The following is a 141,761-nucleotide window of genomic DNA, read 5'->3' on the forward strand; positions in this document are numbered from 1 at the left end:
CATCACAGCCTTCCCTTCCAAAATGGTGCCTCTCAGGCAAGCAGGGGCCCTGGGAACAAAGAGACAGGAGGGTGATAACGCCCAGCCGGAGGGCAGGAGCCCTCAGAGCAGTTCCAGAGGCAGATGGAAACTTGCTGGTTTGTGTGGGGTCCACAGCACCGCTGCTGCCGCTTCCTCGTGCTGTTCGTGGGCTCTGCTGCTGCCCTCCTCTGCCCAGGACCTCGCTTGGTTTTTCGCTGCCAGCAGAGTTTGCAAAGTTCACTTTAAAACAGCCTCTAATTGCGAAATGGATACCAGTGCAAAAGTTTCTACAAATGGCTACCAGTGCAATCCAAAGGTGCTATGAACCTGGAGGAGAGTCCCTGCTGCCCTGGTTTCCGGTCCTGGAGCAGGCAGATGATTTTTACCAGCTTGCTGGGATCATCCAGAAAGTGCCTCTGAGCTGGCTTTTAAAAATGCCTGCAATCACACCCCCCCACACAAAAGGTCCCCAAGTGCAGGATCTCAAAGATTCAGTAACGGTTTTGGATGTAGAATACAATTATACAATATACAGTCACAGTATGAAGCACCCCAGAACAAGCATTTTGGAGGAAAAACCAGGGCCTGAAGGGCACCTTATCAGACACTGTTTCTGATCCACATTAAGAGTTGGAAATGCAGACAGTCTCCAAGCTATTAACACCTCAGACTGCTCACTGGGAGCACTCTGTTGACCAAGGAAATAGCTACTCCCATACTGTTTTCCATCCTGGCCTCTATTCTAGGCTCGTTCCCTGTATTTGTCAGTTCAAAGTAACAAACAGGGGCCACCATTTCCATCGGCTCTTCTGGAGTGTGGAATGTCACAGCCCCCCTAAGAAGAAGGGCCAGAGCATCCCAGCCCTCAGCAGCCCCCTGGCCGAAGATGATTGCCAGAGCCCCAAAGGCACCAGCCCCGTGTTTGGGCTGGAGCCACTGTCGATGGAGCTGCAGCCGGGCGAGTCTGTGGACATGGTGCTGCGAGGCTTCTCCCCCATCGAGCAGGTGAGGTCCCCACCAAGGGCTGAGCCTGGGGAGCCATCAGATGCCCTCCCCTGGGCTTGTTCCACATTCCTTGACACTTGCCTGGGGAGATGAGCAGGGGCCTTCAAGAAACTGGTTTAAGGCCACACGTTCCTGTGGCAGCACCAGTTGCTTTCCTTGCTGGCCACCATCAGACCAGCTAAGGCTTTCTTGTGATTCCACAGCTGCAAAACCCAGGGCTGATCCCAAAGCAGGGGCGGAAGGAAATGTTGCCCTTTTGAGGCAAACAGTGTTTCATGCTTAGTCAGCAAAGAAGGGCAGAGAAATAACTTACAGTTAGACTAGGAGCCCAAAAAGAAAGTGAATTTAAAAAGTGCCAAGCACTTTATCTGGGGTAAGAACAGAATAAAACATAAGCTGTGTGAAGGGAGGGAGTTTCTCACAGGTGCCTTTTGTGGTTTTTGGGTGCACTGTTAGGGACAATTGAGTGGAGAATAAAGAAGCTGCCTCACAGGAAGAATAAAGGCACAGTGGCCATAACTCTAAGGCAACAATAGGGCCTGTGGTGGGTGGTGGGTGCTGAGCCAGGGCAGGGCATTTTCTGGAAGCTCTACCACCACCCAGCAGTGACAAGAGACCCTTGCATGCAGGAGGTGCAGGTTTATGTGATGTGTGAAGCTGTCACTGGGACAGCCAGCAGGACAGAGAAGATAATGGAAACAACCATTACCTGCAAGTTTATTGATCCCTCCATAGAAATATCAGCCAGACAATTCTCTTTCTGGGTGGAGAAGGTAAGTTTCTGGATTGCATCCTGACATTTAACAGCATGGCTGAGGCGGGGTGTGTGCTTGTGTTAAAGCCCCTCTTTACCCTTCCTGAGGCACTTTGTGAAGTGAGTGAAGATGCTTTTAGGGATGAGAGTGGTATTTAACTTCCCCAATGTAAAATTGCAGTTACAGCTTCACTGCCAAGGGGGATTGTGGCCACTTCCAGAGAAATGCCAGTCTCTCTGCTCAGTGTAAAGGGAGGTTTTTCAGGAACCTCCAAGGCACAGGGATGTCTGTACCCCGATGCTGTAGGGAGGCTGGGAAAAATGGAGATTCCTGTGAATTCCTCAGGCTGACAAGGAAAAACCCATCATCTCCTGTGTCTCTTTGCCCTCTCTGCTGTTGGCATGGATGCTTTATGATATAGCTATATGGTATAGCTCTGTGCATTTCCCTGAGCCTCACCTGCTTCAAAGGACCCCCAGACATCCTGCAGCTGCAGTGATGATAACACTGAGGCAGAGCAGGTGTCCTTTAGTCTCTGGATCCCAACTCCAGCATCATCTTTTCCTCTCCTGCCAGTTGTCTGAAAAAGAGAGGCTGTTTCCTTATTTGGTGTCTGTAGTTTCAGGCCTCTCTTCCAATTCCTAGGCTTCCACTGAAGTACAGAATCCCTGGAACAGGCAGTTCAGGTGTAATTAGAAGCTTTTCAGCTCTCCCTGATTCTGCCTGGCTTCTGCTTGATGCCACACACACAAACTGATTCATTGCATGCCATGGCACAGCACCTGCCTGATATCAGTACATGCAGAACTAGTTTCCCAAACCCTCTGGTTTCTGCAAACCGTGCAGGAAGCCCATCACAATGGATAGAGAGGAAGGAGGAGCCTAGGCTGCTCATAGCTTTGAGACCAGACACTGTGTCCCTGTAGCAGAGGACACATGTTTCAGATGAACTGCTTTGATGAGGCTGCTAGAGCCATTAAGGTTGTAAGAAATGTCTGTATGTGAGTGATGACCATCTACTGCTGTTCTGCCCAACAGAGAGACAAAACTGGAGACAAATGGTCTGGATTGACTTTTGTGATTTAGATCTTGTTTAAGCAGTTGCCTCCTCTCAGGGGGCTATTCCCTCATCCATGTGTGGGAGTGTTTCCCTGTCCCCCAGGGAATGCTGTGGTTCTAAACATGAAAAACATCTGCTTTAAAGACAAATCTCCTGGAAGGGTAGAAACAAATAGAAGGGGGAAATAGAGATGTATGCACTTCTGGGGCTGAAAACTGTGAGATGCAGCAGAAGCAGAAGGAGGTCTGTGGCTAGCTGAGGCTTCTTTTTCCTTGTCTCCCGTTTCCATAGAAACCCAGTGATGATGTCCTGACTCTGCAGTACAAGCCTTTGGCTTTAAAGAACACCTGCTTGCTGCCACTCGACCTTATGCTGGACTTGGAGCAGCCGTTTCTGCTCTGCGATGCGGACCAGCAGCCCCTCCCGGATGGCCAGGTGAGCAGCCCTGGACTCCTCCAGTGGGGTCTGAAGAGGAGGGATGTGGTGGTGCCTTTCTGTTGGGAGAGCCTTGAGTCAAGAAGTTTATTCTGTAGTGTCAGCAGTGGATTGGCCTGAGCTGCATCAGCAGAGCTGCTGAAGGAATCAAAATCTTATCTGAATTGAGAAGGTCCATCCTGGCTTTAAGGCACAAGGAGAAGGAGCAGGCAACTAGGTCTGGGCCAGCCATGCAGTAAAGGTGTCTCCTGGAAAGCATCCCAGCTCTCCAGCAGCCACCCCCTTGTCTTGCTGCTGAGCACAGAAACAAGGGCTTGAGGGAATTCTGGACTAGACTGCTGTGGCTGCAGTCACACCCTTGCTGTAAAGAAATGCATGATGAACCAAGAAGCCCATGCTGGGAATCATATTTCAAGCATTTACTGTTTCAACTGTGAGACCTTGGGACGTCATCACTCGGGTGATTAATTACTGTTCATCTCCTTGCAGCCTGTGACAGTGGATGTAGGACAAACCTGTCATCTCTACATTGCATTTGACCCATCTTATAAACTGGATTTTCATAGCTGGAAGGAAGAGAAGGTTCTGAAGATAAACATGGTCAACGACCATCCTTATGTGGAGTGTATCACCCTTCAAGGAGAAGTCCACTTCCCCAATCTCCAAATCCAGCCCAGCACCCTGGAGTTTGGCTGCATCCCAGCTGGCACTGAAGAAGTGCATTCTCCGGAGATAATCAACTGCAGCCCATGGCCTGTCCAGTACCACTGGTCATTCCATTCAGACGGCCAGGTGAGCAGGCTGAGGTATGTGCACCTTTGCCCTCTCCTTGAAGCTCTTCTTCCTGGGGTCCCGTTTGTACTTTGCAAAGAACAAAGCTGTTTGTGCACTGTACTGTAACAGTGGATAACAACTGGACATAGCCAGTAGGACAGCTGGATATACTTTTCAAACTTATTCTTAGTATTCATTGAAGTCTCATCCTTCTGTACACTTCAGCTCTGCTGTAAATTTCAGAGACTTTTTTTTTCACAAACTTCTAACAACTTACTCTGGATCTATAATCACTGAGACCAAAGTGAGCCAAAATGCCAAGTGGGATTACTCTTTCTCAAAGCCTGCAGTCACACAGAATGAAGCAGTAGATAAATCCTCGTGTGCATCCCCATACACATAATAGTCCGGTTACTGACAATACTACTTACAAAGGGAGATTCAACATGTGCAATAACATTTTTACTTTTGCTACAAATTGCCTGAAAGAATAAGCTGCAAATAATAACTTGAACCTGTTTAAATTCAGGGATGGCATTGCAATACCCTAAAAAATTCTAAGGGTACCTGGTGCTGGTGCAGTATTACAAGAGAACTGTAAGTGTGTATTACTAGTTGTTATTCGTCTTAGGTAAAAATGGCTCAACTCAGCTTTACAAAGCAGGAAACAAGTCATGGAGAGTTGAAATGAAGGAGTTGGGACAGTGTCACCTGTCTGTTTTCTGTGAGAGATGCTCTTAAGCAGTAGCGGTAGTAATGTACTCATCTCCTATAAGTTTGATCCTTGTCAACTACTATCCACCTCTGCAATTTTTTCTGACCTTTTTGTTTTCTCATTTCTGCAGTTGAGTGCCGAAAGGAAACAGAGAACTTAAATGTTACTTCCAAAATATTATGAATTGTTTTCAAAGTAAAAAATACTCAGAGCTTTTAGAAAACGCAACGGAAGGGTTGGAATGCATAAACAGTAGAAGATCTTGAACAGTATTTTTACATTATACTACGTCAGCCAAACAAATGGACAGTAGGGCTTGAGCAACAAGGATATAAATGAAGTTTTGTTAAAAGGGCTTGTTTTGGTCTCTATGTGATAACTGTCATCCCCATGATGGAAATACTTCACAATCCATTTAAATTTTCCTAGGCTGTATTATTTAGCGATCAGCCGTGATTTTTTTAATTTCTGTTGTACCCATCACTGAATCATCTGAGCACAATGTCCGAACAAGACAAACGGCAAAGTAGAAAAGGGCTGCAATAACTGAGCAGCCAACAGGATAAGTCATATTGGCATATATTGGCTTTGCAAAATCCTGTGTGAGTGCTTTCGTTTCTTCTCCTCTTTGGTTTTAAATGCAACACATTCTCATTACTTCTGATGACTCACCTCTGAAAGAAAAGGGCAGTAGATGCTTTTGGCAGGGTAAGTTGCATTTACAAATTGGTTCACCTTGTTGGCAGCAGGACTGCATTTTTTCTTATAAAAGCTGCTCATCAGCTTGAGTGGGGAGAAGGTGCAAAAGGGTGAGAGGGGCTGATGGATCTCTGATGGTCTGAGGATCCAATGGAGCCAAGAGCTGGAAGGTGAAATACCATTTATTGAGTTCAGGGGTCTTTAGGGGAAAGGAGTGTGTGCCTGAAAGCTCTGTTCTGTCAGCCACATTCACCTAGTCAAAGGGTTTTTTCCTGCACCCGTGTGTGTGGCCAGTGCCACGGGATGGCAGCTCTTTCTGCTGTGGGGGCACTGCAGCCTCCAGCTGCAGAGTATGCAAACTGAGCTGCATTGAAATGTGTTCCCCAGGGCTCAGTGTTGGGGCTGGTCCTGGTTAACACTTTAATCGACGATCTGGATGTGGGGATTGAGAGCAGCCTCAGTAGATCTGCAGGCTCCCGGTTGGGTGGCAGTGTGGATCTGCTGGAGGCCAGGAAGGCTCTGCAGTGAGACTGGGACAGACTCGATCCATGGGCCAAGCACAGAGGCGTGAGGTTCCACGAGGCCAAGTGCCACATCCTGCAGGTCAGCAGTCGCCTCAGCGTGAGCCAAAGCGTGCGCAAGGGGGCAAGAGGCCAATGGCCCCTGGCCTGTATCAGCACCGGTGTGGGCAGCAGGAGCAGGGCAGCGCCTGCCCCTCTGTGCTGGGCACTGGTGAGGCCACACGTCAAGTGCTGTGTCCAGCTCTGGGCCCCTCACTTGGAAAAGGACATGGAGGGGCTGGAGTGTGTCCAGAGAAGGGCAGCAAGGCTCATGAAGGGTTGAGAAAATGTGCTGCGAGGAACAGCTGAGGGAGTTGGGTTTGTTCAGTCTGGAGCAGAGGCTCAGGAGGGGCTCCAGGGCTCTCTCCAACTCCCTGACAGGAGCGTGCAGTGAGGCGGGGCCGGTCTCTTCTGCTGGGCCTGCAGTGAGATCCAGAGGAACTGGCCTCACGCTGAGAGAGGAAATTCAGGTTAGATTTTAGGGAAAAAATAAATTCAGTGTTCAGGTGTTCAGGCCTAGGAACAGGTTGGCCAGGCAGGTGGTGGAGTTGCTATCCCTGGAGGTGTTCAAGAGGCCTCTGGATGTGACACTGGGAAATGGTTCATTGGTTTCGGGTTTGCAGTGGCAGTGCTGGGCTGACCTTGAACTGACGCTCTTCAAGATCTCTTCCACCCCTGACGCTTCTCCCATTCCAAGTGCTTCCCGCCGGGCTGAGGGGAAGGCTCAGTGCGGTCCCGAGTCCGAGGGTGGCCGCGCCCTGAGGCGCTCGGGCGGCGCAGCGGCTGCGGCGGATCCTGAGGGGCCGGGCCGGGCGCCGCCCTCAGATCCCCTCCGCGGGGCTGCCGCTGCCCCTCAGTCCGGGGATCCTTTCCCTCAGCCAGGGGATCCTGTCCCTCATCCTGGTGATCCTGTCCCTTATCCCGGCGGGCAGCACTCGGCAGCGCAGACCCGCCTCTCCTCGGGGTCTGCCTGGAGCCCACCGCGCCGCCAGATCAAAGGTACCTGAGCCGTGCCCCATTTTCTCCCTCGGGAGTCCCCAGCCCTCCCACAGAAGAATGCAGCTGCCGTTTCATCTTTATAGACTGGTGCCTTCCTGTCGTCCCCCCCCCCCCCCCACCCCGTTTTAATCTTAAAATTTTGATATGTTCTTTTCCTTTTTTATATTCGGGTTGGAGTGCTTGCTAAGGCTTCAAAGTGGAGCTCTGATAATGAGCTGTAAATCACACACGGCTCCTCTGAGGGAGGACGATGGGAGGGAGCTGAAATAGGCCAGGACACCCCCAAGTCCTGCTCACAGCGCAGCGTCCTCACGGCCTCAGCTGCTGCTGTGGGCTTTGGTTTCCATAGGGAGCCAACAATCCACACTTCTCCCCTCCGGGCTTTGGTCCCTGGATTCCAAAGGATGAGTCCCACCGAGGCTGCCTGGTCTAGTGACCGTGCCAGCCATGTGCTCTAGTGCTGCTGAACACACACATTGACAGATCTGCACTTCTGCGGGAATGGCTTTGGAGGTTTGAAGGGATGTTACTGGGTTATTTTCTGTAACTGATGGAGAAGAGGTAATCTGTTGTATATGCAACATTTGCCAGGTGTTTGTTGAAGCAAATCTAGTTGCTTGTCTTCCCACCTTGCCTTGTGATGGGACAACAGAGGTGTGCTATTTGCATCTAATGAATGGAGGCTGCCTTATAAATACTCTTTTGTGTACCTTCTGTAGGTTGGAAAAGTAAAAGATCCAGGAAAGGTCAAGATGTACCCTTGTATACCTACAGTTTTAAACCCCTTGTGCTTCCTATATTGTATAATTGCATAAACGTGTATTAAATTAAACTCTTCTGAAATGCAATTAGCTCCAGAGTGAAGTCTTTTTTACAGCCTTCCTTTTGTTTGGGTGATTTTTGTTGTATTTTAGGCTGGAGGGGTTGTAGCAGTAGGACAAAGAGGTGAGGAAGGCTCGCAAGCTCTTACCTGTTGTGGCAGGGTTGGATTTGCAGGAAAATGAAATGCAAGTCTGTTATCACTTCTGAAAGGCTAAAGGGAGATGAACTCTCTGAATTCTCCCTCTCTAATGGAAGCAGGAAAGGAACAGGGGCTATCAGTAACTCTAAACAGAAAGCAGGGCTGGCTATTTTCATTAAGATGACCATGATACTGCTTTGAGCCTTTGCTCCACTTTGAGAAGGTAAACAAATCCATTATTAAGCTGGATTTGCCACTGATAGGAAGTTTCTACCTGGAGCTAAGTCATTTTTTGAGTAAATGGCATAGGCTACTGTGATGCAGGACTCAGCACTTGGACTTGTTAAACTTCATGTTCTTGGATTCAGCCCCTCTATCCAGCCTGTCCAGGTCCTCCACAGAGCCCTCCTACCCTCCAACAGATGCTCCCAGATTGGTGTCATCTGCCAAATTACAGTCCACTCCCCTCTCATCCCACTTCTTTTTTAGTCCCTTCTTCAACCCCACCCCTCTCCCAGTTCACAGCAACACTGATCAAACCAAACAGAACAAGTCCAAACAATCCAAACAACAACACATAGAATCAACTACTTTCATTCTTTAACCTAATAACCTTTTGGCTTCAGCAAAATAGCGCCTCATCCCTCACAATCCACCCTTTCCTTTTATTCTCCTTTTCTGCTGAAGCCCTTGATTTAATTATCCCGTCTGGCCAGCTGTTGGGGATTGGTTCTTTCCCTTTTCCCTCTGTGGAATTTTCCCCATTGTCATGCTAAGATACCTGTTGGCTGGGCCCTGATGGCAAGGGGGAGGGGAGAGAAGAGGGAAACCCTGCGAGATTCAAACAGCCAGAAGAGGAAGCGGAAGGCTCTGGCTCGCCCCATTTCCCCAGCAGAGTTTGGACGAGAAGGACGATCGCCGCCTCTGACCCATTCCTGCCTTCCCAGCGGCGGGAGCCATCCTCACTGCTGTCGGACCCTGCACTGCTGCCTTCTCGCTGTAACCTGCCACCATCCAGCACTCTGCTGAGCATCGGGACCGACGCCGTGAGCGGAGGGCTCTCTCTCCATCTCTCTCTCCCACCTGGGACAGCGCTGCCATCACCCCCAGCCCTCCTGCAGCTCTGCGGGACCTGCCCGTCCCCAGAGCTGGGAACTGCAGCTCAGGGAAAAGGTGCCTGCAGCCAGAAAGGGACTGGGACTGAGTTACTGTTCTGTTTGTGGGCAATTTCATAGCTGTTGTTGTTCTTGTTTGTCTTGTTAGATATACTAGTAAAGAACTGTTATTCCTACCCCCATATCTTTGTCTGAGAGCTCCCTTAATTTCAAAATCATCATAATCTGCAGGAAGGAAGGAAGGATCATATTTTTCAGTTCAAAGGGAGGCTTCTGCTTTCCTTGGCAAACACCTGTCTTTCAAACCAGGACACCAGCATAAACGGACTGCTTTTGCGATGCAATTACAAATAAGATCGATCGGTCTTTTATTAGGTAGGTGTTACATTCAGTCTATTTAAAAGTTCCTGATTTGTCAGTTCACGTTGCTGTCCGTAGTTCTCCTCCAACTCAAGTAAAGTGAGCTGTAGATATACTTGTATGCAGTGCCTCCCATCAGCAGTTCCATCCGCGCTTGCTCGGATGAAGCAAAGCTCAGATTGTAACTGTGGCCACAAAGATAACCTTCCTCATCCATACCTGCTTCCTAAGTTCTGTGCACTAGAACAGCACGCTGTAGGGATATAGAGGTGAAGCACAGAAGCCGTGACACTCCACCCAGCAATTTCCAGAGTCTTGGAACATCATTTTCTATTCCTCTTTTGTCAAGGTCTGGTATGATTTCTATTCCCACTGCTCAACACCCGAGCGATTCAGCCCACAGTGGAGCAAAAGTCTCGCTGGTGGCAAATGCAGAGGTCAGTCCAGTCTTACCCTTGACTGTTTACTATTAAATTATCTTTTGAAGATTAACTTTCAAGGGTCACTTCCTTGTACCACTGTCCAGGTTTGGGGAGGAGGTTCCACTGGTCCTTTGACTTGAGAGGTGTGAGACCACTCCTTTTCTGCAGTCCTGATAATTGCTTTGAGTTGTTAAAAGTGCCTTAAAAGGATCTTCCCATGCAGGTGTTGAGGTATCATCTTTCCAAGATTTTATTAGAACCAAATCTCCAGGTTCTACCTGGTGTATGTGAAAATCTGGAGGTGATGCCTGGGGTAACAACCCTTTTCTTTTGAAGTCCGTGAGAGAAAGTGTGATTGCCTGCAAATAATTTCTGAGATACAAGTCATTAGTTTCAGCCCTTCCTCCCTTCCCAGATAAGGTAACCCAAGTAACATTTCTTAGGGAGAATCTCCTTTGTCCTTTCTTGGAGCAGTTCTGAGCTGTAATAATGCTAATCTGGTTTCAGTCATTAATTTGATAATATGGTTCTTAAGGAGAGCATTCATTCTCTCCACACATCCAGAGCATTGAGGGTGCCATGGGGTATGAAATTTCCAATTTACATCTAATGCAGCACAAGTAAAATGTGTTCCCTTATCTTAGTCCATTCTTTCAATGATCCCATGTCTGGGAATTATTTCTTCTAATAGCATCTTAGCCACTTTGGAGGTAGTTGCAGCTGAAGTAGGAAACCCTTCTACCCAGTGGGCGAGGTGATCAGCTATTACAAGAAGATACTTCCATCTCTGGAGTTTGGGAAACTCAGTGTAATCTATTTGCCTATTTTGAAAGGGTCTAAGGGCTCTTCCCTCACTAGGGTGTATTCTCATCACTTTCTTCTTTCTCTTTGAACAAATCAAGCACTGTTCAGTCACTATTTAGCTACTCTATAGACTCCCTCACAGCAATAAGTGTTTAAGAATTGATGACACAGCGCTCGACTTCTTCAGCGTATTCCTTGGTGTAGCTTAATTAAAACTTCTCTAGAAATTGCTTCATTCATTATTTGCCTCCCTTCCCTGCCCGGCTGGGACTGGAACTACACCACAGGGAAAGTGCCTGCAGCCAAGCGAAGGCTGTGGTTGGGTATCTGGTTCTGTTTGTTGTTGCTGCCAGTGCTGCTGCTTGTTTGTCTGGTTAGACATCCTAGAAAAGAATTGTTACTCCTTTTCCCGTATCTTTGCTGGAAAGCCTTTTAATTTCAAAGTTAGAATAATGTGGAGGGAAGGGGGTCACATTCTCCATTCCAGAGAGGTCCCGCAGAAACCTGTCTTTCCAAGCAAGACAAGCTGACAATTAACAATTTATTGCCAATTGTTTAATTAAAAATTAGTTAATTAACTTAGGTAATTAAAGATAGGATAAAGGTGTTCACTGGAGCTTGCAAGGGTAGCTGCAGAGGTCTCTGGTGAAGGGTGGAAGAAGCCAGCAGAAGACACGATGTTGCTGGCTCCTGCTGGATGCTGCAGCTAACACAAACGCTGTCACTCAGGTGTTAGTTTCCAGTGCACCTGCTTCTTGGGTCCTTGGCCTTTGTCTGTCTGCCGTAACGCAGAGCATTTTGGTTTATCAAGACACTCCTGCTCCTGGGCTCTGCCTTTCACAATCACCTCTACCTTCTTCAGAGCTGGCTTCAGCTTATGAGTCCTAGGAAGAAAGGGACTGGTATTAGTCAGATGAACATTTCCAGCCAGCCACTTTTCTGTCTCCTTGCACTGCACACAGTGTTGCATCCTCTGTCTGTGCAAGCAGTGAGCAGCAAATTAAACAACTGCACTTGCTGCAGGGAGGCTGCAGAGGTGCAAGGGCAGCAACATGACCAGCTAAGTGCCTGGGGACCAACCACAGCACATGGGGTTCCATGTGGAGAAGCAGGCCTTGCTTGTTCCAAAAGGAAGCAGAGCTAGGGACTGGCTGGTCCCCGTATCTCTCGTTACAGATTTTGCAACCCTCCAGGAGCTTAATGTTTCATAGAGTGTCTTTTCACAGTGTCTCCCTAGCAAGGCCAGATGATGATCTTTCTGTGCTCCTCTGGGTGTTTTGCTGCCTCTCTGGGGCTGCTGTCTCCAAGCCCACCTCCCCATCCCAGTCAGAGGGACTGAAGGGAGGGTCTTAAGGGATGAACCAGGCTGTGCTTGGTGATGGCCAGCAATAGGACAGGAGGCAATGGGCAGAATCTGAACAGGAAATTCCACTTGAACCTGAGGAAGAACTCCTCGCCTGTGCAGGTGACAGGTTGCCCAGAGAGGCAACAGTGAGGGAGTGTCCCTCACTGGAATTATTCCAGAGCCCTCTGGACACAACCCCGTGTCATGTGCTCTGGGATGGCCCTGCTTGAGCAGGGAAGCGGGACCAGATGACCTACTGTGGTCCTTTCCATCCCATGCCACCCTGTGACTCAGTGATACCCATCCGAAGCGGGAGTTCTGGGCAAGTGTGTAGACGTTGCCCACCTGAAGAGTATGCTGGTCCTAAACTTCCCCGCGTGCTTTGGGGAGAACAGCATGTGAAAGATCTGCTTTTGGCCAGGAGGGATGATGCCGTGGCAGGGGTTGATGTAGAACAGTGGCAGGTCTTTGATGTCATCTGGGCAGATTTCCAGGGAGGAACTAACACACTGCAAATAGAGGTGTTTTTGTTTGAAGCGCTGTAGCTTCTTGGAGTGGTCCTTCTGCTTGGGCTGCTGCTGAGAATAATGCTGCTGATGCTGCTGCTGCTCAGAATCCTGCTGCTGCTGATGCTGCTGCTGCTCAGAATCCTGCTGTTGCTTGGCAAGCTGCCGCAGTCCAGAAGGATGCATCTCAAAAGGATGGTCCTGCTGCCACCAGAAAGGATGCAGCAGCTTTCTGTGATGGCTCAGAGGATTGGAGGAGAGGAACTGACCTGCAGAGAAGAAGAGAACACCTTTCAAAGACCAATCCTATGTTCCCAGCAAATCTGCCTTCTGCTGCAGGTAACTGGAAGAGATCTGGAATGCACTTGGAACATCTCTAGCGGAGTACTTTCAGCAGGAAATAGAGCATCTGGGAGCAAGGTCTCTGCCTGCAGCACACATTCCTGTGCCAAATGAGAAGAGTTGGTTTTAGACAGTGACTTTACATTTGCCCTGGAGTGGGGAACTGCACACAGACAGTGGCTGCAGGGCAGCTCACTCATTACACCATTGTTTTTCCCAGCCTCAGACTTCTCAAAGAGATGACCTGATGTCCCCTTTCCCAGTCCTGACCCAGCGTGTGGCTCTTCCCAGAGCCTGGCTCAGCTCCTTTGCAGAGCAGAAGGGGCAGAGCAAGAACAGAAGGGGCTGAAAGGCAGAGGGGGACAAGGAGAAAAATCTCCAGCTGCACTTGGGAAGATGCTGATGAAAGTGAACGTGTGGACAAGGATGCAAAAGCAATTCAGGGTCAAGTGGCAGGGTCTGCTCCCCAGGCCCTCAGCCACCAAGTGAAATGCCCTTACCCGTCCGAGTGGTTGAGTATGGTTTCTTCACTGCTTTACTATCTGCAGCTTCCATCCAGCTGTATTCCAGGGCTATATTTCCTGTGTTGTGTATCCTGAAACTGAAAAGCAAGAAGGAGGAATAAAAAAACCAAGTCCAATAAATGTAAAGCAAATAGTGCAATAACATTGTCTGATGGACACCTGGTACCACTTTCTGCTGAGGACCATCTTCTTCTCCAGGCACCTCTACTATGCTCAGACTGCTGTCCTGGGTGGCCCAAAAAGTATTTCGAAGTCTGGAAGTTTAAGAGGAAAGGGCCAACGCGGTGCCCAGGACATTGAAGCTAAGAGGCTTACTCTGCACTTTAGGTCTTGGCTTGACTGCAAACTTATTCTTGAGCAGATGAGGACAAGTGACATGCAGTAAAAACAAACCCATGGCTGGTCTCAGCAGAAAGATATGGCAGCACTGAACCTCTGCTGACCACCGTCTCCTGCTTGGCTTTGTATGCACATAAATGGGCTTGTGCTGGTTTTGGCTGGGGTAGAGTTCGGGGAAGCGGGCACTGGCTCAGCCCTGGCAAAGGCAGCTCCCGCTCACAGGGCCCTGCTGGCCTCCAGCACTCACATGTCTTTCCTTGTCTGGTTGGGCAAGGTATCCTTGAGCTGAACCACTATCAGGTTCCGTTTGAACTCGGTGTAGCCAACAACAGCACTGAGGTACACCTTGGCCTCCTGGATGCTCTCATCCACAGTGTAAGCCGGTGCCGGTTCTGGTTCTGGGGCTGTCTGGACCATCTGCAAACAGAGGAGGGAAGAATCACTGAGCAGAGCCCAGAAAGTCAGGCTGACAAGGGAATCTCTTGGCCCCCAAGATCAGCCTCACAGAGGGACTAGAAAGGACCATTCACTTTTACTTTCCTGGAAAGATGACAAGACTGGGACTGATCCGCTACAGTAGTTGTTCCTACCTGTTGATCAAAGCAGTCACTACCACAGCTGTTAATATATCCATGGAGACTATAGCTGCATTCCAGTCCCTGTACTTCAACCTTGTAAGAGGGACTGGCTTTTTTCCTGGTCCCCTACAAATCCAGCAGGTCTCACAATTAGGATTAAGTTTGCCTGCTGGAGCTCTGTGGATGGAGAACCCCAGGACTGAAGACCTCTAGAAAGCGCCTTTTTCTTCTTGTCTTAAGAGCAAGTGCTCTCCAGATGTCATGTGTGGAGCAACAGCCACACTGCTGGGAGCTGGGAGTGGGCACTTTGGGAAGTGAAAAATCTCAGTAGCAAAGTCTCCAACTGCAGATGTGCTGATAGAAAAGAGGATGGTTTAGAGGCCTTAAAATGGTCCAGATACTCGGACAGGACTTTCACCCAAGATGAGTATGTTTGGTAATAATGACAATAAAAGCAGGAGTCTCTGGAGATGATCCTTCTCCAGACTCCTCCATTCTGTCATACTGAGCCTGGGCTACTCCATGATGAGATATCCCACACAATACAGAGACCACAACCATACTCTGGTATCCATGCAGACAAAACTCGGAGTTCACCAGTATGTGCAGCAGAAGTGTATTTCTCTCCACTTCAAAAGAAGAGACATAGTGCAAGAGACTTAACTGCTCGTTGGTGAAAAGGCACCTAATGAGATGAAGAGATTTCTAACACCATTAAATGGGATAAAATCATATAACGTTGTCTCCCATTCAACATGGGCTGCAACACTTGTGCTTGTGGCACAGACTGATAGTTTGTGTGTGGCTAAAGGTCTCTTGTCAAAAGGCTCTTGTGTGATTGTATCTGGTCACTGTGCATCTCCCCTAGAATGCACTGCTGCTGAACCCCACGGCTGCCCAATGTCCAGAGGAAGCAGGAGCTGCTCAGCCAGCAGTGATAGTGTTAGGGTGGTCTTTTTGTAAAAGCTAGGTTGGCTTTTTGCTGTTTTGCTCCTTACCTTCTCTTTCTCAGGCCAGCTGGCTGACATGTCCTTCCTGGTGGTATCCTCCATTGTGACAATGCACATTCGGTCCTCCCAATCCTGAACCATCCTTTGTGGTAGCTCAGAGTTGGTCTTGATCACCTTACATTTCACAGGGTGCCTCCTGAAGGTGGCTGGGACATCTGATTTCAAGGTGACTGTGATGTCCTTGGCATAGCCAGGATGGAGGTGTCCCATCTAGGGAGAATCAGGCAGTCAAGACCAAACTGGAAGGAAGCACTGCCAAGGGCAGGACTGACAGCAAAAGGGACTGATGTGGTGAGGTGCTGTGCCAGGAATCTGCACCTCGGTGTGGATTTATGTGAACTCTGATAGACAAAAGTGTGAACAGAAGGTGCCACCTCCCATAACGTGAAGCCTTTTCTGCAAGGCTGGCAGCCTTGGCCCAGCCAAGCCAGGGACTGCATCTCCTACATGGATGGCACTGGAAGTGGCTATCACTGCTATGTCAGGACTCCCTGCCAGCGCCCAGGAACAGCAGGGCAGGGCTTGAGCAATGGGGAAAGGGAGAGCAGTCCACGCTCACCTTGGGGGAGAACTGGAATGCGGCGTCTGCCTCCCACTCAAAGCGCATGACCTTCGTACTGGTATGGTTGGTGATGGTGAAGGTCCTGCGGTAGGGCCTCCCGACAGGACAGTCCCCAAACTGGATGTGATTCAATCTGACAGCTGTTAAGGAGGAGAGCAAGAGATCTCAGTATGCAGGGAGCTCCACCCGCCCCTTTCATGTGCACAGACAGCTGTATGTTCAATGCTTCCTTGCTCCAAGCCTTCCTCCCCGTGGGAGGGAGTTCCCCAGGCCTCTCCCCATCCCACCACTTTCAGAGAAACACTCTGACACATCCCTAAGCCAGCGACATGCAGCACAGCACATGCTGCTCTGCATGCATGGCTGCCACAGCCATGGGCCACCAAGTCCCGTGGCTGACAGCCCAGGCCTGGCTAGAGAAAGGACACACTTGATCAGATACTTTCTTCTTCCTTGCTCCACCTTGGCAGCCTCTCCTCTCTTACCATCAATAATGTCTTTCTTCAGACTGCGCTTAGCTCTCCTCTCATCTGTGTCTTCCTCTAGTCCATCAAGGGTGAATTCATCCTTGTGGCCTTCACCCACCAGCTCTATTAGGGTCTTCTTAGAGTAGATGTCTTCCAGTAACACACAAATCTTCCCTTCCAGATGTTGAGTCAAGGTGGGTTTGAAAATGACATCAATATTTGTCGATTGCCCATGATGCAGAAGGAAGAAAGGCTTCTCTGGGGGCTTGCTCTCTGCACAGCAATGGAAATCAGAGTTAAGTGATACAGCTCTACAGAGGAAATACTTCCATAGGATATATGAGGAAGAAGAGGTTGAAACCAGCTGCCCTCTAAGCACAGGTTCTACCCCAGTGGTTCCAAACCCTCTTCCTATGTTCACGAGACTGCCACCTCCAGACACATCAGCACTTAGAGCAGCTGAACCTCACGTTGATGCCCAGCTGTCATTCCATCTGCTTCCAGCCAGTTCCAGCCATATGGAAAGCTGAGCCAGAGAGTGCTTTTGGCTTCTGCTGGCTGTTTGTGTGCTCAGGGGCTGCATCTGTTCCAGCTGGTACCTTCCCAATGCAGCAAATACCTCAGAGGGTCCACTGAGGTAGTGACAGTCCCCCACAGCTCAACCCACCGTGTCTAGAAGAACTGAACAACTTCTCACAACTTTCTAGGAGGAAACCCTGCAAAAGGTCCCCAAGAAAAGCTGGGGGGACAGAGAGCCCAAGGAAAGAAACTGTGTCTAACATCTGGCTGCTGCTCAGAGAAGCCAAGAGCAGGGCACATGTTTTCCCTCTGTGCATGATCACGCTTCATGGTTAATAAATTTACCATTTCCAACGCAGTCCTCTTCCACATCTTCAGTGTAGAATCTCTCGAGTGTGGAGCCCCTGCCTTTCAAGAAGAATGCTCCGTGCTCATCCTCCAGGTGTAACATAAACTGAGAAAAGGGAACAGAGAGCACAGTGATACTGGTGTGAGTACAGGATGGCACAGGGACTGACACCGCAGTGCTGCTGGTCCCGCAGGGGAACCCAGCACCACTCCCACTACAAACAGCCCTTAGCACAATAGGTTAAGGCAAACCAGCCAGGAAAAAAAGGGTCTTCAGAGACATCTGGATACCACTAACACAGAACCAAACGGGACAGAAAGTAATGAGCAGATTGTATTTAAACCACAACTAAGTTTGCTTGAAATGTAGTAAACTAGGATCAAATGCAATCTAATGGAACTGGGAAATCACACATCACCGTGAGAACAAAAGGTGACGAGAGACAGGGGGGAAAACACTCCATCACCACTCCACCTGTGTTTAACTTAAAGAAGAAAGACTGGATGGAAAATTCCCAAGAACTCCCTTCTTGGATGTCAGTCACTTGCTTAAAATTAATTTCTCACACCTCTTCTTAGGTGTGCCATGTTTTCTGGGACCCTTCCCCTGTGCCACAGGCATTTGTTCCCAAATCAGACCATTCCTTGAGCAGGTTCTCACCTTGACAGGTACGATGCCATTGTTATGGATGACCAGGGAGAGCATCTCTGAATCCCCCACCCGGAGTCTCTTGAAGCGCAGCACAGCATTTCCCCTCTTGCTGCGAGCACTTGGGCACACGACTGTCACCTGTGGCTCATGCCCCTTCCCACTGATGGTGAAGGTCAGGGTTTGGGGCTTAATTTGCACAGAGCTGCAGGAGAGGCACAGAAACAATTTCAGCTGGCACTAACCCATTTCTCTCTGGGCAAGTGAAGCAGCAAGCGCCACCCACAATGTTTTCCCTGCCTGGTGCCCCTGTACCCCACAACACAGCCCCCCACCAGCCTCTTCCCAATCCACGCAGGGCCATTCACAAGAGGAATCTGCTCCAAAGAACCAGAGCCTTCCACAATAACAGTTAATAATTTCACTTAATTGAATCATGCAGTACAGCAGGTAAATAATGAGGCACTAGATGAGATATGGCAAATCCCCTGGCTGCAGGGAGATGAGACATCTGCAACAAGCAAAAGCACAGCAGGAAAGCAATATAAAAGCAAGGAGGCAAAAGTAAATCATCACCATCAATAAAGATAATTTCCAAGAACAGTAAAATAGCAATTTTGTATTAGGAATGAGACTTCTCTTGTTCCAATTCAGCCACTAAAGGGTTGAGGAAGAACAGGTCAAAGCCCCACTAGAGAGGTCCCAGGGCAGAGGAACTGGGCTCCTCTTTCAAACCAGCTCCAATCACTCACATAAAACCGCTTAATGAATGCCAGGGAACCACAGAGGATCACTTAATTTTACAGAATCTAAGAGGAAATTTTGACTGCTGACTTGCTGGCACCAAACTGTTCATCTCAGCCTTTGTCCTTGGAAACCTGCAGCTCAGCTGCAGCACATCTCAGTAACTTCCAGTTGGCTACCTAGTATTTCTGTGTCTTCATAGTTCCTCCTCCAGGCTAAACCATCAGCCTCATTTTTCTGCTCTTTCTAACAGCTACTGCCTCCCAGATCAACTCATGCCAAGTACTCTGCCTAAGGCTACTGAAAGCATTAGAGCTAACAAGAGATCTGTGCCTTCCCAGTGGAGAGGCAGTTTTCAGTGAGGCCACCCCCAGTATTCCACTGGCAATTTACCTTTTTGGGATGACAAGGGAAGCCTTGAAAGTACAGCTGTAGTTCTGCTTCTCTGGTGGGGTGAAGGTCACCGTAGCAACGGCATTGGATGAGCCAGGAATGGACATCATGTCAGGATACAACTTGAAAATGTTATTGATAGGGCTTTTTTCCTTGGGGAAACCCAGAGAGAAAAGTTAGGAGAAAGCACCTTTCAACATGACACAGTTTTATTCATAAATGCATTACTGAGAACAGCCCCAGACAGTGTGTCATCCTTCCTGCTTCCCGAGGCAGGTTCCCTCTCTCCCAGGGAATGCTGACCTCGTGCTAAAGCATTGTGTGTTTTGAGTGCTGGCAGCTGCCCCAGCATATACGGAAGGTGGGCGCTGCATGGAAAAACCCTGCAAATAACCTAGAACTGGCCTTCAAAGAGAAGGAAAAGCCAGGGAGCCCGAGGAAATGCTCTGCTTTGAGCCCTGGCATGTCAGTTCATAACAGCCCCTCTCTGAGTGTGCTTCCCACTGAAGACCCAGAGGTGTGAGCCAAAACCTTGCTTGGGACATGCAAAATTCAACACAGCTGTTCCCTGGCTCTGCTGCTCTCCCTTGCAGTTTAACCTGCACTAAGCTAGACTAGTCTGGGCCACAGGAAGCAATACATCTGGAGAACAAAACAAACTCTCACAAGGGCTTTAGAGGGCAGCCATCACCTTGGCCTCTTGATCTTACCTTTCCAGGCAGGGGTTTGTTGGAGAGGACCACGTCACATGGCAGACCACTTGTATTGTAGACACTGAAATGAGCTTCAGCCTCTTGCCCAACCAGAACCTTGGTGAAGACAAATTTGTTCTCTTCTCTGACAAACAGACCCGTGCCTTTGACTGACCGCAGCTTGCAGCTGAGGTTGGTGCTGCTGCAGATCGGGTACTCCTCGAAGGTTAACGTGACATCCTCAACAAGTGCTGTGGACAGACAAGAGGAATGAGCGTGGAAAAGCCTCCCTGATGAATTTATCTGCACCCTGCTGGCCTCTCAGAAGGCTTGATGAGCCCCTTCTGCCGATGTGACTGCTAAACCCAAGCTTGGGTGGGGGAGCTGGCTGTGAGGATGGAGCTCAGTCATCCTCAGTCTTAGAGAGCATTGCTTTCCTTTTATCCTTCCGTGCATCCCTCTCAGCCTGGGAGGGATGAGTCCACTGGTGGACTTGAAGAGGGCTGGAACCTCTTCAAGGATTTTAAGGTGGGACACCAGGGCTAGTGTGCCTCTCTATCCTAGCAGCAAGTTGAGGTGCTGATCAGCAGCAGGTGTGACCAAGGGAACCTATGGACAGGATGTACCTGGGAGGCAGGATTCGGCAATCAGGGTAAAGGGAATGCCCAGGGGATTGTCCTTGGGGTCTCTGCCCATGATGTCAATGTAGAGCTGCTCCTCACATGTCCCCTCCTGCCCTGCGAGGCATTCCACTGTGATCTTCTGCTGGCCCCATGGAGCGACAGAGCCGGAGCAGGGGGACACCGTGAACATGCCAAGACTGAGGTAACCCTGCAGAAAAAGTTCCAAGAGAGGCTGATGGCTAATAGCTGTGCCCTGAGCACCCCAACAAAGAGTATGTCCTGCCTTGGCCTCCAGCTGGGGCCAAGTACCCAGTCCCAGGGCAGGGAAGGATGAATCCATGGCCCAAAGGCAGCTCCAGGCTGAGACCAACCAGCCAAGAGGAGCTGCAAGCATGTCACAAGTGACAGAGAGAAAGGAGTTTGTGTGTAAAGAATGAAGGTGGTAGCTGTGATCCTTCAACCTCCAGAGGTAACACAGGACAGTAGAAATGGCTGTGAGAAATGATGGGAGAGAGGTAAGGGACTGGGAAGAAGAAAAAGCAATGTGTTCTGAGCTCTGTGGACTGGGAGTTTAGTGGGGGATGTTTTTGCTTCTGTGGTGTTCACACACCTATGCTGGCTAGCAGCTGTCAAACACAGGACCTGCTCCCCTCTGTTGACCCCACAGCTCCAGGTCTGAGCCAGAGTACAGGACTGTCAGTGGGACTGAGCAGATCCTGGACTCCATCCTGCAGACTACATCCCACCCTGTGGTGATCAGCCCCCAGCCTGGGCACAGCAGCATGTTCTCACATCCCCTGCAGCAGCACTGCTGGGGAGCAGGAGTCACCCACCTGTGTCAAGGAGCTTGATTTCAGCTTTGTCGCTGGTGGAGCGGATTCCTCTTGCTTTGAGCTGAGGAAGGAGAAAGGAGAGGTGTCTGTCATGCTGAGCTCCCCTGCCTTTCTCTGAGGTCAAAGCTGGCTTTCCTCCCCACAGAGGAAAGCCTTCCTGCTGCTGATGGCTCCCAGAGAGCAGCCTGCAGCACCCAGTGCTGCAGAGAGCAGCTCTACCACCAGCTTCATAGTACACATGGGGATACCAAGGTGATGTTTTGCTCCCTCTCCCCAAGCCAGGGATGCAGATGGATGATAGCCCAGGTCTCCTGGCTGCCTGCCACATACCAGCCATGGGGTGGTGCCTCCTCAGACAGGAAGGGTGGTGCAGGGCTTCTCATACCTTTTGCTTTCCAATGCAGATGCATCCTCGGGTGCTTGGAGGATGTGGAATTTGAAGTTGAGCATGCCTCTGTTCTCCAGCACGACAGTCTGGGTCTTCTTGGTGCCCTTGAGCATGGCCCCAAAGTTGATGGGTGAGGCAGGCTCAATACTGTACTTGCTGTACACAGCTTTTGCCGACACCCTCACGGGGATGGTGGCAACAGTCTGGCTTCCTTCCCCTGAGCTGGCATCTGTCACCTGTGTGCACAGGAAGGGGTGGTAAACAAAGCCAAGAGGCCACCTTGCTCTACCCCAGTCGCCAGCCTCCACCCCAGGCCTCCATCAATTTACCCTCCCTGTTTAAGCACCTCCTCCAAAGTCAGATTCTCAGCTCCACTTAGGAAGCCTCCCAATGGTTTTGAAAGACTTTGTGTATGTAGGAGAGAGGATTCTCCAGTTAAAGCCTTCCTTCCTTTAGATACCTATCCTGTTGATGCTCCCAAAACACCGTGTGATAACAGAGCCTGGCCCAGGGGGCTCACCTGGCAGTACAGGATGGGTTTGTTCTTGAGGAGCATTTCCCTTGTGGGGTGGAAGAGCATCTCAACATTCACACCAGGCTGGGAGGCAATCAGCATGCCCGACTGAGGCTCAATAGTGAAGTGGGATGCCAAATCTTGCATCCTGGGACCTGCATTCTTCAGCACAAAACTGAAGGGGAGAAAGGGAAGGAATGGAGATCTCTGCAGTTAAAAGTATACATCCCACCAGCACAGCCAGGACTTTGTATAGGATTAGGGAAAAAAAAGAAAAGGGAGAGTCCAACTCTGCTCAGGGAATCCTGGATCTTGTCAGAGAGTGCAGGCAATCACGAGGTTACTGCAAGAACCCTTGACACCAAAATTTTTCATTCACTTCTTTACAGAGTTTCAGAAAGAGAAAGGAGGTGACCATCAAAGAAAGGCAATGAGTCTCAGCATTTCAGTGGCTGACATTTCGGGAACTCTCTTTTGGGTTCCTCTTGGGCTGTGGAAAACTGCTGGTTTATGGCTGGGTTCTTTGGTAAAATAGTTGAGATTAGAGAGCCCAGGTTTTGTATTTATCAAGAGGTAGCCAGCATTGAAACACGTTCTAGCCATTGACAGAGGCAGAAGGCAGGCCTGGCAACCCCAGGAAATGTTCACTACCAGGTAGATGGACTCACCGGTACTCAATGTTGTACATCCCTTTGTTCTTTAGACTCAGGACTTTCTTCACATTTTCCAGGACATTAATGGTTCCAAATTCCAAGCTTCCATCTGGACCTGCACAAAACCCGCAGAACAAGGTCAAACACGGTATTTGTGAGCTGCTGCAGAATACACCAGGTCACAAGCTACATGGAGGTCTTGGCACAAAACCCTTTTCAGCAAGTTTCTGTTCTTGAAAGTGTTTTCCAGCTACTTGTCTGCCCGTTCTCTTCTTACTCAAAATATCTGCAAGCTTAGTAGCTAAGCCTTAGGAGCTTGGCTTCCATTTCCTCACTTCCAAGCACAAATCCAATTACTTTATATGCTGTGCTGAGCCTGTGGCAGTTGCCAACTGCCTGTTCACATCTCTGTGGTTTCAAAGCCCCCAAATCCAATCTGCACGTGAAGCTGTACACTTCAAAGGTCAGAGGGGAGAGACTTAAGGCTGTAAGTGCCCTGATGAGGTTTTATTACACACAGCTTGCAGGGTATGTGCTTTATGTATCCATCCCATCCCTGCATCCCATCCCATTCCTGCATCCTATCCCATCCCTGCATCCCATCCCATCCCATCCCATCCCATCCCATCCCATCCCATCCCATCCCATCCCATCCCATCCCAAATGCTTTGGTCTCCCACCTCCCAAGGCAGTGCAGTGCACCTGGACTGCTTTCTTTGGGAGGCATCCACTGACCTTCAGGCATGTCGATACTCAGAGAAACATCACAGACCTCTGCAGAGATCTCAATGTCTTCAGCCTGAACAATCCCCAGGATGTTTCCTGTATCTGAAACCTGAAGCAGCAAGAAACATTGTTCAGATGATTCTTTTAGTAGACAGCCTGTAAGTCCTTGTCTCTGCTGGCGGCTTCCTCTGTGGCCTCCTTGGCTTCACAAATGTTGGTGGACTCCCATGCTTTGTTCACCTGCCCCAGTGGGATTCTGCTGCAGAAAAAAGCCCTATCACTCTGTGCTCCTACAGCAGGGAATGCTGCTGCCAAAGCATCCTTGAGAGGCACAGGGATGTAAGAACAACCACAAGAACTGTGAGGTGTCTCAGAGCAGATGGCATTGACATGCCTCTCCAATCACCTAGCACCCTCTCTGAAACGCAGCCCCTAAACCACGGGGAACAAAATCCCAGCGGGAGTGTTTGTTGCACTATGCAAGAGCTTCCGACAAAGTCCAAGAGGAATGTAGAGATAACACTGCAGTCTGTACAACCAAACAACAGCCTTCAACCACTCACAGGGACAAAGTGGTTGTGGTACAGGCTCAGGATGCAGTGTCTGGTTATTTGGGGGGATGTGGATGCACTGCACGTCCTGGCAAACGCAGTGTAGAGGCAGAGGTTGGGGTCACAGCACCCTTGAATCTGTCAGGTGCAGCTCTTCCTGAGTCCACCCCTAAGAGCACACAGCTGCAGGGCAGGGCCCAGTCCCTCTCACCTCTAGTCGCAGGGTCTTCTTAATGCTGCCAATCTGCTCGGCCTTGAAACTCAGGGTCACTTCAAACTCTGAGTGGGGATCAATGATGCCGTTATCTTGTGACAAGGAGAAAGCCTCAACAAGGTCATCCAGCCCAGTGAGCTGCCAGGCCATGGGCAGTAGGGTGTTGTTTTTCAGGACCAAGGTCCTGCTGTCAGTCCTGCAGAGACAGGAAGGCACTTGGCATCAGCTGCTGGACGGTCACACCAGCCTCACCACTGAATGCAACTTGCAGCAGCTCCATCCATGCCCTGGAAACCAGGTCAAACATTTTCTCTTTGTCACAAGTCCTGGAGTGCTTGTGGGAGGACTGACCTGTGCAGAAGCAGCTTGTCAAAAGACAGCTCCAGGGGGCTGACCTCCAGCATCACGTGCACCCCATGGCAGCACAGGCTGAAAACCACTGGGTCTGGGTTCTTCTCAATGCAGCAGATGAGTTTGTCTTCCAGGAAGCCAGGGGAAGTGGGGTATGCCCAAATGGTCAGCTCCTAGACCCGGCCCCACAGAAAGAAATAGAAAGAGCACTGTGTGTGAGCAGGAGGAGCAGCTCCTGGGCACTTGTACAGTGCCAGCTCTACCTGCCCTCCTCCTACCTGCTTCTCCTTTGGTTTGAGTGTCATGCTGGGAGGGTCCAAAAGGAATGTCACTGCTTTCCCATCATTCTCAAAGGAGAACTGGACCTCTGCATCCACAGGGGAGTTGTTGAGGGTGGTTAAATTCTCTGAGTTGCCGGGACAGTTCCGGGCCTTGTACCTGTCCACAAAAGGGGAAAAGGCTGCAGAGGAGACTGTTGCCTTTGCCACACGTCGAGGAGAGCTCCATGTGCACCCAAAGAAGCGGTGCTGGAAGACCCAGTTCTAACAAACAAGTGAGGGAAATGGATCCCAGTCAGGGGCATGGACGTGTGCTCATCCTTGCCTTACTTTGATGCCTTCCCCTGGACTTGGTGCCTCCACCCCAGAAGCCTGATGATGCTCAGGCCACTTCAAGAGTTTATAATACAATGTAAATTCAAGGGTGCCTAGAAAAGCAACAGTACACCAGGCACATGGGTTCTTTCCCCTTCTTGGGGTGCCTTCCCTGCAGGGTATAAAGAAAGAAAACTCTTTCTTTAAACTCTTCTCTTTTGGAAAAAAGTTCAGCTAATCTCTTTCATAAAAGTCATAAAAATCCCTTGGATTTCATGCGTTAGCTCAACATCTGAGAAGGAAATTTAAAGCATCAATTCCCAAGAGGAATGCAAATAGATAACAAATGACCCTTCTCTCAGGTGTGGAAATGACTTTGGAGTGAAAGGGTTAAAGAGGCAAAGAGAAATCCCAGATTATCCATCAACCTGGCTAAAGATTGTCTGGTTGTTTAAACTATTTTGATTTCATTTCCTTACATTGGCAAAATAGACCTAGCCCTCCAGATCTCCCATGGAGACAAGAACTTAATGTTAAATAGTATTTAAAAAAAAAAAGTGACAGTAAAAGTAGAAATACACAACAGCTTCAGTGACAGCGTGTTTAGGCAGACTTTACCTAGCAGTGAGGATGCAATGTCATCACAGGAAAATGTACATGATGCTGTACATTCCCCCTGACACCCATTGGCAGGTGAACCATAAATCTTATTATTAATTACAGATTAATGAAAGGTTCACAAAACCATCTACAGAAGAATTGCTCAATCAGGCTACCTGCAGAGCTCAAAGCACCTCTAAAACCACCATACAGTTCATTCCCTACAGGGTGAAGCTGAGATGTGGAGGGGGACAGAAGTTGCCCCCCAAGTCTCCTTTGGTCTGGAAGCAGCATGCGGCTCTGGCCACCAAGGTGGCCACCAAGACACCCACCGGGTAGGCAGAGCAGCTCCTCCAAGGCCCATTTGCCTCTTATCTGCTCAAGTTCACACATCTGTGGTCCTTCAATCCCATGTGTCTCCCAGGACTCTGCTGGGGACTGCCCTGGATTGTGCCAGCAGGACAGCATGTCTCTCCAAGCATGTCCAGGAAAGAACAAGGCCCAGCAGGGAGCACATACCACTCTCTTGATTTCCCACACAGCAGAGGTCCAAAGTGGAATTGCTTTGTGCTCTCAACATATTCCTTGAAGATGATTTCATCTGCCTCCATGGTCTCCCTCCACTGTGGAAACACCAGCCTGGGCAGAGAAAGTGGGGAAGAAGGAATTACGAGATGCTCCAAGTAGGAAATGTAGTCAGAAAGCCATAACCCTTCCTGGTGGCTGAGGCACCATCTGCCTTCCCAGCTCCCAGCACAGGAAGAGATGCTGGGTGACCTCAAGCAGCACCACCTGCCCAGGCCAGAAGCACCAAGGGGCAGCCCTGGCTGTGAGTTCAGGGGGCAGCAGTGTGGGAGGCTGCCAAGGGCCAGCCTTACCGCGGGTTCTGGCTGATGCTGGGGTACACGCCCGTGCCACTGCAGGGCAGCTCGTACTGGCGCTTTGTCTCCACGAGCTCAAACCTCAGCGTGTGCTCAAACTTCCCTGGCCTTTTGGTGGAGAAGTGGACCTTCAGTTCCACCTCACCGTGGCCAGGCACTATCCATCGGTACCGTTTCAGCCTGGCAATTAAAGAGGAGGCTTCAGACATTGCTAAGGAGCAAATGAAACAAGGAGGGTGCACTGGCCATCCCGTGGAGGCACTGGCACAGGGTCACTGTGGAGCTGGGGATGACGGACCTTGTTTGGCAAGAGGACCAAGAAGCAGAGGCATCACCTCTTCCCATGTGGCTCACCTGTGGAATTCTGTGGGGGTTGAGGCTCTTTTCAGCACACTTTTGGATCTGGTTGCAGAGGAATCCTGGGAACTTTCTGCTCTGAGTGTGGAGATCTGGTTCGCCTTTGGAGAGTTGTCTTTGCTGGCTGCTTTACGTGTCTTTGGTTGGCCCTCGGCAGAACTGCCCTTGGCATCTGGGGCCTTGGCCTAAGGGGAGAGAGAAAAGGGAGGGACAGGTGAGCCCTAAGACATCCCCATCCTGGAAAGCAAAGCGGGAGTTTCTCAACCAATGGAAGAGAGAATAAATAAACAAATAAGTCCACCTGCCCAGGGACTTGGTCTTCCTTAACTGGTGTTTGTTTTACCTAGGACACCCCTTCTCACTGAGGACCCTGGTCTCAAAGGTAGTTGACGGTTTTAAATGATTTTTTTCCCTCTTGTGTTACCGAACTGCTCTGTCTCCCGCAGAGCTGTCGCTTTTGTCCCATCCCTGACAGAAAGGAGACCTGCAGACATGGGGCCCCATCACATCTTCACTACCTCTCCACAGTGATCCTTCTCCATCCAACCTGTCCCCCATGCCCCCATGTAGCCTGGTCCCTGCCATGGCACCTTCAGTGCCAGCACCACTGGAGCACCCACCCGATTGTCTTCCATAGCAGCACCTTCCGGTGCAACAATGGTGAAGGGCTTCACACACTCTGCAGAACCCAACCACTCCTCTGGGTAGTTGACTACGGAGAAGACAGCAGCAGGGGGCAGGGGAGGCCCTTCGGGATGCAGTCCCAGATGTCTCAGCATCTAAAACAGAAGAGAAAATCCTGCTTATACTTCTGTTGCCTTCATCCTCACAGCTCCTTCTTTCAAGGCACTGATCTTTTGGCAATGGGGTTTTTGATTTATCTGAAGTATACAAGTGCTTTGTTATGCCCAGTGGGGTGAGCAGGCTCCAGAGCAGAGGCAAGAGCTACAAGCAGGACTGGGACAGAAACCTCTCCCAAGTGACTCAGCTGAAGAAAACAATGACCATGAGCTGCCCTGTCCTGGGACCATTTCTAATGATTTCCAGGCTGGGAAACTCTGAACAGATGGGATACTTGTACACAGAGCACTCCCACTTTCTGCCCACTGAGGGATGGATGGTGATAACCTCCCCATCCACACAGATGCTACGGAGTCATTGTGGAACATCATCAGGGGCCTGGACAAGGCTCTGTGCCATTGTCACCTGGGGGGACACAATATTCCAGGATCCAAGACCACAGCATGCTCAAAATCTGAGCCTTGCAAGGTTTTATCTCATCTTTTGTTGGCAGCCTCCCATCCCTCAGGATCTCCCTAATCATGGCCTTCGGATTTGTGACCTGGATGTCCAAGCACCGCACCCTGACATGCTCATCTCTGACTGTCCCTTCTGCAACTTCACTTTGTGTCTCCAGCTGAGATGACTGAAGACTCCTTTGGCCTCCACATTTTTGTTCAGGCTTCTTCTCAACCTTCTCCTGAGACTTATAGGTCTTCTGACCTTTGTTTTCAGCTGAAGGCAGGGATGTATTTCTGTTTTGGATCACGGGTAACTGCACAGAAGAACCCTGAACCTTGTCACCGTAGGAGAAAAGCTGTGTGAGGTCCTGCTGCGATGACTCATAGATTTGAAACCTCTGGATCAAGTTCTTATCCATCTCAGCTGGGTACTCTGGGATTTCGGCTTCCCCCTTGTCATGGGCTTTGGTTTCCCCCATCCCAGGGGCTTTGGTATCCTGCTTGTCAGGGGCTTTGGGCTCCCCCTTCTCTACGTCCTTGAGTTCCCCCTTCTCTGGGGATTTGGGTTGTTCCTTCCCTTGGGCTTTGGGTTCTTCCTTCTCTGGGGCTTTGGGTTCACCCTTCTCAGAGGCTTTGGGTTCATCCTTCTCAGGGGATTTGGATTCTCTCTTCTCTGGGGCTTTGGGTTCATTCTTCTTTGCGGCTTTGGTATCCCCCTTCTTTGAGTATTTGGGTTCCCACTTCTTTGGAGGTTTGGGTTCCCACTTCTTTGGGGCTTTGGTTTCCCCCTTCTCAGGGGCCTTGGGTTCCCCCTTCTCAGGGGCTTTGGTATCCCCCTTCTTTGGGGATTTGGGTTCCCTCTTCTTTGGGGCTTTGGGTTCCCCCTTCCCAGGGGCTTTGGTATCCCCCTTCTTTGGGGCTTTGGGTTCCCCCTTCTTTGGGGCTTTGGGCTCCCCCTTCTCAGGGGCTTTGGTAGCCGCCTTCTTTGGGGATTTGGGTTCCCCCGTCTCTGAGGCTTTGGGTTCACCCTTCCCAGGGGCTTTGGTATCCCACTTCTTTGGGCCTTTGGGTTCCCCCTTCTTTGGGGCTTTGGTATCCCACTTCTTTGGGGCTCTGGGTTCCCCCTTTGGGGCTTTGGGTTCCCCCTTCTCTGGGGCTTTGGGTTCCTTCTTTTCTGGGGATTCTGTTTCCTCCTTTTCTGTGGATTCCGTTTCCTCCTTTTCTGGGGATTCGGTTTCCTCCTTTTCTGTGATTTCCCAGATCCTTTGGCCTTTGTATATACACTCCTCTAGGATTTCAGTTTCCTCCTCTAGGATTTTGGTTATCATATCCTCTAGGATTTTGGTTATCTTTTCCTCTAGGTTTTTGGTCTCCTTCTTCTCTGGGGCTTTGGGTTCCCCCTTCTCTGGGCTTTTGGTCTCCTTCCTCCCTGGAGATTTGATTTCCTTCTTCTCTGGGATTTTGGTTTCCTTCTTCTCCAGGGCTTTGGTTTCCTTCTTCTCTGGTTTCGCAGACTGCTTCCCCAAGGAGACACCCTTCTTTTCCTTCTTCCGCTTCTCTTCCTCCTTCTGCCTCTCTTCCTCCTTCCACTTCTCTTTTTCCTCTAAGGCTTTTGCCTCCTCCTCAAGCTTTTGAGCCAGCTGCTTCATCTCCCTTCAGCAAACAAAATAGAAAACATCTCTGAGAGTCACCACCACAAACCTGGGCTCACTAGTCCTGGCTGGCCCTGCAGTTTATTCCTTGACCCTGAGGCCAGGCATAACCATGAGACCATTTCCCTGAATTTTCCTCAACCCACAGAGGTTGGGAACACCCCAAGTGAACTGTGGAAGGGGACCTCCAGGACCAGCCAAACCTAAGCATTGCCATTGTAAGGTCTCGACTGTGCAACCTCCCTCTTAAGGCACACCCAGACACCTCCAGCCCACTGCCAAAGGCTGATCCACCAGCTCTCTGCACTGATGACTGAAAACGCCCTTCGTCTCTTGATTTCCCAGTTTAAACCACTTCACAAATTGCTAACATCTGCTTGTCCCTCCCTACAATTCTTACTCGATTCATGCAGCCCCCTTCTCCCTGGACATAGCCTGCTCCTTAATGAGAATAATCCTATCAGTCAGAAAGCAAAGGCTGCAGGAACTCTTCTCCTGCAAGACAGGCTCTTGTCAGCCAGATTTCCTGCTGGAACCCAGCTGTAACCAAGGCAAACTTGTGCTATCTGCCATGGAAACAATTTGAAGCAGCCTCGTCTGTCTCCTCCCCATGAAACCAACTTCAGCCTGAGCTGAAAGAAGTCCTGATACACAGGCTTGCTTTAAGCAGCCTCACCTCCCAGCTCCACACTTTTCCTGTTTGTCCTGAGCTGGGCTGCCTTGCTGGAGCAGAGCTTGCCTACTTCTGCAGTTTCAGGGGAGCCTAAAGGACATGGGCTTTTATGGGTGGTGTCCCACCATAAGGAGAACCTTGGCAGGTCAGCATTGCAAGGATTTCATCTGTAGCAGGACCAGGACCCAAACCAAGGGTTTGTCTGTGCCCCACACCTGCCCATACCACAATCCCACTGTTTTGGTGAAAAAGGGAGATGATGAATAAAGTGCAAATCAACACCATAGACTTAAATACACTTCTACAGGCAAGCCCTGAGCCCAGCTCCCTGCAGGCAGCATCTAAACTGGGAGAGCTCACCACTAAAATAGAGAAGATATTCTATCTCAGTAGAAGAAGGTCTTTCCTCTCTTGGGAGCCAGGGAGCTAAGAGTGGCCATCCCTGTGCTGCTTCTTGCCTTTGCTATCAAACTGAGCTCAGAGGCCTTGGAGCAGGGAAACCTTCCAGGGACACTACTCTAAGCAGTAACCCATGGAGGGCTTACTCACCTCTCCCTCCGTAGATGCTTTCTTCCCTGTATTATTTTATCCACTAGAGCTTGCTTCTCCTCAGGGAGGGCATAATACTCATCCTCATCCATTTTCAAGATACGTTGCATGTTCCTCTGAAAAGCTTTTGTCCGCTGCAATTCTTTAGCACAAACCAGAAGAGAAACCATGAGTGACCAGAAGCAGAGCTGGGTGCTCTGGGTCAGCCGCAAGGATTCACAGCTTTTCCCAACCCAGCCTATCATACCAGGAGATGTTGGGGAGCTCATAACCCTGCTCCAAAATTCAAACAATCACCCAAACTATGGCCGGGCAGTGAGTTCCTGTGCTTTGCCTGGCTTAAGCGCACCAAGGCTGAGGACAGTCATTTGTCACTGAGCTACAGCAGTTTGCACTTGTGCCCAAACTTTAATGTTAGAGATTAGGGTGAATCGTAAAACCTCAGATCTGCAACTCTGAGTTCTGGTTATGCTGAGGCAGAAGGTGGAAAGATTAATAAAAATGTTTCTTACAAGCTCTGCTGCAAACCCAGATACGCAGAGATAAGGTTGAGGGCTTGAGAAAGATTTGAGAGGGAGGGAGATATCTTACCTTCCTTCTCTCTTTTAGCGTCCCTCCTTTTTCTTTCATCTTCCTCCTTGGTTATCCAAGAAGCACAATCCTGATGCAGGTTCACTATGTAGATATGATGATGATTGTTAACAGCTTTGAGTACACAGAGCAGAGAAGATTCCAGGCTGCTTGTGAAGAGGCTCTCCAAGCCATCAAAGACCACTCCCTTGGAGCAGTCTTCATGCTGCAAATAAAGGGAAGAACAAGTCAGCCATTGCACGCAGGGGGCTCACAGCTGGACAGTTAAGAGATGTCACAGGGCACCAGCTATCCTTGTTCCAAGGGCATTAGCTAAGAACAGCTTGGATCTGTCCTTAGGCTCTGCCAACTAGGGGCATCTGCAGCTTCCCCCAAGGTTCCCTGCACACAGTCCAGGATCCTCCAGCAGCATGTACAGACCTCCTCCTCTCCAAGTCATACATCTCTGCCTGTCTCTCCAGAGCAGGAATGTCTCCTTTTCCCCCACCCCACACACCTTCAGCCTCTCACATAGGATGTCCACCAGCAGGTCCTCGGGCAGCACACAGCTCAAGCAGTTCAGCTTTTCCCCATGACTGCTGATGATGTTCAGCTGTTGTGGTGCAGGAGCAGTGGAAACTGTGAACTGTAATGTGGAGCATTGTTAGGAAAATAAACCATGGTGGAAAGCCCTGAACAATTCCCACTGCTGGGCTTGCAGCTGGGGTTCCTCACTAGTGGAGAGTAGAACAACCCTGCAGTGCAGTATGTGAGGCTCCAGGGGATGGTCCTGGAGGGTCCATGCCTTGGCCAGCAGAGACCCAAGCTTGCAAGCCCCCAGTGCAGCCTTCCAGCACTTTACTCACTGTCTGCAGCCATACTAGCCAGGACTGCACTTCACCAGCAAACCACTTAGAACCAGTATAGCTGTCTGCCAGAGCACATTCCCAGCTCAAGTCATACCCAGCCTGCCAGCTGGGCTTGGCACTATGGACCCACATAACAGGCCCTGGCTGGCACACAGCCTCCACGGTAAGCAGCCCCTGCCCATCTCAAAAACAATGCAAAGGTCCCAGACATCAACCAGAGCAGACTGTGTTTACCTTTTTGTTGGATTTGCTGGCTGGCTCCTTTTTCTTTTGTGCTGGAATGTTCTTGCCTTTGGCATTTTTCTTGATGATTTTTTCTCCAGAGGCTTGTTTATTCTTGGTCCGAGCAGTAAGCTTTTTACCTGCATAGGGGACAGATGGTTCAGGGGGGCTTTGAAAAACAATTAGGTACCTTTCCCCACAATGGGCGTAACCTTGGGCCCTTGAAGAAATGTGGCACTTTTTCCCCAGTCTGCCGGGCACTGGCAGCACTGTTTCCCAGAAGCAGCTCCTTCCCTCCTTCTCCTACCAGCATGGTAAAACATGCCATCCCGTATTTGATTTTAAAGCCAGCACTATGTCCCTCCTAACAACTGTGCATGCAGGTGACACTCTTGCACAGCAGCTCCCCTGCAGATCAAGCCAAAGATTTGTCCTTCAGGACCATTTTTCCATACACTGCACCCATCCTGCATTCTCATGTGGGGACCTGAAGCCCTACCCCACTTGCATCACCTGTCTCCACTGAAATGAAATCTTCCTTGTGGGAAAATCCCAGCTGGAACCCAGACTCTTCTTCCTTCCACCAGCTCCCAACCCAGCCAGGTTCAAAACTGAGCAATGCAAAACTTCCCCCTTGCACTGAGCCAGGTCTGCCTCACCCTGCAGAGCTCAGGGTACCAACTTCCCAGTAAGTTTCATTAAAGTCTTCAGTCTTACACGTAGAACAGCCCAGCATGCATGAGCTGTGTGCCCTGACAATGGGCATAGGTAAATCTCTGGAGAAAAGAGCTCATCTGTAGCATGTCTCTCATTGGAAATTCCTCTGGGAGGTTGTCCTTCCCTTCTTCTCCTTTGCAAGGTTAAACCCATAGTCAGTCCTCTTGTGCTTAATGAGCCACTTCAGAAGGCTTTTTCCTTGTTAAAGTGGGCAGCAGTTCTGCCTGCTGCCCATGAGGAGCAAGCTTGACTCAGCTTAGAGGAAATATAAAATATTTGGGAAAGGGACAGAAGTGCTTCACCACCCGCAGAAAAATAAACATGTACCAATTATGTGCCAAGAACGGCAGCAAAGGGGCTATAAAAGAACCCCTGACTGAGCTCTTAAAATTTATTTCTTTTTTTTTAGACAAGCCAGAGATGCACTTCACCCATGTTCCCTAGGAGACCCAAGGACTGAAAAGGTGCTGCTCTGAGTAAGCAGAAGTGGACAGTTATGGTAGGTTTCTCAAGCACTGGCTCTGGGTCCAGCATTTCTCCTTACCAGCATCATCTTGGTCTTCGCCTCTCAGCTCCATGGCAGCCTTGGTGCAAAGCTCCCGGGCGCGGCGCCCTGCTTGGCTCTGATCATTGGCAATGGCCTCTTTCACCATGGTGTCAATGGACAAGTGAGCAGTGTCATAATAGTGACACAGGGCCGCCACTATCTCTGTCTTTCCTGAGAGAGAGGAGGACTGCTTGGTGACACTTGCATACGAGGAATTACAGGGACAGGCCTTGGAAGAACCTCAAACAAGATGTCGAAGTAAAAAGGACAGTGGGAAAGCAAGTGTCCCTCTGGGGAGGCCATGAGGGAGGCAGCTGGAGTGTGGGTACAAGCTCTGAATTCTAGAGCCAAGAGGATCATCTCCACCTCCTGTTCAGCTGAGGACTTTGCCTTAAGCACCATGGTCCACCAGGATGTGTTCCTCCTGCCTGCCCCTCTCCCTGCAGCCCAGGGCTGCAGCTCACATACCTGCCCGGGGTGGCCCATGGACAATAACAACAATCCCTCTGTCCTGCTGTGCTTCACAACTCTCTGAAGATGGGTCGATGCCCAGGTGGCGCATGACAGCCTGAGAGATAGGGCTCCCAGTCACTTCCACCATGGGCTCAGGAGAGGGTGTGACAGCCCCATGATATGCTGCAGTGCAAAACCAGGGGGAAAAGTCAGCCTCCCGCCCTCCTTTGATCCTCATCATCCTCCCCATCTCCTCAGATCCCACGAAAGGAGACTTGGTGAAAGCAACATGAGCTTGTTCTTTTGTTGCTCGGAAGGTGCAAATATAAAAGAGCCAGGGATATTAGACCTGGTCCTACTGGCTGAAGAACTCATCCAATCCTAGTCTTTGTGGCTAAGGGACACAAGGGAATATCCTGATTTTATCCCCAGTCTATAGCAGCAGAGAGGAGCTTCCTTTGGTGACATTCAGGGTAGAGAGAGGATGCCCCAGCCCTTCACCCAAGAGTTCCTCCACCAAGCTGGGGAACAGGCAGCTGCTAAAAGCATGGGCTTTCCCTGGAGAACAAGGTGACAGACAGTTCAGGGTGTATGGGCTGGACTCCCTGCTGTGGCCACAATCAAGACAGACATGGCCAAACCCTCACTGTTTTCCTGACCTGGTGCTGCCTTGTCTATGGCCTCAGCCATGTCCTTGGCCTCTGCCATGGCCTTGAGCTCTGCCTGTTGAGCCTTCGGCCTCTTCTGTGCTTCACAGTCCTCCAGCACCTCTGGGGGCAGCATCCCACCCACGGTGCGTGGAGGCATTAGAAAGTTCTTTTGGTACTCAGACCCCGCTGCCATCCACAGAATCTGTGCAGGTAGGGAAGAGAAACCATACACAACGTTCCTTTTCTCGCCTCTCTTCACACACACTCAACAAACCCATTTTCTGTCTCCTCCCATCCTCCCAACAACACAAACTAGTTAAGTCCTCCCACAGCACATCAGCAGACTTGGCTTTACTCTGGGGATTGCCTCCATCTCCCTGGCACAAGCCTGGGAATGCTGGAGTGCTGTGAAGCTTGGGCAGCATGTACATGGGGACCAGACCTGCCTTCTCACCTTCTCCTCCTCAAGGTACTGCTCATCAAAATCCAGTGAGTAAAACTCAACAGGGAAGTTGCATGGGTTCTTCACCACCACTGTGGCATCCACCCCATCACTGTCCACCAGCACCCATCCCATCTTGAGTGCTGGGGGGCTAAACTCCAACCGTGGCTCTAGACCTTGTCCTGAGAGGTGCAGCTTTAAGTGATTGCTGCTTCCACAAATGTTAAGCTTCAGCTCATTCTTGTAAGACCTCTGAAAAGAGAAAAGTGCAGAAAACTCATCCACAGAGTCCCGGGTGACAGGACCCCAAATACAACGCTTGCCCCAAGGTCAGGGTGTTACCAGTCCCTCCAAGGTGAATGGAAACCAGGTATTTACTTATGCTAGATACTACAGCCTCTGTGTCCTGGGTCTGAGTAACTGGGATGAATCCTGGTGTGCATTCTAACTGCGTGTTTGGGTATCAGATGGAAGTACAATGGACTGTCAGGCGTTTCCACCTAGTCATGCAGGAGTGCAGTGCTCATGAGAAGGGCCCTCGGGGTTACAGTGTCCAGACACAGTCCTGGCACTGCCAAGTCAGGCAAACACCAGCTCCAGGAGAGAAGCAAATGAGCTCTCACTGGCTAGAAATAAGGGTCATCTTCTCTGCTTAGTGTCTGGCTCTGGTCATAGCCAGACACAAGATGGTTACATCTCTCGAGCAAATAAAGACCCCTGTGACTGTTAGCGGGCACAGAAGCACTTGTGTCCATACTGGTACACACTGTCAGTTTCCAAGAGCCAGCAGCCACAGGCAAACTGCTCTTGGGAATACTCCATCCTTTAAGTTGAATCCCCAGCTGCATAGGAATGAGCAGGCAGGCCAGAGCCCTGGCTACTGCTGGCAGCACACCAGTACAGGTGATTGTCCTGCCATGCCCAGGAAGGTGTCTGGTGACTGTTTTGTCTGTCAGTTCTGCAGCAGGACGAGCCTAGACTGGCCATTCCAGGACTGTCCTCTGCAAGTGTGCAGCGGCAAATACAGCCAGGCAAGAGGGAGGCACAAGGGGAGTTGGGCACATCCCCCTCCTTGTGCCAGGAGGCAGCCACAGAGCCCTGATGCTCTCTCTCTGTGCAAGCTCCCTGTGGGCATTTCGAAGCACATCTCGCAGGAGTACTCTTGGGGTGAACTGAGCCATGCTGAGAACGGAGCTTGCAGAAAGCTCCCTGTGAAGGCAGAGCTCATACCTCTGCACCAGGCCCTCATTTCCAGATAGCCCTGACAGGCCTCCTGGGCTGACACCTGCCAATCTCACCTCCTGCTTGGGTGTAAACTGGATTTGTAAGTTCTGCCACCTTCCTGGATTGAGGGTTCCTTTGGAGGGCGTCACTTCAAAGGGACAGGGCTCATCCTCCAGCACCTGCTGCTTCTGACACATGGCTGGTGTAATGCGTTTGCGTTGATTGTCCTGGGCACAGAAACCAATTGTGTGAGGTCTCCTCAGTGTGTGAGGACAGAGCCTCAGTTCTTGTAGTGCTCTGAGACACTGATGATACTGTGCTCAGAGTACCCACAGCCAAACCAAGTGTGGCCCCCATAGCCTGGAGCTGCAGCAAAAACCTGTGAACTGGGCAGGCAGATAGGGAACTACTGTCCTGAGAGAAGGAATGGGTGAAGATGGCAGAGAAGCAAAGCATCAGATAATGGAACAGGTCCAGGCAAAACAGTCTTGATTTAGACCCTCAGAAGCTTCCTCAGACACACTGTAGATCCAAGTGCTCAGGCAGCCACAGGAGCAGAAAGGGCAAGAGACACAAAGAAAACCCAACCAAGAAGTTACATGTTCGACGTCGCCTGTGCTTTACCTTCCTGACAGGCTTGATGGCAGTAATGAACCACTTGCAGGGTATTTGGAACCAGTTGTAGAGCTGGACTGTCTCAATCTGGCACTGCCCAACGAGGGTATCAGAGAACTGCAGCATGTTCTTGGAGAGGTTGAGCGACAGTCCCAACACAGTGGCATGGAGGCGGATGTTATACGTGGGGCCTTTTGCCACCTGGAGAAGGACAGAGAAGTCAGCGGAGGGTGCAGGTGACATCTGCTGCTGCACCCAGCCTGCTGCATGCCCCAAGAGCTCTGGTACCTCTATGGGCAGCAGCACATCCACATCACCCCATGGCCGGCGGGTGCTTTCAAAGCACACCTCAAACATTATGGTGTGTCTGTGAGGCAGACCCTGCATCTGGTCCAGATTCACTCTGAAACCTTGAACAGATGAAAACAAAGCAGCTGAGATACTCAAGAACCACAAAATGTGTCATAAGCACGTTAAGGTCTTACAGGTGCCCTGGCTGAGAAGTCTGGGAAAAACCCCATGCCATGGTGTGACCTGGACAAAAAAGAGTGCACCTGAACACCCCTCAGACACAGTGAGCCCTTGTGTGATGGAAACACAGCCCTGCCTCAAGGCCTCTTTTGGAAGACTCTTTTGATCCACCAGAGGATGTCACAGGCTGTTTCCTCAATAAAGGCTGAATACAAGTGCTGTGACAGTGTGGACTCCAACCAAAGCACTTCCAAAACACAGCAGAGTCTGCTGGTTTGCAAAACAAGCCCACTGAGTGCCCAGAGAGACTTGATGCTTGTGAGAGCCAAGGGCAGAAGATGCTGAGAGGTGATCAGGGTGATGAGCCCTTCTGGCCTCTGCACTGAAGCATTAGGGCAGTCACAGACAGCCCAGGTCCCCTGGGCATGGCTGGCCAGGAGAATTCTGCCTCTAAAGCTCCCAGCAGGGGCACTGAGAAGAAAAAGCTCAAAAACCTCACCAAGTTCAGTGGCTTAAGCTAATCTGTCTGAGACACCTCCTTCAAGCCCACAGGAAGTGTCTCCAGCACTGCTTACCTGTGTCCTGCAGGGCAGATACATCGACCTGGAAGGACACTGGGATCTGCCCAGGGTTGGTGATCACCAGGGTGCGTCTCTCAGTGTAACCCTTACGTACAGTGCCCATGTCCAGCACATATTCAGGCAGCTCAACTCTGCAAGGAGGAATAAGGACAGTCCTTAAACCACAGCCTGGCTGCATGTCCAAGTGGATGGGGGATACAAATAAAGTGGCTAGTTCTTTATTCTCTGCTGTAAAAACTCAGCTCAAGCCCATGAAATCCATGGCCTGATCACCTGACAATGACTTTGGGAAGTCAGGAGTACAGGTCCTAGGTTTTATCAGCTACTAATGGTACGTGAAAATGAAATTAGTTTTAAATGGACACCTGCCACAGCTGCTCTGCCATGAAAAGCCAGTATAGGTGAGTACACTGGGCCTTCACTGATCTCAGTGAAACTGCTTAGCCTGTGTATAGCCTGAGCCTGAAATTGCTTTGGGGCCTAGCAATAAGTTTGGCCTGCACAGGAGATCTTCATTGTTCTGCAACCAGATTACATGATCTGCTCTGCAGAGAATCTTCTTCCTGAATTGAAGCATCCTGTACTTGTGCTGCATCATGGTGGTGTAAAGGGACAGACCAAGTTACCTAGATAAGCCCTGCCTGCCCACCAGGATTCAAGCCATCTGATTTTGGGTTTTAAAGGGTTTGCTGACATGTGCAGTTCCCTTCCCTTCTCTTTTTTTTGTTTTGTTTTGTTATTGTTGTTGTTTTTGTTTTTGTTTAGTGTGCTCTGTTACTTGGAACCAAGACATCAGCTGGGAGTTGTCTCTTTCAGAGCTAGTCAGCAGGGACAGAATTTGTGCTGTCTGGAAGGCCTTGAAGGTCTGCACTGGGTCCCCTCAGCTCAAGGGACAGAACCCCACACCTGTGGGGAGCTGAGCAGTCCAAAGCTCAGCGCGGTGCTGGGGAAAAGAGGACACTCCGCTGCTCACATGGAGAGTGTCACAGCCACCAGGACCACATCCTGTCTCAAGTCCAGGCTATTCCCAGCTCTGCAGACACAAGGAGCTCTCAGGACAAGGGGACATTGCTGGGTGTTCCCCACGAGGCACCTGGAGATGGGGATGGGAGTCCCTACTCACTTGACAAGACTCTGGCGCATCTTTTTGTCAGGGAACCTGCTGTATGGGGGATGGGATGGGAGCTTTTCCTGCAGCTCCAGGGCAGCCTCCTCTATCAGCATCATCACCGTCTCTATCTGCAGCTCAGTGTTTGGCTGAGGAAAGGGAAGACAGTGCCTGGTTAGCAAAGGTCTTTCCCAACGTTGGCATCTGAGAAAGGATCCCACCCTGCTCTTATGGACAGGGGGTGTGGGGTCCTCCTGTCTGGCTGCTCAGTGTCAGTGACACCTCCTGCTCTCTTAGCCAGGACCTCATCTCCACAGCAGTTAACTCCAGCATCTTCACCTGCCCAGCCCCTGTTAGCAAAGTTTGCCTCATCTGGCCAGGCAGACAAGCCAGGAACCTTCCAGAGCTCCAGAGACTTGCCTGCCCCCAGCCAGTACCAAGGCAGCTTGGACAAAACCTGTCTTGAAAGGGAACTGGGACCAAGCTCATCTTGGAGGTGAGCACTACCAGCACAGTCCCAGGGCACAGTCAAGCAGCTGCTGTTCAGGTCTGTAAATCTAGCAGGGCTTGGGTTGGGACCAACAGACTCCCCAGCAATGACCTGCATCTCCTTTAAAGCACCATCAATTCCATCCCTTGAGCATGGCCTTCAGGATCTCTCCCTGGGGTAGCCAGGAATCTGGTGCAACCCCAGAAGAGAGCATGAGCAGAGTGGAAGCCCTAGGGGCAATGCTGTGGTGACACATGCTTGTAAGTGGGCAGGGAGGTCCCAGGTGCCATCAGGGCACCGGTGGGCTGTAAGGGGCTCGGGTGCCATGGAGAGGGTGGCATGTGCCAAACGGGGCTGCAGCTGCTCTTACTACAGTGCCAAAGCCAGGTGCGTGGGGCTTCAGGTTCTGAGTCTTCAGGGTCTGAGTCTTTGGAGTCTGAAACTTCAAGGCCTTAGTCTTCGGACTCTGAGTCTTCTGAACAACTGATTGATTCCTCTGACTGAATTGTTGCAGGGGTTTTATGAGCTTCTCATATTTTTCATTTCCTGAAGGAAGAAAACGTCCACAAAGTGAAGTGTGAGCAATGTGCCAATCCCATTTAAGCTGGGAAGTCCCCACCTCTCAACACTGGTTTCTTCCAGAAAGAAATCCCTCCAGCCATCTATGGAAGGTGGATGCTGCTGTTCCTCTCTGAATCCTCATTTTATTTGCTCCCACCCATCAAGTTTGTCCATCCCCACAGAGGAGCATCTCATTGCCTGCAATGTCACGCAAATCCAACCCTGTCAGAAGCCCTGCCATCCTCTCTTACAGTTTTCCCAAGCCTTTCAGTCTAGCCATCATCCTTCAGGACCCTGCCAGATGTGCAGGCAAGCTCTGCAGGATGGCTTCTGAGACAAAGCCCACGTGGGATCCTCTGCTCAAGACTCATGAAGCAGTCAGAGGGCTTGAGTTGGTCCAGGAGTCCTGTAACCCTCAGGCTTGGTGGAGCTGAGCATGAGATACCCTATGTGCATATGGTAGGGAACAAAACCAGAGGGACCCTTCCTAGGGGCAGACAAGCAGTGCCCACCTTCGATGTTCCAGGGCAGGTTCACACTGATCACAGGAAAGAATGCTTCTCCTTTCAGGCAGATATTCTCTGGGTCCAGGTCACCCACTTTAAGCTGGAAAGTCCTGCTGAAGGCTCCTGGTACTCCTGGCATGTAAGAGAATTTCAGCACTTGCTTCTCACCAGGTGCAACGGAGCCCTGCAGGGATGGGAGAGGAGGGAGGGAATGCATCAGAGTGTTTGATGGGGGGATGGCTCAGGGGACAGACAGGCTGAGAGGACAGGTCCTCATCTAGAAGAAACCATCAGACCACATCACCTTCATGATAGACGTATTACAGTCTTGGCTTTGGCGATTGTTAAAGTGAATATTACCTGTTTCATAATGTTTTCTTTTGTAAAAGATGTTTTGCTAAAGTTTAGAGTTCTTTCAATGTGAATGTTATCTTGCATTGCAATACCAATGTTGGTGAAGAGTTGATGCAACATTAACATTTAACCAGTGGAGGAATGGAAACCTGTTGAATGTGCTGAAGAGTGACAAATGACCAGGACTAGGACAACTGCACGTGCTCCAAAAAGGTGGGACGGAGGAGGAACTATGTTAAAATATTTCAATACATATAACCATTTGTAAATATGTATGAGGCTGTTGCAATACCCAGGGTATATAAGGGGTCTTGATGTGTGGTGTGGTGTGCCTCTGGCTGCAGCTAAGCACCCAAGTCAAGCACCCAGTGCTGTGACTTGATTTATTGACTTTGTCCCCTGTTGTCTCTTACTTAATTTTCTTTAAATTTTAACTGAGGCATGGGCTTCGCTTCTCACACCTTCTACATCCCTTGTGCCCATAAGGTCGAGCCTCCAGCCGCAGGGTGCAGTGTGTTTTCCCAAGGGCTCATAAGGCTGCAGCCTCAGCACAGCCTGATATAAACACAGCTCTGCTGCCAATGGGGTTTGCCCTCTGCCAGCAAGAGCCCACCTCAACAAAAAAAAAAAAAAAAAACCAAAAAAAACAAACCAAAAAAAAAAGGCTCTTTTGCTGCTGCTGTGGAAGAGAAATCCCTGCACTCAGCAGGGCCAGCAGCTCCTCTCATCCCTTGTAGGAGACAGGCATGAAGAAATGGGAACGCCATCGGCTTCCTCCTCCCGCTGCAAGGAGGGACAAAGGCAGGAGTGCTGCTTCGGCTGGGAGACATCCAGGCAGGACTGAGAAGCTTGGACAGTGGTGGGATGCTGCTAATTTTTCTCCTTGCTCTTCCAGCCCTGCTGCTCCCTAGCTCCCTCACTGCCCCACAAAGCCGCTGCACAGCAGCAGAGCTGCAGGAGGCAGGGAGCAGCAAGCCTAGGAAGGGATATGGAAGTGCTGCTTAGCGCTGGCAGCAGGGAGGCAGGGCCAAGGGCTATGTCCTGTGTGATCGCACAGCCTGGCTAAGGTGACCCTCAGCAACGCTCCAGTGCCAGCACAGCCTGAGATCTCAGCTATCAGAGTCCCAGAGTGACTGTGAGGAACCAGTTAAATTTTAATTTATGCCTCAATATATGTTAAGAAGACACTTTCTGATACGGGGTGAAAAATTACTATGGGGGCTGTACCCTAACCCTTAACACCCTCCACGAGGAAAAGAAGTTGCGAGGAGAAAATGTATGCAGGCTCCACCTCTGGGGGGCTGCGAGCAGACTCCAAAGCCCAGGAGAATTTTGCCTGTCTGAACAATAGTCTTCCTAAAAGGGCTGAATTACAGGAGGAATCTTTCCATATGAAAGCAGTCAACGCTGCCAGTTTTTCCCTGCCGTTTTTGGCTTTTTGTTGGGCTGGGAACAGCTGGAGGGTCCGGCTCCCGGCAGAGCCACTCCCCGCTCACCGCGGCACCCTGGTGCTCGGCTGTTTGCCCGCGGGCCAGCCGCGCCTGCTGCCGGCTGCGGGTGGTGGCCAGCACTGCGGCAGGCGTGCCCGCTCGGGGCGGCTGGCCGCACACAGCTCCATCTGCCGAGCGGCACACGGACAGAGCGCCCCAGGGTTACAGCAGCACCGCTCTGTGCCTGCCAACTGTTACTTTGCGTTTCTCACTTTCTCTCTCCGCTGTTTTATCCCCTTCTGGTTGGGACCGCACACTTTCTTCATGAAAAAACAGTTTTCAGATATAATACTTGTTTTGTTTACACTTTGTTTTCATCTGAGAAATCTAGCAAGTAGAATTGTTCTCTGTTCCCCTTACAGCAGCACAAGACAATAACTGTGAAGGGCAACCAGCCTGCTACTGGCACTGTACCACTTCAGCTCTGGAGAGGCAGAAGCAGGCAAGGAGAAACGCCCCTCCAGGCTGGGGTGAGAAGTGCCTCCCTCCCAGAGGCCTTTGCAGGCACATGTTAATATCTTGAGTTCTATTGGTTTGTACAGTTGTTCCACCCCTGTTCACCTTGGATGTACCCTTTCTGGAACGTTCTTCCTTTCCTTGATGCCCCTTGGCTATAGTTTGCCCTATTGCTCCAGCCCTGTTACCCTATTGGTTCCCCTGGTTGGCTGCCCCTCCTCTGCACTGCTTTTCCCTGTCCCTGTTGGACCTTGATCCTCAGGACTCGCCTCTTTCGTCCCATATTTAACCCTGTGCCCTCAACCCAGTTTTGTCTTTGTCCCTGGATTCCCTTCCAGACCCAATAAAGCTTCACTCAGATTTCCATACAAAGACCTGCCCTTCACCTGTTTTGTCAGCCACTTCTTGTTTTTAGCAAGTGTGCTCGGGGCTCCAAAAGCACAGCTCGTTCTCAGAGGAACCCAGTGAAGCGCATCACTTGAGGTGACCAACAGACTTGTGCCTCCTCCCACTGGTGTGTGCCCTGTGACAGCAGAGCCACCCACCAGCCAAGGCCATGAGGGAGTCTGTCAGGAGAGCACTTGCTTCTCTGCACCCAGCAGAAACAGCAGAAATTACTTACAGCCCTCTCTCTCTAACAGCTGGGTTTGGGATTTTCCCCTCTGATTTTTTTCCCCCTTCCCCCTCTTCTTTTTTCCCTTTAACACTCTCCTGGGCCACTTGACACAGGACTGGGGTCGGTCACTTGTGGTACTTACAGTGGGGGGGATGACCAGAAACACGCCAGGCAGATGTTGCTCTGCAGTGCTAGGATTTAGCACCCAGTTGAATTCAGTGTTGCCAGTGTTCGCCAGGGTGACTGTGCTGTGATGAATTTCATTAAATATCTGGAGAGAAGGCATAGGAGTGGGAAGTTACAGACCCAGGCCTGCTGCTGGGAATCTCCTTCCTCTCTCCTGGGGCTGAAAGCAGACACATAATGGGAGCAGGGACCACGGAGGAGATACAGGCACGGGGGGACCTAAGGAACTCCCAGGCACAGGGCACCTGCACAGGAGCAGGGAGCTCTGGCAGCACACAGAGGTGTGGTAAACAACCATGTGAGGGCCAGTAATAAAGGAACCAGGGGACCCAGGCCCTCTGCACTGTGAGGGTTCACCAACAGCCAGGAGAAACAGAAACAGCACTGAGGCATCCCAGAAGAAAAGGCACCTGCATGCAAGTATTGGCAAGCAACATACATGCAACAAGGGAGTCACACAGGGCAAAACAGACAGGGCCAGCAGCTGGAAATATCTGTGTGCTTTCAACTGAAAAAGAGTGAAGTGGGAGTTATTCTGGGACAGTCTCACCAACTAGAGCAACTGGAAGCCCAACTTGTTCCCTTGATTATTGTGTGGATTAAGCAAGACCTTTAGACAAGAGCATGTCCTTGGGAGATCAGGCTTTAGGAGTGGATCAGCAAAGGGATGTCTCAAGACATGTCCCTCCGAGCATCCCCCCTGGGGCCCTGCCTGCCCCAGGAAGCAGTGTTAGGTACCCTGAAAAAGAGGCATTCCCAGCCTTTTGGAGAGGGTTAGAGATGGCCATTTAAAACCAGTTTGGATGCCAGATGTGTCCCTCAAAGGTTGCAATTCCAAGCTCCAGAGCCAACAAAGGGGCTGGGAAGGGGGAGGAGCCCTGGACTGAGGTGGGCAGGAACCCATCGGCCGTGGTTCAAAGGCAAGGAGCTGTGCCAGGGCACACGTGTGGTACCTGAAAGCCGCAGTTGATCTCCTGGAGGCTCAGGGAGTAGCTGATGCATGAGGCCTCCCCGGTCAGCTCCACCTCGTAGGTGGGGCCTCCCTCTACATGGCACAGCGCCGTGACACTGGCGATGGTGTTGAGGTGGCCAAAGAAGCTGAAGGAGACCTTCTGTCTCTCTCCTGGCTGCAGCACACCCGACTGCGGCAGGATACTGAAAACCTGGAGGACAGGAACGATTGAGATGTTCAGTGTGGAAATGGATGCAGAAGAGCACCTTGGAGCAAACTGCAGCTGTAGCTGGAGGTGCCTATTCCTCAAGCACAGCCAGAATCATCCTGATCTCATCCTGTGTCCATGCCACTGACCAGTGGAGAGACCACAGGGAAGATCTTTTCCCATACTCACAGATCAATGCATTAATTGTACATTCAAGTGAACTGGGATATCTCCTGGCAGTAGAAATTCCCTCTGATGCACAACTTGCCTTTAAAAAGCGTTTCCTACTGCTTTTAGAAAAGGAGGAGACTCAGAGTGAGAGCTCTTGGAGCTCAGGGATCTCAGTGAAGGACTCCAGCCCAGCTGCTCTGACTCCTGAGGCTTTTCCCCTTGCTCTCTGATTTATATGCTGCATTCTCAAGGTGCTACAGCAAAAGGCCCTGCAAAAATGCCCTATGGACCACCTGATGAGCTCCAGGGGGAACAATGCCCTCCATAGGTGCTGCACAGTGTCCTTGGGCAGCCCTATGACATGCCCTGCACGGCCTCTCCAACAACCAGTTGCTTCAGCAGCGCTTTGTGATGGGTCTAGAGGGATGTGAGGCCCCTCTGTGGGCAATGCTGAGGGCTGCCAACGGGACTGGGAGCTACAGCTCTGCTTGCCATACCGAAAATGTGGAAGTGAGACAGATTCCCTCTTACATTCTCCACTTTGAGGGGAGTGTGCAGTACGTCCGTGGATAACCTGAATCCCCCCCCCAAGCCTAGTGGGATGTAATACTTTTCACAAATATATGGCAGCACCTGAAAAACAAGCCATTTTCTATGCTAGGAGGAAGAGACAGCCACTTTGCAAAGTCTCAGTTTATAAGACAGCTTCAGGGCCACCACTGCAATACCAGCTCTTGGGTAAAAGCAGAGACCTGAAAACACTTGGTTTTGGCTGGGTTGGGAAGAGGGTACATGGAGATCAGCACTCATCACAGCTTGCTCTGGGAAGGAAGCTGGAGGTCTTATCATCATGATGCAGATAAAAGCCTCATCTTATCTTTGTGAAGAAAACATGGCCACAAAGTCCCACACTCCGCACAGGTCTGTAGGATCTCAGCAGGCTTCTCCAAAGAAAACTCTCTCCCTCCCACACACCCCATGTCCAGCCACTGGCCCTGCTGCCCAGCGCACTCTCGGGGCACAGGACAGTAGGGCAGCAAAAAGGGAGGACAGCAGGAGCATGACTTGGTGGTGGTAAGCTGGGGAGGCAACACAAGCAGTAGGTGTACAAGAAAATCTACCTCTGCTCCTAAAGACTGGGCAGGCACCCACGATTCTCTGAGGGCTGTGGCTGGGTCCTCCCCATTTCTAATCTTGAAGCGTCTCCTTTGAGATGCCGAGTAATCCAAGCAGGTTCTCTTCTCCTTTGGTGGTTGGGGTTTGAACTTAGGTGGGCAACGCTCATGCCTGGAAAATAATGTAACTATGAACAGGGACCTGCCATGGGAGGAAGGGACACCTGCACGAATAGCTCCTGGTCAGGATGCAGCTGCTGGGTGGGTGCTGGTGCGTTGAACTGAGAAAGGCTTTGATCCAGCCCTTCTCAATCCAGGCTGGAGCAGCTCTGTTCTAAAGACAGCCCAGGGATGATACTGGTAGCAGTGGTGCAGGCAGCTGCAACTGCTTGCATTGAGGAACTCCAGAGGATGGGGATTAACACCTTGTGGGGATGCAAAAAGCACAGTGGGAGAGGAAAAGACAGAGAAGGCAAGCCAAGAAGGTGAGATCTGAGGCACCAAGGGGCACACCTGGCCAGTGATGAGCCAGCACAGCCCCCTCCCCAGTGCCCAACGTCAGAAACTCTGCAGCTCTACCAGGTATTTATCAGGGATGTTTCCCTGACACTCTTGGGGGGGGGGGTGGATGATATTTTCCAACACTCCCAGGTGACTCAGGTCACATTCCCCATTTTAAATTGAAGCAGGTGCTCAGGGTAACTCTGCTTGTGTTTCTAATGCCACGTCAGAGACACAGTTGAGCCATGCCTGCCTGTCACCCTGCCGAGCTGCAAGTGCTCCCCACACAGTCAAACACAACCTGGATGTTCCATTCCCAGACCGGCATTCAGTGCCTATAATGACCTGCTCCCCAAAGAAGCCCTGTCTTTAGCTTTGTAGCTTGTTATCTAAAGCTGGGTTTTATTTCTGGATGAGGGGCTCTCTCATCATAACCCCCAAGAGCCCCCTAATCATCTGTTCTACTGTCTTTAGTTTTAATGAATGGTTTGAGGCAACTTCTCAGGACCATGGTGCCCAGACAATGACATTTTTCACTCTAAAGTAGAAACTCTCTCGGAGGCAGGGATAGGAGATGATGTGATGAACAAGTCCTGCTGTCAAGCAGTACAGTCCCCATAAGGGACATGTTGCAGTGGGGAAAAGTTAAAAATAGTAATAAGTGTCACCAAAAAAAGGGAGTGGAGAATCCAAGGTGTCCACTGAAAGCAGAGCCCTGTGAAAGAAATCATCCTGACACTAAAGGAGTTGCTTCAGAAAAGAAGGAAAGGGAAGGTAACAAGATGTTCAGCATCAGCCCAGGCTCTAAGTAGCTCTTTCTCTGGTGTTGGGACTTTCTGGGCATCCTCCAGCACAATGCAAGGGAGGAAGATAAGGAGCAGACAGGAGCTCCTGCAAAGAGAACCCATCCCAAAGCAGAGGGGTCAAAAGGGCCCCCCAGAAGCACTGTGGGAGCTGGGACTAGGGGCCCTTCATCAAGGTGGACATTGCCTCAGGCCACAGAGGTCTCAGAAAGCAGCTTTCAGCCCAGCTTTAGCTTTCCTTCCCAAGGGAAACCACTACGGGTTTGCCCCAGGAAGTATAAAATTGGTGGAAAACCAATTCCCTGAGCATCCAGCTTGACCACGGCTGGTCACTGCTACTTACAAAAGGAAAAGTCAGAAGCAGTCCGTCAGATCCTAGGCAAACAGCTTTGTTCTTTGCAAAGCAGAAACAGGACACCAGGAAGAAGAGCTTCAAGGGGAGAGCAAAGGTGCACATACCTCAGCCTGTTCACCTGGCCGTCTGAATGGAATGACCAGTGGTACTGGACAGGCAGTGGGCTGCAGTTGGTTATCTCCAGAGAACGCCCTTCTGCAGTGCCAGCCAGGATGCAGCCAAACTCCAGGGTGCAGGGCTGGATTTGGAGATTGGGGAAGTGGACTTCTCCTTGAAGGGTGATACACTCCACATAAGGATGGCCGTTGACCATGTTTATCTTCAGAACCTTCTCTTCCTTCCAGCTATGAAAATCCAGTTTATAAGATGGGTCAAATGCAATGTAGAGATGACAGGTCTGTCCTACATCCACTGTCACAGGCTGCAAGGAGATGAACAGTAATTAATCACCCGTGTGATGACGTCCCAAGGTCTCACAGCTGAAACAGTAAATGCTTGAAGTGTGATTCGCAGCATGGGCTTCTTGGTTCATCGTGCATTTCTTTACAGCAACACTGTGACTGCAGCCACAGCAGTCTAGTCCAGGATTCCCTCAAGCCCATGTTTCTGTGCTCAGCAGCAAGACAAGGGGGTGGCTGCTGGAGAGCTGGGATGCTTTCCAGGAGACACCTTTACTGCATGGCTGGCCCAGACCTAGTTGCCTGCTCCTTCTCCTTGTGCCTTAAAGCCAGGATGGACCTTCTCAATTCAGATAAGATTTTGATTCCTTCAGCAGCTCTGCTGATGCAGCTCAGGCCAATCCACTGCTGACACTACAGAATAAACTTCTTGACTCAAGGCTCTCCCAACAGAAAGGCACCACCACATCCCTCCTCTTCAGACCCCACTGGAGGAGTCCAGGGCTGCTCACCTGGCCATCCGGGAGGGGCTGCTGGTCCGCATCGCAGAGCAGAAACGGCTGCTCCAAGTCCAGCATAAGGTCGAGTGGCAGCAAGCAGGTGTTCTTTAAAGCCAAAGGCTTGTACTGCAGAGTCAGGACATCATCACTGGGTTTCTATGGAAACGGGAGACAAGGAAAAAGAAGCCTCAGCTAGCCACAGACCTCCTTCTGCTTCTGCTGCATCTCACAGTTTTCAGCCCCAGAAGTGCATACATCCCTATTTACCCTTTCTATTTGTTTCTACCCTTCCAGGACATTTGTCTTTAAAGCAGATGCTTTTCATGTTTAGAACCACAGCATTCCCTGGGGGACAGGGAAACACTCCCACACATGGATGAGGGAATAGCCCCCTGAGAGGAGGCAACTGCTTAAACAAGATCTAAATCAAAAAAGTCAATCCAGACCATTTGTCTCCAGTTTTGTCTCTCTGTTGGGCAGAACAGCAGTAGATGGTCATCACTCACATACAGACATTTCTTGCAACCTTAATGGCTCTAGCAGCCTCATCAAAGCAGTTCATCTGCAACATGTGTCCTGCAGCCCCTGCTACAGGGACACAGTGTCTGGTCTCAAAGCTATGAGCAGCCTAGGCTCCTCCTTCCTCTCTATCCATTGTGATGGGCTTCCTGCACGGTTTACAGAAACCAGAGAGTTTGGGAAACTAGTTCTGCATGTACTGATATCAGGCAGGTGCTGTGCCATGGCATGCAATGAATCAGTTTGTGTGTGTGGCATCAAGCAGAAGCCAGGCAGAATCAGGGAGAGCTGAAAAGCTTCTAGTTACACCTGAACTGCCTGTTCCAGGGATTCTGTACTTCAGTGGAAGCCTAGGAATTGGAAGAGAGGCCTGAAACCACAGACACCAAATAATGAAACATCCTCTCTTTTTCAGACAACTGGCAGGAGAGGAAAAGGTGATGCTGGAGTTGGGATCCAGAGACTAAAGGACACCTGCTCTGCCTCAGTGTTATCATCGCTGCAGCTGCAGGATGTCTGGGGGTCCTTTGAAGCAGGTGAGGCTCAGGGAAATGCACAGAGCTATACCAAATAGCTATGTCATAAAGCATCCATGCCAACAGCAGAGAAGGCAAAGAGACACAGGAGATGATGGGTTTTTCCTTGTCAGCCTGAGGAATTCACAGGAATCTCCATTTTTCCCAGCCTCCCTACAGCATCGGGGTACAGACATCCCTGTGCCTTGGAGGTTCCTGAAAAACCTCCCTTTACACTGAGCAGAGAGACTGGCATTTCTCTGGAAGTGGCCACAATCCCCAATGGCAGTGAAGCTGTAACTGCAATTTTACGTTGGGGAAGTTAAATATCACTCTCATCCCTAAAAGTATCTTCACTCACTTCACAAAGTGCCTCAGGAAGGGTAAAGAGGGGCTTTAACACAAGCACACACACCCCCCCCCCCCTCAGCCATGCTGTTAAATGTCAGGATGCAATCCAGAAACTTACCTTCTCCACCCAGAAAGAGAATTGTCTGGCTGATATTTCTATGGAGGGATCAATAAACTTGCAGGTAATGGTTGTTTCTATTATCTTCTCTGTCCTGCTGGCTGTCCCAGTGACAGCTTCACACATCACATAAACCTGCACCTCCTGCATGCAAGGGTCTCTTGTCATTGCTGGGTGGTGGCAGAGCATCCAGACAATGCCCTGCCCTGGCTCAGCACCCACCACCCACCACAGGCCCTATTGTTGCCTTAGAGTTATGGCCACTGTGCCTTTTTCTTGCTGTGAAGTAGCTTCTTTATTCTCCACTCAGTTGTCCCTAACAGTGCACTCAAAAACCACAAAAGGCACCTGTGAGAAACTCCCTCCCTTTACACGGCTTAATTTTTATTCTGCTTTTACCCCAGATAAACCGCTTGGCACTTTTTTAATTCACTTTCTTTTTGGGCTCCTAGTCTAACTGTAAGTTATTTCTCTGCCCTTCTTTGCTGACTAAGCATGAAACACTGTTTGCCTCAAAAGGGCAACATTTCCTTCCGCCCCTGCTTTGGGATCAGCCCTGGGTTTTGTAGCTGTGGAATCACAAGAAAGCCTTAGCTGGTCTGATGGTGGCCAGCAAGGAAAGCAACTGGTGCTGCCACAGGAACGTGTGGCCTTAAACCAGTTTCTTGAAGGCCCCTGCTCATTTCCCCAGGCAAGTGTCAAGGAATGTGGAACAAGCCCCGGGGAGGGCATCTGATGGCTCCCCAGGCTCAGCCCTTGGTGGGGACCTCACCTGCTCGATGGGGGAGAAGCCTCGCAGCACCATGTCCACAGACTCGCCCGGCTGCAGCTCCATCGACAGTGGCTCCAGCCCAAACACGGGGCTGGTGCCTTTGGGGCTCTGGCAATCATCTTCGGCCAGGGGGCTACTGAGGGCTGGGATGCTCTGGCCCTTCTTCTTAGGGGGGCTGTGACATTCCACACTCCAGAAGAGCCGATGGAAATGGTGGCCCCTGTTTGTTACTTTGAACCGACAAATACAGGGAACGAGCCTAGAATAGAGGCCAGGATGGAAAACAGTATGGGAGTAGCTATTTCCTTGGTCAACAGAGTGCTCCCAGTGAGCAGTCTGAGGTGTTAATAGCTTGGAGACTGTCTGCATTTCCAACTCTTAATATGGATCAGAAACAGTGTCTGATAAGGTGCCCTTCAGGCCCTGGTTTTTCCTCCAAAATGCTTGTTCTGGGGTGCTTCATACTGTGACTGTATATTGTATAATTGTATTGTAGGTCCAAAACCGTTACTGAATCTTTGAGATCCTGCACTTGGGGACCTTTTGTGTGTGGGGGTGTGATTGCAGGCATTTTTAAAAGCCAGCTCAGAGGCACTTTCTGGATGATCCCAGCAAGCTGGTAAAAATGATCTGCCTGCTCCAGGACCGGAAACCAGGGCAGCAGGGACTCTCCTCCAGGTTCATAGCACCTTTGGATTGCACTGGTAGCCATTTGTAGAAACTTTTGCACTGGTATCCATTTCGCAATTAGAAGCTGTTTTAAAGTGAACTTTGCAAACTCTGCTGGCAGCAAAAAACCAAGCGAGGTCCTGGGCAGAGCAGGGCAGCAGCAGAGCCCACGAACAACACAAGGAAGCGGCAGCAGCGGTGCTGTGGACCCCACACAAACCAGCAAGTTTCCATCTGCCTCTGGAACTGCTCTGAGAGCTCCTGCCCTCCTGCTGGGGGTTCTCACCCTCTTTCTTGTCTCTTTGTTCCCAGGGCCCCTGCTTGCCTGAGAGGCACCATTTTGGAAGGGAAGGCTGTGATGCCATCTTCCCTTGGTCCCTCAGCCACATGGAGGGACTGCCTCATCCGGGCACCATTTCAGAACCTTTTGTTCTGTGAGAGCATTACTTGGTCAAGTCAGGACAATGTATGAGAACTAAAGACAATTCACTGGTCATTTAGCAACTGGTTTCCCTTTCTGTGGCTTTTGAGGGTATCTAACAACATTCAACTGGCCATCCCATGTTTCTAAAGGAGTCTCTGCCTTTGGGGAAGGTGTCAGGGCTTGTAAACTGAAGAAGATCTTTTCTGAAGAACTACAGCAAAACTGCTCCTTGTTGAGACAGGAGGAGAGGTGGCAGTGGAGAGATCTCCTACCTGAACTGGTGTCCCAAGCTGAGCTCTGGGACGAATGGTTTGTCCATGACAATTGTGGTGCCGGTGCCCACAGCCAGCACCATGAAGGTGGTCCAAAGGCTGTTCCCAATGAAAAGCTGAATAGTGTCAGCAAAAATCCCAGTGTCATCCAAGGTTGCTGTGATGGTCACAGGAATATCACCCGTAGCGGGGATCACTCCTTCTCTGGGTTCAATGACATAGCAGTGGGGTTTGCAGGCCTGTAAGAAAAGCATATTACGCATTTAGGATGGAAATGACACACCCTGGTGTTCTGGGGGATATAAGAAAAGGAAAGACTAAAGAGGGGAGGATAAAAAATCGTAAGGGCTTAATTTCCCTAAATTTAAGCTATAGTATCGGGAAACAGCAGAGCTTATACAACCTGTATTTCCCCCTCCTTTAACAGACTCTCCTAATTATCCCAGTTTTGCCCGACCGACGGGACACTCCTCCACAGGAGACTGTTCCTTCCCCAGTCTTTCTCTGCACTATGTGCCAAGGAAAGCTGCTTTGTCTCTCGTGGCTTCTTACGAAGGCTCGAGGCCAGAGGAAGCCAGGACTGCTCAAATCCCACTCCAGAAACCACAGAGCTGGAGGATACTGCGGAGAGCCTGAAGAATTAACTCCGCAAAACCAGTTCAGCAAAACCCCAGCACCAAACTGTTCTTTCCCAAAGGGCCATCAGTGCTTCTCAACATCCCCTGAAGGACTGAAGCCCTCACTTCCCACTTATCATCAGCTGTAGAGAGGCGCCCCAGTGCCCTCTGCTTTGGAAAAGTCACCTCTGAATGGTTACAGCAGGGCAGAAAAGCAGGAAGCAAAAAGGAAACTGGATAACATGCGCCGTGTGGACATGGCCCACTCTTCCCACCACTCTTCTCTTCATCTGCTTTCTCATGGACTTCATGGATTGGGCAAGAGAGTGGGAAGCTGCCCCAGGCAGGGAGGAAAGGCCTTGCAGCAGCACAGCTGCACGGACACAGCTCTGCAGGTCCGGCCCTGGTACGAGCTTGTGAAACCCATCCTTGACACGCCAGGCCCACCCAGCCAAGGTGCATTGCTCCCTGCACAGGCTGAAAGCAGAATTTCATTGTGGAGCTAGAGAAAGCTGTCCTGGAAAAATCCCTCACTTTAAGGTTACATTTATCCCCAAACAGCTGGAAAAGCAGCAAGAGGAAAGTTCACGGCCCTCCTCCTTGGCCCAGGAGGCTGAGCCTGGACTCTCCCACACGGCCTGATGCTTTATCCACAGACTCAAACAAGTCCGTAGTATCAGGTTTTAACCAGCTCCACAAGTTCAACACACCCAACGTGAAGAAGAACAAATCTCAAGCTGCTCACAGATCACCCCCTCCATCAGTCATCCCCCCAGTCCCAGCCCCAGCCTACAAGCCCTCCACTGGCTGCACCAGCCCTGCTCCCCCTGCCTGGGGAGTAGCCCCAGCTCCTTCTGCCCAATGCAACCTCCACATATTGAGGAGCTGCCTTTCTCTGCAGCTGGTCCCCAAAGATGCTCTTCAGCGGCACATGTTGCGGTGTGTTTTTTCTTTAATGGTTTGCCCCTGTTCCCCCCTCTATTGCTGGTCTAGTCCAAGTTGTACCCTCCTACCCAGTTGTCAATCTTCCCTAAGACCTCCCCTTTGTTACAGAATGTTCTCTGTCCCTCCTCCTCCTGAATTGTCAATCCCACATTGTACCTGCCCCTTGCTGTGGAATGTTCTTTGCCCTTCCCCCTGCCAAGCTGTCAATCCCTCCTTGTGCCAAGCCCCTGCTTTGGAAATCCCCTTGGGCAATCCTCTAAGCTTTGAAGCCCCATGGGTTTGTTTGAATTGCTCCCTCCCCCTGTGTTTCCTCATTGGTTAAAGCATTGTAAACCCTGCCTTGTGCTCCTCCCCAATCTTCCCCCTATTGCTTGAGGATTTGTACCCTCCCCTAGAACCTCCCCTGTATAAAAGTTCCTGCACACTCAGTGTCTGTGTCTATTGTGCCTGGGCCTTCCTTGGAATAGGCTGCCTTGGGTTCCACAGGGAAGATCCCTGTCTTCTCTTTGCCTCTGTCCTCCACGCTTCCACGTATCTGTGTGCTGTAGAGAGCAAGCCCTGCCCTCCTGCTACCCAGCCCAGCGTTGGTTGGGGAGCAGCCACTCTGGGCATGGGGTCGGGAGCTGGCTGAGCAGCTCTGGCACCGTGTCAGGCACAGAGACCATAGGATGTGGGGGTGCACAACCCCCAGACATGTCTTTGTGTGGACAGCCCAACTGGCTCGACCCACAGGAGCTGTGAAAATTGCCTCCCCGCAAGCAGTCTGAGGACAGACCTTGTAGCCTGCCCTCCTCTAGTAACAGCAGTTTGGCACAAAGCAAATGGATAGATGGAACCCCTAGGGAAATGTAGGGAAACCATTACGGCGATCCATGCGCTCCGGGGAGCAAAGGACCACAGGTTTCTCTTGATCTCAGAGCTCCAAAACTGTGACACACCCAGCTAAAGGCCTTCCGTAAAATTAAGGGAGAACTTGTCAACACAACCCAGACTAATTTGTGCTCCAGCATCTCTGCCCCTGATTTCACTGAGGGGTGCCCCAGCTAAAACCTCCAGAACCAGGTTTCTCTTGCCTCGCTCAGATGGAATATTGGAGTATCTTGCCTCCTCTCACACAGGGCGATCTAGCTTGCATCTAAAAACCAAGTAATGGTTGCTACTGACCAGTCAATTTCCCTGGAAAACAGCCCCACAGATACTTACTATCTCTGCCCTGAAGTCTGTAGGGACAAGACGTTTGTTGAAGAGGGTAAAAGTTTGTGAATTAGGCTGTAGTGCTGGGATCATGCCAAACTCTATCAGCCTTGGACTCGGGTAGATGTCTGCCAGCTGTCCAGTGCTCTGTAATTCTTGTCTCTGTTCCAGGAAGCAAGCAAGAAAGATTTTTTGAAAAACCAAAACAAACCTCAACAGGGAAACCTAGAAAAGCTTAAGCAGCTCAACACTGCCTAAGTTACTTCTTTAGGGACAGCTACCACTCTCCTGCTGAAATGCTGGGCTTTTGGAAAAGAAAACAAAGTTACACATTCACCTCCTAATTCAAAAGGGTCAAGGTAAAGACAAACCTTCGAAGTACAAATTATTGGCCCCAAGGGAAAAGCTTTGGAAGAAATGTCAGGTTAAGACCAGGCAGACAGTTGAACAACTAGTTATTGTGGTGGGGAGAGACTCAGCTTAAAAGGTAAGCAGCCTGAGAGTTGAAACAACTGTTTTGTCCAACTTCAGGTTCACTGGCACAGCCTGCACTGCCAGTCCTTCCTGGTGACTGATTTCTGTGCAGTGCCACAGTGGCCCAGGTTCAGATGATTGGTGCCATCCAGGGAATTTGGCATCCTCATTTGCATAGGTTTTAATGGAAGTTGAAATCCTTGCAACAACTCTTCAAATGTCACATTTCCTTTCTTTCAGAGAAAGCTCAAGGTTCCCAGAAGTCTTCTGACATCTTCTTTTGTGCTCAGAGAGATGACAAGACATTTTATAACAGATGTTTCCAAAGTTACTAGCATTTGAAAGGTTAATTAACTAGAATTATCCTCGATTCCAGCTTAGATGAGCTACTTTCTGTGTCAGACACTGAGATTACCACCTATAAGGCATGAGCTGTTTATGCCACCAATCCCTCCTGTCCTCCAAAGCAGCCTGTGCCTGGTTTCCCCAGAACAATCCCCATACCCTTTGCAGCCTGCCAGGACGAGTTGCACAAAGGCACACATCTCCCCTTGCACTCACCCGTGGGTTTCTCTCATCCCCAAACACGCTGATAAGAACACTGGTGCGATGCTCGCCCAATGTTTGGACTTCGATTGTAACTGGAATCTCTGCGATGCTGTGAGGCTGGACAATCCCACAGGGTTTGGGGCTGGAGTAGAACACAGGAGTGTCCTCCTTGCGTTTCTAGAAGGGACAGAATCAAATGCAATTTAGGAGGGACCTCTCAAGAAATTTCAAACTCCTTAACATCCACCACAACGGCAACTTACACACATTTTTAAAAATCCCCAGGGCAAAGATAAAAGGCAGAAACAAGATGCAAGAATTGTAGGCATAGCATCCTCAGGGGGACCTGCAAGGAGGCTGCCAACACAGGCATGGGTGTCTGTGTGTGCAGCAGCTTTTCACAGCCCTCTAAGGTGTCCCACAAGAAAAGACCCTGAAGACTAAAACATAAACTGTTTCCTCAGGAGATTACACTGCATCCTAAAGTTTACATTCAGGTAGGATCCTGTTCTCAGCAGATCTTTAAGACTGAATAGAAACCAGCAAGGACTTATCCAAACCCTTTTCCCCTGCAATAATCTCCTCAGTAATATTTGCAAGAAGGAGGCGCATGTGATGCCAAACCTGGGGAATAAGCCCGTAGCAGCCAGGAAGGTCGGTGTTATTCACAACGAGGAACTTCCTCTCGTAGGGCACCTTGAGGCGGCACTCATCGTGCAGCAGGACGTGAGGGTACACTCGCAGCTCAGGAACGAGACATCTGGGCAATGAGATGACCCCAGGGGAATCAGAGATACTGAGAGGATGGGGAACGTTTACCCTCGAAGATTGTGAAATGGAGCATAACACGTTTGTCACTGTCAAATAGACGTTTAACAGCCCGACACTGATAAATTGCCTTCAAAGTCTTCCCACTCAAGCAGTCCTGTCAAGGAGGGGCAAATCCTGAGAGGCAGCACCCAGAGACTGCCAAGTGCCCCAAGCAGAGCACAGCTGTCCCACAGCTGCCTCAGCCCCTCCTTTACTCAAGAAGGCTTACAAGGACTCCTGTAACAGTTCCAGTGATCCATGAGCTCTGGGGGAACCTTCCCAACAAGGAGCAGTGCTCACCAAGGCTCAAGGAACACACGACTCTAGTGTCTCAATAAAAATGACTCCCTTCTCTCCCTTGGCACTGTTGCCCTGCCTGAGAACTCAACAATTTGCCCTAACCTTGGAGGGCATGAGACACCACCTGTCCTGCAGAGTGGGTGATCACCCCTTCCCAGTTCCTACATCTCCCTCAGTCCTTCAGTCCACAGGTCTATGCCTGTTTCCAGTTGCACGTGCTTAAAAAAAATGCAGCCCAGGCATTGACTGGATGGCTCTGCCTGGGAGAGGGAACAGCACCAGGGAACTGCATCTCTCTTGTCATTAAACTGACGCCTGCGGCAGCATAGCAGAATGGAATGCAGCTGCAGCAAGAACAACTTTTGGTTTTAGTCTGAGAACATTAACGCTCAAAATGGGAAGCAGAGGCAAGGAGAAAAACAAGAGCTGGGCTGTCACTTCAAGGGCTGTTTCCCCCTTGTAAGATCCTGCCCTCACCACTCTTGCTGTGAGCCACTTCCCCACGGTCACGTGCCCTCATTAACAGAAGCAGGCCCTGACTCTCAGCAAGCTGCTTGGTGTGTCCCAAACCAGTGCAGGTTGGTTACAACCCAGCACAACTCCACCTCTTGCAGGAAGGACGAGAGGAGTCCCCCGGGAAATTTCTTCCACTTCAAGCACCAAAAACCAGGCCAATAAATCACATCATTCCTGGTCCCTTTAGAAAAAGGCCCAGGACCATGCTGGGCTGTGAGCAGGGGTGCTTTTCAGCACAGGCTGCTTTCCAAGCACTGCTGTTCTCTCATCCGGCTGGGCAGAACATGAGGTCATTAAACAACACGTCTCCTTGGCAGCTCCAGCCAGAAAATCCAGGTCAAGGCAGCGTGCTGGGGGAGGCCAGGGAAGTGCTGGTACCTGGCCATGATGGTCACTGATGCCACTCCATTGCCAATACCCTCCAGGTCCACCAGCATTCTCCGGCAGAAATCCATCACGGTGTTGGAACACAGGGTCACCTGGTGGGAGAGGAGAGGAGAGGAGAGGAGAGGAGAGGAGAGGAGAGGAGAGGAGAGGAGAGGAGAGGAGAGGAGAGGAGAGGAGAGGAGAGGAGAGGAGAGGAGTAAATTCCTCCTTACAAAAGCTCGTTACCCACGTGTGGTATCCTCCAGTTCTTTTTTCATGCTAAAGGAGAAGGAGGATTTTGCCTTAATTCTTCTGCTGCTCCATGTGTAGAGCACAGTCTCTGAGAGTAACAAAAGACTCCTGGCGATACCAGATTTGTTAAACACACCTTGCTATCAGGGTATAGGTCAACTAAATTAAAACATTAGACGAAAGCTCTACACACCACTGTATTCAAATTAAGGGGCAAATTTTTCATCTCACTACAATGACATAAATGCAGAGGAAATCTGCTGACTTGCACAGAATCAGATTTACAGCAGGAAGTTGAGGGCAAAGTGTGGCCCAGCAGGTGCTGGGCAGTTCATAGCTACAGAGTTTTTTGTTTGTATGTGATCTCGGCGTACGATTTTGGAAACAAAACAGTGCTTCTTCAGGAGCGTCCCGATTAACCCAGCTAACAGAGGCCTCACGCCAGTGCAGATCTCACTCACACGATGCTCAAAGCTGGCAGCAGATCTAAAGCCCTCCCACACTGCAGTGAAGCTTCAGCTGGATTCTTCCCATACCTTGATATCCTGGTGTCCCTGGGGAGCGATGGTCCCTTGGCTGGGATTCATTGTAAACTCCCTTGGCTCCACATAAAAATGAATTCCCTGCCTCCAGGATGGGTCACTCTGCTTTTGTATTTGATCAAAGCTACTAACAGCAGGCTGAGTGCCATCGTCAGACATGCGGAGCTTGAACCTCAGGGATGCTGGGGAGGGGTTAGTGAGGCGACAGGTCATGGTGTAGGGAAAGCCTAGGAAAAGGACATAAAATTCCATTTAGGCACCAGTTATGTCATGACTCCTGGTGTGCATATCCTGGTAGGATTAAAGTGTCATTGGAGTTCAGCTCTTTATTGTCTGAACTACAGCTCACCGAGAAGCTGCATGAGAAATTAATTGTCATTTAGTTCTCTTTGACGCTGATTCCAGACTGCAGCCTTGAAAATGCCCACTCTTAGCCCTGCTGAGTATTGCAAGCTTCTCTCTGATGGGGAGAAGCTCCCTCACCTGCCCCAAACCAGCACCAGTTATTTCCCACTGATGAGTGTGCACCCACACCAAGCATTTACTCTGAAAATCCAAGCTGTAAAATTCCCTGTTAAGTCTGCCAACACTCTCACAATTTTTAAGATACATAAACAGTGAGTCGTCATTGAGAGAAGCTACATCAAAGAAAGTGAGGATGGAATCAGGAACTAGAATATGATGCAAAGCACCCTAATGCAGTTTCTCTCTGCAGGATCCTTAAGGCATCTCTTGGTTTGGGCCAAACACACTGAGCACGTGACATCTCAGAGCCCACTCAGCTGGAGGCAAACCCGAGCCTTGCTTTGAGATTAGCAATTAGTAACATGTCCCACCTCATCCCAAAAAACCCGGACATCACACCCGTGCTGCTCCCTGTGATTGCTGCCTGCAAGTGTTTACCCCGCTTTAGCTCTGAGATTTGCTTTCCCTGCTGGAAAGCCAGAGATACAGCCACACATGGTGTGGCGTGGAGACCCAGGGGCCTGCCAGGGAGATACCAATCTCCATGCCCTGGAAGGAAAGACAAGGAGACGTCTAAAGGGCATTTAACCCAGGGTGACAAAAAGGGATTCTCCCCACAATTCTTTGCTCCTCTATGTTAATGTACCCCAGTTATGTCATCCCTAATGTCCTCCCCAGTTCTGCAAAGTTCTCCTTTCCCTCTTTACCCATTGGCCCAAATTTTCCACAGTGTTCCACCCCCATTTCTTTGTTGGTTGTTGCCCTTTGCCCCACCTTTGTATCGCCCCTGTGCTCTCAGCCCCTTGGACCCTCGTGTTCTACTCTGCCCCCTCTTGCCTTGTACTTAAGCCTCGACCCTCCTTTTTTCTGGCTCTTCTGCTCCTGGACCCCTTTGGTGTGTGGCTACAATAAACCTCCATCAGAACTCCATACAGAGGATCCCTCTCGTCTTTTCTTCGTGGGCTCCTTTCTGCTCCTTGCGGCCGTGTGGACTTAGTGTGTGTTTGTGTGCCTGCCTGACCGCCTTCTACTAAAGGCACTTTTCAGGAAGGTAGCGGCACTTCACCCTCTAGTGCACGCTGCTACGGTGAGGATGTCCTGCAGAGCCCGGACACCAGCCACAACCTGCTCTGCAGTGGACGTCTGGCTTGGCTGGCCAGCTCGGTGGGGAGGAGACTTCTCTCCAGGCCTGCTCACCAAGAGTCATTTGAACACAGATGGGGGGAAAAAACAACTGCGGGCACAGCCCAGGGCTTCTTTGTGCACATCAACAGTGATCAGTGCCAGCTCCAGCAGTGACTCCAGCAGGGAGGCAAGAGAGGCCACAAGAAGGACAAACACAGATTTCAAAACCTCCAATGAGACTGAGGTCACCACATGCAGACAGCAATCAACAGTTAAAAAGAAGCAAAACTACAACAGCTGCCTTCAGCTGAAGAGACCTCAGGAATGAAATCGGATTAAGCAGCAAGAATCTGCTATTACAGAACCTGTTGCCTTTCTTGCTTCATTGATTCAAAAAGCAACTTAACAAGTGCCTCAGGGGTGATGTAGAGTCGGGAATAAGCAGCTCAAGAAAGGCAATTAGTTTTCTTGAAAAGTTCATGAACTTCATTGTTATGGGTTTAGCCTTTGTAGTGAATTTCCCTCTCGGTCTGGGAAGGGGATAGGGGTTTGGGGGGTTTTGGCTGTGGGGGGGTGGGTTTTTCTGTTCATGGTTTTTTGGGAGTTATGGCATGATGCCATGGGCAGTTTTGAAGTGGGACCTGAGGTTTTGCAGGGAGCGGACCTTTCCTTCCTTCCACTCGGGGATGGGGAAGCTCAGCCGTGTGGTGCTGTGGGAGGTTGAGTGCTTGTCCCCAGCACTTCACTAGGCTGCAGCTCAGCACCATCATCAAACTCGCCTGCCTTCCCTGCTTCTGCCTGCTGCTGTTTGGCACTGCGGAGATCCCCTGCTGCCCGTGAGTTTGCACAGTTCCTTCCTTCTTCCCTTCCTTCTTCCCTTCCCTTCCCTTCCCTTCCCTTCCCTTCCCTTCCCTTCCCTTCCCTTCCCTTCCCTTCCCTTCCCTTCCCTTCCCTTCCCACACCTTCCCTTCCCTTCCCTTCCCTTCCCTTCCCTTCCCTTCCCTTCCCTTCCCTTCCCTTCCCTTCCCTTCCCTTCCCTTCCCTTCCCTTCCCTTCCCTTCCCTTCCCTTCCCTTCCCTTCCCTTCCCTTCCCTTCCCTTCCCTTCCCTTCCCTTCCCTTCCCTTCCCTTCCCACACCTTCCCACACCTTCCCACACCTTCCCACACCTTCCCACACCTTCCCACACCTTCCCACACCTTCCCTTCCTTCTTCCCTTCCCTTCCCTTCCCTTCCCTTCCCTTCCCTTCCCTTCCCTTCCCTTCCCTTCCCTTCCCACACCTTCCCACACCTTCCCACACCTTCCCTTCCCTTCCCACACCTTCCCTTCCCTTCCCACACCTTCCCTTCCCTTCCCTTCCCTTCCCTTCCCTTCCCTTCCCTTCCCTTCCCTTCCCTTCCCTTCCCTTCCCTTCCCTTCCCTTCCCTTCCCTTCCCTTCCCTTCCCTTCCCTTCCCTTCCCTTCCCTTCCCTTCCCTTCCCTTCCCTTCCCTTCCCTTCCCTTCCCACGCCTTCCCACGCCTTCCCACGCCTTCCCACGCCTTCCCACGCCTTCCCACACCTTCCCTTCCCACACCTTCCCTGCCAGCTGGGAGGGGATCACTGCCCTGCCAGATCCCACAGCTCCTCCTGCCTGTGATCATAACTATACCAAAGTGGAAAAACAGTACTTGGCAGGTTAGAAACTTCTGTTACTGCCTTGTTGTTTGTGCTGTTCTGCTATATTCTAGTAAAGAACTGTCATTCCTTTTCCCATAGTTTTGCCTGGAAGCCCTGGAATTCCACAGGTACAATAATTTGGAGGGAGGGAGTCATCTTCCCATTCAGCAAGATTCCCTCCTTTCTTGGCAGACATCTTGTCTTTTACACCAGGATGGAGACACCAGAAAATAATGCCTTTCTATTCCCTGGTACTATTTGATCTCACAATGGCAAAATGCTACCTGAGGCACAAGCAGCCCTGGAGTTCACACCCTGAAGAGGCTGCTGCAGTGGTAGAACATGAGTGACGGATGCCTTCACGTTCAAGTGGTCCACTTTGGAATGCACAGATCCCTCATGCTGTGTCTAAGCCCAGGGAACACTCACCAAAGGAAATGTCACCGAAGTCGAGCTCATCGACGTTGAAGTGTACAGTCGGTTCACAGACATGTCCCCTGCGATGAGGAGGAAATGGCTTGGTTAAAGGCAATTGCAAAGTGTCTGGCTGTAGTGGCTTGGGGGCAGAAAACCTAGTCGGGGGCACTGTGGGTTTCAGATCAACACACCACCATGTGCTCAGCACAGTGTCATGTGGACAGGAGGCAGCTAAAGCCCAAGTGGCTAGCAGCCACAGCCACGGATGGGGTTCGGGCACAGGGCAGGCAGGAAAAGCCCCCAAGTTGCTGGTGGTCCCATGAAGGACCCTGAACACACACCCAGACATGGCTCTGTGCCTCAGTTTCCCCATCTGTAAGATGACAGACATAAAGGTGTCCCCACAAACTTCTGTAACCAGCCTTTCCAGCCACAGGTTCCCTGCTTTGCTGCTTCTTAACTGTAACTGGTGTTCCCATGGAGGAACTTTCTCAGCAGATTTTAACCTACACAATCATTACAGAGTTTTGAGACATGGAGTCAAGGGAGCCTCAAGAATTCTCTGGAAACAGCAGCAACAATTCTACCCAGTCAACAGATGAATCCTAGAGGAAAGCACGGAGGCTCAGGAGCCAGCCACTGGGGCTGTGCCGCTTCAGCTCTGGAGGGGCAGGAGCAGGCAGGGAGAAACACCCCTCCAGGCTGGGGTGAGAAGTACCTCCCTCCCATTGGCCTTTGCAGGCACATGCTGATGTCTGAAGTTCTCTTGGCTTGTAGAGTTGTTCCACCCCTGTCCAGCCCCTGTTCACCTCATTGCTATTCCTCCTAGAATGTTCTCCCTTCTCCTGATCGCTATTGCTCCTGATATGCCCATATTGCTCCAGCCCTGTTACCCTGTTGGTTCCCCTGGTTGGCTGCCCCTCCTCTGCACTGCTTTTCCCTGTCCCTATAGGACCTTGATCCTCAGGACGCGCCTCTTTCGTCCCATAGCTAACCCTTTGCCTTCAACCCAGTTTTGTCTTTGTCCCTGGACTGCCTTCAAGACCCAATAAAACTTTCCTCGGATTTCCATACAAAGACCTGCCCTTCGCCTGTTTTGTCAGCAACTTTTTGTTTTTAGCAAGTGTGCTCGGGGCTCCAAAAAGCACAGCTCGTTCTCAGAGGAGCCCAGTGAAGTGCATCGCTTCAGGAAAGGATCAGCTTGTCACAAGTGCACCAGCTGGCACAGCCAACAGCTACTGCACTTCATCCGTTCAGGACGTGGATGTCCTGAATCTACCACACCACCTCAGCTGTGCTTGAACTCAGCAGACAGGCCCCAACATCCACTGAAATCAGCACTTGAAGCTGCACAACACTCACGAGTTTATTTCATGGCTGATGCCAATCAATGCCCACTCGGCCTTTGGTTAAAAATCCAGGACCAGTGAACTGTGCCTTCTGTTGTGTTCACGGGACTGCCACTGGCTCTGCTCTACACACCTCAACAGGGCACACCTGCCCTTGCTCAAGGAGAAAGCTGCTTATGCAATAACATCCTGTGACCACTTTGGGGGAGGGACAGAGGAGAATCAATCATTCGATGGTGGATGGTTCCCTCTTAATTTCCAAAATAAAAAAGCAGTACTCCAAAGACAAAGCCAGCATAATTGTTTCTCTACTGTGGGAAGACCTACTCACCACTTTTCTCTTGCTAAGTGATCACTTGCTTGTCCTTTTTTATCCATCTCCCTTATCTCATTGGTATAATGGACTGCAGATTGTTTTTGTTTCTTTGCTGCCTTGATCCAGGGCCTCCCAACAGCAACAGCCCAGCTCCAAAGCTCCAGTGCAGCCAGCATCAGCTTTCCTGCTTACACTACATCATCCTTCCAGCACATGGCTCGGGCTAGCAGGGACAAGCCCTCATGCTGCTGTGGTCCTGAGGACTGAGCTCGGCCTCCCCTGTTATCACCCCTTCTCCCTTCTACTGGACCAGGATTATCTCTTGCAATGGCACCAGCCCACGGGATCAGCCCTTTCCTGGCTGTGGAAAGGAGGTACCAGAGCACTCTCTGCACAGGAGTTGGGAGCACAGATTGTCCCCCACAGCATGACCATGAGAGGTGAGGCTGCTGCTGCCCATTTGGGATGGATTATTCACAGAAGTTTTTAAAATCACTGCTGCTGGTGCAGAATCACCCAGGCTGGCCCATCTCCAAAGCCCTGGGAGCCTTGCTGGGTGTTCAGGTGGGACATCCCAGAGCAGCTACTGCCCAAAGCTGATCCCTCCCACTGCCTGCTATGGCCCAAGGCAGAGGGAGATCCCTGCAGGGAGGTGTCATTCCAGCTCTCAGGTAGCACACAGGGCAGCAGGCACCTCCCCCCTAAGGCAATGCCACAATCAGAGGAGAGATGAGGACCTCAGGCAGCACTTTTCTTCTCTTCCTGACCCCAAAATGAGGTCGGTGGGGGATGTCCCAGAGACAGCTACAGATGTGCCCAGCAAGCTCCCAGAGTCCTTACTTGATTGTCAGGATTGCAGGCGTAGGAGATCCAGCCACACTGAACTGGAATTCTTCCTCAAACCTCCCCAGTACGGTGGCATTGAAGGAGATCTGGATGGTCTGGATCCCACCTGGTGCAATGATGCCCTCCTCAGGTGCAAACTTGAAGCAGTAGCCCACGTTTGCAGTTGTACAGATATAGGTGAAGGGAGCATCAATAGGTGCTTGGTTAATCAGTTTCACCTGCAGCAGCAAGAAAGCAAAACGGAAATGCACGTGCAGTCTTCCCTTTGTGTGAATTGTTGTCTAATGACACAATTAACACCCAGAAAAAGCAGCAGAAGATGCTTTGTGCTGCTGAATGGCAGAAATCAAAAAAATACAACAGGACAAGTTCTGCCTTTGGGTTTTCATGCAAAGCAGTGGTAACTCCACATAACCAGAGTCACTCTGGGGCTATCCCATGGACACAGAGCAGTCCACCTCTGGTCAGCATCAGCAAGCTCATTCAGACCTGGCCCTGAGAGCAGCATGGGGTGATTGCAGCTGCACAGTGAATCACCACAGAGCTGCTGCTGCTGCCCCAGTTAACAGAGCTCCAGCAGTACCATCTACTCATTCACCTTGTCCCATATCATGAAAACAATACATTGAAAATGAGGCATCAGCATCAAAATGTATAGACAGCACCATCTTTTGGTAAGAAAACTCAGCATGTCTTTCTCTTCCACAGCCAAGCTCTTGAAAGTGTCTAGCATGATGTAGTGCCTCATTTTTTACCTCTTTTAGTTGTTCTCCGTTTTCTTTTGCAAACTTGACACTACTGTGGCGGGGAGGGGGAAGGCAAATAGGTAGAAAAATCCTTTGCTTTATTCCTAGGAACACTCTTCTCTTTCTAGAGTCAGAGATGCACCAAGGCTGAAGTGTGGTGCGGGACTGGTCAGCAAGGGAAGAACTGCCAAGCCCTTTGAAAGGGCCAGCACTGAGCCAGAGGGCTGGATGGCTTTCCTGTGACTTCCAGGAATAAGCAGGAGACACCTGACTGAAAATCGTTTGCAATGGACCGAAGCTCAAACGTAGCCAGTTTGTTCCAGCTGCTTCTGAACAGCTCAGTACAAAGGTGCCTTGTGTCTGGAGCTGCCACAAAAGCCTCTGAACATGCAGCTTTTTGAACCCAGTGCTGGTTTCATATGCCAGGGGGCTGTTTTGCAGGAAGCCTCCCAGCTGATCCCCAAGGAAGGCCACACAAAAGCAGGGATTGGGGTTTCATGAACAACAGACACACCTTCCTGACCTCCCAGATTTGACCAGTACATCAAATATTCCCTGCTCACAACTAGCCAGGTTGGCAGGAATTCCACAGATCCACCAGGCTTGCTGCTGCCTCAGGAGCCATCAGGATCCATCCCTAGGCCTGCTGCTCACCTCATAGACGTAGGGGGTGTTGACAAAAATGTTCCCAAGGTTCAGTGTATGAGAGCTGAGTTCAACGAAGGGTCCTTGGCCTTCCCCTATGAGGTGCAGGGGCAGCCTGCTCTCTCGGCCTGGGGAGAGATGTCCATTTCAGTACAATAATTCTCTCTGTTATACTGCATTTTCCAGGCTGCCTCAATGCTAGTCCCTGACTCTGAGCTAGATGCAACCAGCTCCTGTTGCTACAGGAGAAGATCTGGACTCTTCTCTTCCCTTGTGAGATATTCCTTGGGGCTGACTTCCAATTTCTAAGCCATTCCTTGGGCTGCTTTCCAATTTTAGCCACCCATCTGCCGAGTTTAAAACATCCCTGATGTCTTGTAGTGACAGGCCAAGAAGTAATGGGGAAAATTGAAAGAAAGGAAGTTTAGGTTAGATATTAGGAAGAAATTTTGTACTGTGAGGGTGGGGAGACACTGGAGCAGGTTCCCCAGGAGAGTTGTGGAGGTTCCAGCCCCAAAGTGTTCAAAGCCAGGCTGGATGGGGCTTGGAGCTACCTGGTCTTGCCACTAAGGTCCATTCCATCCTTAATATCATTAACATACTATGATTCTATGGCTTCTTTCCCATGCACTTAGAGGAGCTTTGAAATCCATTCAATGAAGGCACAAAGCTCATGGTTTGGCAACTGCCAAACTGTCTAGCCCAGTAGCACACAACTTTGTTGCCAAAGCCCTCAACTTCTGACACTCGGCACTCTGTTCTATTTCCACAGACAGAGCTGCAAGGCGACAATTCCCACACAGGGAGAGAAGAAGCTGCTGGCTGAGGGTGGTCCTTCTACAAACACCCTGGGCTCAGCAGGGCTCAGCCACCTCTGGTCTGCTGGTGTCTGGGCAGTGGGATGTGATCCAGGGGCAGGGAGCACATTTCTAACTCAGCTCCTACTGCCTGATGATGGATCCATGTCAAATGGACCCATCCTGGAGGTCAGTGGTCTAGAGGGGCTTAGTGCTGGTTCACTAAAGCTGTTCTGCTCTGTAGCTCTTTGGCCTTTGTGGAAATGCTGGCAAAGTCATGGCATGAAAACGTCTCCCTGCACTGCCTGGCTTGTTCTGGGATCAGTAATCCAGACACAGGTGTTCTGAGCCATGGCCTTGCACGAGAGACTCCCTGGAAGCTGCAGGGACAGTGGGAATGTGCCAGCTCTGCCTTGCTGAGCAGGGACTCTTCCCAGCAGTTACAGGGGAGCCCAGCGGGCTCAGGCTTGCACCATGGCTTCACTGTGGGTGAGACAAGCAGGGGAAAGGAGCTGTACCTGAGATGTTGCAGTAAGCCACACTTCGATACTCCAGTGCTTCTACAGGTTTAAAGGTCACCTTGATTTTGGTGCAACAGTTCGGCCCAATTTCTCCCTCCTAAGGCACAAAGAGACAGCAAAACGTTAATCTTCCAACTTCACATTTCTTGTTTTCAACCTCAGTCCTCTAAGCCTTTATTTAGAGTATCAATGATGAATGAACAACACAAGGAGCCCAAGGAAACACTCCAAACCCAGCTCAACACAGTGCTGGAAGTGTGTGTTAATGCTCAGCTGATCAGCTCCCACTCTCCACAACAATCCTACTGCTCTGACACAAGCTCTTGGTCACATCATGCTGCTGTCAGCTACAGCAGTGTGGAACTGCCATTGTGCACTGGTGGCTCTTCTCAAGAAGAGAACATGATCCCCTTCCTTGGAAATAAAAAGAATAGTTTCACGTGTTCTGAAAGAAAGCGGAGGTTGGCATTATTCTAGGGTTTACTCCAGGATGAGAAGGGATTTTGCACTGTGCAGGCACCAGGCATTCATCATCTCTCACCATACCAATACTCAGAATCAGGGCTCTGGCAGATGGGAGGACATGGGGGTTTGCTTGCACAAACAGGAAAGGCTTTCTGTCCCTGTGTGCAAGAGAACTCAAAAGGCCCATTTAGACCTTCCAGCCTTGAGTCCAGGCTCACAGATGACACAGGAAGGGAGACTCAGAAATAGTGCAAGTCATGGATGCAGGAAGGGATTGGCATTTCTAGGATTAACCTTGGGCTGAATTTGGCCTCCTTTTCCCAGCAAACCATTGCATGCTTCAGGTCAAGATGGGAACTGGCAGAGCTCCAACACCCTCTGCTAAACCCTGCACACCACGTACCTACAAGAACTGGTCCCTGTGGACAGTGCAAGGACACGCAACGAGTGCCCTTGAGCTGGAGCCCTGGCAGCAGAGCTCAGCCTTGTCAGGCTCCCTGCCTTGAGCCTGCAGGGCAGAACTGCTTTTAGCAGCGAGCTCTGCAGCCCCACCAGAGACATGATGTCTTTCCTCCCAGCACATGGATCCACCTGAGGATCTGCTGAGTGAGTGCATCAGCATCCAGGAGGATTGGGAGGGAGGGTGGGAGGAGGAAGAGAGGGAGGAGGAAGAGGAGGAAAATGCTATCACTTACCACTGGTTCAATGGAAAAAATGTCATCGGAGAACAGCATGGGGTCTTCTTGCACCTTTGCCATCTCCTCCTGGACTGTGTGGCTCACAAGGGCAGTTTTATCTTCACAATAGCCCTTCTCCTGCTCTATATTCTTCTCCTCAATGAAGTTTTCCAGCGATACCTCTGTCAGTGGCTGCAGAAAATAGCACTGCCTGCATCCACAGGGAGAGACAAAGCCAGCAGATCATTTAATAAACCACGCATTTGCAGAGAGAAGTCTGAGTGCAGGAGAGCAAAGCACTTGGGGAGGAGCAGCAGCAGCTCCCCAGCAAGTGCTGACCCCAAACCACGGGGGTCCCAAATCAATGAGAGGATAACTTGTTCACTGGCACAGCAGGTAGTTTTACTGTACACTTGCAAGCTCAGGAGAGTTTTGGAAAGCCAGCACCCCTCAGAAGAACCCCCTGGCTCAAAGCCTCTGCCAAAACTGAGGGAGAATCCACCAGGCACCTCAACTGGCTTTTCCTACCCCTGAGCTGCTCGGGGGAGGCAGATAAAGATCACGGAGTGCCCACTGCAGGACTTCCCTGGGAAGGGGAGACAATGCTGGTTTGCAGCTACGTGTTACCAGCATCACTCTTTGTTTCTTCCATTTTGGACCTGGCCTGTTCCCTACTCTGTCTTTCACAAGAGCATCCCAGAGCACTTCCAAAGGAAATCAATTAATTGAGACACCGAACCCCTTCAGTGACATTCAAGGTTTTATATGGATGAAAAGAGAGGCTCTGAGAGAGCGAGGGACTTTGTTGTGCAGGAGGGAGACAGCAAACTCCTGGAGAGACCTTTTCATGATCCAGAGCTTTTTGGGTCCCATGCCAGTACATGGTAGTAGAATGTCCTGAGAGGGAAAGGATCTTGCACTACCTCCTCTCATAAACAAGTCCTCTCTGCTCTGAGATCTCAGAAGCTTCTGTGACAGCAGGACAGTGGTCTTGGAGATAAAACCATCCCTAAGATGGAGGGAAGGAAGAAAGGAAGGAAGGAAGGAAGGAAGGAAAGAAGGGAGGGAGGGAGGGAGGGAGGAAGGAAGGAAGGAAGGAAGGAAGGAAGGAAGGAAGGAAGGAAGGAAGGAAGGAAGGAAGGAAGGAAGGAAGGAAGGAAGGAAGGAAGGAAGGAAGGAAGGAAGGAAGGAAGGAAGGAAGGAAGGAAGGAAGGAAGGAAGGAAGGAAGGAAGGAAGGAAGGAGAAAATGTCCTGGTGATAGTTTAACTAGCATGTGGACAGATGTAACTGGGAAAAAAACCCACAAAACCAAAACCAGTTGGAAATTTACCCTGGGGAAACCTAGTTGCTTCAGAGGGAAAAGTGGATCAACTGGCATTCAGGCTGAGGCAGCCAAATGAGAAAAAATGGAAATCAACAGCCCAGGAAAGTAGCCAGAGAAGGTAAGAGGATTTTCTTTTAGCACGGGGAGCTTGTATGGAAGTGAGATGCTGTCTAAGTAGATAGAGAACAGTGGAAAACCAAGAAGTCCAGGGCACTAAAGGATCCGCTTGCCAGCCATTCAAGTGGGTGAGGGTCCATCTCCTGGTGCTTTGGAGGCAATTTTAAATTACTCTGGGGAGTGTGAGCAACCTGACCCAAAGGAAACTGGAGCTTGGCAATTTGGACATGGCAGTTCTGGCACAACAGTTCTGCCAAGGCAGTTTTGGGCATGGCAGTTTTTTGGCATGGCAGTTTTGGCACAGCAGTTTTTACATGGCAGTTTTGGCACAGCAGTTTGTGTGGTGTTTTTTCAATTTTGCACTTCAGTTCATGCAAGCAGCTGAGCAGAAAGGGTGCAGCCATCCACCCTCGTTGTGTAGTGGGTTGTGTCTTTTGGCTGGTTGAGAGGTGATTGCCTTTTTCTTTCTTTCTTTCTTTCTTTCTTTCTTTCTTTCTTTCTTTCTTTCTTTCTTTCTTTCTTTCTTTCTTTTCCTTCTTTCTTTCTTTCTTTCTTTCTTTCTTCTTTTTCTTCCCCCCCCCCTCCCCCCCCCAGCAATGGTTTACAAATGATCAAAAGCCATTGCTGCTTCTGCCAGCAAGAGTGTACTAACTCAAACAGAACCCCCCAGGAAGGACTCAGCTGTCCAGCCCCTGGCTGCAAGGAGGGTCTGAGCCTGGTGTTAATATCAGAGGATAGTGCAAAAGACACCTGCGTGCAGTGTCAGCAGGTGAATGATCTGCTCTGTCTGGAGGCAAAGCTTTAGGAGGAAGTGCAAAGGCTGAGGAGCATTAGGGAGAGCAAAACAGAAATTAACTGGTGGAGTTACACCCTTCCAACCCTGAGAGAAGCTCAGCAGGAGTCAGAGGAGCCTTGCCCTTGTTGCAATCAGGCAGAAGGAGGAGACCTAGGAGACAGTGGGGAATGGAAATGGCTCTCTATTGGAGAGGCAATAAAATTATATCCTGACCCCTATCACCTACCCAGTGCCCTGACAGAATAGGTATGAGGCCCTGCATCCAGAGGGTCAGGCAAATGACACTAAAGAAAAAATTCTGTCTGGAGAATGTCCCAGTTGCACTTTGTCTGTCAGCCAGATCACAGCCTCAAGTACTAAGAAGAAAAGAAGAAGAAAAGAAGGGTAGTGGTAGTGGGTGACTCCCCTGTAAGGGGAACTGAGGGCCCTGTGTATTGACCAGATCCATTCCACAGGGAAGTCTGCTGCCTCCCTGGGACCCAGGTACTGGATATCAGCAGGAGATTCCCTAAGAACTAATGAACTTCATCTGTTCACCACTGTCTGGTGTACAGTGACTGTGAAAGAGTTCTCAATATTCAGTGAAACAAGGAGAGGCATCAACAAAACTTCCACTCTGGACTTCTGGAGGGCAGACTTCAGCCTGTTCAAGAGACGGGTTTGGAGAGTACCTTGGGAAACAGCCCTTAAAAGCAAAGGGGTCCAGGAAGGATAGACATACTTCAAGAAAGAAGTCTTGGAGGCACAGGAACAGACTGTCCCTGCGTGCTGAAAGATGAGCTGACAGGGAACACAACCAGCCTGGATGGGCAAGGAACTTTTGAAGGAACTAAGGGGGAAAAAAAAAAAAAAATTTGAAATTTTGCCCCCCTTTGGAAAGAGGGGCTGGCAACTCAGGAAATGTTTAAGGATGTTGCCAAATCATGTGGGAAGAAGATTAGAGTCAAAAGCCCAATCAGAACTTCAGGAAATCCAGTCACTGCAATCAACCTTCCCTTCCCAAAATGCTATCCTTAGCTGGAGTATAAATGGAAATGGAATGCTGAGTGCTGAGCTCCTGAAGCCCAAGACACACATCCTAATGCCAGGGATGGTTTACTTGGCCTAAACCATTCAAAAGCACCAACACCCCCCTGAGGCCATACGTTAGATTTAGTCTTGGGCCATGTATCTCTCTGAAATGCATCTTTCAAACCAACCTTCTCTTCAGTTTATTCTCATCTTCCTCAGTAGGAAAAGTCTTCCACTGGAAGTGGGCTGTGATGTCACTCCTGTTTTCGATGAACACGGTTGTGTAGTTTGATGTGGTGATGAAAGTGTTCTCAACCTTCACGGAATTGGCGCTCAACCCAACGTTGACATCTACAGCTTCTCCGTGAAGGTTTGTGCAGATACCTTTTTCACCTGGAACAAAGCAAAGAGGAGTCTTTGCTCAGCTCAGTTGCTGATGGAAGCACAAGGAGCTGAGCAAACCACAGTTTGCACAAGGAAGTGTCACAGTTCTTAGCTGAATGACCATTCTATGGATCAGTACATTTATCACATCCTGACAGCTCTGTGTGTACAGCGTGAGGATGTCCTGGGCACCTCCTCAAACACCTTATTTCTCACTGTGTTGGTAGAGGTTTGGCACCAAGGTGACAGTATGAACAGTGAGATTGGGCAGATGTGCTCAGGTGACCCACTCAGATCACCAGGATTTCTGCATCAAAGCCCTCCAGGTGACGCTGAGGAGCCCTGTTCAGTCTGGCCTTGCCCAGGGTCTCCCCTGGGCATCCCACGAGACTCCTGTCTCTCCTGATCCCTTGGACCCCTTGTTGCTGACAAGCAAATATGCCTGGGGGCATGTGGGCAGAAAAAGGAGGCCCAGAGGAACCAGTGAAGTGACAGCCCACAGCAGGAGGGGACACAGGTGAGGAAACACAACCAGCCCGGCTCTGCAAGATGACAAACCTCTACAAAATGAACACCATGAAAATCATCATCATCATTATCTCCCTGTCCAAACCCACAGCCACATCAGTCTTGAAATATTTTGTATTGTTCTGATCTCAAGACCCATTTAAAATTAAATTTAAAAGGGACAAAAGAAATATTAATTAATAAGTACAGAGCAGCGTCTATATGAAGAATGAATGGGATTTCTCAGTCTACAAATCAAATGGGAGATAGATGTGAGAAATTTGCAACATCCATGAGCGGCCTAGGAAATGGGGACGTGGAAAAATTTGTCTTGATTTGTCACCAAACAGGAACTCGAGGGCCTGAAAATGTTATTGGACAGAAACTAGATATGTGTGTAGAGGCCAAAACAGAAAAAGGGTCCGTGCCAATGGAGAAGCAGCAGATGGGGACAGAGGTGTGCAAGGAATACATTGCATTGGAGAGACTGTGCTGGAGACCTCACGCCTCACATACAGCACTGCCCAACAATAAAATAATTTAACTGCACCCAGGCATAGCCACACAATAGGGGAGAATCAGGATTCCTCCTTCCTCTACTCAGCAACTCCCAGCAAAACAGGATTCCAAAAATCCCAGCCCTGTTAGAGGGGATCCACTTTATCAACCCCCTAAACACCAATGAGTTCTCAGTTTTCTTTGGGGTAAAGCTGTAACAGGGGTGGTGGTACACCTAGAGGGAATCGAGGGGGATGGGACAACAGGGAGTGATGGTGGAGAACTGTCCTGTGCCCCATGCAGTGCCCAGCACTCACCTGTGTTGCAGCACACTACCAGGGACCCGGAATGGTCACCGACCGTCAGCGGGTGAAATCCCACTGTCACCTGCATGGTGTCACCAGCGGCCAGAGTTCCCCTGTCTGGAATCACGCAGAAAGGACTGCAACACAAAGACAGAGATCAGGACTCAGGGCCACATCTGGGGATGATACTCCTTCTGCAGTGCAGGTCACTTCAGCTCACTTGGGCAAGCAGGGAGCAAACAGATCACAGTCAACAGAAGACAGACAGAACAGACAGGATCAGGAACAGCTACTGACCCACTTCTGAGGAGATCCAGCCCTCAAAAGATCCTGTGGGATAAAATGACCTTATGTCCCCCGTACTCTGAATTCAGCCCCCTGCAAGGAGACTCAAGGGTCTGACTGCCAGCAATCCCATCAGAGAATGGTTTGTGAAAAGCACAGAGAAGTTTAAGAGCTATTTGCATGCACAACTTGACACCGACTGCCTCAGGAATTTCCCTTTTCCTGCTGCCTATAAACCTCATTTCAAGAGATGCAAATGTTAGGGCATTACCTGTCCTGTGAGATTACAGCCTAGGAATCAGACAGGGAGAATTAACTTTTCCTTGAAGAGCAAGGAATAATTACTGTGAATTTATAGTGTGGTTCTTTGGTTTATTTTACCTTGATAACATCCCGATTTAGCCTAGAAAGGGCAAATTTTATCAGCATTTCAATGGAAGCTGCTCTAAGAAAAGGAGCAGTCCACACTCTGAAACAGAGGGCAAATGCAGAGAATACAGTGACTTTGGAAACAAGACCCAAAAGGAGGATGCCATGTACAGTGTGAAGGATCCAATCACAGCTAAATGTAGCATCCTTATCAGGAGCACATCAAGGAAGCAGAACAGGAGGTTTCTGTGTATTTACCAGCAATGCAGTCTGGGACTCTAGGTTGTCATCCAGGCTGGTAACTGTTTGTTTGGCCCACCAGACAAACTCTGTGCAATGTGTTGGAAATAATTATGCAGATGTGTTGGTGCACTTTGGATTTAACAGGAGCAATTAGGATTGGTCACCAGGTCAACAGCTCTTGCCTGACAAACACAAGGCTCCGTACTTTGATGCTCAGGGACAGCTCAGGTGAAATGTGCTTCTGCCCAGCAGCTGCTGGGCTTTGTGCTCTTCTGCAGCACCACCGAGGAAACAAAAGTTCCTGGCCTCGGTGATTTGTTGGTGGTCAATCTGTCACTTAAGAGTGTGTTCTGTGGAGTTAGGTGATGCATGCATCGCATGCAAAAATAAGGAGAACATCTGGCAAGCTGAAGTTTATTCATGTGAGCAGTGACAGCTGATGAACTTGCTTGAGGTTGTGCTCATTAAGGACCTCTTGCTGCAGTTATGGGCCTGAGCTGTTCCCATTACCACCAGTGAGAACATCACTACTGGCTGAGGGAGAAGCCTTGGGCCAGCACTGTTCATATGCTGGACGAGAGACTTTGGAAAGAGGGGAGGGAAGACAAGACCCCACCAGCCCCAGAGCTGGATTACTGTACGTGCTCCTGCATCTGCCCCAGGAGTGATGCCAGGACTGCTGCAGGTCTCTGCTGGGGCTTGATGTGGGCAAGGCACAGGACTTTTTCCTTATTCTTTCGCCAAAAATTTCACCAGAACAGAGATTCTACCAGTTAAGGGAATTTCTGGCCACACTTCAGCACTACTTTCTATGCCATGCCATGCCATGCCATGCCATGCCATGCCATGCCATGCCATGCCATGCCATGCCATCCCATCTCAATCTATCCCATTTCCACTCTTGCCCCATGTTACATACTCCTGCCCTCAGATGACAGGATGGGAATAACAGTCCTGGGGGTGACTTCAGAAGTCACCTGAGAAAGAGGGGATCTTCTTATTTTCAAATGATCAAGAGAAGAGGATACAGCCAAGTTCAGGACTCAATTGTCAGGACTAAAAACTGAGCGCAAATCAGCCCCTGCATCTCCTACATCCCACCCCAGGCTGTACCCAGCAGACTCCCCTGTTAGGGCTGTAGCAGTCATCTCTCACATAGACCTGGCTCCCCAAGACCCAAGGACACAAGCTCTGCAGTTAATTCCTCTGAATTTCAGCCAACATCACGAAGCTGTTCCCTGAGCCCACAGATAGAAGAGCTGTGAAGAAGACATCGCTGACACTGCTAGAACCAAAAGAAACCACTACCAAGAGATGGGGCTGGCAGGCTAAATTTTGGCCTTTTGTCTGTTAATTGTGAGCTGTTCCTTAAGATAGTTCTCATCCTGATCTAGATCTAGATCTACCCTTTCAATGAATCACTACTGCACCCAAAAGGCAGAAAAGAGAAGGTAGGGAGGGAGTTTTTAATGGGTTGTTTTCTTCTGCTTTTTAACTAGGTCCATTTGTATGTTTGTTTTCTTGTATGGCATCTGAAGGCGGGTCCAGATCTCCCAATGGAACCTTGCAATCCCCAGACACCGGTGTTGCTTTGAGCAGTGGGTCTGCTCAGATGATTTCCAGAGGTCCCATCCAGCAGAAGTTATTCTGTACTTCTATACTTCTATCTTCTAAATCAGCCCAATTGCTTTTCACATATTCACTAAATATCTTGTATTTCCTACACACCTGTGCATGTTCCTAAGGGCATGTGGTATGTTGACAGGCATTAGAGGAGCTCACCCTTTATGAAGGTTCCCAAGGAAGAATTCATGATCTTTTGGCAAACATTGTACACAAACTAAAATGAAAACCCAGCAGAAATACAGGAACTTCAGAGTATTTAAAAAGAAATCTCAAAGAATGGGGGCAAGATCTTATTCAGAGATTTAAATCATCTGTTTGAAAATTTTAACTGGCTTGCAAAGGCTTGTCATAGAACAGAAGAGGTGACTGATGCCCTCAGCTGACAAGGGAAATCAGATCAGCTTTAAGTGACAGGAACGGCACCAGCTCCCTGTAACACAGCTCATGTTGGGCATTTGATGCAGGGACCACAGGAAAGCCACATGCCTCTGGCCTCCCAGAGAACGGGTCTGTTTGGCTGACAGTGCTGAGTAACCATTTCAGAAGCTGCTTGTGCCCAGGAGGGTTCCAGCAGCCTCCAGAAAATCTGGGACACAGAAAACTCAAAGGCTGCATCCTGCTTAAAACATGAGAAGCACCAGCAAACCCCACACATCCTGCCCATTTCCAGCCAGGGCTGCAGGGCAGCAGCTCCCATGCTCTGGTTCTCTTGTTGCTCTTTTCCAGCTCTGTTATCACCCACAGGTGTTTTGCACAAGGACACGTGAGCTGCCTCACCTCTGGGTGCTCAGCTGGTAATGAGCTTCCACGTTACCAACATTGCGAACCAGCAGAGTCTTCTGGCTGCTGTACTTGACTGGGCACTCTGAGAAGTCCAGCTGGTCAGGGAAGTCCAGGATAGCTTGGGCAGCAATGGCCTGAATAGGCACAACTATCCTGTCCCTTGCAGTGAGACAGATGAGTTCGTGGGAATAATCCTGCAGGAAAAGAAACTGTCTCAGCACAGGGCATTTAGTGCCATCCCCATGGCAGAAGAAAAGCCATTTCCTATAACCCTTCGAGGGCATCAATTTACCTCTTCCACCCCAAAATGAATGCTTAAGTTGTACTAAACTGTCACATTTTAAAGGCAGCAGTGCACTTTGCAAAACCTGTCTCAGTGGCACTAAAATCTTGTGTCACTTGGATCATACAGAGAACTGCTCTAGGCCACCACAATTTTTACTCTAAATTTTCATGATGTTAAGTAATTCCTAAGTTCCTTCTAAGGAACATGGGGTTAGGGAACACAGGACATTCCTCTTTAGGTTTCTATCCCCGCTATTTGAGAATAGGACAAAGTGTTAAAGTGACTCTAAGCAGCAAAAGGAAGATGAGAAAACAGTTGTACCCAAAGAGCTCCTGCACCTCTGGCCTGGTGTAGAAACATCACTTGGCTCAGAACTGCACTCTAACTTTGCCTCTCCAACCAAGTCAGGAGAATAACAGTGTTAAGAGGCAGCAGGATGCTACTGGAAAGAGCCTGTCTTTGTTTCCCTCCTCCCTTCCATGCCATGTCCTAAACCCTTCTGCATGAACAAGCCTCCAGATCACAGCGCTGAGATCAGACTTGCCAGGGCCTCAGCACTGGTATTCAAACCTCCACACAAAAGCATGCTTGGCATGGAATGGGTTCCAGTTAACAGAGCAACCACAGTGACAGGCATGAAGACAGAGCTGCAGCAGTGTCACTGCCACAGGCTCTGGGGTCACAGGTCTGCCTGCAGGTTGTACCTGTGCTACACGAGCTCTTTCAGGCAGGTGTCCAAGTCCCCTGCAGCTCAGCAACCTGCTGCTGACTAAGGGCCCCTAGAGCTCAGTGTGCCTGTGCCAGGCTGGGCTCACAGGCATAGCACATGCTCTGGCCTGGCCTTGCAGCTGTGTCATGGTCACTTGTGCTCTGGGACAGCACAGCTGCAAGGCTGGAGAACAGAGGGTGTGAAAAAGCACCATCTTTGCTCCAGCCCAGGGTGAGGCAGGGAAGCTGTTGCCAGCCAGGAAGGAGGAAAGCTCTTTGTTCCGCTACTGTTTTCCATCTAATTAAACCCTTTCCAATGTACCTAGAGATGGCTGAATATCCATCAACACCCCTCTGTTATTTTCAGACTGCTCCCTGTGCATCTTCCCTCGGGAATGCTCAGCAATGTGCAAGGAGGGCAGGCAGAGCCCGTCAGGCCTGGCTGCAGTGCCTGACAGCACATGCCAAGGTGTGACTGGCTGCAGGCTGCCTGTCCCCAGCCTGGAGCCAAGCTCACAGCATGGAGTGGGCCGTACCCAGAGTGCAGGGAAAACAATGGCATTGGAGATAATTCTGTGTTTTGGCTCCTCCAGTCTCACCTTGGTCTCGTCGGGGGTGAAGCGGATGCGCACATGGGAAGATGTGCCTGGTGGGATGATGTGGTATGCATCATTGGGGCACACGAGCTCAAAATAAGGTGATCTCTCCATGTAGACCTTCACCAGCCGAGTAAACTGCAGGAAAGACATGAAACAATGATTTTGCCGCTTGTGGAAACAGATCAAGAGGAGACCTGTCCATGTCCTGGTGACATACTTCCCTGACCCCTTTTCCAAAGCACTTGCAGCTGTGGAGGTACAGGCGCATAATTCACAAGGGTGAACTTGAACCCCTTCTGTCTGGGTGCAGCATTTTGGCCAGGGGCAGTAGGGCAATGTCTGGTGGGAAGGAAGGGCTGAGCAGGTCAGCACCAGAAGGATGGGGACAGAGCCCCTGAACCAAGTCATCTGCATCTTCAACAAGGCCAAAACACCTGCTGGCTTCTGCCTGCACACAGCCATGCTGTCGTGTTCCAGAGGGGGGATGTGCTACTGGAAAGCAAAACAGCACATTGTCCTGAGGGAAGGAAGAAATTCCCTTCTAGCAGATCAGGTTTGGGTAAGGCAGTTCTGGGGATACGGCCATGCAGGCAGACCAGCAAGAGAGGAGACCAAATATTGTGGCCTTATTGGGAATGGAAGCAAACTGAAAAGCAAAAGAAGGAACACAGCAAGACAATCCCTAAAACAAGGAGCTGGCAAAGAGCATTTAAATTGGCAGTAAAGTAGCAAGGAAGAATCACAAAATGATGAGAGCAATCAGCTTGTTAAAGGTGACAGAAACACAGCCAGGCTGTGCCCATCGACTATGGGCTACAAAGGCATTTTCTTCCTGGAGAAACATGACCCGCACTGACTCACACTCTGGTTCCAGTATTAAAAGCCAGTCTTGGCTCTCCAGGGGTTCCTGCTGCCTGTGCAGGCAAGCTGGGCTCCTGGGCATTCCTGACAGGTCCTGCCCTCTGGGAACCACAGACACAGCAAACGTGCATTTTGCAGCACTTAGATAATCAACCCTGAGCACCTGTAACATGCTCTCAAAAAGTCAAAACCAGCTGATTTTGAGACCCTCCTGTCTCTTCCCACCAGCCCACCCTTGGCACAAGCTTCATTTGAGAAAATGTTTCCCTGACTGAAATTCAAATGGTCTCAGTTTTCCTCTTTACAGTGGAACACAACTGCTGACATTTTCACCTTTTTCCCATTCAGCTCTCTTGGGAAACTGCAAAACAATCTCAACTTCTTCAAGCGAAGATGAAAACCTCTAGGACCATGTGGCTTTGGATGTGCTGTGGTTTCTCCAAAAGGAAAGCAGAGCGCCATGTTGCTTTTGGAAAACCTGAGTGGAGCTGGATGAAGCTTAGCAGGAGCCTGAAGTGGCACCTAAAGGCCTCCTCCTGCTTCTGCTACATCAGTCTGATTGCAGGGATGTCTCAGAACACATTTCCTGCAGTGCCAATGCCATAGAGAAGTGATTCCAGCATAAACTGGAGAAGACTCAGCCTCTGGGCTTTGACTGTGAGCTGCACAAAGGGAGCCAAACAGGCTGAGAGAGGCAGAGAGTCCTCCCAGGAACCCAGATTAGCCAAGGAGACACAGGATGTGGCATACACTCAAGACAAAGCATGAGAGCAGGTAAGAGCTGTACAGCCCCCAGCATTCCTATCAATCCAGAGCTTTCAAGAGAAGGAAACTCCTTTGAAGTGGATACCATCAATGCATGGCCAAAGTCAGTGGAGAATTCCCAGCACACAAAGATTTCCACCTGCGACATTTTCTTCTGCATGTGCTGCAGCAGATAACTCGCTTTGCTGTACACTGTGGGAATTACACCACTCTCCTCATTCAGCACAGTCTTGAAGCTCCACGTGCCAGCACTTACCTTGTCCTTGTTTGTGAGAGACAGTACCATTTCCGAGACCTCATGAGCGACGAATTTCTGAAATACCATCTCTGGTGGGGAAACTTGGAGCAAGCTCTCTATCGGAGGAACTGGCAACAACTGGAGAGGCAAGAGAGAGCAGGGAGAGGTTCAGCTGCTGGGAGGAAGGTTCATGAAGGAGAATTTTACACTGATCCCCACTGAAGTACACACTCTGGGTGAGCACATGTGCCCCGGACACATTGGGGAAACAGTAGCTCACCCACCTCCGCTCTGAGCTGATCAAGAGCTGCTGGGCCACACAGAGCAGGTTCAAGCCAAGCTGCTCTTTTGGCATGTATTTCTCCAGGTTTCCTCTCCAGAATGCCAGGCAGCACTTACCTTACGCACAGCTCTGTGCCCATGTGATCACACAGGTCTGGGGCACTGACTGAGCACTCATGGAGTCAGTAAAACCCGCAAATTTACATCAGACCCTTGGGAAACAATTTTGGGATGTCCTTTACTCTGAGAAACCGAGGCCAACGCAGTTGCAAATATCTTTTTTGATCTAGAACTTAGACATCAGTAAGAAGAGAACAGTACCAGAGGAGGTGTGAGAGATGAGGTGATATTTTGCTGAAGCCAAAAGGTTATTAAGTGAAAGAATGAAAGTTGTTGGTTCTATGTGTTGTTTGTGGTTTGGATTGTTCTGGTTGGTTGGTTGGTTATTGCTGTGAGCTGGGAGAGGGATGGGCTTGAAGACCTGACCAAAAGGAAGTAGGATGAGAGGGGAGGGCACAGGAAAGTTGGCGGTCTGGAGAGTACGTGAGTTCCCCAGTACCCATCCACTGGCAAAGAGGACAGGGAGTGCCCTGGACAGGTATAAAGGGTATAGAAAGATTGCCATTTTACTTGACGGTGTGTTTGTCTCAGCGGTGAGGGAGACACGCCTGCCTCAGCTGAAACATTACTAATAAACAGTTTTCTTTTGCTTCAATGATTTTGTCCCCTTGTATTTAAGCGTCAGTGCGTTCCTAACATAGGTAAAGGCAAAAGTAAAGTAATAGAGAAGTTGGGAAAAAGACAAATGAAGTGAATGCTGAATGATGATAAGGTTCAGTTCTTTTCTCAGCAACTTGGGTAAGAGTAGAGTTGGTATCTCCTTTTTCCATGAGCTTTAAATGGGTGCTTTCTTGTAATCTATTATTGCTGTCTTATTTGATATCATTGCAGAGGCATGTCTGGAATGACACAACAGCAGCAAATGTTTCTGGAGCAGACATTACTTTGAGAAAACTCTCCCCTGCTTTGTCTGCCTTCTCCAGCTGCACTGCTGTCAGTGCAGAGACACAAGCAGGTCTCCTGTGTGCCTTCACAGGAGACACAATCTGCTGAAGGGAATGGCTGCAGCACACTTGTCCCTTAGTTGTGCCCCTCTCTGAGGTGTTCCTAAGGCCCTTCTCCAGGGCAATCCTTAACCCATGTATTACATGTCTCTTGCTGCCAATTTCCTGCTCAACAGCCCACCTCGGTCACCTACCTGTTTGGACAGTGCTTTATACTGAGCCAGTCCTGCAAGAAAGGCAGCTTTAAACACACCTCTCTGTGTAGGCACTGATCCAGATAAAGCACATCCATTGTCTCTGCCCAGGGGGAGTCCCCTGTACATCTGGCAGCCTGCAAAATCAAACACCCCATCCGGGTCCCAACACATTGTTCCAACCCAAAACATTAACACATTAAGTTTTGTTAAATCTGAAGGAATTACTGCAGGTCCTCGGCCTTCAAAGGCCAACACTGCCACTCTGGAGGGAATCCTATGACCCCAAGCATTTGATGGTGACCACACCAAAGCAAGAGGTGGCTATTTCAGCAGGAGAATGGCAAATGGCAATTTTGTGTCTTTGTGTCCCCAGCCTTTCCCCCCTTGTTTTAGCAATGGCAGCTACATTCCAGTAAACACCAGCAGCTTCAGCAGAGGTTATTTGTGTTGGCTTGGTGCAGATCAGGACTCCAAGTCCACCACTACCAGCAGTTGGCAATGACAACAGGACCTGGACACTGAAGTATTTTGCTGGAGACAAGCCTGTCACAAGCACATGCCCTCTTCCAACTTTGCATCAAACAGAATAGAAAAGAGCAGGAAAAGGCTACCTTTTGACAAGTCTCACTCATGTGTCGAAATGGGCCAATTTTGGGCAGAAAACTCGCCCCAGTGCTGGCCACCTCCTTCACATTGAGAAACTTCTCCTTCAGGAACTTAGAAGGAAGCAGCTGAAAGGCAAAAAAAAAAAAAAAAAAAAAAAAAAAAAAAAATAAAAAAGAAAAAAAGAAAAGAAAAAGAAAAAAGTTAGCTAGAACCTCAGAGATGCACTTGTTCAGAAAGGCTTTCCTTGAACAAGTGGCACCGGTGAATAATTTGTGACCCCATCATCTAGGATAGTTCTGGAAGCCCTGGAAGTTTCCTGCTGAAATACTTAGCATCAGTAAATTCATAATGCACATGCTCCAAACACATGGCTCTGTGCCATTAGCTTCTCTGTGATTAGATGTGACATGTTTGGGGATTTCTGCTCTTTGGGCATCTGTTTCCTCTTTTCTGTCATTGGACTGAGGCAGTGACCTTTTCAGAGAGTGGGGAGGAACTCTCAGAACTCCCCTAACTCCATCCCTGCACAACAGTCAAAACTCACAGCGTGGAGAGAACACCGCTGGGTGAGTCCAAGAGACACAAGAAAGCCAAGTTGTACCAAGAGTGAGGTGCACAGGAGTGTGTCCAAGTTTTAGTTCTCTCTGTTAATTAGCATTTGTGTTCTCTGTCTGGGCTCACAGATGCCTCCACAGAAGAAACCAAAGGGATCTCCTTGACAGAACCTCAGCACTGGGGCATCTTCAGTCAAGTGAGCTCCAGCCAGCCATGGGACTTCTGTGGCCCTGACTCCTCCTCTGCTGTCTGCAGGGCTGGATCTGTGCCCCACACAGGAGATGAGACAGAGCAGCTGGTGTGGAAGCTCCCCCAGCTGGGACCAGCCGTGTCTCTCAAGGCTTTGGGCAGAGTTTGAGCTTCCCCCCCCCCCCCCTCCTCACATGCCCAGGAGCAGGTTGGTCAGAGCAGCACAGGTGAGTGTCCAGCCTGACAGAAGGAATCACCGTGGGAAATGGAAAGGGAAAGAAGCACATGCTCAGGGCTTCAGCTTTACATTGGCTGAACCTGGCTTAACTTGGCTGTGGTGGCACAGCCAGGCAAGACACTGGACTGTTCCTGAAGAAACACACGATGTTCCCTACTGCACCAGGACAGCCCCCAGCCACAGGAACACGGCACAGAGAGGTGGGGAGGGGTTCTGCAGCTTCACAGTGCTGCTGCACAACAGGCAGGGCAGGGAGAGGAGGGACACGAGGGGGGTTTCCAGCCTCAACACAGCCCCAGTGGGTACTTACAGTAATAGACTTCAGTCTTTCCCTGGACAAAAGACGAGGTGTCGATGTCTTTTTTGGGGATGCAGAAGCCATTGTGGAGGCAGGATGTCGCAGATGAACGATAATGCCTCAACAAAACTGGAAGGAGCAACAATGGAACTCTGAAAACCCAGAACCCAATTCATGGCAGACTCAAAGGATACTGGTGCTAAAAATTTTATATTATTTGAAAGTAGCTAAGTGCTTGTCTGAAGTAAGTAGCTAGTATTGTTAGGCCTCTAGTTGGACTTTAAATATATGGCTATGTTCTGCAATGCAAAGATGGATCATACTGAAAAGCAGAGCTAAAAATCTGAAAATTAATAATAGTTAAAAGAGACAAAGCTGTAGCTAAAATACTACTTTAAAATAGGTAGAGTGGACCTCCTCTTCTTTAGGCTAAACAACCCCTGCTCTCTCAGCTGCTCCTCACAGGACTTGTGAGAGACTGGAATGCTATGCCGAATGGCTTAAATATTGTTTTAAAGGACTTTTTGCCCATTGTGACAAAACTGTATGAAGAAGCTGTGACCACTGAAGCTCACCCCTCGCTGAAAATGCCTCCTGGCTGGAACTTTGGACTGTGAGCTAAGCTGCCTAAAGGAACTTGAGACAAGGTACAGGCAACACTATTGTCCTATTATCTCATGTCTGGGGAGAAGTAAACAAGGCTGAGGGAGAAAAATGTATCCACAACAAAGCCAAACGCAGCAGCTGTCCAGAAAATCAGCTCTGTCTGGGTTCAGGGTGGGGAAGTCATAGCCACAGGCTCCTCTGCTGAGGCCAGGTTTGCACACAAACCTCCCGTCAAGAGAGGGAGGAGGAGGAGGAAATTTTGGGTGTGGTGTAACCTCTGGCAATAGGCAGTGGACACCCATCCTCCATCACACAAACTGGCTTAGCTCTAAAACTCCCCACTCCCACGAGACCACATCCAGAGGACGTTCCCACGGGGGCAGCTGAGGGGGTGTCATAGCCCACCAAAGTGCCCCCAGACCCACGCCTGAGGCCTTGCACCAGATGACTGCATGAGATGCAAAGTAACACAACAGATCTGAAAATCCAGAGCCCAGTTCATGGCAGACTCGAAGGATGTACTGGTGCTAAAGATTCTATATTATTCAAAAGTACCAAGAGACAAGAGTCAAACTTGCCCCACCCCAGGGAGGTATGGTGATATTTTCTACTTAATCGTCTCTGACACTCTTTGTCCCCCCCCTTCCCAAACGCCTTTCACCCTCCCTCCCTTTTTCTACTTGTTTTTCTCTCTCTCTTCCTCCCATTTCCATGAAATGCAGATTCTTTACTTTGGCATATGGTCTCATTTACTCCTTAATTCAGGAGTGTCTCCCTAATAATTTTAGTAACCAGATGGTAACAACTCACTGAAACTTGAACAGAACTCGTTCACCTTTAGGCAGTGTAAGTAGTCACTATAGGGAAACCAATGTATGGACTAGTATACTTCGGAAAAGTTGCATGTCTTCAGTGAAAAAAAGCCCAATCAGTAGACCATATGTTGTTCATCCACTCAGCCCCTGTTCAGTACATGCCACTGAACTGCTGCACCCGAAGACTGGCATTATCACATCCTGTATTTCCCTTCGGCATTCTCTTTCAGAGCACAGATGTGACAAAACCAAAAAGTGCAACTTTAGTCAACCTTTACCTTCAAACCTAATTCAGCATCGGCTCGCAGGGCCCGAGCAAAGCTCTGCGAGTTCAGTTCTCGCCCTCAGAGACCAAAGCTCTGAGAACAATTCACTTGGCCACTGGCGCAGTGTGGCCGCCCGCACACGCTCAGGCTGCGACCAGCGGGCCAGGAGCGCGTTCAGCGGGTGCTGAGGCCACAAAGCCGCCGCAGACGCAGGGGCCGCGTTCGCGGTTACCGGGCAACCGCGGCACCCGACAGGCGGGGCGGGGCCGGCCCGGGGGCGGCGGAGCCGGCCGGGCCTCGCTCCCTCCTTCGGTCCCGTCTCGTTCCCCCCCTCGATCCCCGCTCGGTCCCCGCCTGTTCCAGCCTTGGTGCCCCTCGGTCCCCGGGCCGAGCGGGAGCGATCCGCTCCGGGGCCCGGAACGTGACGGGCACGGCGGCAGCGCTCGGTACCGCCAGAGCCTCGCACCCAGCTCCGCGCCGCCCGTCAGAACGGGAAAACCCAGGGTCTCAACAGTTTGTGTTCGGCGCATCGTGCAAGTGCCAGTCAGCGAGCTGCAGGTCCTGGGCACTAGCGTGCAGCTTCCCGTTCTTCTTAGGGACACACAAGCAGCAGAAGTAATTTCCTGGTGTCATGGTTCAGCACCTAATCAGCAGCCAGGAATTGGTGCTCCAGAAGACTGGCATTACCACATCCTGTATTTATTTCTCTTTGTCATTGTCTTTCAGAATAAAGATGTGCTAAAAGAAAAACCAAAAAGTACAATATTTATCAACCTCTATCTTCGAATGAAATGCAAGACTGATTTTCAGTTTGTATTACCAGCATTGCAGTTAAAACGCGCTGGAACCATAATGGTTCCAAGTTTCCTACTTGCAGTAAACTTGGGGTTTTAATATTCTTTCCAAGTTTATCTGTAATACATAGGTTTATATATTTTAAAGAACTTAGGTTTGTTAAATAACTGCATACTCCTTCATGCTGTTGAGCAATAGCACAGATCGTTTGTGTCTTCAGAAGTGGTTTGTCTTAGTAAAAAGACCTTGAAGTGAAACACTTTCCAAGTTCCCCAGAATTTTAGAAGTACTTTTGAAAACAAAGGAGGGGGAAGAAAACCCATCAAGCCTATTAATTTAGGATGTTTCCGGGTCTGCTACTCTGTGCAGCCTAAGGAAGCTGTAATGGAACAAGGGAAGAAGGATCTTACAGCCGTGTTATCCCTCAGTGTACAGAAAACCTTCACACGGAGCTCCTGCGTGGCTGCTTTAAAGACTGGTGACAGAAGAGCAACATGGGATTGAACTGAGACAGACAAACATCCAGTTAAAGTCACATTACAAGTTATTTTCTTTTCAGATGGGGCTGCAGACTGTATGCTGCTCAACAGCCTGGGCGCTCCGAATGTCCTGCAGCATAGCTGAGCCATGAGACTTGTGCAGTAGAATTAGAAAAAGGTGAAGCACAAACATTTCTTATGCACCTACATTGCATTACCAACTCGTCACTTTAAAAGTGGTTTTGCTCTTTCAGTGGAAGTTTCTAGCTGGGATTGAAGGGTTTTTAATTGTTGAAAAGCTCTGAGTAGAAGCAAATATTCTCCCTGGGTACCTGTGGTAGGTAGGTACCTGGCACCTGGCAGTGGAGGAATGTGCATGTACTTCCATCTAGATCTCTGAAGTATTCATTATAGTCAAGAGCATACCCAACCACAAATTTATCTGGAATTTCAAAGCCTGTATCTGTAAGAAAATACAGTTCTTTTTATACTTCAGTGGTGTAAGTAGCTTTTAAGTGCACAGTTTCTATTCAACACATACTCGAGCTAAGAGTAATAGGCATCATCTCTTTCAGGATGCTTCCTTAAGAATCTGAGCTGTGAACTGATGGCAGAGGTTAGAATTTGAACTATTCCCTTTACTCAGTGAGATAATTAAGGTGCTAAATGAATGATTTTTATTAACAAAGTAGTTGTTTAAAACCTAGTTATGAGTTAGAACTAGGAGAGGAGACAAGGAGCGAGATTTTACTTGAGTGACGGTAGATGAACTGTGATTGAGTAGGACTTTTCAGTTTGGGAATAAGGCAGGTTTAATAATGCAGAATCAAAACATATGCCCTCGAGGGTCAAAGCAAAGCAAAAGAGATAAGGTTTGATTCTGTTTCTGCTATCTAAATAGTTAAATTTGTATATCAAATAGCTACAGCTGCGCTCAGGCCAAGCAGAGGAAAAAAAGAAGGTGGTCATGAGGTGTCTCAGGATGGAATAGCTGGTCATTAGTTCACAGGTTTTTATGTCCTTTCTCCCCATTTCTCTTGGCCTTCATTAAACTTATGTGCCAGTTGTCAGATGTGCTGCCTGAAATGAAATTGTAAGACTGTGTTTGGGAAAATACAGAAAAAAGATACTAGGAAAACACAATACTTACAGTCTTGTGTGTAACCTGGACCCTGACATATCCTTTTAACAAGCTGGCTGTAAGGCAGAGCAGAGAAGGTTGGTTATTAAAATACCTCTTGCTCTAAGCTGTAGACTTCCCTTCTGCCACGCCTCCCCATAGGCTTCTAGAATCATGCTTTTAAGTCAAAACAGGGAGATTATTGCAGAGAAGGAAGTAGTGTTCAGCCTTGGAGTGGAGGGAGAAGCAAAGGCTCTAAGTCCATTCTCTATATCCAAGTGGCTCTACGTTGTTCCCTCCAGTTCCCTCCAGTCCTGTGTCTCAGATCACTTCCCTTCCATGTAGCAATGCCCCAGGACACTAGAATAGCACAGAGGGGGAAGCATGTCCAAATGACTGGTAATGATTTCAGTGGGTAGGGAGGAAGGGAGGGAGAAAAAGACAATTTCTTCTGCAAAATAATTTCTATTCTTGGCTTGCCTGTGCACTTCAGAAGAAACTGAGAACCTCCTGGACAGTCACTAGAAGTACTGTCTGAATAACTGCTGCATAAAGCAATGTTTTTTTCTAAAGCATTGTAGTTACTTGACAGACTCAGGGATATTCCACAAAATTTAGTTTTAGTGATCTACTAAAAGTAGATCTAGAATGCTACTTGACGTCAACTTCCAAGTGCTGACAGACACTTAAATTCTGGAAACTTCTACAGTTAAGGATATTAAAAAATATCCGGGGTCTTGTCATTAGAAAATCTATGGAAAGGGATGAATTTCCTTGAAACATGAAGTAAGAAACAGGGAATCCATCAGACATCATGGACTACACAGAAGAGCCATAAAACCTTTTTTTATTAATTTGAGCAGTGGAGATGGTGGTGCATGGGTGAATTTCCCAGTTTAAGCAACTTAATTTTTAAGCAGCTGCATAAGGATCACATCCTGCATTTGCTTCCTCCCCCCCAAACTTGAAGTTAAACAAGCACCTGTCAGCATACACTGAGTATTCACCCAGATGATTTGAATATGTTAGTGAGTGGCTATATCCTTGCACCTTACAACTTCTACCATCCTTGGTTCCTTGTGTTTTATTTTTGAAAGCAATGCTTTCATTGTTCCACTGTTGTAGCCTGGCTAGCTGTTAATATGGTGGAAGGTAAAGAGGTGGCAAGGGCCTTTGAATGGGTTCCACAGAGATGTTTATTTCAGCCACACACGTGGATACTCCAGGGTCAAAGGCAAGGCAAAAGCCTCATGGTGAGGGTCTAGGTTCAAGCATATGGGTGGTCGGGGCAGGGAGAGCATCAGAGATCAATTATCAGGGGACATAGGGGTGGCACAAAGGTGGAGTTTGGGTATGGGAGCCGATGGGGAAACAGTGTGGGAGTGACTGAAAGACGGAGGGACAGGGAGGGGGCACAGGGCTGACTGAGGGAACAAAACAGGGCTACATTGGCATAACAGAGCAGCATCTAGAGAAGCCTCTTGGGTCTCCCTAACTAGGGAACGCCTCTCAGGGTGTCCACATTCTACCAGTCTCAATAATGTCCTGAAAGGTTAAAAAAATTAAGTTATCCTTCACATTTGAAAAGAAAACCAGATTGTCAGTGGATTAAATTAGAGGACACTAACCTGGCAGCCCAGTAACACAATTAATTATTGTTATATGTAAGATGTATTAATTTGAAACGAAGGGAGAAAAATATCTGTGGCATTTCACCCCTCCTTCAGTCATTACTTTCCTCTACTACTAACACATGCTGGAATAGGGAAGGGAAGGGAAGGTGTGGGAAGGGAAGGTGTGGGAAGGTGTGGGAAGGGAAGGTGAAGGGAAGGTGTGGGAAGGTGTGGGAAGGGAAGGGAAGGTGTGGGAAGGTGTGGGAAGGTGTGGGAAGGTGTGGGAAGGGAAGGGAAGGGAAGGGAAGGGAAGGGAAGGGAAGGGAAGGGAAGGGAAGGGAAGGGAAGGGAAGGGAAGGGAAGGGAAGGGAAGGGAAGGGAAGGGAAGGGAAGGGAAGGGAAGGGAAGGGAAGGGAAGGGAAGGGAAGGGAAGGGAAGGGAAGGGAAGGGAAGGGAAGGGAAGGGAAGGGGTGTGGAGGCCCAGGGGCCTGCCACTAGGGCCATATGCTGCAGTCCTGCAGAAGCAGAAGCAGGCAAGGAGAAGCACCCCTCTAAGGTTATGGTGACAGGTGCCTCCCTCCCATAGGCCTTTGCAGGCACAGCTACCAAAACCCAGTGCTGATCCCAAAGTAGGGGTGGATGGAAATGTTGCTCTTTTGAGGCAAACCGTGTTTCATGCTTAGTCAGCAAAGAAGAGCAGAGAGATAATTTAGACTAGAAGCCCAGAAAGGAAGTGAATTAAAAAAGTGCCAAGCGGTTTATCTGGGGTAAGAACGGAATAAAACATAAGCTGTGTGAAGGGATGGAGTTTCTCCCAGGTGCCTTTTGTGGTTTTTGGGTGCACTGTTAGGGACAATTGAGTGGAGAATAAAGAAGCTGCCTCACAGGAAGAAAAAGGCACAGTGGCCATAACTCTAAGGCAACAATAGGGCCTGTGGTGGGTGGTGGGTGCTGAGCCAGGGCAGGGCATTGTCTGGATGCTCTGCCACCACCCAGCAGTGACAAGAGACCCTTGCATGCAGGAGGTGCAGGATTATGTGATGTGTGAAGCTGTCACTGGGACAGCCAGCAGGACAGAGAAGATAATGGAAACAACCATTACCTGCAAGTTTATTGATCCCTCCATCGAAATATCAGCCAGACAATTCTCTTTCTGGGTGGAGAAGGTAAGTTTCTGGATTGCATCCTGACATTTAACAGCATGGCTGAGGGGGGCTGTGTGCATGTGTTAAAGCCACTCTTTACCCTTCCTGAGGCACTTTGTGAAGTGAGTGAAGATGCTTTTAGGGATGAGAGTGGTATTTAACTTCCCCAGTGTAAAATTGCAGTTACAGCTTCACTGCCAAGGGGGATTGTGGCCACTTCCAGAGAAATGCCAGTCTCTCTGCTCAGTGTAAAGGGAGGTTTTTCTGGATCCTCTAAGGCACAGGGATGTCTGTACCCCGATGCTGTAGGGAGGCTGGGAAAAATGGAGATTCCTGTGAATTCCTCAGGCTGACAAGGAAAAACCCACCATCTCCTGTGTCTCTTTGCCTTCTCTGCTGTTGGCATGGATGCTTTATGATATAGCTATATGGTATAGCTCTGTGCATTTCCCTGAGCCTCACCTGCTTCAAAGGACCCCCAGACATCCTGCAGCTGCAGCGATGATAACACTGAGGCAGAGCAGGTGTCCTTTAGTCTCTGGATCCCAACTCCAGCATCATCTTCTCCTCTCCTGACAGTTGTCTGAAAAAGAGAGGATGTTTCCTTATTTGGTGTCTGTAGTTTCAGGCCTCTCTTCCAATTCCTAGGCTTCCACTGAAGTACAGAATCCCTGGAACAGGCAGTTCAGGTGTAACTAGAAGCTTTTCAGCTCTCCCTGATTCTGCCTGGCTTCTGCTTGATGCCACACACACAAACTGATTCATTGCATGCCATGGCACAGCACCTGCCTGATATCAGTACATGCAGAACTAGTTTCCCAAACCCTCTGGTTTCTGCAAACCGTGCAGGAAGCCCATCACAATGGATAGAGAGGAAGGAGGAGCCTAGGCTGCTCATAGCTTTGAGACCAGACACTGTGTCCCTGTAGCAGGGGCTGCAGGACACATGTTGCAGATGAACTGCTTTGATGAGGCTGCTAGAGCCATTAAGGTTGTAAGAAATGTCTGTATGTGAGTGATGACCATCTACTGCTGTTCTGCCCAACAGAGAGACAAAACTGGAGACAAATGGTCTGGATTGACTTTTGTGATTTAGATCTTGTTTAAGCAATTGCCTCCTCTCAGGGGGCTATTCCCTCATCCATGTGTGGGAGTGTTTCCCTGTCCCCCAGGGAATGCTGTGGTTCTAAACATGAAAAGCATCTGCTTTAAAGACAAATGTCCTGGAAGGGTAGAAACAAATAGAAAGGGTAAATAGGGATGTATGCACTTCTGGGGCTGAAAATTGTGAGATGCAGCAGAAGCAGAAGGAGGTCTGTGGCTAGCTGAGGCTTCTTTTTCCTTGTCTCCCGTTTCCATAGAAACCCAGTGATGATGTCCTGACTCTGCAGTACAAGCCTTTGGCTTTAAAGAACACCTGCTTGCTGCCACTCGACCTTATGCTGGACTTGGAGCAGCCGTTTCTGCTCTGCGATGCGGACCAGCAGCCCCTCCCGGATGGCCAGGTGAGCAGCCCTGGACTCCTCCAGTGGGGTCTGAAGAGGAGGGATGTGGTGGTGCCTTTCTGTTGGGAGAGCCTTGAGTCAAGAAGTTTATTCTGTAGTGTCAGCAGTGGATTGGCCTGAGCTGCATCAGCAGAGCTGCTGAAGGAATCAAAATCTTATCTGAATTGAGAAGGTCCATCCTGGCTTTAAGGCACAAGGAGAAGGAGCAGGCAACTAGGTCTGGGCCAGCCATGCAGTAAAGGTGTCTCCTGGAAAGCATCCCAGCTCTCCAGCAGCCACCCCCTTGTCTTGCTGCTGAGCACAGAAACATGGGCTTGAGGGAATCCTGGACTAGACTGCTGTGGCTGCAGTCACACCCTTGCTGTAAAGAAATGCACGATGAACCAAGAAGCCCATGCTGGGAATCACACTTCAAGCATTTACTGTTTCAGCTGTGAGACCTTGGGACGTCATCACACGGGTGATTACTTACTGTTCATCTCCTTGCAGCCTGTGACAGTGGATGTAGGACAGACCTGTCATCTCTACATTGCATTTGACCCATCTTATAAACTGGATTTTCATAGCTGGAAGGAAGAGAAGGTTCTGAAGATAAACATGGTCAACGGCCATCCTTATGTGGAGTGTATCACCCTTCAAGGAGAAGTCCACTTCCCCAATCTCCAAATCCAGCGCAGCACCCTGGAGTTTGGCTGCATCCTGGCTGGCACTGCAGAAGGGCATTCTCTGGAGATAACCAACTGCAGCCCACTGCCTGTCCAGTATCACTGGTCATTCCATTCAGACGGCCAGGTGAACAGGCTGAGGTATGTGCACCTTTGCTCTCTCCTTGAAGCTCTTCTTCCTGGTGTCCTGTTTCTGCTTTGCAAAGAACAAAGCTGTTTGCCTAGGATCTGACAGACTGCTTCTGACTTTTCCTTTTGTAAGTAGCAGTGACCAGCCGTGGTCAAGCTGGATGCTCAGGGAATTGGTTTTCCACCAATTTTATACTTCCTGGGGCAAACCCGTAGTGGTTTCCTTGGGAAAGAAAGCTAAAGCTGGGCTGAAAGCTGCTTTCTCAGACCTCTGTGGCCTGAGGCAATGTCCACCTTGATGAAGGGCCCGTAGTCCCAGCTCCCACAGTGCTTCTGGTAGGCCCTTTTGACCCCTCTGCTTTGGGATGGGTTCTCTTTGCAGGAGCTCCTGTCTGCTCCTTATCTTCCTCCCTTGCATTGTGCTGGAGGATGCCCAGAAAGTCCCAACACCAGAGAAAGAGCTACTTAGAGCCTGGGCTGATGCTGAACATCTTGTTACCTTCCCTTTCCTTCTTTTCTGAGGCAACTCTTTTAGTGTCAGGATGATTTCTTTCACAGGGCTCCGCTTTCAGTGGACACCTTGGATTCTTTTTTGGTGACACTTATTACTATTTTTAACTTTTCCCCACTGCAACATGTCCCTTATGGGGACTGTACTGCTTGACAGCAGGACTTGTTCATCACATCATCTCCTATCCCTGCCTCCGAGAGATTTTCTACTTTAGAGTGAAAAATGTCATTGTCTGGGCACCATGGTCCTGAGAAGTTGCCTCAAACCATTCATTAAAACTAAAGACAGTAGAACAGATGATTAGGGGGCTCTTGGGGGTTATGATGAGAGAGCCCCTCATCCAGAAATAAAACCCAGCTTTAGATAACAAGCTACAAAGCTAAAGACAGGGCTTCTTTGGGGAGCAGGTCATTATAGGCACTGAATGCCGGTCTGGGAATGGAACATCCAGGTTGTGTTTGACTGTGTGGGGAGCACTTGCAGCTCGGCAGGGTGACAGGCAGGCATGGCTCAACTGTGTCTCTGACGTGGCATTAGAAGCACAAGCAGAGTTACCCTGAGCACCTGCTTCAATTTAAAATGGGGAATGTGACCTGAGTCACTTGGGAGTGTTGGAAAATATCATCCAACCCCCCAAGAGTGTCAGGGAAACATCCCTGATAAATACCTGGTAGAGCTGCAGAATTTCTGGCATTGGGCACTGGGGGGGCTGTGCTGGCTCATCACTGGCCAGGTGTGCCCCTTGGTGCCTCAGATCTCACCTTCTTGGCTTGCCTTCTCTGTCTTTTCCTCTCCCACTGTGCTTTTTGCATCCCCACAAGGTGTTAATCCCCATCCTCTGGAGTTCCTCAATGCAAGCAGTTGCAGCTGCCTGCACCACTGCTACCAGTATCATCCCTGGGCTGTCTTTAGAACAGAGCTGCTCCAGCCTGGATTGAGAATGGCTGGATCAAAGCCTTTCTCAGTTCAACGCACCAGCACCCACCCAGCAGCTGCATCCTGACCAGGAGCTATTCGTGCAGGTGTCCCTTCCTCCCATGGCAGGTCCCTGTTCATAGTTACATTATTTTCCAGGCATGAGCGTTACCCACCTAAGTTCAAACCCCAACCACCAAAGGAGAAGAGAACCTGCTTGGATTACTCGGCATCTCAAAGGAGACGCTTCAAGATTAGAAATGGGGAGGACCCAGACACAGCCCTCAGAGAATCGTGGGTGCCTGTCCAGTCTTTAGGAGCAGAGGTAGATTTTCTTGTACACCTACTGCTTGTGTTGCCTCCCCAGCTTACCACCACCAAGTCATGCTCCTGCTGTCCTCCCTTTTTGCTGCCCTACTGTCCTGTGCCCCGAGAGTGCGCTGGGCAGCAGGGCCAGTGGCTGGACATGGGGTGTGTGGGAGGGAGAGAGTTTTCTTTGGAGAAGCCTGCTGAGATCCTACAGACCTGTGCGGAGTGTGGGACTTTGTGGCCATGTTTTCTTCACAAAGATAAGATGAGGCTTTTATCTGCATCATGATGATAAGACCTCCAGCTTCCTTCCCAGAGCAAGCTGTGATGAGTGCTGATCTCCATGTACCCTCTTCCCAACCCAGCCAAAACCAAGTGTTTTCAGGTCTCTGCTTTTACCCAAGAGCTGGTATTGCAGTGGTGGCCCTGAAGCTGTCTTATAAACTGAGACTTTGCAAAGTGGCTGTCTCTTCCTCCTAGCATAGAAAATGGCTTGTTTTTCAGGTGCTGCCATATATTTGTGAAAAGTATTACATCCCACTAGGCTTGGGGGGGGATTCAGGTTATCCACGGACGTACTGCACACTCCCCTCAAAGTGGAGAATGTAAGAGGGAATCTGTCTCACTTCCACATTTTCGGTATGGCAAGCAGAGCTGTAGCTCCCAGTCCCGTTGGCAGCCCTCAACATTGCCCACAGAGGGGCCTCACATCCCTCTAGACCCATCACAAAGCGCTGCTGAAGCAACTGGTTGTTGGAGAGGCCATGCAGGACATGTCATAGGGCTGCCCAAGGACACTGTGCAGCACCTATGGAGGGCATTGTTCCCCCTGGAGCTCATCAGGTGGTCCATAGGACATTTTTGCAGGGCCTTTTGCTGTAGCACCTTGTGAATGCAGCATATAAATCAGAGAGCAAGGGGAAAAGCCTCAGGAGTCAGAGCAGCTGGGCTGGAGTCCTTCACTGAGATCCCTGAGCTCCAAGAGCTCTCACTCTGAGTCTCCTCCTTTTCTAAAAGCAGTAGGAAACGCTTTTTAAAGGCAAGTTGTGCATCAGAGGGAATTTCTACTGCCAGGAGATATCCCAGTTCACTTGAATGTACAATTAATGCATTGATCTGTGAGTATGGGAAAAGATCTTCCCTGTGGTCTCTCCACTGGTCAGTGGCATGGACACAGGATGAGATCAGGATGATTCTGGCTGTGCTTGAGGAATAGGCACCTCCAGCTACAGCTGCAGTTTGCTCCAAGGTGCTCTTCTGCATCCATTTCCACACTGAACATCTCAATCGTTCCTGTCCTCCAGGTTTTCAGTGTCCTGCCGCAGTCAGGTGTGCTGCAGCCAGGAGAGAGACAGAAGGTTTCCTTCAGCTTCTTTGGCCACCTCAACACCATCGCCAGTGTCACGGCGCTGTGCCATGTAGAGGGAGGCCCCACCTACGAGGTGGAGCTGACTGGGGAGGCCTCATGCATCAGCTACGCCCTGAGCCTCCAGGAGATCAACTGCGGCTTTCAGGTACCACACGTGTGCCCTGGCACAGCTCCTTGCCTTTGAACCACGGCCGATGGGTTCCTGCCCACCTCAGTCCAGGGCTCCTCCCCCTTCCCAGCCCCTTTGTTGGCTCTGGGGCTTGGAATTGCAACCTTTGAGGGACACATCTGGCATCCAAGCTGGTTTGAAATGGCCATCTCTAACCCTCTCCAAAAGGCTGGGAATGCCTCTTTTTCAGGGTACCTAACACTGCTTCCTGGGGCAGGCAGGGCCCCAGGGGGGATGCTCGGAGGGGCATGTCTTGAGACATCCCTTTGCTGATCCACTCCTAAAGCCTGATCTCCCAAGGACATGCTCTTGTCTAAAGGTCTTGCTTAATCCACACAATAATCAAGGGAACAAGTTGGGCTTCCAGTTGCTCTAGTTGGAGAGTCTGTCCCAGAATAACTCCCACTTCACTCTTTTTCAGTTGAAAGCACAGAGATATTTCCAGCTGCTGGCCCTGTCTGTTTTGCCCTGTGTCACTCCCTTGTTGCATGTATGTTGCTTGCCAATACTTGCATGCAGGTGCCTTTTCTTCTGGGATGCCTCAGTGCTGTTTCTGTTTCTCCTGGCTGTTGGTGAACCCTCACAGTGCAGAGGGCCTGGGTCCCCTGGTTCCTTTATTACTGGCCCTCACATGGTTGTTTACCACACCTCTGTGTGCTGCCAGAGCTCCCTGCTCCTGTGCAGGTGCCCTGTGCCTGGGAGTTCCTTAGGTCCCCCCGTGCCTGTATCTCCTCCGTGGTCCCTGCTCCCATTATGTGTCTGGTTTCAGCCCCAGGAGAGAGGAAGGAGATTCCCAGCAGCAGGCCTGGGTCTGTAACTTCCCACTCCTATGCCTTCTCTCCAGATATTTAATGAAATTCGTCACAGCACAGTCACCCTGGCGAACACTGGCAACACTGAATTCAACTGGGTGCTAAATCCTAGCACTGCAGAGCAACATCTGCCTGGCGTGTTTCTGGTCATCCCCCCCACTGTAAGTACCACAAGTGACCGACCCCAGTCCTGTGTCAAGTGGCCCAGGAGAGTGTTAAAAGGAAAAAAGAAGGGGGGGAAGGGCGAAAAAAAAAAACAGAGGGGAAAATCCCAAACCCAGCTGTTAGAGAGAGAGGGCTGTAAGTAATTTCTGCTGTTTCTGCTGGGTGCAGAGAAGCAAGTGCTCTCCTGACAGACTCCCTCATGGCCTTGGCTGGTGGGTGGCTCTGCTGTCACAGGGCACACACCAGTGGGAGGAGGCACAAGTCTGTTGGTCACCTCAAGTGATGCGCGCCACTGGGTTCCTCTGAGAACGAGCTGTGCTTTTGGAGCCCCAAGCACACTTGCTAAAAACAAGAAGTGGCTGACAAAACAGGCGAAGGGCAGGTCTTTGTATGGAAATCTGAGTGAAGCTTTATTGGGTCTGGAAGGGAATCCAGGGACAAAGACAAAACTGGGTTTAGGGCACAGGGTTAAATATGGGACGAAAGAGGCGAGTCCTGAGGATCAAGGTCCTATAGGGACAGGGAAAAGCGGTGCAGAGGAGGGGCAGCCAACCAGGGGAACCAATAGGGTAACAGGGCTGGAGCAATAGGGCAAACTATAGCCAAGGGGCATCAAGGAAAGGAAGAACTTTCCAGAAAGGGTACATCCAAGGTGAACAGGGGTGGAACAACTGTACAAACCAATAGAACTCAAGATATTAACATGTGCCTGCAAAGGCCTCTGGGAGGGAGGCACTTCTCACCCCAGCCTGGAGGGGCGTTTCTCCTTGCCTGCTTCTGCCTCTCCAGAGCTGAAGTGGTACAGTGCCAGTAGCAGGCTGGTTGCCCTTCACAGTTATTGTCTTGTGCTGCTGTAAGGGGAACAGAGAACAATTCTACTTGCTAGATTTCTCAGATGAAAACAAAGTGTAAACAAAACAAGTATTATATCTGAAAACTGTTTTTTCATGAAGAAAGTGTGCGGTCCCAACCAGAAGGGGATAAAACAGCGGAGAGAGAAAGTGAGAAACGCAAAGTAACAGTTGGCAGGCACAGAGCGGTGCTGCTGTAACCCTGGGGCGCTCTGTCCGTGTGCCGCTCGGCAGATGGAGCTGTGTGCGGCCAGCCGCCCCGAGCGGGCACGCCTGCCGCAGTGCTGGCCACCACCCGCAGCCGGCAGCAGGCGCGGCTGGCCCGCGGGCAAACAGCCGAGCACCAGGGTGCCGCGGTGAGCGGGGAGTGGCTCTGCCGGGAGCCGGACCCTCCAGCTGTTCCCAGCCCAACAAAAAGCCAAAAACGGCAGGGAAAAACTGGCAGCGTTGACTGCTTTCATATGGAAAGATTCCTCCCGTAATTCAGCCCTTTTAGGAAGACTATTGTTCAGACAGGCAAAATTCTCCTGGGCTTTGGAGTCTGCTCGCAGCCCCCCAGAGGTGGAGCCTGCATGCATTTTCTCCTCGAAACTTCCTTTCCTCGTGGAGGGTGTTAAGGGTTAGGGTACAGCCCCCATAGTAATTTTTCACCCCGTATCAGAAAGTGTCTTCTTAACATATATTGAGGCATAAATTAAAATTTAACTGGTTCCTCACAGTCACTCTGGGACTCTGACAGCTGAGATCTCAGGCTGTGCTGGCACTGGAGCGTTGCTGAGGGTCACCTTAGCCAGGCTGTGAGATCACACAGGACATAGCCCTTGGCCCTGCCTCCCTGCTGCCAGCGCTAAGCAGCACTTCCATATCCCTTCCTAGGCTTGCTGCTCCCTGCCTCCTGCAGCTCTGCTGCTGTGCAGCGGCTTTGTGGGGCAGTGAGGGAGCTAGGGAGCAGCAGGGCTGGAAGAGCAAGGAGAAAAATTGGCAGCATCCCACCACTGTCCAAGCTTCTCAGTCCTGCCTGGATGTCTCCCAGCCGAAGTAGCACTCCTGCCTTTGTCCCTCCTTGCAGCGGGAGGAGGAAGCCGATGGCGTTCCCATTTCTTCATGCCTGTCTCCTACAAGGGATGAGAGGAGCTGCTGGCCCTGCTGAGCGCAGGGATTTCTCTTCCACAGCAGCAGCAAAAGAGCCTTTTTTTTTTGGTTTTTTTTTTTTTTAATTTTTTTGTTGAGGCGGGCTCTTGCTGGCAGAGGGCAAACCCCATTGGCAGCAGAGCTGTGTTTATATCAGGCTGTGCTGAGGCTGCAGCCTTATGAGCCCTTGGGAAAACACACTGCACCCTGGGGCTGGAGGCTCGACCTTATGGGCACAAGAGACGTAGAAGGTGTGAGAAGCGAAGCCCACTCCTCAGTTAAAATCTAAAGGGGGACAAAATCAATAAAGCAAAAGTAACAGCACTGGGTGCTTGACTTGGGTGCTTAGCTGCAGCCAGAGGCACACCACACCACACATCAAGACCCCTTATATACCCGGGGTATTGCATCAGCCTCATACATATTTACAAATGGTTATATGTATTGAAATATTTTAACATAGTTCCTCCTCCGTCCCACCTTTTTGGAGCACGTGCAGTTGTCCTAGTCCTGGTCATTTGTCACTCTTCAGCACATTCAACAGGTTTCCATTCCTCCACTGGTTAAATGTTAATGTTGCATCAACTCTTCACCAACATTGGTATTGCAATGCAAGATAACATTCACATTGAAAGAACTCTAAACTTTAGCAAAACATCTTTTACAAAAGTAAACATTATGAAACACGTAATATTCACTTTAACAATCGCCAAAGCCAAGACTGTAATACGTCTATCATGAAGGTGATGTGGTCTGATGGTTTCTTCTAGATGAGGACCTGTCCTCTCAGCCTGTCTGTCCCCTGAGCCATCCCCCCATCAAACACTCTGATGCATTCCCTCCCTCCTCTCCCATCCCTGCAGGGCTCCGTTGCACCTGGTGAGAAGCAAGTGCTGAAATTCTCTTACATGCCAGGAGTACCAGGAGCCTTCAGCAGGACTTTCCAGCTTAAAGTGGGTGACCTGGACCCAGAGAATATCTGCCTGAAAGGAGAAGCATTCTTTCCTGTGATCAGTGTGAACCTGCCCTGGAACATCGAAGGTGGGCACTGCTTGTCTGCCCCTAGGAAGGGTCCCTCTGGTTTTGTTCCCTACCATATGCACATAGGGTATCTCATGCTCAGCTCCACCAAGCCTGAGGGTTACAGGACTCCTGGACCAACTCAAGCCCTCTGACTGCTTCATGAGTCTTGAGCAGAGGATCCCACGTGGGCTTTGTCTCAGAAGCCATCCTGCAGAGCTTGCCTGCACATCTGGCAGGGTCCTGAAGGATGATGGCTAGACTGAAAGGCTTGGGAAAACTGTAAGAGAGGATGGCAGGGCTTCTGACAGGGTTGGATTTGCGTGACATTGCAGGCAATGAGATGCTCCTCTGTGGGGATGGACAAACTTGATGGGTGGGAGCAAATAAAATGAGGATTCAGAGAGGAACAGCAGCATCCACCTTCCATAGATGGCTGGAGGGATTTCTTTCTGGAAGAAACCAGTGTTGAGAGGTGGGGACTTCCCAGCTTAAATGGGATTGGCACATTGCTCACACTTCACTTTGTGGACGTTTTCTTCCTTCAGGAAATGAAAAATATGAGAAGCTCATAAAACCCCTGCAACAATTCAGTCAGAGGAATCAATCAGTTGTTCAGAAGACTCAGAGTCCGAAGACTAAGGCCTTGAAGTTTCAGACTCCAAAGACTCAGACCCTGAAGACTCAGAACCTGAAGCCCCACGCACCTGGCTTTGGCACTGTAGTAAGAGCAGCTGCAGCCCCGTTTGGCACATGCCACCCTCTCCATGGCACCCGAGCCCCTTACAGCCCACCGGTGCCCTGATGGCACCTGGGACCTCCCTGCCCACTTACAAGCATGTGTCACCACAGCATTGCCCCTAGGGCTTCCACTCTGCTCATGCTCTCTTCTGGGGTTGCACCAGATTCCTGGCTACCCCAGGGAGAGATCCTGAAGGCCATGCTCAAGGGATGGAATTGATGGTGCTTTAAAGGAGATGCAGGTCATTGCTGGGGAGTCTGTTGGTCCCAACCCAAGCCCTGCTAGATTTACAGACCTGAACAGCAGCTGCTTGACTGTGCCCTGGGACTGTGCTGGTAGTGCTCACCTCCAAGATGAGCTTGGTCCCAGTTCCCTTTCAAGACAGGTTTTGTCCAAGCTGCCTTGGTACTGGCTGGGGGCAGGCAAGTCTCTGGAGCTCTGGAAGGTTCCTGGCTTGTCTGCCTGGCCAGATGAGGCAAACTTTGCTAACAGGGGCTGGGCAGGTGAAGATGCTGGAGTTAACTGCTGTGGAGATGAGGTCCTGGCTAAGAGAGCAGGAGGTGTCACTGACACTGAGCAGCCAGACAGGAGGACCCCACACCCCCTGTCCATAAGAGCAGGGTGGGATCCTTTCTCAGATGCCAACGTTGGGAAAGACCTTTGCTAACCAGGCACTGTCTTCCCTTTCCTCAGCCAAACACTGAGCTGCAGATAGAGACGGTGATGATGCTGATAGAGGAGGCTGCCCTGGAGCTGCAGGAAAAGCTCCCATCCCATCCCCCATACAGCAGGTTCCCTGACAAAAAGATGCGCCAGAGTCTTGTCAAGTGAGTAGGGACTCCCATCCCCATCTCCAGGTGCCTCGTGGGGAACACCCAGCAATGTCCCCTTGTCCTGAGAGCTCCTTGTGTCTGCAGAGCTGGGAATAGCCTGGACTTGAGACAGGATGTGGTCCTGGTGGCTGTGACACTCTCCATGTGAGCAGCGGAGTGTCCTCTTTTCCCCAGCACCGCGCTGAGCTTTGGACTGCTCAGCTCCCCACAGGTGTGGGGTTCTGTCCCTTGAGCTGAGGGGACCCAGTGCAGACCTTCAAGGCCTTCCAGACAGCACAAATTCTGTCCCTGCTGACTAGCTCTGAAAGAGACAACTCCCAGCTGATGTCTTGGTTCCAAGTAACAGAGCACACTAAACAAAAACAAAAACAACAACAATAACAAAACAAAACAAAAAAAAGAGAAGGGAAGGGAACTGCACATGTCAGCAAACCCTTTAAAACCCAAAATCAGATGGCTTGAATCCTGGTGGGCAGGCAGGGCTTATCTAGGTAACTTGGTCTGTCCCTTTACACCACCATGATGCAGCACAAGTACAGGATGCTTCAATTCAGGAAGAAGATTCTCTGCAGAGCAGATCATGTAATCTGGTTGCAGAACAATGAAGATCTCCTGTGCAGGCCAAACTTATTGCTAGGCCCCAAAGCAATTTCAGGCTCAGGCTATACACAGGCTAAGCAGTTTCACTGAGATCAGTGAAGGCCCAGTGTACTCACCTATACTGGCTTTTCATGGCAGAGCAGCTGTGGCAGGTGTCCATTTAAAACTAATTTCATTTTCACGTACCATTAGTAGCTGATAAAACCTAGGACCTGTACTCCTGACTTCCCAAAGTCATTGTCAGGTGATCAGGCCATGGATTTCATGGGCTTGAGCTGAGTTTTTACAGCAGAGAATAAAGAACTAGCCACTTTATTTGTATCCCCCATCCACTTGGACATGCAGCCAGGCTGTGGTTTAAGGACTGTCCTTATTCCTCCTTGCAGAGTTGAGCTGCCTGAATATGTGCTGGACATGGGCACTGTACGTAAGGGTTACACTGAGAGACGCACCCTGGTGATCACCAACCCTGGGCAGATCCCAGTGTCCTTCCAGGTCGATGTATCTGCCCTGCAGGACACAGGTAAGCAGTGCTGGAGACACTTCCTGTGGGCTTGAAGGAGGTGTCTCAGACAGATTAGCTTAAGCCACTGAACTTGGTGAGGTTTTTGAGCTTTTTCTTCTCAGTGCCCCTGCTGGGAGCTTTAGAGGCAGAATTCTCCTGGCCAGCCATGCCCAGGGGACCTGGGCTGTCTGTGACTGCCCTAATGCTTCAGTGCAGAGGCCAGAAGGGCTCATCACCCTGATCACCTCTCAGCATCTTCTGCCCTTGGCTCTCACAAGCATCAAGTCTCTCTGGGCACTCAGTGGGCTTGTTTTGCAAACCAGCAGACTCTGCTGTGTTTTGGAAGTGCTTTGGTTGGAGTCCACACTGTCACAGCACTTGTATTCAGCCTTTATTGAGGAAACAGCCTGTGACATCCTCTGGTGGATCAAAAGAGTCTTCCAAAAGAGGCCTTGAGGCAGGGCTGTGTTTCCATCACACAAGGGCTCACTGTGTCTGAGGGGTGTTCAGGTGCACTCTTTTTTGTCCAGGTCACACCATGGCATGGGGTTTTTCCCAGACTTCTCAGCCAGGGCACCTGTAAGACCTTAACGTGCTTAAGACACATTTTGTGGTTCTTGAGTATCTCAGCTGCTTTGTTTTCATCTGTTCAAGGTTTCAGAGTGAATCTGGACCAGATGCAGGGTCTGCCTCACAGACACACCATAATGTTTGAGGTGTGCTTTGAAAGCACCCGCCGGCCATGGGGTGATGTGGATGTGCTGCTGCCCATAGAGGTACCAGAGCTCTTGGGGCATGCAGCAGGCTGGGTGCAGCAGCAGATGTCACCTGCACCCTCCACTGACTTCTCTGTCCTTCTCCAGGTGGCAAAAGGCCCCACGTATAACATCCACCTCCATGCCACTGTGTTGGGACTGTCGCTCAACCTCTCCAAGAACATGCTGCAGTTCTCTGATACCCTCGTTGGGCAGTGCCAGATTGAGACAGTCCAGCTCTACAACTGGTTCCAAATACCCTGCAAGTGGTTCATTACTGCCATCAAGCCTGTCAGGAAGGTAAAGCACAGGCGACGTCGAACATGTAACTTCTTGGTTGGGTTTTCTTTGTGTCTCTTGCCCTTTCTGCTCCTGTGGCTGCCTGAGCACTTGGATCTACAGTGTGTCTGAGGAAGCTTCTGAGGGTCTAAATCAAGACTGTTTTGCCTGGACCTGTTCCATTATCTGATGCTTTGCTTCTCTGCCATCTTCACCCATTCCTTCTCTCAGGACAGTAGTTCCCTATCTGCCTGCCCAGTTCACAGGTTTTTGCTGCAGCTCCAGGCTATGGGGGCCACACTTGGTTTGGCTGTGGGTACTCTGAGCACAGTATCATCAGTGCCTCAGAGCACTACAAGAACTGAGGCTCTGTCCTCACACACTGAGGAGACCTCACACAATTGGTTTCTGTGCCCAGGACAATCAACGCAAACGCATTACACCAGCCATGTGTCAGAAGCAGCAGGTGCTGGAGGATGAGCCCTGTCCCTTTGAAGTGACGCCCTCCAAAGGAACCCTCAATCCAGGAAGGTGGCAGAACTTACAAATCCAGTTTACACCCAAGCAGGAGGTGAGATTGGCAGGTGTCAGCCCAGGAGGCCTGTCAGGGCTATCTGGAAATGAGGGCCTGGTGCAGAGGTATGAGCTCTGCCTTCACAGGGAGCTTTCTGCAAGCCCCGTTCTCAGCATGGCTCAGTTCACCCCAAGAGTACTCCTGCGAGATGTGCTTCGAAATGCCCACAGGGAGCTTGCACAGAGAGAGAGCATCAGGGCTCTGTGGCTGCCTCCTGGCACAAGGAGGGGGATGTGCCCAACTCCCCTTGTGCCTCCCTCTTGCCTGGCTGTATTTGCAGCTGCACGCTTGCAGAGGACAGTCCTGGAATGGCCAGTCTAGGCTCGTCCTGCTGCAGAACTGACAGACAAAACAGTCACCAGACACCTTCCTGGGCATGGCAGGACAATCACCTGTACTGGTGTGCTGCCAGCAGTAGCCAGGGCTCTGGCCTGCCTGCTCATTCCTATGCAGCTGGGGATTCAACTTAAAGGATGGAGTATTCCCAAGAGCAGTTTGCCTGTGGCTGCTGGCTCTTGGAAACTGACAGTGTGTACCAGTATGGACACAAGTGCTTCTGTGCCCGCTAACAGTCGCAGGGGTCTTTATTTGCTCGAGAGATGTAACCATCTTGTGTCTGGCTATGACCAGAGCCAAACACTAAGCACAGAATATGACCCTTATTTCTAGCCAGTGAGAGCTCATTTGCTTCTCTCCTGGAGCTGGTGTTTGCCTGACTTGGCAGTGCCAGGACTGTGTCTGGACACTGTAACCCCGAGGGCCCTTCTCATGAGCACTGCACTCCTGCATGACTAGGTGAAAACGCCTGACAGTCCATTGTACTTCCATCTGATACCCAAACACGCAGTTAGAATGCACACCAGGATTCATCCCAGTTACTCAGACCCAGGACACAGAGGCTGTAGTATCTAGCATAAGTAAATACCTGGTTTCCATTCACCTTGGAGGGACTGGTAACACCCTGACCTTGGGGCAAGCGTTGTATTTGGGGTCCTGTCACCCGGGACTCTGTGGATGAGTTTTCTGCACTTTTCTCTTTTCAGAGGTCTTACAAGAATGAGCTGAAGCTTAACATTTGTGGAAGCAGCAATCACTTAAAGCTGCACCTCTCAGGACAAGGTCTAGAGCCACGGTTGGAGTTTAGCCCCCCAGCACTCAAGATGGGATGGGTGCTGGTGGACAGTGATGGGGTGGATGCCACAGTAGTGGTGAAGAACCCATGCAACTTCCCTGTTGAGTTTTACTCACTGGATTTTGATGAGCAGTACTTTGAGGAAGAGAAGGTGAGAAGGCAGGTGTGGTCCCCATGTATATGCTGCCCAAGCTTCACAGCACTCCAGCATTCCCAGGCTTGTGCCAGGGAGATGGAGGCAATCCCCAGAGTAAAGCCAAGTCTGCTGATGTGCTGTGGGAGGACTTAACTAGTTTGTGTTGTTGGGAGGATGGGAGGAGACAGAAAATGGGTTTGCTGAGTGTGTGTGAAGAGAGGCGAGAAAAGGAACGTTGTGTATGGTTTCTCTTCCCTACCTGCACAGATCCTGTGGATGGCAGCGGGGTCTGAGTACCAAAAGAACTTTCTAATGCCTCCACGCACCGTGGGTGGGATGCTGCCCCCAGAGGTGCTGGAGGACTGTGAAGCACAGAAGAGGCCGAAGGCTCAACAGGCAGAGCTCAAGGCCATGGCAGAGGCCAAGGACATGGCTGAGGCCATAGACAAGGCAGCACCAGGTCAGAAAAACAGTGAGGGTTTGGCCATGTCTGTCTTGATTGTGGCCACAGCAGGGAGTCCAGCCCATACACCCTGAACTGTCTGTCACCTTGTTCTCCAGGGAAAGCCCATGCTTTTAGCAGCTGCCTGTTCCCCAGCTTGGTGGAGGAACTCTTGGGTGAAGGGCTGGGGCATCCTCTCTCTACCCTGAATGTCACCAAAGGAAGCTCCTCTCTGCTGCTATAGACTGGGGATAAAATCAGGATATTCCCTTGTGTCCCTTAGCCACAAAGACTAGGATTGGATGAGTTCTTCAGCCAGTAGGACCAGGTCTAATATCCCTGGCTCTTTTATATTTGCACCTTCCGAGCAACAAAAGAACAAGCTCATGTTGCTTTCACCAAGTCTCCTTTCGTGGGATCTGAGGAGATGGGGAGGATGATGAGGATCAAAGGAGGGCGGGAGGCTGACTTTTCCCCCTGGTTTTGCACTGCAGCATATCATGGGGCTGTCACACCCTCTCCTGAGCCCATGGTGGAAGTGACTGGGAGCCCTATCTCTCAGGCTGTCATGCGCCACCTGGGCATCGACCCATCTTCAGAGAGTTGTGAAGCACAGCAGGACAGAGGGATTGTTGTTATTGTCCATGGGCCACCCCGGGCAGGTATGTGAGCTGCAGCCCTGGGCTGCAGGGAGAGGGGCAGGCAGGAGGAACACATCCTGGTGGACCATGGTGCTTAAGGCAAAGTCCTCAGCTGAACAGGAGGTGGAGATGATCCTCTTGGCTCTAGAATTCAGAGCTTGTACCCACACTCCAGCTGCCTCCCTCATGGCCTCCCCAGAGGGACACTTGCTTTCCCACTGTCCTTTTTACTTCGACATCTTGTTTGAGGTTCTTCCAAGGCCTGTCCCTGTAATGCCTCGTATGCAAGTGTCACCAAGCAGTCCTCCTCTCTCTCAGGAAAGACAGAGATAGTGGTGGCCCTGTGTCACTATTATGACACTGCTCACTTGTCCATTGACACCATGGTGAAAGAGGCCATCGCCAATGATCAGAGCCAAGCAGGGCGCCGCGCCCGGGAGCTTTGCACCAAGGCTGCCATGGAGCTGAAAGGCGAAGACCAAGATGATGCTGGTAAGGAGAAATGCTGGACCCAGAGCCAGTGCTTGAAAAACCCTCCATGACTGTCTGGGAATGTGAGTGAAATGCATCTGTAGCTTGTCTTTAAAAAAAAAAAAAAAAAAAAAAGAAAGAAACCAATTACAAGGGCTCAGTCAGGGGTTCTTTCATAGCCTGCTTTGCTGCCGTTCTTGGCACATGTTCATTTTTCTGCGGGTGGTGAAGCACGTCTGTTTCTTTCCCAAATATTTTATATTCCCTCAAAGCTGAATCAAGCTTGCTCCTCATGGGCAGCAGGCAGAACTGCTGCCCACTTTAACAAGGAAAAAGCCTTCTGAGGTGGCTCATTAAGCACAAGAGGACTGACTATGGGTTTAACCTTGCAAAGGAGAGGAAGGGAAGGACAACCTCCCAGAGGAATTTCCAATGAGACATGCTACAGATGAGCTCTTTTTTCCAGAGATTTACCTATACCCACTGTCAGGGCACACAGCTCATGCATGCTGGGCTCTTCTCCATGTGAGACTGAAGACTTTAATGAAATTTACTGGGAAGTGTGTACCCTGAGCTCTGCAGGGTGAGGCAGACGTGGCTTGGTGCAGGGGGAAGTTTTGCATTGCTCAGTTTTGAACCTGGCTGGGTTGGAAGCTGGTGGAAGGAAGAAAAGTCTGGGTTCCAGCTGGGTTTTTCCCACAAGGAGGATTTAATTTCAGTGGAGACAGGTGATACAAGTAGGGTAGGGCTGCAGGTCTCCACATGAGAATGCAGGATGGGTGCCGTGTATGGAAAAACAGTCATGGAGGACCAGTCTTTGGCTTTCATCTGCAGGGCAACTGCTATGCAAGCAGTGTCACTTGCACGCACAGTTGTTAGGAGGGACATAGTGCTGGCTTTAAAATCAAATATGGGATGGCATATTTTATCATGCTGTTAGGAGAAGGAGGGAAGGAGCTGCTTCTGGGAAACAGTGCTGCCAGTGCCCAACAGACTGGGGAAAAAGTGCCACATTCCTTCAAGGGCCCAAGGTTATGCCCATTGTGGGGAAAGGTACCTAATTGTTTTTCAAAGTCCTCCTCAACCATCTGTCCCTTGTGCAGGTAAAAAGCCTCTGCTTACTGCTCAGACCAAGAACAAACAAGCCTCTGGAGAAAAAAACAACATGAAGAAGAAGAATCCCAAAGGCAAGAACCCTGCAGCACAAAAGAAGGAGCCAGCCAGCAAACCCAACAAAAAGGACACCAAGGTAAACATGACCTGCCCTGGGACCTTTGCATTGTCTTTGAGATGGGCGGGGGCTCTTATGTGGGTCCATAGTGCCAAGCCCAGCTGGCAGGCTGGGCATGACTTGGGCTGAGAATGTGCTCTGGCAGACAACTCTGACACGGCTACTGGAGTCCGGGCTAGCTCAAGAGAAACACTGGCACCACAAAAGGTGCGGGGAACTGCCTCAGTGTGGGTTTACTGCAGGCAGAACCTTATGTGCCACTTGCTCAAACGGTATAATAGCATCAGAGGTCAGGCAAAGGAGAAAAGGGAAGGCTCTCAGCTGCTGAGGTTCCAACAAAAGGCTTATTAGGCCTGAAGGGAGCAGGAGCAATAGAGCCCCAAGCACTGCTGTGCCCGGGATTTGTACCCACTGGGGGGGTGGGTACAAACGATCAACCAATAAGGAATTCTTAGGGGACGAGTGAATGGCAGGGTCTAACAAAGTACAAACCAATGAGGGAAGCCAGGGGGGAGGGAGAAAGGGTGACATGGGCCAATGGGGCCAATGGGGCCAATGGGGCATCGAGTATTAGGGGATTTCCAGGGGGGCAGAGCAACAAGGGATTGGCCCAGGGTATTCTCAGAATGACAGGGAAGGTTTGGGAACAAGGGGTGGGGAATGTCAAACAAGGTAGTTTCAGGGGCGGGTAGAACTTAGGGATAAACCAACTTGGGGAAAACACAGAAAACGACACGGAAAAGTAAGAACAAGCCATTATGACAACTTTAACAATGAACTGAATGAAACAAATACGCACCGCAACAAACTCCACTGGTTCTCAATGGTTTACTGGCAAGTATGGCTGCAGGCAGTAAGCAAAGTGCTGGGAGGCTGCACTGGGGGCTTGCAGACTCAGGTCCCTGCTGGCCAAGAGATGGGCCCTTCACCTGGAGCTCCAGCCTGCACTGCAGGGTTGTTCTACTCTCCACTAGTGTGAACCCCCAGCTCCAAGCCCAGCAGTGGGAATTGTTCAGGGCTTTCCACCGTGGTTTATTTTCCTAACAATGCTCCACATTACAGTTCACAGTTTCCACTGCTCCTGCACCACAGCAGCTGAACATCATCAGCAGTCATGGGGAAGAGCTGAACTGCTTGAGCTGTGTGCTGCCCGAGGACCTGCTGGTGGACATCCTCTGTGAGAGGCTGAAGGTGTGTGGGGTGGGGGAAAAGGAGACGATCCTGCTCTGGAGAGACAGGCAGAGGGGTATGACTTGGAGAGGAGGAGGAGGAGGAGGAGGTCCATACGTGCTGCTGGAGGATCCTGGACTGTGTGCAGGGAACCTTGGGGGAAGCTGCAGATGCCCCTAGTTGGCAGAGCCTAAGGACAGATCCAAGCTGTTCTTAGCTAATGCCCTTGGAACAAGGATAGCTGGTACCCTGTGACATCTCTTACCTGTCCAGCTGTGAGCCCCCTGTGTGCAATGGCTGACTTGTTCTTCCCCTTATTTGCAGCATGAAGACTGCTCCAAGGGAGTGGTCTTTGATGGCTTGGAGAGCCTCTTCACAAGCAGCCTGGAATCTTCTCTGCTCTGTGTATTCAAAGCTGTCAACAATCGTCATCATATCTACATGGTGAACCTGCATCAGGATTATGCTTCTTGGAAAGCCAAGGAGGAAGCTGAAAGAGAGAAGGAAGGTGACATATATCTGTCCCTCTCAAATCTTCTCTCTCAAGCCCTCAACCTTATCTCTGTGCATCTGGGTTTGCAGCCAGAGCTTGTAAGAAATGTTTTTATTCATCTTTCTGCCTTCTACCTCAGTGTAACCAGCACTCATCTCAGAGTTGCAGGAGATCTGAGGTTTTAAGACTCACCCAAATCTCTTAACATTAAAGCGTGGGCACGAGTGCAAGCTGCTGTAGCTCAGTGACAAAAGACTGTCCTCAGCCTTGGTGCGCTTAAGCCAGGCAAAGCACAGGAACTCACTGCCCGGCCATAGTTTGGGTGATTGTTTGAATTTTGGAGCAGGGTTATGAGCTCCCCAGCATCTCCTGGTATGATAGGCTGGGTTGGGAAAAGCTGTGAATCCTTGTGGCTGACCCAGAGCACTCAGCTCTGCTTCTGGTCACTCATGGTTACTCTTCTGGTTTGTGCTAAAGAATGGCAGAGGAAAAAACCTATTCAGAGGAGCACAGAATATGTCTTGCAAATGGATGAGGATGAGGATGATGCCCTTCCTGAGAAGAAAGCTCTAGTGGACAAAATAATACCAGAAAGGAAGTGTATACAGAGAGAGAGGTGAGTAAGCCTTCCATGGGTTACTGCTCAGGGTAGTGTCCCTGCAGGGTTTCCCTGCTCCAAAGACTCTGAGCTCAGAGGTGTTTGATAGCAAAGCCAGCAGCAACACAGGATGGCCACTCTTAGCTCCCTGGCTCCCAAGAGAGGAAGGATCTTCTTCTGCTGAGATAGAACATCTTCTCTATTTTAGTGGTGAGCTCTCCCAGTTTAGATGCTGCCTGCAGGGAGCTGGGCTCTGGGTTTGCCTTGGCACTACCTGTAGAAGTGTCTTTAAGTCTATGATGTTGATTTACACCTTCTTCATCATCCCTCTTCTTCACCCATACAGTGGGATTGTGGTATGGGTAGGTGTGGGGCCCAGACAAACCCTTGGTGCTGGTCTTGCCACAGATGAGGTCCTTGCAATGCTGATCTGCCAGGGTTCTCCTTATGGTGGGACACCATCCATAAAAGCTCATGTCCTTTAGACTGCCCTGCAGCTGCAGCAGTAGGCAAACCCAGGAGAAGCTCTGCTCCAGCAAGGTAGCCCAGGTCAGGTCACGTCACACAGGAAAAGTGTGGAGCTGGGAGGGGAGGCTGCTTAAAGCAAGCCTGTGTATCAGGTCTTCTTTCAGCTCAGGCTGAAGTTGGTTTCATGGGGAAGAGACGGACGAGGCCGCTTCAAATAGTTTCCATGGCAGATAGCACCAGTTTGCTGGGTTCTAGCAGGAAATCTGTCTGACAAGAGCATGTCTTGCAGGAGAGGAATTCCTGCAGCCTTTGCTTTCTGACTGATAGGATTATTCTCATTAAGGAGCAGGCTATGCCCAGAGAGAAGTGGGGTGAATGAATTGAGTTAGAATTGTAGGAGGGACAAGCAGATGTTAGCAATTTGTGAAGTGGTTTAAACTGGGAAATCAAGGGACGAAGGGCGCTTTCAGTCATCAGTGCAGAGAGCTGGTGGATCAGCCTTTGGCAGTGGGCTGGGGGTGTCTGGGTGTGCCTTAAGAGGGAGGTTGCACAGTCGAGACCTTACGATGGCAAGGCTTAGGTTTGGCTGGTGCTGGAGGGCCTCTTCCACCATTCCCCTCACTTGGGATGTTCCCAATCTGTGTGGGTGGAGGAAGATTGTGCTTCTGCCTGGCCTCAGGGTCAAGCAGTAAAGTGCAGGGCCAGCCAGGACTAGTGAGCCTAGGTTTGTGGTGGTGACTCTCAGAGATGAGCGCAGGTTTGTGGTGGTGACTCTCAGAGATGTTTTCTATTTTGTTTGCTGAAGGGAGCTGAAGCGGCTGGCTCAAATGCTTGAGGAGGAAGCAAAAGCCTTAGAGGAGGAAAAGAAGCGGAAGGAGGAAGAGAAGTGGAAGAAGGAAAAGAAGGATTTCTCCTTGGGGAAGCAGCCTGCAAAAACAGGGAAGAAATTAAGGAAATCCCCAGAGAAGAAGAAAAGCAAACCCCCAGATAGGAAGGAAAGCAAACTGCTAGAGAAGGATAGCAATCCCCCAGAGAGGAAGGATAGCAATCCCCCAGAGAGTAAGGAAAGCAATCCCCCAGAGAGTAAGGAAAGCAAACCCCGAGAGAAGAAGGAGACCAAAATACCAGAGAAGAAGGAAAGTAAACCCCCAGAGAGGAAGGAAGGTAAACCCCCAGAGAGGAAGGAAAGCAGATCCCCAGAGATCAAGGAAAGCAAGCCCCCAGAGAGCAAGGAAAGCAAACCCCCAGAGAGGAAGGAAAGCAAACCCCCAGAGAGGAAGGAAAGCAAACCCCGAGAGAAGAAGGAGACCAAAATACCAGAGAGGAAGGAAGGTAAACCCCCAGAGAGGAAGGAAGGTAAACCCCCAGAGAGGAAGGAAGGTAAACCCCCAGAGAGCAAGGAAAGCAAACCCCGAGAGAGGAAGGAAAGAAAATCACCAGAGAGGAAGGAAACCAAAATACCAGTGAAGAAGGAAAGTAAACCCCCAGAGAGGAAGGAAAGCAAACCCCAAGAATGGAAGGAAAGCAATCCCCCCGTGAGGGAGGAAAGCAAACCCCCAGAGAAGAAGGAAACCAAAATACGATTGAAGAAGGAAAGCAAATCACCGGAGAGGAAGGAAAGCAAATCACCGGAGAGGAAGGAAAGCAAACACCGAGAGATGAAAGAAAGCAAAACCCCAGAGAGGAAGGAAAGCAAATCCCCAGAGAAAAAGGAAACCAAATTACCAGACAGGAAGAAAATCAAAATCCTAGAGAGGGAGGGAACCATAATCCCAGAACAGTGGAAATACAAAGCCCCAAAGATGTGGAAAAGCATAATCACAGAGAAGGGGGAACCCAAAGCCCTTGGAAAGGGGGAACCCAAAGCCCCAGAGGAGGGGGAAACCAAAATCCTAGAGTACTCAGCTGAGATGGAGAAGAGGTTTCAGATCTATGAGTCATCGCAGCAGGACAACGCACAGGTTTTCTCCTCCTGTGACAAGGTTCAGGGATCTGTACAGTTACCTGTGATCCAAAATGGAAACACATCCCAGCCTTCAGCTGAAAACAAGCTTCACAAGACCATAAAGCCTCAGGAGAAGGTGGAGAAGAAGCCTGAACAAAAAGGTGGAGGCCAAAGGAGTCTTCAGTCATCTCAGCTGGAGACACAAAGTGAAGTTGCAGAAGGGGCAGTCAGAGATGAGCATGTCGGGGTGCGGTGCTTGGACATCCAGGTCACAGATCCAAAGGCCATGATTAGGGAGATCCTGAGGGATGGGAGGCTGCCAACAAAAGATAAGGTAAAACCTTGGAAGGCTCAGATTTTGAGCTTGCTGTGGTCTTGGGTCCTGGAGTATTGTGTCCCCCCAGGTGATAATGGCACAGAGCCTTGTCCAGGCCCCTGATGATGTTCCACAATGACTCCGTAGCATCTGTGTGGATGGGGAGGTTATCACCATCCATCCCACAGTGGGGAGAAAGTGGGAGTGCTCTGTGCACAAGTATCCCATCTGTTCAGAGTTTCCCAGCCTGGAAATCATTAGAAATGGTCCCAGGACAGGGCAGCTCATGGTCATTGTTTTCTTCAGCTGAGTCACTTGGGAGAGGTTTCTGTCCCAGTCCTGCTTGTAGCTCTTGCCTCTGCTCTGGAGCCTGCTCACCCCACTGGGCATAACAAAGCACTTGTATACTTCAGATAAATCAAAAACCCCATTGCTAAAAGATCAGTGCCTTTAAAGAAGGAGCTGTGAGGATGAAGGTAAGAGAAGTATAAGCAGGATTTTCTGTTCTGTTTTAGATGCTGAGACATCTGGGACTGCATCCCGAAGGGCCTCCCCTGCCCCCTGCTGCTGTCTTCTCCATAGTCAACTACCCAGAGGAGTGGTTGGGTTCTGCAGAGTGTGTGAAGCCCTTCACCATTGTTGCACCGGAAGGTGCTGCTATGGAAGACAATCAGGTGGGTGCTCCAGTGGTGCTGGCACTGAAGGTGCCAGGGCAGGGACCAGGCTAGATGGGGGCATGGGGGACAGGTTGGATGGAGAAGGATCACTGTGGAGAGGTAGTGAAGATGTGATGGGGCCCCATGTCTGCAGGTCTCCTTTCTGTCAGGGATGGGACAAAAGCGACAGCTCTGCGGGAGACAGAGCAGTTCTGTAAGACAAGAGGGAAAAAAAATCACCTAAAACTGTCAACTTCCTTTGAGAACAGGGTCCTGAAGTGAGAAGGGGTGTCCTAGGTAAAACAAACACCAGTAAGGAAGACCAAGACCCTGGGCAGGTGGACTTATTTGTTTATTTATTCTCTCTTCCATTGGTTGAGAAATACCTGCTTTGCTTTCCAGGATGGGGATGTCTTAGGGCTCACCTGTCCCTCCCTTTTCTCTCTCCCCTTAGGCCAAGGCCCCAGATGCCAAGGGCAGTTCTGCCGAGGGCCAACCAAAGACACATAAAGCAGCCAGCAGAGACAACTCTCCAAAGGAGAACCAGATCTCCACACACAGAACAGAAAGTCCCCAGGATTCCTCTGCAACCAGATCCAAAAGTGTGCTGAAAAGAGCCTCAACCCCCACAGAATTCCACAGGTGAGCCACATGGGAAGAGGTGATGCCTCTGCTTCTTGGTCCTCTTGCCAAACAAGGTCCGTCATCCCCAGCTCCACAGTGACCCTGTGCCAGTGCCTCCACGGGATGGCCAGTGCACCCTCCTTGTTTCATTTGCTCCTTAGCAATGTCTGAAGCCTCCTCTTTAATTGCCAGGCTGAAACGGTACCGATGGATAGTGCCTGGCCACGGTGAGGTGGAACTGAAGGTCCACTTCTCCACCAAAAGGCCAGGGAAGTTTGAGCACATGCTGAGGTTTGAGCTCGTGGAGACAAAGCGCCAGTACGAGCTGCCCTGCAGTGGCACGGGCGTGTACCCCAGCATCAGCCAGAACCCGCGGTAAGGCTGGCCCTTGGCAGCCTCCCACACTGCTGCCCCCTGAACTCACAGCCAGGGCTGCCCCTTGGTGCTTCTGGCCTGGGCAGGTGGTGCTGCTTGAGGTCACCCAGCATCTCTTCCTGTGCTGGGAGCTGGGAAGGCAGATGGTGCCTCAGCCACCAGGAAGGGTTATGGCTTTCTGACTACATTTCCTACTTGGAGCATCTCATAGTTCCTTCTTCCCCACTTTCTCTGCCCAGGCTGGTGTTTCCACAGTGGAGGGAGACCATGGAGGCAGATGAAATCATCTTCAAGGAATATGTTGAGAGCACAAAGCAATTCCACTTTGGACCTCTGCTGTGTGGGAAATCAAGAGAGTGGTATGTGCTCCCTGCTGGGCCTTGTTCTTTCCTGGACATGCTTGGAGAGACATGCTGTCCTGCTGGCACAATCCAGGGCAGTCCCCAGCAGAGTCCTGGGAGACACATGGGATTGAAGGACCACAGATGTGTGAACTTGAGCAGATAAGAGGCAAATGGGCCTTGGAGGAGCTGCTCTGCCTACCCGGTGGGTGTCTTGGTGGCCACCTTGGTGGCCAGAGCCGCATGCTGCTTCCAGACCAAAGGAGACTTGGGGGGCAACTTCTGTCCCCCTCCACATCTCAGCTTCACCCTGTAGGGAATGAACTGTATGGTGGTTTTAGAGGTGCTTTGAGCTCTGCAGGTAGCCTGATTGAGCAATTCTTCTGTAGATGGTTTTGTGAACCTTTCATTAATCTGTAATTAATAATAAGATTTATGGTTCACCTGCCAATGGGTGTCAGGGGGAATGTACAGCATCATGTACATTTTCCTGTGATGACATTGCATCCTCACTGCTAGGTAAAGTCTGCCTAAACACGCTGTCATTGAAGCTATTGTGTATTTCTACTTTTACTGTCACTTTTTTTTTTAAATACTATTTAACATTAAATTCTTGTCTCCATGGGAGATCTGGAGGGCTAGGTCTATTTTGCCAATGTAAGGAAATGAAATCAAAATAGTTTAAACAACCAGACAATCTTTAGCCAGGCTGATGGATAATCTGGGATTTCTCTTTGCCTCTTTAACCCTTTCACTCCAAAGTCATTTCCACACCTGAGAGAAGGGTCCTTGTTATCTATTTGCATTCCTCTTGGGAATTGATGCTTTAAATTTCCTTCTCAGATGTTGAGCTAACGCATGAAATCCAAAGGATTTTTATGACTTTTATGAAAGAGATTAACTAAACTTTTTTCCAAAAGAGAAGAGTTTAAAGAAAGAGTTTTCTTTCTTTGTACTCAGCAGGGAAGGCACCCCAAGAAGGGGAAAGAACCCATGTGCCTGGTGTACTGTTGCTTTTCTAGGCACCCTTGAATTTACATTGTATTAAAAACTCTTGAAGTGGCCTGAGCATCATCAGGCTTCTGGGGTGGAGGCACCAAGTCCAGGGGAAGGCATCAAAGTAAGGCAAGGATGAGCACACGTCCATGCCCCTGACTGGGATCCATTTCCCTCACTTGTTTGTTAGAACTGGGTCTTCCAGCACCGCTTCTTTGGGTGCACATGGAGCTCTCCTCGACGTGTGGCAAAGGCAACAGTCTCCTCTGCAGCCTTTTCCCCTTTTGTGGACAGGTACAAGGCCCGGAACTGTCCCGGCAACTCAGAGAATATAACCATCCTCAACAACTCCCCTGTGGATGCAGAGGTCCAGTTCTCCTTTGAGAATGATGGGAAAGCAGTGACATTCCTTTTGGACCCTCCCAGCATGACACTCAAACCAAAGGAGAAGCAGGTAGGAGGAGGGCAGGTAGAGCTGGCACTGTACAAGTGCCCAGGAGCTGCTCCTCCTGCTCACACACAGTGCTCTTTCTATTTCTTTCTGTGGGGCCGGGTCTAGGAGCTGACCATTTGGGCATACCCCACTTCCCCTGGCTTCCTGGAAGACAAACTCATCTGCTGCATTGAGAAGAACCCAGACCCAGTGGTTTTCAGCCTGTGCTGCCATGGGGTGCACGTGATGCTGGAGGTCAGCCCCCTGGAGCTGTCTTTTGACAAGCTGCTTCTGCACAGGTCAGTCCTCCCACAAGCACTCCAGGACTTGTGACAAAGAGAAAATGTTTGACCTGGTTTCCAGGGCATGGATGGAGCTGCTGCAAGTTGCATTCAGTGGTGAGGCTGGTGTGACCGTCCAGCAGCTGATGCCAAGTGCCTTCCTGTCTCTGCAGGACTGACAGCAGGACCTTGGTCCTGAAAAACAACACCCTACTGCCCATGGCCTGGCAGCTCACTGGGCTGGATGACCTTGTTGAGGCCTTCTCCTTGTCACAAGATAACGGCATCATTGATCCCCACTCAGAGTTTGATGTGACCCTGAATTTCAAGGCCGAGCAGATTGGCAGCATTGAGAAGACCCTGCGACTAGAGGTGAGAGGGACTGGGCCCTGCCCTGCAGCTGTGTGCTCTTAGGGGTGGACTCAGGAAGAGCTGCACCTGACAGATTCAAGGGTGCTGTGACCCCAACCTCTGCCTCTACACTGCGTTTGCCAGGACGTGCAGTGCATCCACATCCCCCCAGATAACCAGACACTGCATCCTGAGCCTGTACCACAACCACTTTGTCCCTGTGAGTGGTTGAAGGCTGTTGTTTGGTTGTACAGACTGCAGTGTTATCTCTACATTCCTCTTGGACTTTGTCGGAAGCTCTTGCATAGTGCAACAAACACTCCCGCTGGGATTTTGTTCCCCGTGGTTTAGGGGCTGCGTTTCAGAGAGGGTGCAGGGTGATTGGAGAGGCATGTCAATGCCATCTGCTCTGAGACACCTCACAGTTCTTGTGGTTGTTCTTACATCCCTGTGCCTCTCAAGGATGCTTTGGCAGCAGCATTCCCTGCTGTAGGAGCACAGAGTGATAGGGCTTTTTTCTGCAGCAGAATCCCACTGCAGCAGGTGAACAAAGCATGGGAGTCCACCAACATTTGTGAAGCCAAGGAGGCCACAGAGGAAGCTGCCAGCAGAGACAAGGACTTACAGGCTGTCTACTAAAAGAATCATCTGAACAATGTTTGTTTCTTGCTGCTTCAGGTTTCAGATACAGGAAACATCCTGGGGATTGTTCAGGCTGAAGACATTGAGATCTCTGCAGAGGTCTGTGATGTTTCTCTGAGTATCGACATGCCTGAAGGTCAGTGGATGCCTCCCAAAGAAAGCAGTCCAGGTGCACTGCACTGCCTTGGGAGGTGGGAGACCAAAGCACTTGGGATGGGATGGGATGGGATGGGATGGGATGGGATGGGATGGGATGGGATGGGATGGGATGGGATGGGATGGGATGGGATGGATACATAAAGCACATACCCTGCAAGCTGTGTGTAATAAAACCTCATCAGGGCACTGACAGCCTTAAGTCTCTCCCCTCTGACCTTTGAAGTGTACAGCTTCACGTGCAGATTGGATTTGGGGGCTTTGAAACCACAGAGATGTGAACAGGCAGTTGGCAACTGCCACAGGCTCAGCACAGCATATAAAGTAATTGGATTTGTGCTTGGAAGTGAGGAAATGGAAGCCAAGCTCCTAAGGCTTAGCTACTAAGCTTGCAGATATTTTGAGTAAGAAGAGAACGGGCAGACAAGTAGCTGGAAAACACTTTCAAGAACAGAAACTTGCTGAAAAGGGTTTTGTGCCAAGACCTCCATGTAGCTTGTGACCTGGTCTATTCTGCAGCAGCTCACAAATACCGTGTTTGACCTTGTTCTGCGGGTTTTCTGCAGGTCCAGATGGAAGCTTGGAATTTGGAACCATTCATGTCCTGGAAAATGTGAAGAAAGTCCTGAGTCTAAAGAACAAAGGGATACACAACATTGAGTACCGGTGAGTCCAGCTACCTGGTAGTGAACATTTCCTGGGGTTGCCAGGCCTGCCTTCTGCCTCTGTCAATGGCTAGAACGTGTTTCAATGCTGGCTACCTCTTGATAAATACAAAACCTGGGCTCTCTAATCTCAACTATTTTACCAAAGAACCCAGCCATAAACCAGCAGTTTTCCACAGCCCAAGAGGAACCCAAAAGAGAGTTCCCGAAATGTCAGCCACTGAAATGCTGAGATTCATTGCCTTTCTTTGATGGTCACCTCCTTTCTCTTTCTGAAACTCTGTAAAGAAGTGAATGAAAAATTTTGGTGTCAAGGGTTCTTGCAGTAACCTCGTGATTGCCTGCACTCTCTGACAAGATCCAGGATTCCCTGAGCAGAGTTGGACTCTCCCTTTTCTTTTTTTTCCCTAATCCTATACAAAGTCCTGGCTGTGCTGGTGGGATGTATACTTTTAACTGCAGAGATCTCCATTCCTTCCCTTTCTCCCCTTCAGTTTTGTGCTGAAGAATGCAGGTCCCAGGATGCAAGATTTGGCATCCCACTTCACTATTGAGCCTCAGTCGGGCATGCTGATTGCCTCCCAGCCTGGTGTGAATGTTGAGATGCTCTTCCACCCCACAAGGGAAATGGTCGTCAAGAACAAACCCATCCTGTACTGCCAGGTGAGCCCCCTGGGCCAGGCTCTGTTATCACACGGTGTTTTGGGAGCATCAACAGGATAGGTATCTAAAGGAAGGAAGGCTTTAACTGGAGAATCCTCTTTCCTACATACACAAAGTCTTTCAAAACCATTGGGAGGCTTCCTAAGTGGAGGTGAGAATCTGACTCTGGAGGAGGTGCTTAAACAGGGAGGGTAAATTGATGGAGGCCTGGGGTGGAGGCTGGCGACTGGGGTAGAGCAAGCTGGCCTCTTGGCTTTGTTTACCACCCCTTCCTGTGCACACAGGTGATAGATGCCAGCTCAGGGGAAGGAAGCCAGACTGTTGCCACCATCCCAGTGAGGGTGTCGGCAAAAGCTGTGTACAGCAAGTACAGTATTGAGCCTGCCTCACCCATCAACTTTGGGGCCATGCTCAAGGGCACCAAGAAGACCCAGACTGTCGTGCTGGAGAACAGAGGCATGCTCAACTTCAAATTCCACATCCTCCAAGCACCCGAGGATGCATCTGCATTGGAAAGCAAAAGGTATGAGAAGCCCTGCACCACCCTTCCTGTCTGAGGAGGCACCACCCCATGGCTGGTATGTGGCAGGCAGCCAGGAGACCTGGGCTATCATCCATCTGCATCCCTAGCTTGGGGAGAGGGAGCAAAACATCACCTTGGTATCCCCATGTGTACTATGAAGCTGGTGGTAGAGCTGCTCTCTGCAGCACTGGGTGCTGCAGGCTGCTCTCTGGGAGCCATCAGCAGCAGGAAGGCTTTCCTCTGTGGGGAGGAAAGCCAGCTTTGACCTCAGAGAAAGGCAGGGGAGCTCAGCATGACAGACACCTCTCCTTTCTCCTTCCTCAGCTCAAAGCAAGAGGAATCCGCTCCACCAGCGACAAAGCTGAAATCAAGCTCCTTGACACAGGTGGGTGACTCCTGCTCCCCAGCAGTGCTGCTGCAGGGGATGTGAGAACATGCTGCTGTGCCCAGGCTGGGGGCTGATCACCACAGGGTGGGATGTAGTCTGCAGGATGGAGTCCAGGATGTGCTCAGTCCCACTGACAGTCCTGTACTCTGGCTCAGACCTGGAGCTGTGGGGTCAAGAGAGGGGAGCAGGTCCTGTGTTTGACAGCTGCTAGCCAGCATAGGTGTGTGAACACCACAGAAGCAAAAACATCCCCCACTAAACTCCCAGTCCACAGAGCTCAGAACACATTGCTTTTTCTTCTTCCCAGTCCCTTACCTCTCTCCCATCATTTCTCACAGCCATTTCTACTGTCCTGTGTTACCTCTGGAGGTTGAAGGATCACAGCTACCACCTTCATTCTTTACACACAAACTCCTTTCTCTCTGTCACTTGTGACATGCTTGCAGCTCCTCTTGGCTGGTTGGTCTCAGCCTGGAGCTGCCTTTGGGCCATGGATTCATCCTTCCCTGCCCTGGGACTGGGTACTTGGCCCCAGCTGGAGGCCAAGGCAGGACATACTCTTTGTTGGGGTGCTCAGGGCACAGCTATTAGCCATCAGCCTCTCTTGGAACTTTTTCTGCAGGGTTACCTCAGTCTTGGCATGTTCACGGTGTCCCCCTGCTCCGGCTCTGTCGCTCCGTGGGGCCAGCAGAAGATCACAGTGGAATGCCTCGCAGGGCAGGAGGGGACATGTGAGGAGCAGCTCTACATTGACATCATGGGCAGAGACCCCAAGGACAATCCCGTGGGCATTCCCTTTACCCTGATTGCCGAATCCTGCCTCCCAGGTACATCCTGTCCATAGGTTCCCTTGGTCACACCTGCTGCTGATCAGCACCTCAACTTGCTGCTAGGATAGAGAGGCACACTAGCCCTGGTGTCCCACCTTAAAATCCTTGAAGACGTTCCAGCCCTCTTCAAGTCCACCAGTGGACTCATCCCTCCCAGGCTGAGAGGGATGCACGGAAGGATAAAAGGAAAGCAATGCTCTCTAAGACTGAGGATGACTGAGCTCCATCCTCACAGCCTGCTCCCCCACCCAAGCTTGGGTTTAGCAGTCACATCGGCAGAAGGGGCTCATCAAGCCTTCTGAGAGGCCAGCAGGGTGCAGATAAATTCATCAGGGAGGCTTTTCCACGCTCATTCCTCTTGTCTGTCCACAGCACTTGTTGAGGATGTCACGTTAACCTTCGAGGAGTACCCGATCTGCAGCAGCACCAACCTCAGCTGCAAGCTGCGGTCAGTCAAAGGCACGGGTCTGTTTGTCAGAGAAGAGAACAAATTTGTCTTCACCAAGGTTCTGGTTGGGCAAGAGGCTGAAGCTCATTTCAGTGTCTACAATACAAGTGGTCTGCCATGTGACGTGGTCCTCTCCAACAAACCCCTGCCTGGAAAGGTAAGATCAAGAGGCCAAGGTGATGGCTGCCCTCTAAAGCCCTTGTGAGAGTTTGTTTTGTTCTCCAGATGGATTGCTTCCTGTGGCCCAGACTAGTCTAGCTTAGTGCAGGTTAAACTGCAAGGGAGAGCAGCAGAGCCAGGGAACAGCTGTGTTGAATTTTGCATGTCCCAAGCAAGGTTTTGGCTCACACCTCTGGGTCTTCAGTGGGAAGCACACTCAGAGAGGGGCTGTTATGAACTGACATGCCAGGGCTCAAAGCAGAGCATTTCCTCGGGCTCCCTGGCTTTTCCTTCTCTTTGAAGGCCAGTTCTAGGTTATTTGCAGGGTTTTTCCATGCAGCGCCCACCTTCCGTATATGCTGGGGCAGCTGCCAGCACTCAAAACACACAATGCTTTAGCACGAGGTCAGCATTCCCTGGGAGAGAGGGAGCCTGCCTCGGGAAGCAGGAAGGATGACACACTGTCTGGGGCTGTTCTCAGTAATGCATTTATGAATAAAACTGTGTCATGTTGAAAGGTGCTTTCTCCTAACTTTTCTCTCTGGGTTTCCCCAAGGAAAAAAGCCCTATCAATAACATTTTCAAGTTGTATCCTGACATGATGTCCATTCCTGGCTCATCCAATGCCGTTGCTACGGTGACCTTCACCCCACCAGAGAAGCAGAACTACAGCTGTACTTTCAAGGCTTCCCTTGTCATCCCAAAAAGGTAAATTGCCAGTGGAATACTGGGGGAGGCCTCACTGAAAACTGCCTCTCCACTGGGAAGGCACAGATCTCTTGTTAGCTCTAATGCTTTCAGTAGCCTTAGGCAGAGTACTTGGCATGAGTTGATCTGGGAGGCAGTAGCTGTTAGAAAGAGCAGAAAAATGAGGCTGATGGTTTAGCCTGGAGGAGGAACTATGAAGACACAGAAATACTAGGTAGCCAACTGGAAGTTACTGAGATGTGCTGCAGCTGAGCTGCGGGTTTCCAAGGACAAAGGCTGAGATGAACAGTTTGGTGCCAGCAAGTCAGCAGTCAAAATTTCCTCTTAGATTCTGTAAAATTAAGTGATCCTCTGTGGTTCCCTGGCATTCATTAAGCGGTTTTATGTGAGTGATTGGAGCTGGTTTGAAAGAGGAGCCCAGTTCCTCTGCCCTGGGACCTCTCTAGTGGGGCTTTGACCTGTTCTTCCTCAACCCTTTAGTGGCTGAATTGGAACAAGAGAAGTCTCATTCCTAATACAAAATTGCTATTTTACTGTTCTTGGAAATTATCTTTATTGATGGTGATGATTTACTTTTGCCTCCTTGCTTTTATATTGCTTTCCTGCTGTGCTTTTGCTTGTTGCAGATGTCTCATCTCCCTGCAGCCAGGGGATTTGCCATATCTCATCTAGTGCCTCATTATTTACCTGCTGTACTGCATGATTCAATTAAGTGAAATTATTAACTGTTATTGTGGAAGGCTCTGGTTCTTTGGAGCAGATTCCTCTTGTGAATGGCCCTGCGTGGATTGGGAAGAGGCTGGTGGGGGGCTGTGTTGTGGGGTACAGGGGCACCAGGCAGGGAAAACATTGTGGGTGGCGCTTGCTGCTTCACTTGCCCAGAGAGAAATGGGTTAGTGCCAGCTGAAATTGTTTCTGTGCCTCTCCTGCAGCTCTGTGCAAATTAAGCCCCAAACCCTGACCTTCACCATCAGTGGGAAGGGGCATGAGCCACAGGTGACAGTCGTGTGCCCAAGTGCTCGCAGCAAGAGGGGAAATGCTGTGCTGCGCTTCAAGAGACTCCGGGTGGGGGATTCAGAGATGCTTCCCCTGGTCATCCATAACAATGGCATCGTACCTGTCAAGGTGAGAACCTGCACAAGGAATGGCTTGGTTTGGGAACACATGCCTGTGGCACAGGGGGAGGGTCCCAGAAAACATGGCACACCTAAGAAGAGGTGTGAGAAATTAATTTTAAGCAAGTGACTGACATCCAAGAAGGGAGTTCTTGGGAATTTTCCATCCAGTCTTTCTTCTTTAAGTTAAACACAGGTGGAGTGGTGATGGAGTATTTTCCCCCCTGTCTCTCGTCACCTTTTGTTCTCACGGTGATGTGTGATTTCCCAGTTCCATTAGATTGCATTTGATTCTAGTTTACTACATTTCAAGCAAACTTAGTTGTGGTTTAAATACAATCTGCTCATTACTTTCTGTCCCGTTTGGTTCTGTGTTAGTGGTATCCAGATGTCTCTGAAGACCCTTTTTTTCCTGGCTGGTTTGACTTAACCTATTGTGCTAAGGGCTGTTTGCAGTGGGAGAGGTGCTGGGTTCCCCTGCGGGACCAGCAGCACTGCGGTGTCAGTCCCTGTGCCATCCTGTACTCACACCAGTATCACTGTGCTCTCTGTTCCCTTTTCTCAGTTTATGTTACACCTGGAGGATGAGCACAGAGCGTTCTTCTTGAAAGGCAGGGGCTCCACACTCGAGAGATTCTACACTGAAGATGTGGAAGAGGACTGCGTTGGAAATGGTAAATTTATTAACCATGAAGCGTGATCATGCACAGAGGGAAAACGTGTGCCCTGCTCTTGGCTTCTCTGAGCAGCAGCCAGATGTTAGACACAGTTTCTTTCCTTGGGCTCTCTGTCCCCCCAGCTTTTCTTGGGGACCTTTTGCAGGGTTTCCTCCTAGAAAGTTGTGAGAAGTTGTTCAGTTCTTCTAGACACGGTGGGTTGAGCTGTGGGGGACTGTCACTACCTCAGTGGACCCTCTGAGGTATTTGCTGCATTGGGAAGGTACCAGCTGGAACAGATGCAGCCCCTGAGCACACAAACAGCCAGCAGAAGCCAAAAGCACTCTCTGGCTCAGCTTTCCATATGGCTGGAACTGGCTGGAAGCGGATGGAATGACAGCTGGGCATCAACGTGAGGTTCAGCTGCTCTAAGTGCTGATGTGTCTGGAGGTGGCAGTCTCGTGAACATAGGAAGAGGGTTTGGAACCACTGGGGTAGAAGCTGTGCTTAGAGGGCAGCTGGTTTCAACCTCTTCTTCTTCATATATCCTATGGAAGTATTTCCTCTGTAGAGCTGTATCACTTTGATTTCCATTGCTGTGCAGAGAGCAAGCCCCCAGAGAAGCCTTTCTTCTTTCTGCATCATGGGCAATCGACAAATATTGATGTCATTTTCAAACCCACCTTGACTCAACATCTGGAAGGGAAGATTTGTGTGTTACTGGAAGACATCTACTCTAAGAAGACCCTAATAGAGCTGGTGGGTGAAGGCCACAAGGATGAATTCACCCTTGATGGACTAGAGGAAGACACAGATGAGAGGAGAGCTAAGCGCAGTCTGAAGAAAGACATTATTGATGGTAAGAGAGGAGAGGCTGCCTAGGTGGAGCAAGGAAGAAGAAAATATCTGATCAAGTGTGTCCTTTCTCTAGCCAGGCCTGGGCTGTCAGCCACGGGACTTGGTGGCCTGTGGCTGTGGTAGCCATGCATGCAGAGCAGCGTGTGCCATGCTGCATGTCGCTGGCTTAGGGATGTGTCAGAGTGTTTCTCTGAAAGTGGTGGGATGGGGAGAGGCCTGGGGAACTCCCTCCCACGGGGAGGAAGGCTTGGAGCAAGGAAGCATTGAACATACAGCTGTCTGTGCACGTGAAAGGGGCGGGTGGAGCTCCCTGCATACTGAGATCTCTTGCTCTCCTCCTTAACAGCTGTCAGATTGAATCACATCCAGTTTGGGGACTGTCCTGTCGGGAGGCCCTACCGCAGGACCTTCACCATCACCAACCATACCAGTATGAAGGTCATGCGCTTTGAGTGGGAGGCAGACACCACATTCCAGTTCTCCCCCAAGGTGAGCGTGGACTGCTCTCCCTTTCCCCATTGCTCAAGCCCTGCCCTGCTGTTCCTGGGCGCTGGCAGGGAGTCCTGACATAGCAGTGATAGCCACTTCCAGTGCCATCCATGTAGGAGATGCAGTCCCTGGCTTGGCTGGGCCAAGGCTGCCAGCCTTGCAGAAAAGGCTTCACGTTATGGGAGGTGGCACCTTCTGTTCACACTTTTGTCTATCAGAGTTCACATAAATCCACACCGAGGTGCAGATTCCTGGCACAGCACCTCACCACATCAGTCCCTTTTGCTGTCAGTCCTGCCCTTGGCAGTGCTTCCTTCCAGTTTGGTCTTGACTGCCTGATTCTCCCTAGATGGGACACCTCCATCCTGGCTATGCCAAGGACATCACAGTCACCTTGAAATCAGATGTTCCAGCCACCTTCAGGAGGCACCCTGTGAAATGTAAGGTGATCAAGACCAACTCTGAGCTACCACAAAGGATGGTTCAGGATTGGGAGGACCGAATGTGCATTGTCACAATGGAGGATACCACCAGGAAGGACATGTCAGCCAGCTGGCCTGAGAAAGAGAAGGTAAGGAGCAAAACAGCAAAAAGCCAACCTAGCTTTTACAAAAAGACCACCCTAACACTATCACTGCTGGCTGAGCAGCTCCTGCTTCCTCTGGACATTGGGCAGCCGTGGGGTTCAGCAGCAGTGCATTCTAGGGGAGATGCACAGTGACCAGATACAATCACACAAGAGCCTTTTGACAAGAGACCTTTAGCCACACACAAACTATCAGTCTGTGCCACAAGCACAAGTGTTGCAGCCCATGTTGAATGGGAGACAACGTTATATGATTTTATCCCATTTAATGGTGTTAGAAATCTCTTCATCTCATTAGGTGCCTTTTCACCAACGAGCAGTTAAGTCTCTTGCACCATGTCTCTTCTTTTGAAGTGGAGAGAAATACACTTCTGCTGCACATACTGGTGAACTCCGAGTTTTGTCTGCATGGATACCAGAGTATGGTTGTGGTCTCTGTATTGTGTGGGATATCTCATCATGGAGTAGCCCAGGCACTGTATGACAGAATGGAGGAGTCTGGAGAAGGATCATCTCCAGAGACTCCTGCTTTTATTGTCATTATTACCAAACATACTCATCTTGGGTGAAAGTCCTGTCTGAGTTTCTGGACCATTTTAAGGCCTCTAAACCATCCTCTTTTCTATCAGCACATCTGCAGTTGGAGACTTTGCTACTGAGATCTTTCACTTCCCAAAGTGCCCACTCCCAGCTCCCAGCAGTGTGGCTGTTGCTCCACACATGACATCTGGAGAGCACTTGCTCTTAAGACAAGAAGAAAAAGGCGCTTTCTAGAGGTCTTCAGTCCTGGGGTTCTCCATCCACAGAGCTCCAGCAGGCAAACTTAATCCTAATTGTGAGACCTGCTGGATTTGTAGGGGACCAGGAAAAAAGCCAGTCCCTCTTACAAGGTTGAAGTACAGGGACTGGAATGCAGCTATAGTCTCCATGGATATATTAACAGCTGTGGTAGTGACTGCTTTGATCAACAGGTAGGAACAACTACTGTAGCGGATCAGTCCCAGTCTTGTCATCTTTCCAGGAAAGTAGAAGTGAATGGTCCTTTCTAGTCCCTCTGTGAGGCTGATCTTGGGGGCCAAGAGATTCCCTTGTCAGCCTGACTTTCTGGGCTCTGCTCAGTGATTCTTCCCTCCTCTGTTTGCAGATGGTCCAGACAGCCCCAGAACCAGAACCGGCACCGGCTTACACTGTGGATGAGAGCATCCAGGAGGCCAAGGTGTACCTCAGTGCTGTTGTTGGCTACACCGAGTTCAAACGGAACCTGATAGTGGTTCAGCTCAAGGATACCTTGCCCAACCAGACAAGGAAAGACATGTGAGTGCTGGAGGCCAGCAGGGCCCTGTGAGCAGGAGCTGCCTTTGCCAGGGCTGAGCCAGTGCCCGCTTCCCCGAACTCTACCCCAGCCAAAACCAGCACAAGCCCATTTATGTGCATACAAAGCCAAGCAGGAGACGGTGGTCAGCAGAGGTTCAGTGCTGCCATATCTTTCTGCTGAGACCAGCCATGGGTTTGTTTTTACTGCATGTCACTTGTCCTCATCTGCTCAAGAATAAGTTTGCAGTCAAGCCAAGACCTAAAGTGCAGAGTAAGCCTCTTAGCTTCAATGTCCTGGGCACCGCGTTGGCCCTTTCCTCTTAAACTTCCAGACTTCGAAATACTTTTTGGGCCACCCAGGACAGCAGTCTGAGCATAGTAGAGGTGCCTGGAGAAGAAGATGGTCCTCAGCAGAAAGTGGTACCAGGTGTCCATCAGACAATGTTATTGCACTATTTGCTTTACATTTATTGGACTTGGTTTTTTTATTCCTCCTTCTTGCTTTTCAGTTTCAGGATACACAACACAGGAAATATAGCCCTGGAATACAGCTGGATGGAAGCTGCAGATAGTAAAGCAGTGAAGAAACCATACTCAACCACTCTGATGCGTAAGGGCATTTCACTTGGTGGCTGAGGGCCTGGGGAGCAGACCCTGCCACTTGACCCTGAATTGCTTTTGCATCCTTGTCCACACATTCACTTTCATCAGCATCTTCCCAAGTGCAGCTGGAGATTTTTCTCCTTGTCCCCCTCTGCCTTTCAGCCCCTTCTGTTCTTGCTCTGCCCCTTCTGCTCTGCAAAGGAGCTGAGCCAGGCTCTGGGAAGAGCCACACGCTGGGTCAGGACTGGGAAAGGGGACATCAGGTCATCTCTTTGAGAAGTCTGAGACTGGGAAAAACAATGGTGTAATGAGTGAGCTGCCCTGCAGCCACTGTCTGTGTGCAGTTCCCCACTCCAGGGCAAATGTAAAGTCACTGTCTAAAACCAACTCTTCTCATTTGGCACAGGAATGTGTGCTGCAGGCAGAGACCTTGCTCCCAGATGCTCTATTTCCTGCTGAAAGTACTCGGCTAGAGATGTTCCAAGTGCATTCCAGATCTCTTCCACTTACCTGCAGCAGAAGGCAGATTTGCTGGGAACATAGGATTGGTCTTTGAAAGGTGTTCTCTTCTTCTCTGCAGGTCAGTTCCTCTCCTCCAATCCTCTGAGCCATCACAGAAAGCTGCTGCATCCTTTCTGGTGGCAGCAGGACCATCCTTTTGAGATGCATCCTTCTGGACTGCGGCAGCTTGCCAAGCAACAGCAGGATTCTGAGCAGCAGCAGCATCAGCAGCAGCAGGATTCTGAGCAGCAGCAGCATCAGCAGCATTATTCTCAGCAGCAGCCCAAGCAGAAGGACCACTCCAAGAAGCTACAGCGCTTCAAACAAAAACACCTCTATTTGCAGTGTGTTAGTTCCTCCCTGGAAATCTGCCCAGATGACATCAAAGACCTGCCACTGTTCTACATCAACCCCTGCCACGGCATCATCCCTCCTGGCCAAAAGCAGATCTTTCACATGCTGTTCTCCCCAAAGCACGCGGGGAAGTTTAGGACCACCATACTCTTCAGGTGGGCAACGTCTACACACTTGCCCAGAACTCCCGCTTCGGATGGGTATCACTGAGTCACAGGGTGGCATGGGATGGAAAGGACCACAGTAGGTCATCTGGTCCCACTTCCCTGCTCAAGCAGGGCCATCCCAGAGCACATGACACGGGGTTGGGTCCAGAGGGCTCTGGAATAATTCCAGTGAGGGACACTCCCTCACTGTTGCCTCTCTGGGCAACCTGTCACCTGCACAGGAGAGGAGTTCTTCCTCAGGTTCAAGTGGAATTTCCTGTTCAGATTCTGCCCATTGCCTCCTGTCCTATTGCTGGCCATCACCAAGCACAGCCTGGTTCATCCCTTAAGACCCTCCCTTCAGTCCCTCTGACTGGGATGGGGAGGTGGGCTTGGAGACAGGCAGCCCCAGAGAGGCAGCAAAACACCCAGAGGAGCACAGAAAGATCATCATCTGGCCTTGCTAGGGAGACACTGCAAAAAGACACTCTATGAAACATTAAGCTCCTGGAGGGTTGCAAAATCTGTAACGAGAGATACGGGGACCAGCCAGTCCCTAGCTCTGCTTCCTTTTGGAACAAGCAAGGCCTGCTTCTCCACATGGAACCCCATGTGCTGTGGCTGGTCCCCAGGCACTTAGCTGGTCATGTTGCTGCCCTTGCACCTCTGCAGCCTCCCTGCAGCGAGTGCAGTTGTTTAATTTGCTGCTCACTGCTTGCACAGACAGAGGATGCAACACGGTGTGCAGTGCAAGGAGACAGAAAAGTGGCTGGCTGGAAATGTTCATCTGACTAATACCAGTCCCTTTCTTCCTAGGACTCATAAGCTGAAGCCGGCTCTGAAGAAGGTAGAGGTGATTGTGAAAGGCAGAGCCCAGGAGCAGGAGAGTCTTGATAAACCAAAACGCTCTGCGTTACGGCAGACAGACAAAGGCCAAGGACCCAAGAAGCAGGTGCACTGGAAACTAACACCTGAGTGACAGCGTTTGTGTTAGCTGCAGCATCCAGCAGGAGCCAGCAACATCGTGTCTTCTGCTGGCTTCTTCCACCCTTCACCAGAGACCTCTGCAGCTACCCTTGCAAGCTCCAGTGAACACCTTTATCCTATCTTTAATTACCTAAGTTAATTAACTAATTTTTAATTAAACAATTGGCAATAAATTGTTAATTGTCAGCTTGTCTTGCTTGGAAAGACAGGTGTCTGCGGGACCTCTCTGGAATGGAGAATGTGACCCCCTTCCCTCCACATTATTCTAACTTTGAAATTAAAAGGCTTTCCAGCAAAGATACGGGAAAAGGAGTAACAATTCTTTTCTAGGATGTCTAACCAGACAAACAAGCAGCAGCACTGGCAGCAACAACAAACAGAACCAGATACCCACCCACAGCCTTCGCTTGGCTGCAGGCACTTTCCCTGTGGTGTAGTTCCAGTCCCAGCCAGGCAGGGAAGGGAGGCAAATAATGAATAAAGCAATTTCTAGAGAAGTTTTAATTAAGCTACACCAAGGAATACGCTGAAGAAGTCGAGCGCTGTGTCATCAATTCTTAAACACTTATTGCTGTGAGGGAGTCTATAGAGTAGCTAAATAGTGACTGAACAGTGCTTGATTTGTTCAAAGAGAAAGAAGAAAGTGATGAGAATACACCCTAGTGAGGGAAGAGCCCTTAGACCCTTTCAAAATAGGCAAATAGATTACACTGAGTTTCCCAAACTCCAGAGATGGAAGTATCTTCTTGTAATAGCTGATCACCTCGCCCACTGGGTAGAAGGGTTTCCTACTTCAGCTGCAACTACCTCCAAAGTGGCTAAGATGCTATTAGAAGAAATAATTCCCAGACATGGGATCATTGAAAGAATGGACTAAGATAAGGGAACACATTTTACTTGTGCTGCATTAGATGTAAATTGGAAATTTCATACCCCATGGCACCCTCAATGCTCTGGATGTGTGGAGAGAATGAATGCTCTCCTTAAGAACCATATTATCAAATTAATGACTGAAACCAGATTAGCATTATTACAGCTCAGAACTGCTCCAAGAAAGGACAAAGGAGATTCTCCCTAAGAAATGTTACTTGGGTTACCTTATCTGGGAAGGGAGGAGGGGCTGAAACTAATGACTTGTATCTCAGAAACTATTTGCAGGCAATCACACTTTCTCTCACGGAATTCCAAAGGAAAGGGTTGTTACCCCAGGCATCACCTCCAGACTTTCACGTACACCAGGTAGAACCTGGAGATTTGGTTCTAATAAAATCTTGGAAAGATGATACCTCAACACCTGCATGGGAAGATCCCTTTAAGGCACTTTTAACATCTCAAAGCAATTATCAGGACTGCAGAAAAGGAGTGGTCTCACACCTCTCAAGTCAAAGGACCAGTGGAACCTCCTCCCCAAACCTGGACAGTGGTACAAGGAAGTGACCCTTGAAAGTTAATCTTCAAAAGATAATTTAATAGTAAACAGTCAAGGGTAAGATTGGACTGACCTCTGTATTTGCCACCAGCGAGACTTTTGCTCCACTGTGGGCTGAATCGCTCGGGTGTTGAGCAGTGGGAATAGAAATCATACCAGACCTTGACAAAAGAGGAATAGGAAATGATGTTCCAAGACTCTGGAAATTGCTGGGTGGAGTGTCACGGCTTCTGTGCTTCACCTCTATATCCCTACAGCGTGCTGTTCTAGTGCACAGAACTTGGGAAGCAGGTATGGATGAGGAAGGTCATTTCTGTTGCCACAGTTACAATCTGAGCTTTGCTTCATCCGAGCAAGCGCGGATGGAACTGCTGATGGGAGGCACTGCATACAAGTATATCTACAGCTCACTTTACTTGAGTTGGAGGAGAACTACGGACAGCAACGTGAACTGACAAATCAGGAACTTTTAAATAGACTGAATGTAACACCTACCTAATAAAAGACCGATCGATCTTATTTGTAATTGCATCGCAAAAGCAGTCCGTTTATGCTGGTGTCCTGGTTTGAAAGACAGGTGTTTGCCAAGGAAAGCAGAAGCCTCCCTTTGAACTGAAAAATATGATCCTTCCTTCCTTCCTGCAGATTATGATGATTTTGAAATTAAGGGAGCTCTCAGACAAAGATATGGGGGTAGGAATAACAGTTCTTTACTAGTATATCTAACAAGACAAACAAGAACAACAACAGCTATGAAATTGCCCACAAACAGAACAGTAACTCAGTCCCAGTCCCTTTCTGGCTGCAGGCACCTTTTCCCTGAGCTGCAGTTCCCAGCTCTGGGGACGGGCAGGTCCCGCAGAGCTGCAGGAGGGCTGGGGGTGATGGCAGCGCTGTCCCAGGTGGGAGAGAGAGATGGAGAGAGAGCCCTCCGCTCACGGCGTCGGTCCCGATGCTCAGCAGAGTGCTGGATGGTGGCAGGTTACAGCGAGAAGGCAGCAGTGCAGGGTCCGACAGCAGTGAGGATGGCTCCCGCCGCTGGGAAGGCAGGAATGGGTCAGAGGCGGCGATCGTCCTTCTCGTCCAAACTCTGCTGGGGAAATGGGGCGAGCCAGAGCCTTCCGCTTCCTCTTCTGGCTGTTTGAATCTCGCAGGGTTTCCCTCTTCTCTCCCCTCCCCCTTGCCATCAGGGCCCAGCCAACAGGTATCTTAGCATGACAATGGGGAAAATTCCACAGAGGGAAAAGGGAAAGAACCAATCCCCAACAGCTGGCCAGACGGGATAATTAAATCAAGGGCTTCAGCAGAAAAGGAGAATAAAAGGAAAGGGTGGATTGTGAGGGATGAGGCGCTATTTTGCTGAAGCCAAAAGGTTATTAGGTTAAAGAATGAAAGTAGTTGATTCTATGTGTTGTTGTTTGGATTGTTTGGACTTGTTCTGTTTGGTTTGATCAGTGTTGCTGTGAACTGGGAGAGGAGTGGGGTTGAAGAAGGGACTAAAAAAGAAGTGGGATGAGAGGGGAGTGGACTGTAATTTGGCAGATGACACCAATCTGGGAGCATCTGTTGGAGGGTAGGAGGGCTCTGTGGAGGACCTGGACAGGCTGGATAGAGGGGCTGAATCCAAGAACATGAAGTTTAACAAGTCCAAGTGCTGAGTCCTGCATCACAGTAGCCTATGCCATTTACTCAAAAAATGACTTAGCTCCAGGTAGAAACTTCCTATCAGTGGCAAATCCAGCTTAATAATGGATTTGTTTACCTTCTCAAAGTGGAGCAAAGGCTCAAAGCAGTATCATGGTCATCTTAATGAAAATAGCCAGCCCTGCTTTCTGTTTAGAGTTACTGATAGCCCCTGTTCCTTTCCTGCTTCCATTAGAGAGGGAGAATTCAGAGAGTTCATCTCCCTTTAGCCTTTCAGAAGTGATAACAGACTTGCATTTCATTTTCCTGCAAATCCAACCCTGCCACAACAGGTAAAAGCTTGCGAGCCTTCCTCACCTCTTTGTCCTACTGCTACCACCCCTCCAGCCTAAAATACAACAAAAATCACCCAAACAAAAGGAAGGCTGTAAAAAAGACTTCACTCTGGAGCTAATTGCATTTCAGAAGAGTTTAATTTAATACACGTTTATGCAATTATACAATATAGGAAGCACAAGGGGTTTAAAACTGTAGGTATACAAGGGTACATCTTGACCTTTCCTGGATCTTTTACTTTTCCAACCTACAGAAGGTACACAAAAGAGTATTTATAAGGCAGCCTCCATTCATTAGATGCAAATAGCACACCTCTGTTGTCCCATCACAAGGCAAGGTGGGAAGACAAGCAACTAGATTTGCTTCAACAAACACCTGGCAAATGTTGCATATACAACAGATTACCTCTTCTCCATCAGTTACAGAAAATAACCCAGTAACATCCCTTCAAACCTCCAAAGCCATTCCCGCAGAAGTGCAGATCTGTCAATGTGTGTGTTCAGCAGCACTAGAGCACATGGCTGGCACGGTCACTAGACCAGGCAGCCTCGGTGGGACTCATCCTTTGGAATCCAGGGACCAAAGCCCGGAGGGGAGAAGTGTGGATTGTTGGCTCCCTATGGAAACCAAAGCCCACAGCAGCAGCTGAGGCCGTGAGGACGCTGCGCTGTGAGCAGGACTTGGGGGTGTCCTGGCCTATTTCAGCTCCCTCCCATCGTCCTCCCTCAGAGGAGCCGTGTGTGATTTACAGCTCATTATCAGAGCTCCACTTTGAAGTCTTAGCAAGCACTCCAGCCCGAATATAAAAAAGGAAAAGAACATATCAAAATTTTAAGATTAAATGGGGGGGGGGGGGGGGTGGGGTGGAACAGGAAGGCACCAGTCTATAAAGATGAAACGGCAGCTGCATTCTTCTGTGGGAGGGCTGGGGACTCCCGAGGGAGAAAATGGGGCACGGCTCAGGTACCTGTGATCCGGCGGCGCGGGGGGCTCCGGGCAGACCCCGAGGAGAGGCGGGTCTGCGCTGCCGAGTGCTGCCCGCCGGGATAAGGGACAGGATCACCAGGATGAGGGACAGGATCCCCTGGCTGAGGGACAGGATCCCCGGACTGAGGGGCAGCGGCAGCCCTGCGGAGGGGATCTGAGGGCGGTGCCCGGCCCGGCCCCTCAGGATCCGCCGCAGCCGCTGCGCCGCCCGAGCGCCTCAGGGCGCGGCCACCCTCGGACTCGGGACCGCACTGAGCCTTCCCCTCAGCCCGGCGGGAAGCACTTGGAATGGGAGAAGCGTCAGGGGTGGAAGAGATCTTGAAGAGCGTCAGTTCAAGGTCAGCCCAGCACTGCCACTGCAAACCCGAAACCAATGAACCATTTCCCAGTGTCACATCCAGAGGCCTCTTGAACACCTCCAGGGACAGCAACTCCACCACCTGCCTGGCCAACCTGTTCCTAGGCCTGAACACCTGAACACTGAATTTATGTTTTCCCTAAAATCTAACCTGAATTTCCTCTCTCAGCGTGAGGCCAGTTCCTCTGGATCTCACTGCAGGCCCAGCAGAAGAGACCGGCCCCGCCTCACTGCACGCTCCTGTCAGGGAGTTGGAGAGAGCCCTGGAGCCCCTCCTGAGCCTCTGCTCCAGACTGAACAAACCCAACTCCCTCAGCTGTTCCTCGCAGCACATTTTCTCAACCCTTCATGAGCCTTGCTGCCCTTCTCTGGACACACTCCAGCCCCTCCATGTCCTTTTCCAAGTGAGGGGCCCAGAGCTGGACACAGTACTTGACGTGTGGCCTCACCAGTGCCCAGCACAGAGGGGCAGGCGCTGCCCTGCTCCTGCTGCCCACACCGGTGCTGATACAGACCAGGGGCCATTGGCCTCTTGCCCCCTTGCGCACGCTTTGGCTCACGCTGAGGCGACTGCTGACCTGCAGGATGTGGCACTTGGCCTCGTGGAACCTCACGGCTCTGTGCTTGGCCCATGGATAGAGTCTGTCCCAGTCTCGCTGCAGAGCCTTCCTGGCCTCCAGCAGATCCACACTGCTACCCAACCGGGAGCCTGCAGATCTACTGAGGCTGCTCTCAATCCCCACATCCAGATCGTCGATTAAAGTGTTAACCAGGACCAGCCCCAACACTGAGCCCTGGGGAACACATTTCAATGCAGCTCAGTTTGCATACTCTGCAGCTGGAGGCTGCAGTGCCCCCACAGCAGAAAGAGCTGCCATCCCGTGGCACTGGCCACACACACGGGTGCAGGAAAAAACCCTTTGACTAGGTGAATGCGGCTGACAGAACAGAGCTTTCAGGCACATATTCCTTTCCCCTAAAGACCCCTGAACTCAATAAATGGTATTTCACCTTCCAGCTCTTGGCTCCATTGGATCCTCAGACCATCAGACATCCATCAGCCCCTCTCACCCTTTTGCACCTTCTCCCCTCTCAAGCTGATGAGCAGCTTTTATAAGAAAAAATGCAGTCCTGCTGCCAACAAGGTGAACCAATTTGTAAATGCAACTTTGGCTGACGTAGTATAATGTAAAAATACTGTTCAAGATCTTCTACTGTTTATGCATTCCAACCCTTCCGTTGCGTTTTCTAAACGCTCTGAGTATTTTTTACTTTGAAAACAATTCATAATATTTTGGAAGTAACATTTAAGTTCTCTGTTTCCTTTTGACACTCAACTGCAGAAATGAGAAAACAAAAAGGTCAGAAAAAATTGCAGAGGTGGATAGTAGTTGACAAGGAGCAAACTTATAGGAGATGAGTACATTACTACCGCTACTGCTTAAGAGCATCTCTCACAGAAAACAGACAGGTGACACTGTCCCAACTCCTTCATTTCAACTCTCCATGACTTGTTTCCTGCTTTGTAAAGCTGAGTTGAGCCATTTTTACCTAAGACGAATAACAACTAGTAATACACACTTACAGTTCTCTTGTAATACTGCACCAGCACCAGGTACCCTTAGAATTTTTTAGGGTATTGCAATGCCATCCCTGAATTTAAACAGGTTCAAGTTATTATTTGCAGCTTATTCTTTCAGGCAATTTGTAGCAAAAGTAAAAAAGTTATTGCACATGTTGAATCTCCCTTTGTAAGTAGTATTGTCAGTAACTGGACTATTATGTGTATGGGGATGCACACGATGATTTATCTACTGCTTCATTCTGTGTGACTGCAGGCTTTGAGAAAGAGTAATCCCACTTGGCATTTTGGCTCAATTTGGTCTCAGTGATTATAGATCCAGAGTAAGTTGTTAGAAGTTTGTGAAAAAAAAGTCTCTGAAATTTACAGCAGAGCTGAAGTGTACAGAAGGATGAGACTTCAATGAATACTAAGAATAAGTTTGAAAAGTATATCCAGCTGTCCTACTGGCTATGTCCAGTTGTTATCCACTGTTACAGTACAGTGCACAAACAGCTTTGTTCTTTGCAAAGTACAAACGGGACGCCAGGAAGAAGAGCTTCAAGGAGAGGGCAAAGGTGCACATACCTCAGCCTGTTCACCTGGCTGTCTGAATGGAATGACCAGTGGTACTGGACAGGCAGTGGGCTGCAGTTGGTTATCTCCAGAGAACGCACTTCTTCAGTGCCAGCTGGGATGCAGCCAAACTCCAGGGTGCTGGGCTGGATTTGGAGATTGGGGAAGTGGACTTCTCCTTGAAGGGTGATACACTCCACATAAGGATGGCCGTTGACCATGTTTATCTTCAGAACCTTCTCTTCCTTCCAGCTATGAAAATCCAGTTTATAAGATGGGTCAAATGCAATGTAGAGATGACAGGTCTGTCCTACATCCACTGTCACAGGCTGCAAGGAGATGAACAGTAATTAATCACCCGTGTGATGACGTCCCAAGGTCTCACAGCTGAAACAGTAAATGCTTGAAGTGTGATTCGCAGCATGGGCTTCTTGGTTCATCGTGCATTTCTTTTACAGCAACACTGTGACTGCAGCCACAGCAGTCTAGTCCAGGATTCCCTCAAGCCCATGTTTCTGTGCTCAGCAGCAAGACAAGGGGGTGGCTGCTGGAGAGCTGGGATGCTTTCCAGGAGACACCTTTACTGCATGGTTGGCCCAGACCTACTTATCTGCTCCTTCTCCATGTGCCTTAAAGACAGGTTGGACCTTCTCAATTCAGATAAGATTTTGATTCCTTCAGCAGCTCTGCTGATGCAGCTCAGGCCAATCCACTGCTGACACTACAGAATAAACTTCTTGACTCAAGGCTCTCCCAACAGAAAGGCACCACCACATCCCTCCTCTTCAGACCCCACTGGAGGAGTCCAGGGCTGCTCACCTGGCCATCCGGGAGGGGCTGCTGGTCCGCATCGCAGAGCAGAAACGGCTGCTCCAAGTCCAGCATAAGGTCGAGTGGCAGCAAGCAGGTGTTCTTTAAAGCCAAAGGCTTGTACTGCAGAGTCAGGACATCATCACTGGGTTTCTATGGAAACGGGAGACAAGGAAAAAGAAGCCTCAGCTAGCCACAGACCTCCTTCTGCTTCTGCTGCATCTCACAGTTTTCAGCCCCAGAAGTGCGTACATCCCTATTTACCCTTTCTATTTGTTTCTACCCTTCCAGGACATTTGTCTTTAAAGCAGATGCTTTTCATGTTTAGAACCACAGCATTCCCTGGGCGACAGGGAAACACTCCCACACATGGATGAGGGAATAGCCCCCTGAGAGGAGGCAACTGCTTAAACAAGATCTAAATCAAAAAAGTCAATCCAGACCATTTGTCTCCAGTTTTGTCTCTCTGTTGGGCAGAACAGCAGTAGATGGTCATCACTCACATACAGACATTTCTTACAACCTTAATGGCTCTAGCAGCCTCATCAAAGCAGTTCATCTGCAACATGTGTCCTGCAGCCCCTGCTACAGGGACACAGTGTCTGGTCTCAAAGCTATGAGCAGCCTAGGCTCCTCCTTCCTCTCTATCCATAGTGATGGGCTTCCTGCACGGTTTACAGAAACCAGAGAGTTTGGGAAACTAGTTCTGCATGTACTGATATCAGGCAGGTAATGTGCCATGGCATGCAATGAATCAGTTTGTGTGTGTGGCATCAAGCAGAAGCCAGGCAGAATCAGGGAGAGCTGAAAAGCTTCTAGTTACACCTGAACTGCCTGTTCCAGGGATTCTGTACTTCAGTGGAAGCCTAGGAATTGGAAGAGAGGCCTGAAACCACAGACACCAAATAATGAAACATCCTCTCTTTTTCAGACAACTGTCAGGAGAGGAAAAGATGATGCTGGAGTTGGGATCCAGAGACTAAAGGACACCTGCTCTGCCTCAGTGTTATCATCGCTGCAGCTGCAGGATGTCTGGGGGTCCTTTGAAGCAGGTGAGGCTCAGGGAAATGCACAGAGCTATACCATATAGCTATATCATAAAGCATCCATGCCAACAGCAGAGAAGGCAAAGAGACACAGGAGATGATGGGTTTTTCCTGGTCAGCCTGAGGAATTCACAGGAATCTCCATTTTTCCCAGCCTCCCTACAGCATCGGGGTACAGACATCCCTGTGCCTTGGAGGTTCCTGAAAAACCTCCCTTTACACTGAGCAGAGAGACTGGCATTTCTCTGGAAGTGGCCACAATCCCCCATGGCAGTGAAGCTGTAACTGCAATTTTACATTGGGGAAGTTAAATACCACTCTCATCCCTAAAAGCATCTTCACTCACTTCACAAAGTGCCTCAGGAAAGGTAAAGAGGGGCTTTAACACAAGCACACACCCCCCCTCAGCCATGCTGTTAAATGTCAGGATGCAATCCAGAAACTTACCTTCTCCACCCGGAAAGAGAATTGTCTGGCTGATATTTCTATGGAGGGATCAATAAACTTGCAGGTAATGGTTGTTTCCATTATCTTCTCTGTCCTGCTGGCTGTCCCAGTGACAGCTTCACACATCACATAAACCTGCACCTCCTGCATGCAAGGGTCTCTTGTCACTGCTGGGTGGTGGCAGAGCATCCAGACAATGCCCTGCCCTGGCTCAGCACCCACCACCCACCACAGGCCCTATTGTTGCCTTAGAGTTATGGTCACTGTGCCTTTTTCTTCCTGTGAGGCAGCTTCTTTATTCTCCACTCAGTTGTCCCTAACAGTGCACCCAAAAACCACAAAAGGCACCTGTGAGAAACTCCCTCCCTTCACACAGTTTATGTTTTATTCTGTTCTTACCCCAGATAAAGTGCTTGGCACTTTTTAAATTCACTTTCTTTCTGGGCTTCTAGTCTAAATTATCTCTCTGCCCTTCTTTGCTGACTAAGCATGAAACACGGTTTGCCTCAAAAGAGCAACATTTCCATCCACCCCTACTTTGGGATCAGCACTGGGTTTTGGTAGCTGTGCCTGCAAAGGCCTATGGGAGGGAGGCACCTGTCACCATAACCTTAGAGGGGTGCTTCTCCTTGCCTGCTTCTGCTTCTGCAGGACTGCAGCATTATGGCCCTAGTGGCAGGCCCCTGGACCTCCACACCCCTTCCCTTCCCTTCCCTTCCCTTCCCTTCCCTTCCCTTCCCTTCCCTTCCCTTCCCTTCCCTTCCCTTCCCTTCCCTTCCCTTCCCTTCCCTTCCCTTCCCTTCCCTTCCCTTCCCTTCCCTTCCCTTCCCTTCCCTTCCCTTCCCTTCCCTTCCCTTCCCACACCTTCCCTTCCCTTCCCACACCTTCCCTTCCCTTCCCTTCCCTTCCCTTCCCTTCCCTTCCCTTCCCTTCCCTTCCCTTCCCTTCCCTTCCCTTCCCTTCCCTTCCCTTCCCTTCCCTTCCCTTCCCTTCCCTTCCCTTCCCTTCCCTTCCCTTCCCTTCCCTTCCCTTCCCTTCCCTTCCCTTCCCTTCCCTTCCCTTCCCACACCTTCCCACACCTTCCCACACCTTCCCTTCCCACACCTTCCCACACCTTCCCTTCCCTTCCCTTCCCTTCCCTTCCCTTCCCTTCCCTTCCCTTCCCTTCCCTTCCCTTCCCTTCCCTTCCCTTCCCTTCCCTTCCCTTCCCTTCCCTTCCCTTCCCTTCCCTTCCCTTCCCTTCCCTTCCCTTCCCTTCCCTTCCCTTCCCTTCCCTTCCCTTCCCTTCCCTTCCCTTCCCTTCCCTTCCCTTCCCTTCCCTTCCCTTCCCTTCCCTTCCCTTCCCTTCCCTATTCCTGCATGTGTTAGTAGTAGAGGAAAGTAATGACTGAAGGAGGGG

General features: G+C 50.1%; 1 protein-coding gene across 1 annotated transcript; it reads right to left on the reverse strand.

The window, feature by feature from the left end:
- Positions 1-11,406: 11,406 nt before the first annotated feature.
- LOC134048155 (hydrocephalus-inducing protein homolog) lies at positions 11,407-86,816 on the reverse strand. Its single transcript, XM_062499755.1, has 66 exons — positions 86,519-86,816; positions 85,631-85,653; positions 83,325-83,444; positions 82,457-82,558; positions 81,189-81,308; positions 79,307-79,441; positions 77,708-77,907; positions 74,414-74,544; positions 72,902-73,097; positions 69,483-69,675; positions 68,320-68,419; positions 67,014-67,132; positions 65,608-65,831; positions 63,115-63,182; positions 59,571-59,665; positions 58,657-58,757; positions 57,277-57,412; positions 56,665-56,829; positions 52,874-53,112; positions 51,509-51,767; positions 51,195-51,225; positions 50,737-50,837; positions 49,246-49,389; positions 48,440-48,756; positions 46,714-46,878; positions 45,184-45,481; positions 44,187-44,315; positions 41,135-41,312; positions 40,432-40,607; positions 39,587-39,720; positions 38,458-38,594; positions 37,700-37,821; positions 37,421-37,612; positions 36,871-37,023; positions 35,585-35,824; positions 35,140-35,332; positions 34,496-34,663; positions 34,025-34,267; positions 32,776-32,903; positions 32,190-32,285; positions 31,760-31,898; positions 28,194-29,003; positions 27,608-27,699; positions 26,985-27,172; positions 26,628-26,810; positions 26,269-26,388; positions 24,835-24,994; positions 24,557-24,729; positions 24,203-24,401; positions 23,450-23,549; positions 22,730-22,829; positions 22,068-22,236; positions 21,545-21,783; positions 21,160-21,220; positions 20,330-20,534; positions 19,722-19,954; positions 19,012-19,163; positions 17,887-18,079; positions 17,223-17,331; positions 16,377-16,631; positions 15,889-16,031; positions 15,318-15,539; positions 13,989-14,158; positions 13,379-13,479; positions 12,376-12,508; positions 11,407-11,569 (listed from the first exon to the last, which is right to left on the reverse strand). Exons 1-66 carry the CDS (start codon positions 86,814-86,816, stop codon positions 11,407-11,409), a joined length of 11,181 nt encoding a protein of 3,726 aa, XP_062355739.1.
- Between the last annotated feature and the right edge of the window lie 54,945 nt (positions 86,817-141,761).

This window comes from Cinclus cinclus, chromosome 11 (genome assembly GCF_963662255.1).
Source record: "Cinclus cinclus chromosome 11, bCinCin1.1, whole genome shotgun sequence".
Lineage (NCBI taxonomy): Eukaryota > Metazoa > Chordata > Aves > Passeriformes > Cinclidae > Cinclus > Cinclus cinclus.

What these genes read in the sequence shown, in the direction of transcription:
- LOC134048155 (XM_062499755.1), bottom strand. Translation starts at nt 86,816, where the DNA reads ATGCGCCGAACACAAACTGTTGAGACCCTGGGTTTTCCCGTTCTGACG. An exon ending in TCAGTGACCATCATGGCCAG is followed by an intron (nt 57,413 to 58,656) that starts GTACCAGCACTT and finishes CTCATTGCCCAG; the next exon opens with ATGTCTCGTTCCTGAGCTGC. An exon ending in TCCTATGTGAGAGGCTGAAG is followed by an intron (nt 31,899 to 32,189) that starts GTGTGTGGGGTG and finishes CTTTATTTGCAG; the next exon opens with CATGAAGACTGCTCCAAGGG.